This window comes from Thalassophryne amazonica, chromosome 3, assembly GCF_902500255.1.
Source record: "Thalassophryne amazonica chromosome 3, fThaAma1.1, whole genome shotgun sequence".
Lineage (NCBI taxonomy): Eukaryota > Metazoa > Chordata > Actinopteri > Batrachoidiformes > Batrachoididae > Thalassophryne > Thalassophryne amazonica.
In genome coordinates this window covers 119,064,038-119,196,566 of record NC_047105.1, presented here as the reverse complement: position 1 = coordinate 119,196,566, position 132,529 = coordinate 119,064,038, and the positions used below count along the sequence as shown (strand labels likewise).

At 41.3% G+C, this 132,529-nt stretch overlaps 2 protein-coding genes and 2 long non-coding RNA genes across 4 annotated transcripts; 3 read left to right on the top strand and 1 right to left on the bottom strand.

Moving 5' to 3' along the window:
• The first annotated feature begins 15,277 nt into the window (after positions 1 to 15,277).
• On the top strand, positions 15,278 to 15,921 carry LOC117507504. Its single transcript, XR_004559730.1, has 2 exons — positions 15,278 to 15,462; positions 15,565 to 15,921. It is a non-coding gene; the product is annotated as an uncharacterized LOC117507504 (long non-coding RNA).
• Positions 15,775 to 75,593, bottom strand: efcc1 (EF-hand and coiled-coil domain containing 1). Its single transcript, XM_034167375.1, has 8 exons — positions 74,849 to 75,593; positions 69,625 to 70,043; positions 33,446 to 33,594; positions 31,661 to 31,796; positions 25,567 to 25,708; positions 18,962 to 19,120; positions 18,182 to 18,251; positions 15,775 to 16,360 (listed from the first exon to the last, which is right to left on the bottom strand). The coding sequence occupies exons 1-8, from the start codon at positions 75,518 to 75,520 to the stop codon at positions 16,236 to 16,238; spliced, it is 1,872 nt and encodes a 623-aa protein (XP_034023266.1). The 5' UTR covers positions 75,521 to 75,593; the 3' UTR covers positions 15,775 to 16,235.
• Positions 75,594 to 102,626: 27,033 nt separating this feature from the next.
• LOC117508007 lies at positions 102,627 to 103,287 on the top strand. The gene is made up of 3 exons (XR_004559939.1): positions 102,627 to 102,855; positions 102,954 to 103,072; positions 103,192 to 103,287. It is a non-coding gene; the product is annotated as an uncharacterized LOC117508007 (long non-coding RNA).
• Positions 103,288 to 107,286: 3,999 nt separating this feature from the next.
• Positions 107,287 to 114,753, top strand: cfap92 (cilia and flagella associated protein 92 (putative)). The gene is made up of 3 exons (XM_034167719.1): positions 107,287 to 107,488; positions 107,608 to 107,802; positions 114,625 to 114,753. Exons 1-3 carry the CDS (start codon positions 107,298 to 107,300, stop codon positions 114,668 to 114,670), a joined length of 432 nt encoding a protein of 143 aa, XP_034023610.1. The 5' UTR covers positions 107,287 to 107,297; the 3' UTR covers positions 114,671 to 114,753.
• The last annotated feature ends 17,776 nt before the right edge of the window (positions 114,754 to 132,529 follow it).

Here is a 132,529-nt window from a genome sequence, read left to right as displayed (position 1 = left end):
GGTCTGGAGACTGGCCAGGCCACTCCAGGACCTTAAAATGCTTCTTACGGAGCCCCTCCTTAGTTGCCCTGGCTGTGTGTTTGGGGACATTGTCATGCTGGAAGACCCAGCCATGACCCATCTTCAGTGCTCTTACTGAGGGAAGGAGATTGTTTGCCAAAATCTCTCAATACATGACCCCATCCATCCTCCCTTCAATACGGTGCAGTCGTCCTGTCACCTTTGCAGAAGAGCACTCCCAGAGTATGATGTTTCCACCCCCATGCTTCATGGTTGGGATGGTTTTCTTGGGGTTGTTCTCATCCACTAAACATGGTAAGTGGAGCTGATCCCAAAAAGCTCTATTCTGGTCTCATCTGACCACATGACCTTCTCCCATGCCTCATCTGGATCATCCAGATGGTCACTGGTGAACTTCAAATGGGCTTGAACATGTGCTGGCTTGAGCAGGGGGGCCTTGCTGCCCTGCAGGATTTTAAACCATGACAGCATCATGTGTTACTAATGTAATCTTTGTGACTGTGGTCCCAGCTCTCTTCAGGTCATTAACCAGGTCCTCCTGTGTAGTTCTGAGCTTTCTCAGAATCATCCTTACCCCACAAAGTGAGATCTTGCATGGAATCCCAGACCGAGGGAGATTGACAGTCATCTTGTGTTTCTTCCACTTTCTAATAAATAATCATAACAGTTGTTGTCTTCTACCAAGCTGCTTGTCTGTTGTCCTGTAGTCCATCCCAGCCTTGTGCAGGTCTACAGTTTTGTCCCTGGTGTCCTTAGACAGCTCTTTGGTCTTGGCTATGGTGGACAGGTTGGAGTGTGATTGATTGAGTGTGTGAACAGGTGTCTTTTATACAGGTAACAAGTTCAAACAGGTGCAATTAATACAAGTCAAGAGTGCAGAATAAGAGGGCTTCTTAAAGATAAAATTAACAGGTCTGTGTGAGCCAGAATTCTTGCTGGTTGGTAAGTGTTCAAATACTTATTTGCAGCAGTAACGTACAAATAAATTATTTAAAAAAAAATCATACATTGTGATTTCCTTTTTTTTTTTTAGATTATGTCTCTCACAGTGGACATGCACCTAAGATGAAAATGTCAGACCCCTCCATGATTTCTAAGTGGGAGAACTTGCAAAACTGCAGGGTGTTCAAATACTTATTTTCCTCAGTGTATTTAGAAAATTCATGAAAATATTAAAACCAGAAGAGCATTCAGACAGCACATATCTCAGCCTGATAATAACCAGCCAACTTTTTCTCTGTTTTTAGAAATCAGCATTTATGATGAGCAGATTAATCTGATGTCCTTAAAATATTTGATTAAAATAATTTGTTTTAACAAACAAACACACAAATTACACAAAATACACATTACAGTGCATCAAATTCTTTATCATTTTACAGTAATATTTTGTCTGTATATTTTATTTTGAAACATTCTTAATGTAAAGAGATCATTTTTCATAAAATAAATTCAGTTCTGGTGCAGCAAATAAAAACAAGAAACATTAATGTTATTTATAAGGGATCGAAGGTCATGGGCACTCAATGTTGGTTTTCGGCTTTGCCACTTACGTGTAGAAAGTTCTCCAGATTCTCTGAATCTTCTGATTATATTATATACTGTAGATGATGGAATCCCTAAATTCCTTGCAATTGAACGTTGAGAAACGTTGTTCTTAAACTGTTGGTCTATTTTTTGACACTGTTCTTCACAAAGTGGTGATCCTCGCCCCATCTTTGCTTGTGAACAGCTGAGCCTTTTGGGGATGCTCCTTTTATACCCAATCATGACACTCACCTGTTTCCAATTAGGTGTTCTTTGAGCATTCATCAACTTTACTGGAAGTGCCCTTGCCTGGTTGACGTCATATCTGTCCAGTCATTCTCAATGTGTCTTGTATAATGGCACTACCTCTGACCTTGCTGACATGAGATTTGGGGTTCCACAGGGATCTGTTTTAGGCCCCTTGCTTTTCTCCCTGTATGTGGCACCCCTTGGGCATATACTGCGGAGTTTTGGGATTGCCTTTCATTGTTATGCTGATGATACTCAGTTGTACATGCCAATAACTGCGGGAAATCTCACTCCCATAAAATCCCTGGAGGACTGTCTTCTATCAGTGAGAAGATGGATGTCTAGTAACTTCCTACTTTTAAACTTTGATAAGACTGAAATGATGGTTCTTGGTCCAGCGAGACATCAGCATCAGTTTGACCAGCTGGCGCTCAGCCTGGGTTCGTGTGTCATACATCATACGGACAAAATGAGGAACCTTGGGGTAATTTTTGATCCCACGTTGTCTTTTGACCTCCACATCAGGGATGTTACTAGGACTGCTTTTTCCATCTGAGAAATATAGCGAGGATCCGCCAAATCCTGTCCATGGCTGATGCTGAGACCCTGATTCATGCTTTTGTTTCTTCTAGACTAGATTATTGTAATGTTCTATTTTCAGGGTTACCACAGTCCAGCATTAGGGTCTTCAGCTGGTTCAGAACGCTGCCGCCAGACTTCTGACATGTAGCAGAAGGTCTGAACATATCACACCCATTTTGGCATCTTTGCACTGGCTCCTTGTCTCTGTGAGAGTAGATTTTAAGGTTTTACTATTGACTTATAAGGTTGTTCATGGACTGGCGCCATCTTATCTGCCTGATCTGGTGGAACTCTATGTGCCAGCCCGGGCTTTGCGGTCGCAGGATGCGGGACGTCTCTGTGTTTCCAGGGTGAAGAAGAAGTCAGCAGGTCAAAGAGCCTTTTCGTATCGTGCTCCCACCCTGTGGAACAGTCTTCCTGCGACCATGAGTCATGAGTCATTAAGTCAAGACTCAAAACCTATTTTTATTCTCTTTCTTATGAATAGTTTTTATTCTTATTTTATTCTTTTACTTCTGTTTTTATTTATGTATTTGAATTTTTTTAATTCATTTTTAATTATTTATTACATTTTATGTTGACTTGTTTTATGTAAGGTGCCTTGAGATGGCTTTTGCTGTGATTTGGCACATTATAAGCTAATTAAATTAAATTAAATTAATTAAATTCCAAGTCTTTTGTTGACCCGTCCCAACTTTCTTGAAATGTGTTGCAGGCATCCATTTCAAAATGAGTGAATATTTGCACAATAACAAAAACGTTTATCAGTTTGAACATTAAATATCTTGTCTTTGTGGTGTATTCAATTGAATACAGGTTGAAGAGGATTTGCAAATCATTGTATTCTGTTTTTATTTACATTTTACACAACGTCCCATCTTCATTGGAACTGGGGTTGTAAGAGAGAGAAAAGTTTAAAGACTCATTTAGTTCTACTTCATTTATGAAGAGAACAGAGAAGATTCATTATCTATTGTGAAAAGTCATTCAATCTAAAAACCGGAAGAGCACTCAGACAGCACATACTGTAATATACCAGAAAATAACAAACCAGCTTTTATTTTGTTTTTATGCGTCTGCATTCTGCTTTCAATGTTTTTAATTTTTACTCACTGTATGACTTCTGATCCTGAACAATAAACCTTTACGGTGGGCAGATTCATCTGATGTCCTTAAAACATATGATTGGATTAAATTGTTGAGGTCCAGTCACACTGGATGTTACCGGTGGTCGCAACCTGGTTATGATCTCCCTGGCACAGGTTCGCCAGATACCCTTCCTGACACAACTCCAGTTTCCCCTGGAGAAAACACACACATCTGCTGGTGTTCCGAAGAGGTCTCCCATCCAAGTACTAACCAGATGCTGCACTGCTTAGCTTCTGAGATCTGACGGGATCAGGCTGACACAGAGCAGATCGGCTGCAAAGAAAGGAAATAAAAGGAATAAAATTGTAGTGGTGCCAAAGAAAATTTTTTTATGACTTAAATCTTTAAAAACCCAGAGACCTGTAACACCTGTAACAGAAGAATGAAAATCCAGGTTTTGAAGGTCCTGCTCCTTCTTGTTTCATTGTATGGTTGTCAGATGACGATAACCAGTGACTAGTGACTTAAGCTGACAACTCAATGTCTTTGGTACGAGGTCTCTTCAAAAGATCCTTGGGTACTGCTGGAGTGATGATGCATCAATCGAGCAGTTACTGATAGAGAATCAGATGAGCACCGTCACAGACCTGACCCAATTAAAATTAAAAGAAAAAGAGCATCAAAGGATGTGAACATGGTGAAACGTGCTTTCTGTAAGTCGCATTTTGAAAAATAATCTTCTTCATATGGGATCATTTGGTCTTTCTCTGCAACATTAGATGAACCCTTTCTCCACAAAGAGAGAGACAGTACAATTGATGCAACTTGTGATGCACTTGCACCAGTGCACGCTTCGAGACAACGTTTGTACTGATAACTGGACCATGGATCAGGATAGAATCAAGCAGCAGGATCACAGTAACTGAAGCTTTTAGTTGAAAATATGCAGAAATGTGAAGCACGTGTTGTTCTTCTTCCTGTTGGTTGGGTTCAGTTTAGCAGTTTTGGAGTTGGAGGCTTCTGAAGCTGGATCATCCATGTGCTCTCTGGCAAACTTCAGACGGGCCTGGACATGTACTGGCTTAAGCAGGGGGACACGCCTGGCACTGCAGGATTTGAGTCCCTCTCTGCATAGTGTGTAGCCTTTGTTACTTTGGTTCCAGCTCTCTGCAGGTCATTCATCAGGTCCCTCCGTGTAGTTCTGGGATTTTTGTTCACCGTTCTCATGATCATTTTGACCCCACGGGATGACAACTTGCATGGAGCCCCTGATCGAGGGAGATTATCAATGGTTTTGTATGTCTTCCATTTTTTTACGATTGCTCCCACAGTTGATTTATTCACACCAACCTGCTTGACTATTGTAGATTCACTCTTCCAAGCCTGGTGCACATCTACAATTTTCTTATTGGTGTCCTTTGACAGCTCTTTGGTCTTGGCCATGGTTGAGTTTGGAGTCTGACTGTTTGAGGCTGTGGATAGGTGTCTTTTATACAGATAATGAGTTCCAACAGGTGTCATTAATACAGGTAACAGGTGGAGGACAGAAGAGCTTCTTAAAGAAGTTACAGGTCTGTGAGAGCCAGAAATCTTGCTTGTTTGTGGGTGACCAAATACTTATTTTACACTATAATTTACAAATAAATTCTTTAAAAATCCTACAATGTGATTTCCTGGATTTGTTTTTCTCATTTTGTCTCTCATAGTTGAAGTGTACCTTTGTTGAAAATTACAGACCTCTCTCATCTTTGTAAGTAGGAGAACTTGCACGATCAGGGACTGACTAAATGCCCCACTGTATATTACTCTATCAATAACATAACTCAGTCTTGCAGTGTATTCAAATTTTATAATTGCATGCCTAAAAATAACAGCCACATGGGGTGTGCAGCCAGTGCATTCTTAGTGCCGGTGTCGCCGAAGGAACAGTCTCTCCTAAAAATCGGTCCGCCCTGCCTTCAGTGCACATGCGTCATCAGCTGCAGTTCAGGGATTATCACCTCGTTTCTGCTTCAAACTGCACTCCAGTCATCATCTATCTCAGCGACAGATATCTGAAGCTTTTGGACAACAATCATTTCCACATAAATTCAGCATTATTTCATCAGAAAAGATGGAGGAAGCGATCAGAGCACCGTAGCTACACGAGCTGCTAGGTGATGTGTTCACTGCGCGTCAGTCATTTTAAAGCTTCACCAAGTATCGTCTTGTTTCTGCTTAAAATAGCCTCGTTTCTGCTTAAAACTGCCTTTAGAATGATTTAAGAGGTTTTACCTTGTCATCTGATGATAAATAATCCCATTAATCCTTTTGATCGCTTTGGGTGAAGAGACTCTGTCTCAGAGCTCCGAAATGATGCATGCGCAGTGGAGGCAGGGCAGACCAATTTTTAGGGGTGGACCGTTCGGTCTGCGACACCCGTCCCAAGCCCAGATAAATGAGCAAATTGTGTCAGGAAGAGTATCCGGCATAAAACAAGCTAACCCAACCATGAAAAGTACAAATCGAATTTTCATACCGGATTGGTCGAGGCCAGTGGCGGCTGGTGAAAAACGTTTTTCACCAAAAAAGATTTCCTTGCCTTGTCCTGTACAGGCATTCAAATGAACAGTCAGAAAATGATTACAATTCCACAATAATCATTTCTTATCCTTCTCAAAATCAGCAGTTTCACAGATAAAGTTAACCATTTACAGCTGTATTAGGCCTCACTTATACTTTGGAAAAGAACAGTATCAAATACAATACAACATTCAAGTTCTTAAGCAAGAAACATTTTACCATTTGACACCAATTACACACATTATTATACTGTATGGTATGTGATTTTGCCAACTACTGATTGGCCCATTCGCCACTTTCTGAGCTGTACCACATACCAAGTTGACAACTGGTGGAGCTGTGTTGACCGCTGGTGGAGCTGAGTACACCTCACATGCAGCGTAGTGCTAGCCAATCGAGCGATGCCTTCTATCGATAACAATCAGATAACGCGACACAACACCAACTTTGGCTGTCAGTTTGTTGACAAGATTCTACATGATGCCTGTGCATTATTTCACAAACACTATTCCTTATTAAGCCCCTTTCACACGGGCCCGCTTCGAGTTGCGTCGTGCGTCGTCATGACAACGCCATGTACACAATGCAGTAAAAACTAAGAGCACAGAAACAAAAATGCTGCTGGCTGCAGCTGCTGCAGCAGCTCCTCGGTCTTGCTCACAGACTGATTGCCAGAGACAGGACATGTCCATGTTCAGTAAAAAGTCCGGACATCTCCACTCCACTCACGGACGATTCGTTCGTGTGCGCACATGTGAACAATTAAAAGAAAAAAAAGGCTGCCTGCGCTCCTAAATCAGAGTGCACAGTCTGTCTGCAGCGCGCACCTGACACAGACATTCCTGTGTCCTCATGACACCACAGGAAGCTCGAGGCAGTCCCGGTGTGAAAGGGGCTTTAGAGATTGTGCTCATGAAGTATTTTGGACCTGTTGGAGCAGTATGACAGTCCTGGTCAGGATGGGGTTCACCGAGGCCTTGGCAGAGGTGAACCCCATCCTGACCAGGTCTGCATAATCATGGGTACACCTCATCAAAAGTCTATAATTGTATATAGTACACCAAACTGTACTGCACTGTCATTATCTTCAGCCAAACAGATCCTAGGTTTCACAATGAATTAATGAATTTTTATTTGGAACACAGACTCAACAATAACAAAAAATTGATACACAATTCCACAGTGATGTGTGACCAAAAGGGGGTGAGCAGAAGCAAAGCTTATAAACGCCCACCCCTTATATATATACTCATTACCAACCGCCAGAGCAAGCACACAGGTGACAGTGGTAAGGAAAAACTCCCTCAAGGGGTGACCCTCTGCTTGGGCCATTCTACAAACATATTTAACACAACACAAATGCAAATACGAGGTCTCTTAGATAATAAACTGACCCTTTTATTTTTTTTTTAACTATATGGATTTGAATGACATGCGATTACACCAATCATGCTTGAACCCTCGTGCGCATGCATGAGTTTTTTCACGCGTGTCGGTGACGTCATTTCCCTGTGGGCAGGCCTTGAGTGAGATGTGGTCCCGCCCTCTTGGCTGAATTCCTTTGTTTCACACGCTGCTCGAGACGACGCGCGTTGCTTTATCAAAATTTTTTCTGGACCTGTGAGGAATATCCGAGTGGACACTATTCTAGAAATTAAGCTGGTTTTCTGTGAAAAGTTTAACGGCTGATGAGAGATTATGGGGTGTTTCTGTCGGTGTAAGGACTTCCCACGGAGCGGGACGTCCTGCAGCGCTTCCAGGCGCTGTCGTCGGCCTGTTTCGAGCTGAAAACATCCTAATTTAAGGCTTAATTCACCCAGGACATCGTGAGAGAACAGAGAAGATTCAGAAGAGGCCGGCATGAGGAATTTATGCAGACATTCCACTGTTTAAGGACATTTTTTTAATGAAAGACGTGCGCGCAAATTCGCTGAGTCGTTTCCGTGACGACTCGGCAAATCTGTGTGCCCCGCGACAGGAAAAACACCTCCGTGTTGAAAACCATTTGTAGAATTCAGGCGGCTTTTAATGGCTTTCAACAAGTGAGTAACTGAGAAATTGTTTAACAGCTTGGGCATGTTCCAACTTGCCTGTTAAGATTTCCAACGGAGGTGTTTTTCCTGCCGCGACCCCCCGCGGTCGGGTCCGGCCCGACATGCGACTCTGCCCGCACGTTCTTTCATTACAAAATGACCGTTAACAATGGAATGTCCGAATAAACTCCTCATGCCGACTTCTTCTGAAAGTTCTCTGTTCTCTGACGACTTACTGCGTCAACAGAGCCTGAAATGTGGAAGTTTTCAACTTGAAACGGCGAGACGCTGCCGCCTCGAAGCGCAGATCGCCGTCAGGCGCCGTGGACCGTCCTTAAAGCGACACTACCAGACCAAAATCTCTCATCAGCCGTTAAAATTTTTACCGAAAACCAGCTGAATTTATTGAATGGTGCCCACTCAGTTGTGCCTTACAGTTTTGAAAAAATTTTTATCAAACAAAGTAACAGTCTCTGAGCCATTCCTAAACAATGAAAAAAATCGACGAGCGGGTGGACGACTCCTCACTCAAAGACTGCCCACAGGCGAATGACGTAACCGACAGGCGTGAAAAAACTCTCGCATGCCCACGAGGGTTCAAGCATGTCTGATGTAATCACACATGATTCAAATCCATATGGTTTTTGAAAAAATAATAAGGTCGGATACTTTTCTAATAGACCTCGTATATCTTTATTTAAATCTGTGAATATTTGGACATTAACAGAATAGAACATATCACCAAATTTAGACTCTTTCAAAATATGGAAAAAAAATTCCTCAATTGACAAAAGAACAATATGTACATACAACAATGTTCACACCACCTTTCAAAAAAGAGAGGGAGTGAAAGAGAGAGAGAGAGAGAGAGAGAGAGAGAGAGAGAGAGAGAGAGAGAGAGAGAGAGAGAGAAAATTAAGGTAATATTTTGCATGAACATTACTGTGGAATGGAGGCAAAATAAAGAAGCTGGAATAACTTAAATAATTTGGCTAACAAATAACACCAAAATCTTTAAATTAAATTGGTTAAAATTAATTAACAGTGTAGAGGACAAAGCAAATTAAGTATACAAAACCACCTAATTAAATGCTTTGCTAAATGCTAAATTAAATGCTTTTTTGGAAGATGACGATTTCGGGGGCCGGGGAATATTCTTAATTCATAATTGAGAATATTCTTAATTCATAATTGGGATTTGGTTGTTCAAGTGAAGCTGTAAAAAGTGTTTTTCACTGCTCAAACCACAACACGGCAGGCTTATCAGCCTGAAGGAAAAATTGCCCGACTGTTTTCCTCCAGAGGAATGTCTTCGGCCTTGGTGAACATTTGGCTGTTTTCTTATCTCAACTCACAAAGACAAACTGTTTCACAGGACTGAAGCATGCTCCACTCCCTCTCCCCACCCCCTTCCTACCCCCCATCACACACCCCGCACTCCAGTTTCTGCTCATGTCATCCCTTCCCTTCTCCGGGGGCGGCGTGGTTTTAGCTGCAGCAGGTCCCCGTTCCTACTCCCAAGCTGACGGTAGCGTGACTAGGACTTCTTCAAATCTTGTGCACATAAACAATGTCAAATGTGTATGTGCTGCCTTTAATTCTGATGTGTGCCATTATTACGGTAAACAAGTAATAATTGTGGACTAATTGCTGCCTGAGGCAACTGGAGTGTAAACATAATTTCTCCACTGTGAGATCAATAAAGTATATCTCATCTCATCTAAACTTGAGTTAGTCTGACTATAAGTGTCTTGTGTGAACTCAGTGGCTGAGTTAGAATTTCTTTAAAAAAAACATGCAAATTGCTATTTTAGTTTTTTTTTTTTTTTTTTTAACTAAGTAAATAATTAATTTTAGACAGTGGAATACTCCAAAGAATATTTCACTTCTGTGGGCTGATCCTCATTATGTGTAAACTGAAATGGAAATGCCAGCTGCCTGCAGCTTTGAACACTGTTGCAAAGAGCCCCAGCCTCCCCTAACTGTTATAACTTGTCAGTTGTACCAATAAAGATCACAGCTTTGACCCCCTAAAACAAACAAACAACAACAACAACAACAAAAAATCACTCATTCATTTTATCTTAAATTTTCATCCTCATTTCCACACCAGGAGCAACATTTGGGAATAAATCCTAACAGCTTGTCAATTCACCTGAGCTGAAGTGGATCCAAAGGTGAGTCAGTGCACAGCTGAAAACCTCCGAGGACATAACGAGCAGGAGGAGCAGCAATTGTAAAGTCCCAAAGTTCTTCAACTTATTCCAGCAAAACACATGGAGACAAATAAATAAATATAACCGAAATGTCGGTGGGGTTTCTGTTTCCGACAAAAACAGCAACACTTTGATAAATCCACGGGCGACTGAAGCCATTAAATTTGGCAATGCTGATTGGCCAAATATTTATAATTTGGTGATGCTGGTTGGCCAAATATTTATTAATCTGCTTAGCAACATACACAATTGGTCATTTCGCTGCACTTCAAGGGGCTGATGAGTGAGTGCCCAAGACGAGAAATGATGTGTTCTCTGCTTGTGTCGGTTGAAATGCATTGTTGCATGAGAGTCATTTGGTGGAAATGTTGTCTTTAATAATTCACATTACATGCAGGCACATACTATTAAGTAAAACTGACACTGACAATACTTGTTTTAAAAATATATTTTAGAATTTTTCCCCTCCACATCTGGGAGGGTGGCACCCCAGCGCCCCCTATGGGCCAGCCGCCATTGGTCGGCATGACCCTGAATTGGAAAAGTGGGTTTGGAAAATGAATGAAAGTCAATGGAAAATCAAATTTGAAATGGCCAAACACTATGATTCTAACACAAATAAAATGACAATTTTTTCTATTTAATAAAAAAAAACTTCTTAACTCTCACATTACAAACCCCATTTTCACTGAAACTAGGACGAAAGCCACAACATCATCTGCAACCTTGAGTTTCCCCAGACTTGACCTGTGACCGCCATATGAACTTGTCCAAGATCTTTTGCCAAGATACATACTTTTAAAGTTTGGCGCTGAAAAAGTGAACAGTTCTCTTGTTCACACATAGATCTGGCCACCAACAGGTCTGAAAATGATACCACTCTTGATTTCTAAATGGTTCTACAAATTTTTATTTTTTGCAAGTGTAATGTACATAACAGAGACAGCTACAATGGATCACTCATTAATTTTAGAAATATGATTAATTGTACCTGATTTTCTGATAAAGTCCACCTACAGCGAACACTGCATTTTTAAAGGTGAAAAGTTCTCTCACATTTTACATATTTACAGTGGGCAAAATAAGTATTTATCACCATCATCATCATCATCATCACCAGTTTTCTCAATAAATATACTTCTAATGGTCCTACCAACATGGAATTTTCTGCAGATGTTAACACCTCAAGTCATCCACACATGCAAAGAAACTAAAACAAATAAGTTCACAAATTATGTGTAATAAAATTGAATGACACAAGGAAAATGTATTGAACACCTTTACTGAAATTTATTTAATACTTCATAAAAAAGCCTCTGTTGGTAATGACAGCTTGCTCAGGTGACATTGGTCCATTCTTCTACACAAACAGTCTTCATATCTTGAAAGTTCTGTGGACCTCTTCTATAAACTCCGATCTTTAGTTCTTTCCACGGGTTTTCTATTGGATTCAAGTAAAGTGACTGGCTGAGAAATTGTAGCAGCTTTATTTTCATTCTCTGAAGCCAGTTGAGTGCTGTCCACCAAATGTCCACCATCATTTCATCTTCATCATCCTGGTAGATGGCAGCAGATTTTTATCAAGAATATCTTGGTACATTCATCCTTCCTTATATGAAGTGTGCGAGTGCCGTATGCTGAAAAACAGCCCCGCACCATGATGCTATTACCTCCAAACTTCATTGTTGGTGTGGTGTTTTTGAGATGATGTGTAGTGCCATTGGCATGCAAAGAGTTCAGTTTTGGTCTCATCTGACCAGACTGTATTCTCCCAGTATTTCATAGACTTGTCTAAATGTTGTGCAGCAAACTTTAAACGAGCTTCAACATGCTTTTTCTTCAGCAATGGAGTCTTGTGTGATAAGCGTGCATGGTGGTTGAGTGCATTACTTATCGTTTTCATTGAAACAATTGTTCAGTTGCTCTCCACAAGTGGCTCTTGGACAAGTCTTCTCAAAATTCTTTTCACTATTCTGTCAGAAATCTTGCAAGGACCACCTGCTCCTGGCCAGTTCATGGTGAAATCATGTTCTTTCCACTTCTGGATTATGGCCCCAACAGTGCTCACTGGAACATTCAGAAGTTTAGAAATCCAGTGCCATCAATATATTTTGCAACAGTAAAGTTGTGAAGATCTTGAGAGGTCCTACCAACTCTTTGTTTTTACCCATCATGAGATATTTCTTGCATGACACATTGGTAATAAGACACCTTTTAATAGGCCATCTGTTGGGACTGAACCAGCTGATATTAATTTGCACTGACAAGGGACAGGATTGCTTCCTAATTTCTGATAGATTTCAGCTGGTGTCTTGCTTTCCATGTCTTTTTTTTACGTCCCTTTCTACATGTGTTCAGCACTTTTTACTGTGTCATTTCACATTATTACACATAATTTCTGTACTTATTTGTTTTGGTTTCTTTGCATGTAAGGATTACTTGGGTTGTTGCCAACATATGGTGGAAATTTCATGCCACTAGCACCTTCAGAAATATACTTACTGAGAAAAATGGTTAAATGCTTATTTTTCCTGCTGTATATATTCTTAGATATTTGTCCATTTTCATTCATTTTATACACATAAATGCAACTGACACACTTGAATTGATTCAAAAGTTTAAATCTTAATCATTACAACTGAGCACAAAAAAGTGTAAAATTCCCTGTTTGATTTTTTACTGCCAACTGATTCTAGAACTCACATAACTACTTAATTGGATATAACTGGTGCTTTTTCAAAGGGATTTGGTTGCTTGTAACATAAATCTATTTGCATCTGGACTATCCAACATATGCTGAGTCAATATTGTGATTTGTGACGGAGCCTTCCAAGAAGACAAAAGAGCATTAACAAGTCTTTCTGAAATGCACAAGTCAAAAATAACAACAAAAAAAGTTACTAAATATGCTATTTATCCCAATGGTCAAAAAACTGGAAATAAACTAGCACAGCTGTAAATCAGCATAAATCCAGCTGTCTTCAAAATAGTTTTTGGAAGCACACCAAGTCAGTGCAAGGCATCATGGGCTACATCGTCCCAGTTATTTTTTTTTAACTATCTGTTTTTCCAAGTTGACTGAGAACAATTTTGGACTCCAATTTAAAGTTCATATTGGACTGTTGACATCAAAATGTAAGTCCTTTTCTGTTGTTTATCAATTAATAAAATATCAAATGACAAGGATCTATTTTAGCCGTTATATAAAACAAATAATGAATATTTTGTCATTCTTTCAACGGAATACATATTTATTTCGGTAAAAGCTGGAATGTTCCATTCAATTCAGCTTTGCCTCGTTGAATGGAACATTCCATCTTTTACCTCATGAAATAGTCGTACCATTGAACTCATAAACATTCATTATTTGTATACTGACAAACATCATATGGCATCTCAGCTCTTTGCCCAAAGACAAATGAGAGACTCCGAAGTTGGCTGGAACAGACGCGGAAATTAAGACAAAATAAGAAGTCAAAATCGTTTAATAATAGGTTTGAATAAAACCACTGAGTGACTGGGTACAGTTATTCCAAGAATACATTGACAGTGCAAAACACACACACACACACACACACACACACACACACACACACACACACACACACACACACACACACACACACACACACACACACACACACACACACACACGCACACACACAAGCTGCTGTAATATACTGAGAAACGGATGTAAAATAGAAACCACTGGTTAATAATAAGTACTATAATTGATGAATAGTGTGGGTAAAACCCTTATAAATATTTGGAGGGTTTTAGTTTCTTAAAATAAACACGTGAACAGTATAGCTTCTTTGGACTGCAAATAATTACATAGAGACAAACAAATACCCAGAAAAAGACATCGCTGCCCACTTTAACATGACCTTGTACAAACTGTTTAGTCATTCCTCCCAGATGACTGATACATTAGACAGCATGATTACTTGAATGGAGCAACACTGAGTTAAAAAAATAAAAAACAAATAAAAGCCATGCCATCCCGAGCTAATGTTAGAACACATGCAGAAGTTTCACAAGCAGCTTGAGCAGCTGGAGGAGTGTTTGAAGATACGTTACCATGGTGATATCTATGACAGCCACGGCCAGCAGTGTGCAGTTTACATCTCACACACACACACACACACACACACACACACACACACACACACACACACACACACACACACACACACACACACACACACACACACACACACACACACACACACACTTTATCTATAAAATTTAAAAGCTGCCCTTGCAAATAAAAATAAGTGAAAACAATTATTCATCTAATTTTAGAATTTTAAATGTAATCCATTAGGCCATGGGCCAGCATGGTCCCGCATGCAGCCCCCAACCACCCTATAAATTTGGCATCATTAGAAAGCTAAGGATGTCTTGATTACAAAAATAACTGGTAACAATAAAAGTACTGTTACCTCACTATGACATATGAGCACTTTTACTGACCTATCCGAGCCAAATGAACACGTCCGATTATGACAACTGATGTTTTTATCCGCACAACATAAAGAGTTACCAACTCATCATCTTTTAAGTAAATGGGACGTATAAGACACCAAATGACAGCTGTGTTTATGTAGATTTGACTACATTTTGAATTATGTGCCCAGCTGTCTTGTTCAGATCGGAGGGTTCGCCTTCATACAAACCCCCACGTCGAAGGCAGTACTGACATACGCTTGACCTACTTTGTGTGGCCTCTTCTGCTACTCACAGGCATTCTTTGACAGGTTTGTATTCCGTAAAAGGGTGTAGTAATCCAGTGTTGTACTGTTACTAGTTATTTTTGTAATCTAGATGTCCTAAGATTTCTAATGATGCCAAATTTACAGGGTTTTTTTTGGGGGGGGGGGGGGCAGGCATGTGGGACCATGTTGGCTTATGGCCTACATTATGTTCTTAGAAGCTGAGTCCTCCCACCATCACCCCCCCCCCCCCCAAAAATAAAAAGAAAAAAAAAAACTTGATGATGATGTCAGGTAGCACTTCTCAGATCTATTGGAAAAATATTCCAGGTTTGGCACAAAGTTTCTTTAGACTGCCTGAAAGTCTGGCAACAGATTGTAGCACGGCTTTGAATTTTACCTGCACCACTTTAATTATATCAATACGACTTTCTTCTAATGATTTCTAATGGCCTTAATAAGCAACATGTGCAGAGGGTTAATAGAAATACAGGTAATGTCACAAAGACAGTAACCCTAGCATGAACTTGCAGTGACTGATGAGATGCTACACCATCCTCCAACATCCAGGCAGAAGAAGGCTGCATCTGATACGGTGTTTAGTATTCAGCAAAGAGATATAGGAAGGTGAAATCTTTAAATGTGGACATGCCTTATTGTAGACTGTGTTGAGGATGATGTCGTACCTATGTATTAACTGTAGAGGTTTTCTATATTTAGAGGAGACCCACATCCGGCAATCGTGTACTGTACATATCTACACCAGTTAGTTCATTTTGCTTCCATTTCTTCCCTCTGTGTTATTAATTGTATTCAAGGGTACATAGGGTCTCTTCAGCATAGCTTTAAAAATAATAGTTTATCATAATTTTAATTGTAGCTCTGAAATTTAGCTTATTTCAACAATTCTATAGATAGAACTCCTTTCAAAAAAAAAAAAAGAAAAAGAAAAAAATCATGAGGGAAAGATCCAATTTCAGCAATGAAAGCATGATGTGCAACAAAAAACACAGAGTGAGTAAAGCCCTTCATTACTCTTATTACCTTTCGTGGTTAGAGGTAAAGTTTTTCCAATAAAAGATATTAAGGATGAAGAAGAGGACAAGATGTGCTTATATGTACATTATAAACATGAATCAGCCTGATTCTGATCACTGTTCATCTTAAATCCAGTGTCCATGAAGAAGAGAGGCTGTTGTTCCAACCAGGAGCTCCATCAGCGCAGCAGGAGGCAGTATTGTTTAGCAGGAAATAATGAGTGACTGCTGGCTCTGTGCTCGCTCCAAAGGTCCACCAGTAGACAGAATCTCACATGCAGCCAGTTCGTGGTAGAGAGCGTTCAGCACCTCCAAAATGTGGGCTTTCCCTGGTGAGAAATAATAATAATAATAAAAAAGGTACAGGCAACTTGATGAAAACTCAGATGTGTCATTACACATAACCATTAATCTGATAACTGAAAAGTTATCTTTCATGACGCTAAACTGATAAAAAATTATCTTAATTACAGATAACCGATAACTTTTAATATTGATTCGGACGCGGCCACATCAGATTACATTGTTGGCTTCTGATCAACCAGTTTCACTTTCACTTTTCGCTGTTGGGTAAATTCAAGGATCACAAACACATAAGAACACGTGAAAAATGAACAAAAAATAAAACCCCAAACACTGTCATCATCTTTCAAAAGCAGTAAAACAGTATTAAAAGCCACACCTTATCTTGGTATTATATACCATCATTTACGAACTAAAAAGCTGCCGCTTTTGTCGCACGCTTTGAACCCAGCAGCTTAAACAACTGAAATACGTCCATTAATGCATTGATTGGCAGAATAACAGACATGTAGTAAATATAGTTTCAGTGGGATTCATCTGAAGAAATAATACACATGAAGCGTCCTTTTTTAAAATCCAAAACAGTGTCTAAACAGTGAAGAAAAGTCCCTCCCTCTGTACACAGCTGCGCCATGAGAGCTCCTCTCCCCCACCGAGACTTGGCAATTAAATTATACCATCAGAGAAATAAAATAAAATAATGTTAAGATTAGTCCGTTTTGTTTTTGTGTCGAGCAGACGATAACACTCACTGTAACGTCCAAAGTGAACATGAACTACACTACCCACAATGCTCCCTGCGTTGACCGGCCAATCACGTTTTGCGCTTAATGATGACATCATCAGCAAGCGACTGGCAGCCAGTCTGCCACAAACACACAACACTATGGACTAAAATGTTTAATTTTAGCCTTTACAAATGTTTTTGACCGTTTTGACCAAACTTTGCTCACTTCACCAGCAAAAAAAAAAAAAAAAAAAAGTTATCGGACTGAAAGTTATCGGAACTAAATTTATCGGAAGATAAATGGTCCACTGAGGCTTTTCAGGTTTCAAATCCTGCAAAACCTCGGAGAGGTCACCGCTCTGCGAGAGCTCAGTAACATTGAGAACTGCATTGAGACGCTCTGATCACGCTGCACTTTAACTGCTGCACACAGACAACACCATTAACATCGCAACATAAAACTATTTTTATATTGTGCCTAAAACTCTCATGAATATATTCTCTGGGTTTATAGACGTTGTCATTGTGTTTATTTTATGTAAACATGCGAGAATCACAGGCTGTCTCTCCGTTATTTTCAATGGGAGCTGCTGTGAGCTTCACTCGCTTCCTGATCATGTCGTTCTGGGGGAAAGTGAAGTTTGCTCTTTAACGTCTTGATTATTGTTCTTTACAACACTGTTTGTCCTCTTTGTTCCAGACTAATATATATAATATGTCTGAAATTCGGTTTGCGTTTATTAAATTCCACGCAGATTAAATGTAGCAGACACGGATTATTTGTTATAATTGTTTTAGCAAGTTTTTAGGGTATCATGCAGCGGTCTCTTATTAACGTGATGAAAAGCATAAAAAATGCATTTTTGTAGTATAATATTCATTTACAATTGTCATCATGTGGATTCTCTATGTTGTTTTGACTGCAGCGACTCTCTGGCGCGCAAGGATTATGGGATACGTGAAAAGCCTGAATTGATGGTTTTAAAATTTATCTGAAAAGCTAATCCGATAGCAAAAACATTATCTTAGATAATTATCGGTTATCGGATTAGCTGAACTATGTCCACCACTGTCATTACATATATGGTTCTCATGTTATAAACTTATGGGCTCGACTAACCATGTTGTGGATCGTTGCAGGACTCCAAAGTGCTGAGCAGGATTTTCCCGAGAGACCTCCGGGAGACATTCTGTAACAGTTATAATGATCAGGCAGTTAACAGATGTCAACCACAAAAGCTTTCACACATGTTCAACAATTCATTCAATTGCTGTGGTGTATCCAGGTCCGAGTTGTGGTGGCAGCAGACTAAGCACCTCATTCCACACTTCCCCATCCTCACCCAAGCCCTCTAACACCTCCTGGGAATCCCTAGGCATTCCCAAACCAGGAGGGAGATGTAATCTCTCCATTATGTCCTTGGTCTTCCCAGGGGCCTCCTTCAAGTTGGACGTACCTGGAAGACCTCCCTCGGGAGATGACCATGGGAAATCTTCAACAGATGCCTGAATCATTTCAACTACATTTCAGTAAGTCGTTGCAGGATGATTGAAGACTGGCTGTGCGATGACCCAAGACTGGTGGAACAACCTTTGTGCGAGCTCCTATGACCTCAAAACTAATAATTCTGTTGCAACTGGATATTTTCCCACTGCCGGTTTTTCATCCAGTGATCAGACACAACTTTACGCTCCTCGTGACTGGTCTGGCGATACCTCAAAATGGGTAAGTTGTAGCCTGAACACATCTTTGGTGTGACAGGCCTCTGAAGGTGAAGCAGTTATACTTGCTGTTTACATTCTCTGATTGCTGGACATCAAATGACAACTGTCTTGGTTGTGCACTAGCAATGACACTTGCGGTGCATTGTGCATTAATATTGGACTTAATGTGACTCACCAGGTCTCTGAGCTGCTGGAGAAGCTGCAGAATGTCCACAAGCTTCTCTTCCACTAGAGACAGACGAACCCTTTCTGTTTCCAGCATTTGCAGCTCCATCTGAAGCAGCTCGGTCTTCTCAGCCTTCTGCTGGAGCTCCTGAACCAGAGAGTCCCTCATCTTGAAGACATAAAACAACTTGTCAATTTACAAGACACACAGTGTAATTATGATGACAGCCTGCAGTATCGTGGCTCATCTTACATCTTGAAAAGTAAACCTCAGAGATCTGCACGGTGACCCCAAAGAGCCATATACTTGTAGATCATTAGGCTTTTTTTTTTAAGTCTTGGCTGGGTACATTTTTGCAAACTTGTCTCAGATTTCTGTGCAATCATCTTGTACGAATGTACTACATCTGATTCATAAAATGCGTGTATATGCCAGAATACTGTGTTAAGCCCGGGTCGCACGGCACTAACAAAGGACACCGAAGTCAAAACGACACAAGAAATCTGGACTTAAGTTGACTTTCAGAGACATCGTTTAACCGTCGTCAGGCTTCATTCCCGTAGCTGGCTCTTTGTCAGATTTTTCAAACTGCTGAAAAATTTGAACGAATCCCGACGACAACCTCAATTCGTCCGTATTCCGTTTTGCTTTCTGTGTTGACGGTTCCTCATTGTTTGCATAGTTCCCGTACCGTCAGCATTCCGTTTGATTGTCATCCAATTTCGTCCAACCTCCCAAGTTTGACATCTTGCACGAACGTTGAGACAATATCTGAATGGATCAATAACTAAAGATCCAATGAGCTGAACGTGACTCGTCCATGTGTGGGACGAAAAGCAACATTTGCATACAGAAACAATAGCGGCAAGAATGTTTTATCAACTACTTTAACTATTTATGCACGTAGCAGCTCTCTCTGGCTACAACGTGCATGTGCGCACACGTTGTTGTAGTGAAGACAAACCTGTTGTCAAGACAACCAGATCTCACAGCTGCAGGTGCTGTGGACAGCACAGGCTGGCTGCAGAAATAATCACAGGCTGGCACTCGGTCTCATACCCACTGTCAAGTCATGTCATCATGAATGTTTCCTTTTGATTTTGTTTAAAGTGTCAAGTCGCCATTTGCTTTGTTTTTCTTTTGCCAGTTTCGGTTTTGTTTTGTTCTTTTATGTGCTCTGGACTTCCAGGCTTTTCTGTGATGGGAGACGTTTTCTTGATGATTTGTGACTTTGTGACTTTATTCCTTTGTTCAGCTATTGTAGTGTCATGTGACTGGGCCCTAAATGACGTAATTGTAAGATATTTGTGTGTAGCCCTAAGCCATGTTCACACGGATGGTTAATTAACATAAACGAATCCAGTGCCCATAGAAAGTATGTATTCCTATAGAAAAGTGGGAGCTTTGTTGACAATCTTTGTCAAAGCTGGCATGTGAGAACCTTCTGCCTTGTGATAATGCGTTTGTATTCGGATTTCCGTCAAAATTTATTTTGATGTTCCTTTTATTTCGTCATATAAAACTGCTAATATATATGTATATATTTATATATATCCAGTGGTGAGCACAAATAACCAAAAAGTTAGCTTCGATAACCATTAATCCAATAACTGAAAAGTTCTTTTATGACGCTAAACTGATAAACTGCTAAAAAATATATCTTTATTGCAGGTAACCGATAACTTTGAGTATTGATTCGGACGCGGCCACATCAGATTACATTGTCAGCATCTGATAAACCAGTTTCACTTTCACTTTTCGCTGCTGGGTAAATTCAAGGATCACAAACACATAAGAACGCACGAAAAATGAATGAATAAAAAAATAAAACCCCAAACACTGTCATCATCTTTCAAAAGCAGTAAAACACAGTATTATAAGTCACAGTTTATCTCGGTATTACAAGTATATACCATCATTTACGAACTAAAAAGCTGCGGCTTTTTTCGCACGCTTTCAACCCTGCGGCTTAAACAACCGAAATCCGTCCATTCCTGCATTGACTGGCAGAATAAAATACACATAGTAAATATAAATTCTGACCTGTTAGTTTAATGGGATTCATCTGAATAAATAATCCACACAAAGTGTCCTTTTTAAAAAAAAAATCCAAAGCAGTGTCTAAACATGAAGAAAAGTCCCTCTGTACACACAGCTGCGCCATGAGAGCTCCTCTCCCCTATCGAGTCTTTGCGATTAAAATACAGCCACAAAGAAATAAAATAATGTTAAAATTAGTTTGTTTTGTTTTTGTGTCAAGCGGACACATTCACTGTAACATCCCAAGTGAAACTGAACTACACTACCCACAATGTTCCCTGCGCCGGCCGGCCAATCACGCAGCCAGTCTGCTACAAACATACAACAGATGGACTAAAATGTTTGATTTTAGGATTTACAAATGTTTTTGACCATTAAACTTTGCTCACGTTACCAGCAAAAAAAGTGTTATCGGACTGAAAGTTATCAGAACTTATAAATAAATAAATAAATACCTTAGTATTTCTCTGTTTTTCTTGTTGTTTAATGCTGGCAAATTATACAGTATTTTTTGTCTTTCTGATGCCTGATTCTGTTTTTTCTCTGTTTAAGGTGCAGCTCCATCCAGAGATGGGAGTTGTATTCATGTTGGTGATCCTCCTGTCCTGTGCGCCAATAGCATTTCTTGTATATTCATCCGTGAAATGTTCTGTGAATTGTTCTGTAATTTATGTTTGTAGCATGGCCCAAGCAGAGGGTCACCCCTTTGAGTCTGGTCTGCTTGAGGTTTCTTCCTCAGAGGGAGTTTTTCCTTATGACTGTTGCTCTGGGGGTTGGTAAGGTTAGACCTTACCGGTGTGAAGCACTTTGAGGCAGCTCTGTTGTGATTTGGCGCTATATAAATGAAAATAAATTGAAAAATTGAAATTGGTCCGATGATGGTTTTAAAACTTATCTGAAAAGCTAATCCGCTAGCGAAAACATAGCTTTGATAATTATCTGTGATCAGATTTGCTAAACTGTGCCAGCCCACTGTATATATATATATATATATATATATATATATATATATATATATATATATATATATATATATATATATATATATATAAAATGGCTTTATTTTGACACAAAACATGCTCCTCTCATAACATGACCCTGTGGATAAACTCAAGTACATCCTTTCTTATTCTATGGTGCTTAATGGCAGCTGGCATACTTATTATTGCATTGGTGCCACCTTGTGTGTCAGTCTGTTATAGCAGTACTAAATCCTCTCAATGAGTCCAGTGTCATTCAAGTATTTAATTTTTTTTTAAAAATACTTCTTACAGAAACTTCTTTCAGGCCTTACAATTGATTTCCTTCAGTTTTTGCCTTCCAATCCATTCAAAACGACGAGATATAGTTTGTAAAATAAAATATTTTGAGGTAAAATTAAAGCACTGTGGTAAATACTGTACAGGTAAATTCATTGGTTACGATTTTTATTATTTATATTACAACTGGTGGCATTTGATAGCGCTGCATTCTGGTGATTTACAGTTCAGTTGGTCTGGTGGTGGTAGTTGGCATTAAAAATGCAATATTGATCTGGTTATGGTCTTCTTTTAATTTAATTTTTCATCTCCCAATTTTATATAGGAAAACAAACTTCCTATGGGCACGGCACTAGTGACTAAAAATCATGACCCGATCCATTATACCCTGACATTTCATCATTAATAACAGCTAAATCACAGACAGACATTACAAAAAATTGTGTTGGGTCCCATTGGTACAGTTTGAGTCTTTCAAGAAAGACTGAAATAATAGCAAGTTCATTTTAATGCAGTCCCAGAAAGAACTGAAATCAACAGCCCCCAAGCAGGGAAAAGTGCTTTTATCTTCATTGTTTCCACTTGATGGGTGACAGAACAGCTGTCAGTACTGAAACATGTTTGATATTTCAATATTTTTTAAGTCAAAGAACAAAACCCATTATTGTCATCTCAATAAACCCAATTTAACTGCATCCTAATGTTCACACCCGTTGCTATGGGCGGGCCCTAGGGGGCAGTGCCCGCCCACTGATATGCTTAAGCCAGCCCCCGCCCGCCCACCCAAGCCAGATCACAGTCACAGATCTCAAATAAATAAATAGATAAATAAAATCCTAATTTCATTTTATTGTACTTGCTTTGGGTTAAAACGGCCAGTGTTGCATAATCACTAAGACATTAAATATATTAAAACCGTGTGAGTTTGTTGGAAAGTTTGTCTACGTATGTAATCACGTGTTGCCCAGCAACAATCAGTTACCGCGTTTATGGGGGGAAACGAAGTGTGAGTTTTTGCCAACAGACAGCAGCTAGTTTTTGTGCCTTCCTAAATGTGGATATACGTAACTGGTTTAAAACCCCAACATCGGTAACTTCAGATAAACCAACACATAATGTCGTTGGCAAAGAAAACCCTGGACCCATTTCTACCTCCGTGGATCCTGTACTGACACAGGGTGGACGAAGGAGAGGACAGCGCTGGCACTCTACTCAAAGTAGGTCCAAATTATTATTGTGTGTGTGTGTGTGTATCAGAGACGATTGCTCTAAGACTGCAAGGGAAGCTCAGCTTCTCCTAAATTGTCAAAAAATAAGTGATCAAATATATACTGTTGTGTGTACATGTCACTGACTAAATATGCGCTACAACGCGCTCATCTTTTGTTCAGAATCAGCTTCTTATCACTGGTAACGACGCGGCTTTCCTCTCACTCAAACCCACAGCTTCACAGTGCTTTAAACGGTGTGGACGCTGAGCGTCTACAGAGTTCAATAGCGAAGCAAAACATGCAGCAAAACGAGACGAGTCATTGGATAAATGCTGGGCTTTGTCCCGCCCATCGGACGGTCAGCGTGTCTGGTGGTCTATGGGGCAGTGGGCTGGCCCGGACGCTCAGCTTCTGCATGATGATTGGATGATCTGTCTGAGGCTGAATCCCTTTTTGAGTGACAGCGAAATGAGCGAAACAGCGATCTTTTGGTGTAAACATCCGCGGGAGCATTTTTTAATTTTCATTCTGTTCTGAGTTGAACCGGAGACTTTCCTAATCCGTTTAGCTTCTATTTCTGGTGTGTTTTTTTTTTGTAGCTGCTTGTGTTTGGAGACTGACTATCACTCTTTCTGCCTTCTATCGCAGTTTCTGTCCCGTCACAAAGCACTCACAGGCGGACAAACTTCACACTAGCCTTGCGCGCCAGTTCCAGCTAGCGAGCTAGCTAGGTAGCAAGCTGCACATAATGGCAGACAATTTGAATGTTGTGGACCGGATTTTGGCGAAGCCATTTGATAGTCTTCCTTACGAAGAAAAACTTAGAGTTAAACAGCAGGGCCGATCAACTCCTCAGATTAATTTGGTGCAAAAGGTGAGGAAAAGTAACAGGTCTTTTCAGCTGTTCTGGTATGACAAAGTGAGCTGGCTGACTGGAAGTGCTGTAACAAATAAAATGTACTGTTTCTTGAAAAGGAACGGAGGGTAGAATTTACATATAAATAAACCGACACATTTTATGACGTAGGCCGAAATTGAGCTTCACCTCCTTGAAGGACCAGCATCCACCACAGCTGTGTGTGTGTGTGTGATGGCAATTGGTACTGTTGCGACTGCGACCCCTCTGTTGGTTGCTTTGAAATGCACCCGCTGTGGTGTTTTTTTTTTTTTTTTTTAGTTTGAGATGCTGCTTGTCATCTAATACGTCATGTGCACACTCGGTGGTGGCGGTGGCGGTGTGTGTGTGTTGGCAATTGATACCTCTGTTGGTTGCTTTGAAATGCACCCGCCGTGGTGTTTTTTTGTTTTAGTTCGAGATGCTGCGTGTGATCTAATATGTTATTTGTACTTGTGTGTGTGTGTGAGAGAGAGAGCGCTGGTCCGGTCATGGTTAATGTGATGATGATTATTGTGAGGGATTAGGGCTGCGTGAATAGTGAAAATAAGCAAAAATAAGTTATTAATAGTGGTGCCCACCTGGTGGATTTCATAAGCCCCCCTTAAGACTGAGATCTGGCGACGGGACTGCTAATGTTGAGACATCAGCTCACAAACTGCAAGTTTGTGAAAAATGTTTGAAATCCCTGCAGTGCACTTTTACGCCTAAAAGTCTTGAAGGACAAAGGTCTGACCCCCACATCCTGCACGTAAACAAAGCTCTGCAGTCAGGACTTTGTTTACTTTTGGCTTTCCTCTCTGGGCCCTGAGACGTTCTGGAAACACATTACGTCACGGGCTCCCCACCGCCGTCTTCCTGTGTTGTGAACATGCCGCTGACCGGAACAGGAGAGCTGTAATTTACGATAACACTAGGTGTCGTGCAGGACACGGGCGTGGGAGTGTTTCTGTGGTCAGGACCAGGGAGGAACAGCTGCACGGACACACACCATGGCTTGGTTTGGTGCACGAGCTGTGGTTTTCCTTTGAAGCCCTTCACTTTCACAGCAACCTTCAGCCGTCCTTTCTAATCTACTTTAACACCGCGCACGCAGCCGCGGAACACTGTCCAGGCAGAGCACTTTTACGTAAATGGAAGCAGCAGTTGGAGGCAGAGGGAGCTGCAGCAGCCCACCCCGGAGTCAAGAAGGTTGATGGTGGTTCATACCTGGTCCATGTCCATCTCCACCTGACTCTCCTTCAGCTCCAGCTGTTTATGCAGCCTGGTCACACGCTCCAGGAGCTCCACCACCGCGCTGCAGCTCTCCTCGCTTCTCAGCATCAGCTTCCTGAAGGCCTTGTCCTCACACCTGATCAAGGACAGAAGGTCTGTTACTGACAGATTTCATCTCCTCCTTTTTGTGCTTCAGTCGTGGTTCCACAACGTATCTGCAGTATTTTCACCTGTGTTTTTGCTCTTTACTCTCCACACCAAGTGCCCCTTTTAATGAGTTGTTTTAAGTAGACTTTTATGAGAATTAAGACAATGATCTAGATTCACGTGCAGACAGGGGCATAGGTTTGCATATGGACCATAGGGACAAGTCACAACCAATATTTTGGGATGGCAAAATAGTCCCTACCAATATTTAGAATTTTTTTTATATAACAAAATCATTCACTATTTTTTTGCGAACTCGATACTATAATTTTAGTCGTCACGTTTTGTGTTTTCGACGTGCCAGAGTGACAGGGTTACCCATGTTGCAATTTCATTAGCTCACGTTCTTCTCACATGGACGTAAACAAAGTGCATCTCGTGGCAGGCAGTGCTTCATTTGTAAAGTGGGAGGTCCCAGAGCGCAGAGGATGGGTGGCTCCGGTGCAGTGTTGCCAGATGTACGATAATTATCGTATTTGTACGATAGTTTTGCCCTCTGTACGATGTACGATCAATAAATGTACGATCAATAAATGTACGATCAATAATGGGAAAAAATCCAATATGTACGATAATTTCAGTTGGTTGCCCAAACACGCATCTCTCTCTGACACCCAAGAATCATTTTGCAGGTGTTGCACTCAGGCGGCATCAAATGCTGGCTTTGGGCAACCGGGACAGTCATTTGAAAGCCCGCCCCCTCTCCATACAAAGTAATGAGTTCCCATCCAATCTCTGCCGTGACAGGAAGATTCCCCAACCAACATCTTTTTTTTTTTTCGAAACTTTATTTCAACAAATGCAATAACAAACGAACAAAACACAAGAGCAAAGAAATATACAAGAAGAATAAAAAAAAAAGTTAAAGTTCCTTATGGAGGTGTCAACATTTTTTTCTGTGTTCAACAAAATCTGCACAAGTGGCCATGGCATCGGATGACGACAGCGACCTCGAGGTTGAATTCGACTCTTTCTAGTCTGGTAATTAACACGTTTGTGTCCCTTCACAGAAAAAAAAAAATCTTTCTAGTCTGGTAGTGCATTTGCTTGTGCATTTGCGTTCTTTTTGTGCCATAGTTTCCCCATTACTATAATTACTGTTTAAAAATGTGACATAAAATTCTTTGTAAATTAAAAAAAACCGCTAAAATAGCTACATTGTATGCGTTTTGTTTGTGTACGATAATTTCTCCCAAAATACGATAATTTTGAGGTTTTGGTACGATAGTTTCATATTTCATATCTGGCAACACTGCTCCGGTGCAGAAAAACAAGAAGGGCGGGGGGGAGGGGTTGCGAACAATGCTGTGCGCCACACTTAAAATAAACTGCACACCCACACAAACACGCACACACACCTTCACAAATGACACTAACACCCTGCCTTTTCCTCAAAAATTACTGCATTTATGTTTGCTGTCTGTACTTTTCTGTCACTTTTGCGCTCGTTTTCATACTTTTCCCTCGTTTCAAAAGTCACCGAACGCACTTTACCGTAATATATGCAACATATAGCATACTGTTGGAAAGCACGGGTTCTTGGCTTGCTGTCAGTGTTGAAATTTTTCAGCGTGAGGGCTTACATGAGAACTTACGGTAATGAGAATCAGCGGCGCACTAGTGTGAAACTTCCGTGTTTTTCCTCTGCGTTATGACATCACAGGCTTACGTTTACCGTAATACACCCTATATATCATTGTAAAGCCCTTTTTTTTTGTTGGCAAATTAGGTTGCCAGATACCTACAACTGCATTATTGATGAAGAGAATAGATTATACATCTTGGTTGCAAAAACTTTTTTTTTTTGTTAGCTCCACAAGTATTTTTTTTGTTGTCTTGTTCTCTCAGGTGTAGGCCTATAGAATAGATTCGTGATTTTGGGTTTGTTATTTAAGCTATTTCTTTGTCTGCCTACACACTTAATAATGTAAATAAAGTGTTAAATTATTCAGCATTATGTCGTCATATGTTATGTATTATGCTGTACTTGTGCGTCTAATGGTATGAGTGGGTTAGGGGGTGGTGGTGGTGGTGGGCAGGGGGGTGGTATTGTCCCTACCAAAGCTGAGACCAAACCTACGCCCTTGCGTGCAGATAATTACCATGCACATTGGAGAAGCAGTGAGCAATGTCGTTTTCACTGGTGTGTGTGTGTGTGTGTGTGTGTGTGTGTGTGTGTGTGTGTGTGTGTGTGTGTGTGTGTGTGTGTGTGTGTAAGCAATAACTGTAAAACCATTGGACAGATTTCCTGCTAAGTTGGTAGGAATATTACTTGGCTAGATATCTGGAGGTGGTTAGATTTTGGAAAAGTTCAGTCAAAGGTCAAGGAAAACAACGATTAAAAAACCCACCTTTTTGTACATCTCAACAACCAAGAAGTCTACATGAAAAGCATATTCTGATCAGAAAAAAAAAATGTGATTGATTGGTATGAAACAGGATCTGAAAAAAAACACTTTTTTTGTATATCTCAAAATCCAAAAAACCTAGACGGCTCAAACGTGGTGGGAATATTACTCTGATAGATATTTAGAGGTGATTAGATTTTGCAGCAGTTTGGTCAAAGGTCAAGGTCAAAGAAAACATGGTCTGAGAAAAAAATAAACACCTTGTTTGTACATCTCAACAACAAGAAGCCTCAACGGATAAACTAAAGTACATATTGATCAGCAAAATATGACTGACTGGTTCGAATGACTTCAAAAATGAAGTTACACAGAAGTCATACAATGAATTCAAGCCTCATAAAGACAAACAAATAAACAACCCCCCCCCCCCCCGATACCAGACATTTACATGTTGTACATGAAAATTCAGTAAGGTATGTCTTCTATAATATATTCCAGTTCTAAGGTAGAACTATGCTAAGGTATATCTAAATATCTAAAAAAGGAAGAGTAGAATAGAGTAGAGTAGAGCCACTTAGGTGCCTGGTCTTGAGAACCAGGTATGGTAGGTTGAAAAGCTTTTTTATCCCATGGAAACTCCCCCTACCCACCCAAGCAGCTCAAGAAAATGGACATATCTTAATAATATATCATAAGAAAATAGACATCATGTATATAAGTGATATTTAAATAATAAGGGTAATAAACAATATATACTAGAAATATGGTATATACAGTGGAGAAAATAAGTATTTGACCCCCTGTCAGTTTTGCAGGTTTTCCCACCTACAAAGAATGGAGAGGTCTGTAATTTTTATCGTAGGTACACTTCATAAATGAGAGACAGAATCTAAAAAAAACATCCAGAAAATCACATTGTATGATTTTTAAATAATTAATTTGCATTTTGTTGCATAAAATAAGTATTTGAACACTTGTGAAAATCAAGATTAATATTTGGTACAGTAGCCTTTGTTTGCAGTTACAGAAATGACTCTGCCCTGATAACAACATTAAAGGCAGTTAGATATTTTGACATAATTACAAGTTGAAATAACCATTTAAAAAAAAATCATCATGAGGTTTATTTCACAGAAATCCTACTTTACAGTCACACTGCAGTCATTGTTAAATTATTTCCTGTTGCATTTATAATAAACATTTGTATTTATTTACAGTGTCTGTTTTTCTGGTTGAAATGAGATATGAATAATCTACCAGACTTAAAAAAATATATAAATTTCCATGTTATTTTATTTGTCTAAAAATAAATGTCCAAGGTTCCTTATGTTAAACAAGAAATTATCTAATCTGAAATAACAGGTGGTTTTAATTTACAGATGAAAGGTTTCTAAAGAAACATTTATTGATTTATTTAGCTATTTTAATTACAAATGTTCTAAACTTTTTTTTTTAACAGTAATCAGAAATTTTGAGGTAACAAACAACAACAAAAAACACATTTCCAAGGATTTTTCTTCAGAAAACTGCTCTATAAATGAGCAGTCCTGTGACACGTTTCTGTTTTGTAGAGATCAGTGGTTTCTGCCACTAGTCTTCCGTGTTTTGGTCCGACGCGTCGTTCCTATTGGACAGCGTGAAGCTACGTCACAGGTCAGAGTGTCGAAAGTTGGATTGGGTTGAACTTTGACCGCGTCAGCCTGCCGACAAGTGGCAACGCACGCTCCCATCAGAAGCGTCGCTTTAGCTCGGCTTTTGACGCAACGCTTCTGATGCCTCTAAAAAGCAACGTGTCTCATTGAAAATAATGCTTTTTAGACCGATTTTTGACGCATTTGACGCTTCCGATGTGTTCAGTGTGAAAGGCTCATAACGCCTCACATTCACCAAGATGTGAGGCTGCTGCCATACAAGGTACTCACTACACACTGGGAGCAAGATTAAGGACCTTGCCCAAGGGCCTTTAGTGATTTTCCGGTCAGGCAGGGATTTGAACCGAGGATCCTCTGGTCTCAAGCCCAACGCTTTAACCACTAGACCATTACCTCCCCTGTACGTAGTAGTCGTTGTTAAGGGAAGAGACACTTTTGAGCAGCATCATCATCGGCAAGTGTGCTAAACATTTGGTATCATACTTTTCTGTTCTCTTCTTTTTTCTTCAAACTGTTTACCTCTTAATTTTTGCAAGTAACAATAGCAGTAACAGTAGCAGTACCATAGTAGTAGTAGTAGTAGTAGTAGTAGTAGTAGTAATAGCAGCTGTCTCTTCTTCAGGCAGCTTTACCGTTCCCTAACAGTTCTCTGGATTCCGGGATAGGTGGGAGGTGATAGCTTTGTTGGTGAAGATGAAGTTTTCATTTCAGTCTGAATCAAACCCACACTGGGGTGGGTAATCGGGTAATACACAATAAAATAGTAAAGTCAGTATACATCTTTATTATGTGTTAGCCTCTCCATACTAATAATAAAATTAATAATGATATAGTTTCATAGTGCTAGTAATGCACATTTTAATTACATCCATGGAAAGTAAATCAGTGCACACCATGAAATAAAGTGTGGTGTGCCACAACCCTACTGTGGCAGGACTGCCACATAGAGTGGTTGAGTGGATCCTTGTCATTTGACTGGTGGCTTGTATGTCATATGACAAGTTTCTGTGAAGGCTCTCAGTTGTCCAGGTGGTTTCCATTGTAGAGAAGCTTGAATCTTCGACTGGACTGGGTTGCTTGACGCGAGGACGTTTCGCTTCAAATCACAGAAGCTTCCTCAGCTAAAATTCTTGCTCTGGTAGTCTGACTTCTGTCTTGACTCTTCTAGAGAAGACATGGATTATTCGTACCATTTGCCATTGTGTTTCATTGACCGTTTTTAGCGTTTTGGTACTATATGAAATGTGCTATTGCACGCCCCTACCACCGCACGTGCTCACACTACTGGGGGCAGAGTTTGGTTTGTTGACGGACAACAATTTGAAGGAGCTAATTGATGGTGCTAATTCTTCTAATACACACACACACACACAAAAAATCAAATGCACCACGCTGTAAGCCGTCTGGAGACATGAAGAGCTGTTAGGATGAAGACAATGAAGTTAAGATGAAAAGCTGAACAAATTTCTGACGCGATTTTTCACTGGAGTGAGGAAAGCAGATGATAGTCAGTAGATGGCATCACCGACTGCATTGTCAGGATTGTTGACTGAGAGCAATTTTGGACTCCTATTTAAAGTTCATGTTGGACTGTTGACATCAAAGCACCAGTGACAAACACCAAAATGTAAGTCCCATTTCTGTTGTTTAGAAATTATTAAAATATCAAACAACAAGGATCTATTTTTGCCGTTATACAAAACAAATTAATGTGTTTTCATTCTTTCAATGGAACAAATATTTAATTTGGTGAAAGATGGTACGTTCCATCTTTCACCTCATGAAATACTCATTCCATTGAACGGTCCGTTCCATCTTTCACCTCATGAAATATTCGTTCCATTGAACTCATAAATATTCATTATTTGTATAATGCCGTACCTTTCTCCACAGCAGGACAGTCTGGTCAAGATCCTCTTCACCTCGTCCACCTGCCGCGGCTGATCTCCGGTCCACTTGTCCTCTTCTTCATCAGAAGCTGCCTGGCCCTCCACCGAGCGAAACAGGTGCTCCTCCACTGTACAACACACACACACACACACACACACACACACACACACACACACACACACACACACACACACACACACACACACATGGTATCATTACGACAGTAAACAGCCGTCTCTCTGTTATCATTTTCACTGCTGACAGAAACATCACAGGATTTCTAGCTCTGTAACAAAACAGGAAGAACACTTGTGTGACTTTTCATGACCAGGTGTGTACTCGTCACTCATTACGTAATTGACAAGTCAACAGATTAAAAAGTTGACAGTTGATCTCATGTGTTTCATATTCCTGGAATTCACTTAAATCATCATTATGAATTGTAAAGCTATGACACAGTACAGTAAATCTGCCAAGAGCAGGCCTTAAAAACTGACTGTGCATGAGAGGGATAAGTGTTGGAAGTCACAAAGAGATTTGCTGGTACTCTGGAGGAGTTAAAAGCTTCCATGGCTGTGATTGGTTCGCCAGTCACAGCTTCATGGAAAAACTGAACAGACAATGAAGACCCACTGGGCCTGTGCTTACCCCAGTATACCCTAAACCAGGGGTGGGCAATCATGTGCCATGAAGGGCCGAAGCACTGCAGGTTTTCCTTGCTACCAATCATCTCAGCAGGTGATTTCATTAATGTTCAGGTGTTTCAGCAGGTGATTTCATTGACAACCAGGTGTTTATGTTCAAGGGAGAAGCTCATCAGCAACACACCTGCTGAGGTGATTGGTTGCAAGGAAAACATGCAGTGTCTCGGCTCTCGTTGCCCACCCCTGCCCTAAACCGAAGTATATGAGAGCATACGAAACCCCCTAGCTGGGACGCCAAAGGTTGGTACCCATTTACGGCGAGGTGGACTGGCACAATGCAGATTAAGTGTCTTGTCCAAGGACAAATGGGTAGCGTGACCAGGAACTGAGCCCAGGTCAACACTGGTGCACAGAAGATGCATGCACTTGAGAATAGAGTATCCCACATGCCTTCTAGCATGTTTTCTTTTTAACAGTATCTTTCTCTGTAGCTTAGTGGGACACTTGTGCTATGAATATGCAGATGTAGGTTCAACTTCCACACATGCTGTCTGTCTGCTTGGACAAGACACTTCATCTGCATTGCCTGTAAAAGGGTACCAGCCTTGTCTGGGGTAGCAACCTGCATTGGACTGGCATCCCCTCCCAGGGGAGATGTAGACTGTCATCTGCTTCACGTTACTGTGTCCGGAGATAAACACCGGCACCAGTGGGCCTCGGGATACAGGATGTAGGACTAACCTTCGCTGTTCCACGCCTGCAAAATCTGCAAAAACTCCTTTTAAAGTTTTTACGGTGTCTTGTTCACTTCCCTCATTAGTCTACGTTGTGCACAGTATTTGACGACCGTCTCCTTTAAGTACATTTAACATAACCTACCATAGTCTTTCCATTTTTTTGCTTTCTTTTAATGATCTATCGGACTGAACTCCAAGGGTTATATAACAGTAGAAATGAACTCTTGAGCCCGATATCTGCTGACATAATGATGGAACAGATCACCAGAAACTTGTCCAATTACTTTTAGGGACCACACACAAAAAGGGCTGCACTCGCTGCAATCAATTAATGTGCAAACACATATGGAGCCAACAGGCACTCTGTATTTCCAAAAAGAAAAAAAAACTTTTACTTTTGTCTGGGCTGGTCTCAGCGCGTCCCGTGGGTGAACAGCGGTCATGTTGGGGGTCTGAACAGCACCTCCGTCCCAGCCTGCTGCTGGCACTCAGCTGCTGCTCTGCTCCACTGCAGTTTGGCACGTGTAGTTTTGACACCTCCGACCTGGAAGACAACGCAGTTACAGTTGTTTCACTGTGAGATCCCTTCACGTGCATGACGTATTGGTGCTCGTGTCGATCTGTGCACGTAAGGCGACACTGGTGACGGAGCTAAAACGGCTCCTTAAATTTGTAAAGTGCATCAAAGCGAACATATCGAGTAACACAAGGCAGCGTATATCAAGCCACATGTACAACCACCATGTTAATTTTATAGAAGACTGTGATGTTGTGTGCCAAATGTGGGCGGAGTAATTGAAGCCAGACGCTGTTGCATCTTTAAAACATTCCCACAGTAAAGTGGGTCAGCGGTTGGTGCTCTTACTGTATTCGCTTGCAAAACGAACAGGATGAACAAAGAGAATTTTAAAAGTTTTCCTGCTGTTACGTCAGCAGGTTACGGCAGTTAGTCTGTGTTTGGTTTTCCAGTGTACTGTATCTCGAGCACGTTCAGGGATTTTTTACCGAAAAACAGACTCCAGTGTGTGCGGATCAATCGTTTTGTAATGGTTTGAATTTTCCAGGTTTCTCCTGCCGTCTGCTCTTTTGTGTCGGGGGAAATCCGAAAGGGGGGCCTTTGTAAATCACGGGATAAGTGCTTCCAGATGATGATGTCTTGCAGGGCAAAAAAAAGGAAAATCTCAAAAACCTTTTCAGCAGCCTGGCTTAAAAAAAAAAAGCAAGTCCAAGCAGCACTCAGGCTTACTATATCTTTTCACATGAGGTGGGCTGTGCGTGTTATACTGCGCATACTATGGACATCATGCATCCATGACAGTGCTCAAGCTGGTTCTACATTATCATGTCAAAATGACCATTTTGTGTTTTAAAGACCAATCTGAATGCAATGATGTTTTTCATTGTTGTGTACAGTTTAGTGAAAGAGTAGACTTGATTTACACAAGCTTTTCGCATTGGGCGGCCACTTCTTTATACAATCATCAACCTCTAAACTAACGGTACGGTACGTGCAATTTCCCTCTATGAACTGTGGGTCATTTGAGATGAGATGAGATGGGATGAGATATACTTTATTGATCTCACAGTGGAGAAATTATGTTTACACTCCAATTACCTCAGACAGCAATTAGTCCACAATTATTACTTGTTTACTGTAATAATGGCACACATCAGAATTAAAGACAGCACATACACATTTGACATTGTTTATATGCACTAAATTTGAAGAAGTCCGTTATCCGAATTGAGGCAAGTGAGTGAAGGTCACGCAGCAACCCTGAGTCGTGCCACGGTCAGCTTGGGGGAGTCCCAACCTGGAAGACTCCGTGTTGTAAAGTTGGTTATATTTGCGGACTTTTCTACCAAACGTGTTTGATCTCAACCTGGTATAATGGCAAGTCATGATTCAGCAGCACAAAATATACATGAATCTATTGGTTCGTGATATTGTGACGAAAAGCGCCTCATTTTCATCACAGCAGCACAAATTCATTCTAATTCATTCCGTGATGGCTGCACAAAATTAAAAGTGAAGCGGGGGGGTGGTTATGGTTAGGGTGGGGGGAGTAGGGTGAGTAATGGTGAGTTAAAAAAAACCCGTCACGAAATTTGACTCATTTCGTGACAGGAGGACGAAACAAAAAAAACGTGAGACTGGGCTGTTGATCTGTGATAGAAATGTAATTTGCTGGCACACTGCAAAAACTATTAAAATATGATGGGAGAGGAAAGAGTGAAATCGTAAAAGTGATCAATTACAGCCCTTGCGGCCTCCATCAGTTGACAGATGTGCTTCAGGCTATGGAGAGGGTTCATAGCCATGCAGAGGGCTGTGATCTAAAGCGGTTGTCTTTGGTTCGTCACACCCAGGAATATGTGTGAAACTTAACACCATATTACAGTGCAAGCAACAATTTGTTAATAATCGCTGGCGTTGAATTATGCCCTGCCTCACTTAGGCCCTGGGTCTGAGCACAGTTTGAAAAAGCCTAGGCTTTTAATCAAGAAGGACAATCGCCATCTTGGATTCTCAGACATTGGATTCTGCCAGACATTACGACAATATTAAGACAAAAAAGCAGAACAAGTGATGGATAGCACCCTGCTTTGAGAAGCTTTTTTTCCAGTGAGGGGGAATTGATCAGACCGCAACACCGGACAGAGAGACACACAGAAAAGCTGGTGTTGCAGAGATTTCAGTGTTGCATCTGAAATTCTTCACTTTTGGATATGCACACACACACACACACACACACACACACACACACACACACACACACACACACACACACACACACACACACACACACACACACACACACATACAGTTTGAGCAACAGAGCTTCTGCAAATTTGTCTGAGGTGAGAATAAAATGTGACATAGTGCACTGCTGAAGTTTTATCATTTAGCTTAGCCTTTTAGACTTTAGCTGCAGAATCACTCCATTAAGCCAAGTGAATGTTTTATATTTGTAAACTGTTCAAGCTATTTTTTTTTTTTACTAAATAAAGGTACACAGTTTTTTAGTTATGTCCACCAAGGATGTAATAAATTCATCTATGTTTATACGTCCACCAAGGACATAATTACGAAGCCCTAGAAGTGTCATCGCAAAGCATTTTGAATGTGGAGAGAATGTGCGCATGTTTTACAACATTGTGCGCACGTTTTAACTACAACATGCACTCAGTTTAGTATAGTGTATGCTCATTTTACTATATTGTGCGGTTGCTTTACTAAATTGTGCTCTTATTGTACTATATTGTGTGCACAATTTACTATATTGTCTTCTGATTTTACTATAATGTGTGCTCATTTTAAGCATTGTAAAATGAATGCACAATTTCTAAAACAAGTGCACGATTAAGTAAAACGAGGGCATGGTTTGTTAAAACGAGGGAATGATTTAGTAAAATGAGAGAACAATGAACACCATTATAAAACATTGTGTGCACAATCTACTTAAACGTGGCCACAATTTGTAAAACATGCACTCAGTATATATTGTCTTGACACATGTAAACATCAGCACCGCATGTGACCCTGCTATAAAGAGCAGAACTCCAAGACTCGTTAAGGCTTTTATTGAGCCTTTCACTGGATTCAGGTGTGTTGGAGCAGGGAGACAACTTGTCAGGAAGGTAGATCTCGAGGACTGAACTTGGGCACCCCTGGTATAAAGCATCGTAACATACTATGTCAGTATGCTAGCCATAAGAAAGGGAAAATAAGTGCATTTAAAGTCTGGACTTGAAAGTCTCTACAGAATCTGACTATTTTATTGATGCAGGGAGATCATTCCACAAAGCAGTTGGACGATAAGAGAAAGCTCTGTGACCCACAGACTTTTTATTCACCCAAGGGACACAAAGTAGTTCTGCACCCTGAGAACGCAGAGCCAGGGTCGGTACGTAGGGTTTAATTAGGTCAGCTAAGTAGGGATGTGCCAGTTCGTGAACAATTTTATAGGTTAATAACAGAACCTTAAAACCAAAGTCTGGCAGGATCATTTTAATCCAACTGGAGACCCCTAATGTTGGACTGCAGTAAACCAGAAAATAGAACATTGCTGTAGTCCAATCTAGCAGAGATAAACGCATGAATCAGGGTCTCAGCATCAGCCATAGACAGGATGGGACGAATCTTCGCTATATTTCACAGGTGGAAGAAAGCAGTCCTCCTAATATCTCTAATGTGAAGATCAAAGGACAATGTAGGATCAAAAATTACGCCAAGGTTCCTTAATTTGATTAAAAAAATCTTCAAAATTGTATAATCAAACATTTTTTTCTAATCTAAATGCTGTAGTATAACTAGGAGCTCACTGATGTGTGACGTCAGTTTGGTGGGACTACAAACCATAATGTACATTACCAAGTTTTTATCAAAGCATTTCCTTTCACCGTGGTAATTTGTTGATGGTCCCTGAGCTCCGGTCTCGCAGCTGGCTGCACGTCAAGTTCTCTGTAATTCATAAAGAACGGAGGACGTGTCATTTTGGGGGAAAAAACGGTGTTGGTTGGTTGTAGCTTGTTGTCTGTATGACAACGTTTTGAAGGAGGTGTGTTTTTATTTAAAACAACGATGTGCTTTGAAGGTATTGATTCAGAAGAATCGAATCCTTGAATATCTTTCCAACTCAACTCATAGCCCAAATCTCTGTAGAATAGCTTGTGACAGCGAATGGTGAGAAAATGTCAGAAATTACTTAACGTGAGCACGGAATACATATCTTGAGAGTTCAATTTAGGCCTATAATGTGCTCACGTTTTATTAATTTGAGTGCTCAATTAAAGGAAAATGTGCGCACAAATTACACTATGTAACAAATTTTTATTTTTGTTTTGTTCCTGGGTACACAGTGTGTTTTCCTAACCTGTTATGCCTTAAATAAATAGAAAATAGCTGATATTCCACAGAAACTTTGCTTCTGTGAACAGGACAATGATATTTTGAAATTTGTCTGTTTTCAAGAATATTCTCGATTCGCCTTCACTACTAATGAGTAGTCTTCTAGAATATTCTTTAACTGCTAGAACTGTCCAGAATTTTCTAGAAGTTTCCAGAATTATCTAGAAATTTCAAGAAACTTTTAGAACTTTCTAGAACGTAAAAAAAATAAAAAAATAAAAATAAAATCAAAGTTTGTGCTGAATGTAGTCATTTTTCCATAGACTTTAGACATAAGCAGTTGAAATATAACACTTAGAAGCCAGGAACAAAAATTGTGTTACATAGTGTTATCACAGCCAGAAAAAAACATGTCAATTTAAGTGACCTCTCCTGGGTTCCGTACGTAATAAAATCATAGGCGTTTATTTTTTTGTCTGTCTGTGTGTCTGTCTGTTAGCAAGATTATGCCAAAACTACTGCACAGGTATTGACAAAATTCTAACCACAGAGAGATATTAGACCAAGGAAGACTCCATTAAATTTTGGAGGTGATCCCGATCTGGATTCTGGATCAAGTTTCTGACTTAGCTGACTGTATTTTAGAGAGTGATGCAAAGTCCCGTGTGTACGCAGGGATTTCACTCACAGAATTTCAAACACTTCACCATCAATGCCGGTTGTGGGCCAAATTCTAATGACTTTGATGAAACTAAGACAAAACTTTGTCATGCAGCACACTGATTTAAAATATCACAAGCTCGGGTCAGCAGAACAGTGGGACTGTGGGTAGACATTATGTGTGAACACATGAAGGATCTCATTGTGTGGTTGCCTCATGAAACAATCAAACCAACATTGCCAAAAGCTTTTAAAGAGCACTTTGCTAACACAACCTGTGTAACTGACTGCACACAGTTTTCAAAAAGCAAAAAAACTGGATTCAAGAAGTGAGTCATAGTCTCTTTTATTAAAATAACACAGTTAAGTATTTAGCGTCTGTTTCCCCCTCTGAAATAATCATGTTTTTTTCTGATGCTTATGGTGGAAAATGTGACATGTACATAACACAGATAATTTTTTTTAAAATTTGGAACATATATTGAAAATGTATGGAAAACACTGTTTTCCTTGTATCAATAGAAACACAACTGCAAGTGTCTTATTTCCATCCCTCTTTATTTTCACACATCCAGATCCAGATCCCCTCCACAATTTTATGGAGTCTCCCATTGCCTAATATGTATATGTGGTGAAAACTCTGTCAAAATCCATGCAGTAGTTTAATCCTGTTAACAGACAGACAAATAAATAAATAAATGCCAATGATTTTATTACATACTTGGCAGATGTAATGAATGAATCTAGCAGACTTAAAAATAGACACCTTACTTTTCATGGTATTTTATTTGTCTAAAAACAAATGTCCAAGGTTCCTTTATAATGTTAATCAAGAAATCATCTAAGCTGAAACAACAACAACAGGGAAGTTATGGTTTTAATTTACATATGAACAAAGATTTCTAAATCTTTTTTTTTTTTACTTAAAACTATTTTAAGTTTTCTCATGTAAGAAATGTTTTTTTTTACTTCAAAATTTACAGTAATCAAATTAACCAAGGTTAAAAAATTGTAAGGATTGTATTCAGAAAACTGCTGTGTATTCACATTTCTGCATCCTGTAAGCCCCTTTCACATCGGCGCAAACGTAGAGCGGCGTTTTGATGCATTTAGAGTACGCCTGAAATGCGCACGTATGCAGTGTTTTTCCTGTGTATCGAGAGAGAGAGGGAGAGAGAGAGAGAGAGAGAGAGCACTGTCTTTCTGTCTGCTCTTTTTTCAAGACTTGCTGTTTGTGTTCTCTGGATTTTGCAAGAAATCCATTTTATGAATTGAAAGAATGTAACCATGTTTTCTGATGTGCCATTTAACGGATGGATCCCTGCCGGCTCATGCACACACGCGTGTGGATCTGTGTGGATCATTTACCACAGACTCACGTACATTGGATCACACACGCTGCATGCTGCATGGACCAAACCTGTTCACACGTGAATCTGAAACCTTTTCACACTTGAAGTCATGCTCCTGTAAACTGCTGCCTGGTTTGCACAAACCGGGGTGCAGTTCGCTCTGATCACCGTGCTGGCCCTCAGCAGCACCACTGCTTAGCCTCCCTGCTGTGAACAAATACACAGCCATCAACGATAGTGATGGCACTTAGCAGTGCCACGGCAACAAGGGTGATTGCACTGCTGCAAAGCCTCTCTTTACACAGTAGCGCTCACAAACCGGCTTCTGTTTCTACCACACAACGTTCAGAGCCACCGACTCAGTTTCTACAGTGTACAGCTGTGTATAGATTTGCACACAGTAGCTCAGTGTAGCGCAGACTTACATGAAGAGTTTCAGTCAGGTTTTAGAATTCATCATAGTACAGAAACAGCATTAGTGAAGGTTACAAATGATCTTCTTATGGCCTCGGACAGTGGACTCATCTCTGTGCTTGTTCTGTTAGACCTCAGTGCTGCTTTTGATACTGTTGACCATAAAATTTTATTACAGAGATTAGAGCATGCCATAGGTATTAAAGGCACTGCGCTGCGGTGGTTTGAATCATATTTGTCTAATAGATTACAATTTGTTCATGTACATGGGGAATCTTCTTCACAGACTAGGGTTAATTATGGAGTTCCACAAGGTTCTGTGCTAGGACCAATTTTATTAACTTTATACATGCTTCCCTTAGGTAGTATTATTAGACAGTATTGCTTAAATTTTCATTGTTACGCAGATGATACCCAGCTTTATCTATCCATGAAGCCAGAGGACACACACCAATTAGCTAAACTGCAGGATTGTCTTACAGACATAAAGACATGGATGACCTCTAATTTTCTGCTTTTAAACTCAGATAAAACTGAAGTTATTGTACTTGGCCCCACAAATCTTAGAAACATGGTGTCTAACCAGATCCTTACTCTGGATGGCATTGCCCTGGCCTCTAGTAATACTGTGAGAAATCTTGGAGTCATTTTTGATCAGGATATGTCATTCAAAGCGGCATATTAAACAAATATGTAGGACTGCTTTTTTGCATTACGCAATATCTCTAAAATCAGAAAGGTCTTGTCTCAGAGTGATGCTGAAAAACTAATTCATGCATTTATTTCCTCTAGGCTGGACTATTGTAATTCATTATTATCAGGTTGTCCTAAAAGTTCCCTAAAAAGCCTTCAGTTAATTCAAAATGCTGCAGCTAGAGTACTGACGGGGACTAGAAGGAGAGAGCATATCTCACCCATATTGGCCTCTCTTCATTGGCTTCCTGTTAATTCTAGAATAGAATTTAAAATTCTTCTTCTTACTTATAAGGTTTTGAATAATCAGGTCCCATCTTATCTTAGGGACCTCGTAGTACCATATCACCCCAATAGAGCGCTTCGCTCTCAGACTGCAGGCTTACTTGTAGTTCCTAGGGTTTGTAAGAGTAGAATGGGAGGCAGAGCCTTCAGCTTTCAGGCTCCTCTCCTGTGGAACCAGCTCCCAATTCAGATCAGGGAGACAGACACCCTCTCTACTTTTAAGATTAGGCTTAAACTTTCCTTTTTGCTAAAGCTTATAGTTAGGGCTGGATCAGGTGACCCTGAACCATCCCTTAGTTATGCTGCTATAGTCGTAGACTGCTGGGGGGTTCCCATGATGCACTGTTTCTTTCTCTTTTGCTCTGTATGCACCACTCTGCATTTAATCATTAGTGATCGATCTCTGCTCCCCTCCACAGCATGTCTTTTTCCTGGTTCTCTCCCTCAGCCCCAACCAGTCCCAGCAGAAGACTGCCCCTCCCTGAGCCTGGTTCTGCTGGAGGTTTCTTCCTGTTAAAAGGGAGTTTTTCCTTCCCACTGTAGCCAAGTGCTTGCTCACAGGGGGTCGTTTTGACCGTTGGGGTTTTACATAATTATTGTATGGCCTTGCCTTACAATATAAAGCGCCTTGGGGCAACTGTTTGTTGTGATTTGGCGCTATATAAAAAAAAAATTGATTGAATTGATTGATTGAATTGATTGAAAACAGCGTGCTTTAATCGTCCAGTCCGCTACACAGAAAAAATTAAACATGTTTGATTTCTTCCGCTTACTGCTGCGTTGGGGCAGCAGTACTGAAGTACTCGGCACTGAGGTGCGTAGAGCTCCATAACTCAACGTAGTAGGTACACCACAATGCGCAACTCTGCATTTGTGCCAGAGTGAAAGAGGCTGTAGTCTTCCATGTTTCCTCCTGATGCCGCGTTTCTATTGGATACGCAAAGCTATGCCACAGCGTGCAGCATTGAAAGTTGGATTGGGTTGAACTTTGACCATGACGGCTTGACAACAAGTGTAAATGCGCGCTCCTAGCAGAGCGTTGCAGTTTTTGAAGCATCGCAGCGTGTCAAAACTGTGATATTTCTCATTGAAAATAACAGGTTTTAGAGAGATGTGTGACATGCTTAATGCCCAAACGTGTTCAGTGTAAAAGGCCCTTAACTGCAGTTTTGAAGTTGTGCTGATGTCCACAGAGTGACTATACCCCCAAAGCGCAAGGGGGTGATTTATTGTGAAAATGAGCCTGAGGCTATTGAAGGCGGTTCAAGAACAACACAGCAAGTCATCAGAATGCCAGGAGACCCAGACAGCACTCCAATGTGTCCTTTTTATGCCATTGAAAAGGGATGAATGCTGCAGCTGCACCTGCTCCACATAATGGTACAGAGGCAGATAAATGGCCTGTTTGATTCTCCTACATTCTCCACTCCCGGACACCACACAGAGAGCATGAAAAGGCCAGAGCTCATGCCTCCCCTGAGCCCTGCCTCCACTGGGTGAAGGGTTAGTGGCACTCTGGGAATACGTCTGCAGGGCATGCTGTTAAACTGAAAAGTCTGAAACTTTTATACTTCGCACAATCGCATTTGAGTGTCGCGGAAACGTGTGTGAATGCAGATAGGCTGACACAGGATGAATAACAAGATGACATAAAAGCTGAAGTGATTTTCTTTCTGAATTTACGAGCACAAAAAGAAGACGGGGAGCTGAAAGAGAGTGTTCACGTCTTGTGAGGCTTGAAAAACACATCGGTCATTTCGTGAACAAACAGTGACTGTTTGCTTCTTCCTCCAGATGGTTGGTTCAGCCCCTCCTCATTTCTTTTTGCTCCTCTGTCATTGTCTAGGCCTTTGGTCCACAAAGACAACAGCGACTGATTTACAGTGCATCCGGAAAGTACTCACAGAGCTGCACGTTTTACACATTTTTTTTAAATGGCACAGCCTTATTCCAAAATGAATGAAATTCATTCTTTCCTTAAAATTATCCACACAATACCCCATAATGACAATGTGAAAAAAGTTTTAGTTTTATTAATTTTTGGAAATTTATTAAAATCACATGCACTTGAGTATTCACAGCCTTTGCACTGAAGCTCAAAATTGAGCTTAGGTGCATCCTGTTTCCACTGATTGTCCTTGAGATGTTTCTTAATTGGAGTCCACCTGGGGTAAATTCAGTTGATTGGACATGATTTGTAAAGGCACACACCTGTCCACATATAAGGTTCCACAGTTGACAGTACATGCCGGAGCACAAACCAAACATGAAGTCAAAGGAATTGTCTGACTTCCGAGACAGGATTGTCTTGAGGCACAAATCTGGGGAAGGGTACAGAAACATTTCTGCTGCTTTGATGGTTCCAATGAGCACAGTGGACTCCATCATCCAAATGTTCGGAAAATGTTCGGATCCACCAGGACCCTTCCTAGAGCTGGCTGCCCGTCTAAACTGAGCGATCGGGGGAGAAGGGCCTTAAGTCAGGGAGGAGACCAAGAACCTGATGGTCACTCTGTCAGAGCTCCAACATTCCTCTGTGCAGAGAGTTGAACCTGCCAGAAGGACAAGCATCTCTGCAGCAATCCACCAATCAGGCCTGTATGGTAGAGTGGCCAGATGGAAGCCACTCCTTAATAAAAGGCACATGGCAGCCTGCCTGGAATTTGCCAAAAGGCACCTGAAGAACTCACCTGAATTCACGAGAAACAAAATTCTCTGGTCTGAAAAGATAAAGCTTGAACTCTATGGTATTAATGCCAGGCATCATGTTTGGAGGAAACCAGGCCCCATCCCTACACTGAAGCATGGTGGTGGCAGCATCATGCTGTAGGGATGTTTTTCAGTGGAAGGAACTGGGAGACTAGTCAGGACTGAGGGAAAGATGAATGTAGTAATTTACAGAGACATCCTGGATGAAAACCTACTCCAGAGTGTTTTTGACCAACTCTGTGAACATCCTTGAGTGGTCCAGCCAGACCCCAGACCTGAATCTGATTGAAAATCCCTGGAGAGATCTGAAAATGGTAGCATCCTCCATCCAACCTGATGGAGCTTGAGGGGTACTTGTGGCATCATATTCAAGAAGACTTGAGGCTGTAATTGCTGCCAAAGGTGCATCAACAAAGTATTGAGCAAAGGGCAGTGGTGTCAAAAGTACACACATGAAGCCACTGAAGCCAAGAGTAACGAGGCTGTTTGTTTTAAAAATGTAAGGAATAGAAAGTACAGATACTTGTGTGAAAATGTAATGAGTAGAAGTCAGAAGTAGGCAGAAAAATAAGTAATGGAGTAAAGTATAGATACCTAAAAAGTGTACTTAAGTACAGTAACGAAGTATTTGTACTTCGTTACTTGACACCTCTGGCAAAGAGTATGAATACCTATGTACATGTAATGTCTTTTTTTAAATAAATTTGCAAAGATTAATTAAAAAACTTTTTTCATGACATTATGAGATGCAATGAGTAGAATCTTGAGGGAAAAATGAATTTCCTCCATTTTTGGAAAAAGGCTATAACAAAATGTGGAAAAAAGTAAAGTGCTGTGAATATTTTCTGGATGCACTGGTCACTCTGGCATTCATCCACACTAACACCATCCAGGTTTTTATGTAATCTACACAGTCCTTATTCCTGTGATCATCTCCTGGCCGAGTCTCGCCCTCTCCTCTGTTAGAAAGTCTGATCCAAAGAAATCACAGATGTGTTATGTAACAACACCCACACAGCTTAAGTTTCATTTTCACGATGGCCATGAAGCATATTTCTGTTTGGATGGTGATGGAAATATGAAAAAGCTTTGAAAGGGATTTTCTACATGAGAAACACACATTAAAAAGCACAACTATAAGCTGACATAGAAAACAGATAATAAAGTTTGTATCCTCAAATACTACATGGTCACTGAGATGATGCGTCCATAAAAAACATCTGAGCTACTTTGTAAGAAGCAACCTGTTTATGTGCTTGTTGCTTTAAATGAATAGGAGCTGATGCTGACTGTGTAAAATAAAGCAATTATTTTCAGAATCAGTTACTTGATCAATCATTTTCTCGATTAGTTTCCAGACTAAGTTAATGTAAGAACTTAAAATGCACAAAATTAACAAACAGCAAGAATGCGACAAAAATTAGACCTTATGACACTAACAGCAGAAATCAAAAGAAGCAGATTAAAATAAACTTAAAACTCACTGATTATAAATAGCAGAAAAAATTATGTTATTAGCCTGAATTGAAAGATTTCAACCAAGGTTGCTTGCCTAATACCTGCTGGAAACTGTCCCATAAAGCTGTAGCATGATAACCAAAGAATCTCCAACCTGCTGACTTCTTTTTCACCCTGGGAACAAACAAACAACAGGCCTGCGTCCTGAGACTACAAGGTATGTGCCAGCACATAAGGCTCAATCATTTCAGCAAGATAAAGAGGAACAAAACCATTCAGTATTTTATTTATTAACAGCAGAACTTTGAAAACTGCTGACTTTAAGGAATCCCAACATCCCTCCAGCTTTGCACTATGAGACACATAGCCTGAAAACCAAACAATTACATTTACATATCATTGACACAGCAGTGGCACTTGATCCTACAATTCTGTATATAATCGTATCAAGAGATGCTATTTTTACAGACAATAGGAGCAGACCAAGAAACAACCCCTGAGGTACCCCACACTTCACTGTGAAAAAGTCAGACATAGTGTTCTTGTTGAAAAAACAAACCCATAGGTACAACCTCAGCCATGAAAGTATTTGACCAGAAAATCCACAATAATTTTCATGTCTCTCCAACAATATGCCATGATCAAAAGCAGCACTCAAATTCAATAGTCGCAGCAGTGACACGGAACTATGCCTCATTCCATTTATTTTCGAAGTGGTAACCTGTGACTGGGAATGACATCACTCCCAAATTCAATGCGTTCTCATTTCCATACAACACTGCAAGTCAGGAAATTAGCTGGACAACTGCGAGATTTTGTAGAATAGAGTGCTACACTATGAAAATAATCAGGGCATTCTCCTTCAAAACCTCTGTTTTATTGCTGCCTTAAAAACATGAGTAATCTCAACTTTAAAATATGTTACACTGGTCTACAGCCAAAATGCTCTGAAATAAAGATAATCAAACTTTACAAATTTTGGGGCACGAAGAATGAAAATCTTGTTTGAAATTGCTGATTGGATGTAGTTTTAAGAAATGCTACAACTGTGCTACTAAGGATTAATATATAACCCTTTTGCTGATTTTTAAAGTGTTACAAAAAGAGAACAGGTGAAATATACAAACAGTCAGAGAAACATTAAAAAAGACCTATGTTTATGATTTTTCATGAAAACTCTACTGTTAACACAATATAATTTTGTAGACACAAAATGTAAAACCTTGTATATCTTGAAAACAGTAGCCAATTAGCCATTATTGTCATATTTGAATTTAACATGCCAAAATCTATAATAAATAGCACATTTTATTTCTGAAGTAGACAACTTCTAAATATTTGTATACCAGTGTTATTAATGCAAAAGGCAATAACTTAACCTTTTGTGATGAAAAAAATTACTTTGAAGTTGAGTTTATATATGTTTTTAAGGCAGCAAATAAGCTTAAGTTTTTAAGTAGAACCACCTTGATCATTTTTACAGTGCATAAAAATATACTCATGGAAGAGGACCACATGGCATAGACATGACACTCGAGTTTTAATTTACTTCTCGGTTTGTAGAGCGGTGTAGCCAGTCATGGTTGTTATCAACATCTATTGGGTTAGCCAGTATTATTGACATCAACACATTATGTAGTATTTGTCACATAAATATATCATAACAACACGTCCATAGGACATAGGACACAAAAGGAAATGATTAAAAAACAAAACAAAACAGTAAAGTCCATCAAAGATTTTACAGCTTTGACTCCAGTTGATGCACAGAGTTGGGGTATGTGGTATTTGAAGGAGCTGACAGGCATGTCTGGGGGGCATAACAGAGAAATTTCTGCCTGTGAGTCCACCTGGAATGTGCCATTATTATCTACAGCCAGCAGCAGATTGATAACCACTAAGTGATGAACGAGGGAGAACGAGTGGTGAGTTACAGTGTGTCCTAAATACAGACTGCAGAGGTTCAAAAAGATTACTATCCAACAAATATGTCAGCAGTTGATTACTAACCACGATAGAAACTCTAGAACAGAAACCAGATTTTGCCAAAACGCCAGGCTCCAAGCAGGAACTCACTGGCCTTAAAATTACGACATGTCTCTGAAAAACAGACATGGAATAACTTTTTCTATGTGCAGAGCAAAGACAGACAGAACCAACCAAATCAATGGGAAAAACACCAGAAACCACAAAAGACATTTGAAACGATCATGATGAAACAGGTGATAAAGATAAGCCAACAGACGTGTGTGGGGTGCAATAAACATTAGCTTAGCTCAGCGGTTCTAAACGTTTTTAGGTCATGCACCCCTGTGTACATCCCGTCTAAGTTAGCGCCCCCTTCGCCGCTATGTTTCCCCTACTCCCATAGCAATACCTAGTGTTCAAGTTCATCCTACACAAGGAGTCACTCAAATGTCAGTTTACACAGATTTAAACAAATACATTAATGTTCATAGTTCGCCATTTCAATTTTTAACTCATTTATAGTCAACACATTAAAAAAAAATTAAAGGTGAGAATGGGTGTCTCTGATCTTGTCTTTTTCAAGAGAACCTCTTCAGTACAGCCATAACTACACTCCATTCAGAACTGCGGTGTAGATTTATACGCATGGACTGTAGGCTACTCTTGGAAGTGTAAAAAATCTAAAGTCATTTTCTTTGTTTTCACATTAGTATGCGTATATCCATCAACTCAGGTATGCAACGACACTGAAAAAAGGAAAACATAACTTAAATATTATTACGTATCTAAGTTATGCCCAAATAACAATTTTCTTGTTTTCACTGAAAAACAGGCAAATGGTTTGCACACATTCTAATCATATGCAACTGATGTACATATTCCTTTTGTAATAATACACAAAATGAAAATATGTAATTTTACATATTGAGTGAAAATGCTGTATATTATATAATGCTGCATATACAGTATATCAGTGTATATTACCATTTTTTGAATGATTCAGATAAAATGATACTGAATAAAGACTGCATACTTCATATCGAATTTAATTCATCCAATCATTCATTCATCCCATTTACACTGCTTTACTTTTTTTTTGTCCGAGCTGCTCAGGTTCACTATTCATTCACTGTTGTTGGCTTTTATACCACAAATAACTAATGCAGAAGGATTTCAGGCCCAGCGAAACATGACACATGCACAAAATGTCATAGCTGATGTTCCACCACAATGCAAGTAACACACTTCATCTTAGTCTTCCGAAGTAACCTTTCATTTGACACAAAGTAATCCCAGCTGTATCCAGGACACAGCGCCAAGATGTTGCCACTGTGTCAACATGACATCGCGACAGTCTGCATATCACAGAGGGAAGCACACTAAAACCTCCTCTGAACTTAAGACACACTGTATTTTTTTTCTGATCTTAACTATATCCATGTAGCTTTTCACTTCCAATCTGATCCCAATACCCGAATTTGGATATCTGCCGATACTGATACTATTCTGATACCAGAGCTCTGTTTGCTTTAACCCTGTGGGGCCCGAGGGCATTTTTTGGACAGTTCACTTGCCTGGCATAAATGTTTTATTATTGCTGTTAACAGTTTTCCCTGCATCCCACAATCAAGTTTTATGTCTCTTTTTTCAGGACAACCTAAGTTTTATGTCTCTTTTTTCAGGACAACCTATGCTTTCAGAATATATATGTTTTTGTTGTGTTTTATAAGTGTAATAAAGGTTTACAATCAAAAATAGGCAAGGAAAAAATAAAGCAAAAAATAATTTTCCACACACATTTATTCAAAACACAGAGCAAACTATAATAAACAGCTGTTTTGACACTTTATAAAGGTAATTTGAGGTCTTGTGTGAAAGACTGTACAACAAAAAGGTTCAAACAATAAACACAAATGCACAAATTTTGAACAATATATACAAAATGGTCTATGCGTTTTGTTGTCCATTGATATGGAAAACAGTGCTTTACGCAGAGAAAGCAACAGAGTTATCCAGTAACATTCACATGCAAACTAGTGGAGCAAGCCTGATAGTTACACACTCTTTGTTGGAGCACGTGAGATTGTCATCAGAGGCTCTCCGTCTGCTTTCAGTGATCGCTGTGCATAATGGCGCAGGGCGCATTTGGAGCCCAATAGTATGTACTCATTGCAGCACCCAGGGGGCTGTTCAAAAGGGCCAACTAGTAACATATCACTCTTGAAAACGATCTTTGGCTTTTCACATGATGTAAATCTGCCCTACGATTGTATTTTGGAAAACCATGTGACGGTGAACCAATTCCGATTGGACACTCACATTGCGCACGTCATCACACAGCTTCTATGAGGAGTACAAAGATGGCTGACGGCTGGCTCGAAAGTCCCCGGAGTTAACTTTTCAGCAAAAAAAAAAAAAAAAAAGTAAATTTCTATCTCAATTCTATCTCAAAAAGTTATTTATAATTTAGTAAAGCTTGGTCTTAGCCATCGTATACGACAGCGTCGGCCCCAGAGGGTTAATAGTATTATTGTCATTATTGTTGATATCATTGCAGTTTCAGGATGAAGTGGTGTAGAGTGGTGTAGATGCCTAGATTTGATGTTTTGGTGAAAGAATTAAGTACTTTTATTTATTGTTGAGTCAGTGGTTGAAGTTCCATCTCTTGAACACCAGATGGTGTTACAAAAAAATTGTAAGTTTCTGCAGGATGTAATGAGTGCTATTACTACTAAATTATTCAGTCACCACAAGCTTCTATTTGCTCAAATCGAACATTCCACCTGAAAATGACCATAAATACCCGTTTTCACCTTTGACAACTTTGGTTTGAGCCCTTATTTTAATTCAATAACAGGAAAATACAAAATGTATCCACTGATCAACAGAATGTAATACAGCTGAATGCAGATATTTCCTTCACCATATGCACAATGGAAATGCTTTTGTATGTTGAGAGGAATTGACATCAAAATCAAGATAATACAACCAGTCTAAAAGTCTGCTTGAGTGGACCTGTGATAAGAAAAAGAAAAAGTGTGAAGAAAAAGTGGTGATGCGGTGGGAAAGTGGACAGTTTGTTGATGACCCAAAGCTCAAACGTGTCGAGGCGGTTTTGCAGGCAAGAGAACAGAGCTACTGTTGTTAGCTGTGTAGGCTAACACTTACAGACACGACCTCCGCCATTCGCCTCATCTTCCCTTCTCCACTGTGAACTGAAAAAAATGCATTTTTTGCGACTGCTTCGATGATTGCAGCCGAAAACAAAACATTACACCATTTATCCGTGTGACGTTATGCAGTGGCTGTCCCACTGATCCCGCGATATCACGCAGGTTTCAAACGAGACTACGTTGCCCTGTTGTCTATACTGTTGGGTTACAGTTCATGAGAAGTTAACGATAATGTCATCGTCACTCGATAGAGTAAAGAGAAACAACCCAAATGGCACCACAGCCCTGCAACTGTTTATCCTAAATTCATATGAGTTGACCTCATTACTTTCCAGAAAAGATTCAATTAAACTTCAGGCACACAAAAAAAAAAAATAAACTAACAATATTTCAACATCCTCCTCAGGCTTGCAGGCTTGTGTACTTGCATTCACTTTTGTGCACATATGTGTCTTAAAATGATTTGTGATCAGGCGCAGCACTGGTGCATTTTTATTGTGAGGCAGCAGAAAGGAATTACACCAACAACACATTGAGCGCAGAGAATTTCTGCTATTTATCCAATGCAATATTCTCACATATGCTCACAGAATCACAACCACAAAAAAAAAAAAAAACTCATCGGCACGTATGCGCACACACACAAAAGCTCAAACTGACCTGTAAAATCACCTCCAAAAAAGGAATGCTCAGACATAACCTCACCCCTGAAGCACCCTGCAGGTTGCGTTGAACACTTGTGTGTGCCACACCTGTAGGAGTCTCCCGTGTATTCACACAACAGTGTTTCTGCTGCTATTCTGTTCAGTCTGTCCACGTGATTTATCTTTGTTACACTGTAAAACCTTTAATTACACACTGCATTTTGTGTGACCATTTTTAATGTGGCTTTTACAGTGCCCATTCAGTTTGGACTTTTTTTATGTATGTGTGTGTGTGTGTGTGTGTGTGTGTGTGTGTGTGTGTGTGTGTGTGTGCATGCATTCTAATCATCTGACAGCACACATGTCATATCATAATATATAAACTTAAAAATATTAACTATAGAAATACATACAAACTCACTTGCTTTGATTACTCCATATCCACTGGTGGGCACAGCTAACCAAAAAGTTAGCTTTGATAACCATTAATCCAATAACTGAAAAGTTATCTTTTATGACGATAAACCGATAAACTGCTAAAAAATTTATCTTTATTACAGATAACTGATAACTTTTAGTATTGATTTAGACGCGGCCACATCAGATCACACTGTCGGCTTCTGATAAACCAGTTTCACTTTAAACACCGCAGGGGCTGCTGGGTAAACTCAAGGATCACAAACACACAAGAACGCATGAAAAATTAATGAATAAAAAAAAAAAAAACCCAAACACTGTCATCATCTTTCAAAAGCAGTAAAACACAGTATTAGAAGTTACAGTTTATCTCAGTATTAGATACACCGTCATTTATGAGCTAAAAGCTGCTGCTTTTTTCACACGCTTTCAACCCTGTGGCTTAAACAACTCAAATATGTCCATTATTGCATTGATTGGCAGAGTAAAATACACGTAGTAAATATAAATTCTTCCCTGTTAGTTTCAGTGGCATTCATCTGAATAAATAATCGTCCTGAGATGATCCAAAACGGTCTAAATGGTGAAGAAACGTCCCTCTGCACACAGCTGTGCCGTGAGAGTTCCTCTCTAAAACCGAGTCTTGGTGATACCGTCATCCACAAAGAATTTAAATAATGTTAAAATTAGTCTGTTTTGTTTTTGTGTCGAGCGGACGATAACGCTTCTTTTCTTCTTCTTTCGGATCCAGTGGCGGACAGCACCATCTTAAGGTGCATTTACTGCCACCTACCAGGTCGGTGAGTGATCGCTGAGATTTTACAAAACCTTAACTCCTGGCAGCCATAGTCATTTGTTTAGATATGATGAAGTAATCCAGTGTCCTTCAGATAATTAAATAATTCTTTTTGCATGATGTGTGATGGGTTTTGCAGCAGATTTCCAAGGGACATCACTGTAACGTCCAAAGTGAACTACACTACCCACAATGCTCCCTGCGTCGACCAGCCAGGTTTTGCACTGATGCAATGATGATGTCATCAGCAAGCGACATCCAGTCTGCCATATATAACACAACAGATGGACTAAAATGTTTGATTTTAGGATTTACAAACATTTCTGACCGTTAATCTTTGCTCACTTTACCAGCAAAAAAACATGTTATCGGACTGAAAGTTATCGGAACTAAATTTATCAGAAGATAATTGGTCCAGTGATGGTTTTAAAACTTATCTGAAAAGCTAATCCGCTAGCAAAAACATCAGCTTCGATAACTATCTGCTATTGGATTAGCTGAACTGTACCCATACGTGTGAGACTTTCATTACTATGGACACGGATTTGGATTAGATGACAGATGAGGACTAAAATACAGACACAAAAATGAAATCTGCGCAGTTGCTATGTATAAAACGTGGACAGCTGTTCAGCAAGGTCAGAGCTGAATCAGACATGCTTTAAATTCAATTTCAACTGGTCGTCTGAAGAAAGCCTAAGAGACTCCGTACAACCCCTGCATGCTACGTGCATTACATTTATTATACATCAGAATATGTGTTGTAGAATATGTGGGTAATATAGCCTCAAAATTATATCATGCTTTTTCAAGGAAATCTGAGATAAAGATATTTATAATGATATAGAAAAAAAAACTTAACAATATCAGATGTGATTAGGTTTGTGTCAATATTAGGTTTGTTAGAATATTAAAAATTGTAGCAAACTGAAAATATGCTGAATGGAAACATCTATTTCTGTTTTTTTAACACAAATGTGGGAATATTTTGCAGGATTTATCCAATCATTGCAGTTATGACTACTGGAATTACAGGCTAGTACATTTTCAGGAAATTTGGTGGACAATGATGTGATGTTTATAAGTCCAAAATTAATGTCACTGCTTATTGTGTGAAACAGAACACTGCTGTCAGTTAAGGATGGTAGTATTACAATTGTCAGATTCCTCTCTATGAAGTTTTTAAATCTAGGGGGGTCTGTGCCCTCCAGAGAAAGAATACTGCAGACCGCCAGTGCATTTGTGCTGGTTTCAAATAAAACACTTATTAAAAATGCGGAATTAAAATGCGGGATTAAAAATGCGGGTTCAATTTAATTTCAATTTATTTCTTTTATATAGCGCCAAATTACAACAAAGCTGCCTCAAGGCGGTTCACACAAGTAAGAATTAACCTTACCAACCCCTAGAGCAAGTACACAGGTGACAGTGGTAAGGAAAAACTCGCTCTGATGATTAGAGGAAGAAACCTCAAGCAGACCAGACTCAGAGGGGTGACCCTCTGCTTAGGCCATTCTAACAATTACAAGGTTTTGCAAAGTTTTACAAAGCTGAAGAAACAGAAAATAGAAATTCAAACAACATAAGAATATAAAGAAGATGAGAAGTACACACAGGCATTCAGCACCACAGGCAGAGGTCGACAGTGGACCTGTCCCCGCGACAGGGTCACTTTCACATGCAGACTGCAGCATGCAAGACCCGCCTCAGGGCTTCCACCTCATAGTCCATCTGGGGCCCTTCAATTCAGATCTGTACATTGTTCGTACCTTGGACAGAGAGAAAAGGAGCAGAAAGAATTGGCCAGAAAAAAAACTGCAACTAAGGTATAATTCATCAGCAGTAAATCAACAGAAAAATTGAAATTACAAAGGTGATAACTGGCCCTAAGCTTCACTCACAGACCCAAAATTTAGATAAAGTTGAGGCTGAGACCTGTTTCGTTGCTAATAAAATGACTTCAAAAAATAGGAAATAGGGAGAATAGATGTGTCACACATGCGGGTTCACTTTTTTCCTCCAACTGCACCCTGAACTATCAAGAAAAATATGTCGGCACACACATAGGACAGATTTATTTGTACTTTTTTTTTTAAAGGAGAGGTGACACAGCAAACAGCGTGGCTGTCAGTGGGAATACTCACTGAATATGGTTGCTAAGATCCATAGGATGGGGGTGTTAGTGCAGCATTGTTCATTTGAAAGTGCAGTGAAAGATGGGAGTGGAGATTGATGAGAAGAGTCAGGCTGAATGGAGAGAGAGAGAGAGAGAGAGAGAGAGAGAGAGAGAGAGAGAGAGAGAGAGAGAGAGAGAGAGAGAGAGAGAGAGAGAGAGAGAGAGAGAGAGAGAGAGAGAGAGAGAGAGATCACAGCCTCTGTGGTGTTGATTTATTTGGCATCAGAAAGGCAGTGAAAAGACTCTGTAACTCAGTCTGCATAATTAGTCCAGTTTAGGATCAAAGAAATGGTGCAGTGACTAAAGACGGGTCAAATCAAATGTCTGCATGATTATACCACTCAGGACTTGGGGTAACTATCTAGTCATATCACTGATTCAACCTCTGGCACCTTCGACTTTCGGGGTGGCCACAGCAGATTTTATATAGATCTGCATGTTGATTTGGCACAAGTTTCATGCCGAATGCCCCTCCTGACACAACTCCACATTACACAGAGAATGGGCACGTAGTCTTGAAGATAAGATAAACATTTAGTGATCCCACAACTGGAAAAAAAAAATCATTTTTGAAACAGCAAGGGCCATACATTAGCAAGAAATTAAAAATACTGACATTAAAAAAGATGACTAAAGTATATTGCAATGTTTGCTGGTGGTTGCATGAATACTAATCTGAACAGATTTCATGAAAAATAGAATATAAGTGAGTATATGTATAAGTATGTACAGATATGGTAAAATTATTGCACAGGATAAATTGCACTTTTGTGCATGTAATAAAGCACTAAAGGTGGTGGAAGACGTAGTTAATAATGCAAAATCAGCAGGTGGTTATGATGCTAAAAACACCAGGAACCTTCTGATTTCAAAGCAACCGCTTGGCCACCACACTACCCCTGACTAATCCTCTGATGTTTCACCAATCTGCAGTATAAAGCCAAAAAATAATAATTATAATAAGTGAGGATTAAACAAGTCAAGATTACCAATAGCACCCGATGATCACCTCATTTTAACAGACTGCTTAAGTTCAGGTCAGATCTGGTTGCTGGTGTTGCTCATCATCATCCTCCACACTACAACACTACTTTGGGTTCTGGATGACAGCCACCTTGGCAGACAACCAGTCTGTCCTCTCCTCAAGATCATGTCCAGAGAAACATGTCATAACTGACATTCCCTCAGAATGCAAGTGAGACACCTCTTCTGAGTCTCCCAAAAGGCCCAGCAACACCGGGGATTACAACCACTTTGCTACAGGTTCATGACAAAATGTGTCAGGTGGCACGTTAGCGTGACTGTCACAAAAAAATAATCATTGTCAGTGATGTGTGGCAGGGTGAAAATCAGTCTTATCCTGAACATGTTCAAAATATGCTCTGGAACGCAATGAATGGATTATTTTGGTGTGCCTCGGTGGTACCATCTCTGTGCCACAGAGGTGTTTATGTCAGTGGCCGGAACAATGAGGTTGGAGAGAAAAGTATGAAAAGAAAAAAGATAAGCTGTGCTGGTGCTGAAATTTGGAAAGCATTCCTGAGCAGCACAATAACAGACATGTTTGGATTATTTTTCACATATGACCATCGGGTACTGCGAAGGCTTTTCATTCATCTGTCCGTCTTGTCTATCTGTCTGTCTGTGCTCAGCAGTGTTGCCACAGTTACTTTGAAAAAGTAATCCAATTACTGATTACTGATTACTCCTTGAAAAAGTAACTTAGTTACTTTACTGATTACTCAATTGTAAAAGTAACTAAGTTAGATTACTAGTTACTTTTTTAGTTACTTTTCCCAGCTGTCGACAACAACCCTCTGCCACCTCAACATGACAATGATACCTGTTTTGCCAAAATTCACTTTATAGTCACCCTTTCTTGACTTCAATGAAAATAAATACTTGTTTTATAAAAAGTAAAATAAAAACCTCTTTCCTGACCTCATATTTAACTGTTGACAGCACTGTAACAGTAAAACTTGCAATTTCGAACCTACATTTTTTATAAATGTAACTATTAAATTCTAACATTTTTTCTAACATTTAAATTCTCTCTAAACATTTGACTTGTCGAAATTATTATTATTTTAAGCAATATTAGTAGTTGTAGTAAAAAACGGCTTCAAAACTGGACCTTTAATCTAGGGGTGTTGTGAGGGGGGGCACATCCTTGCCCCACGCCTCCATTCCATCTGGATTCGCCCCTGCTTTGGCGTTTGAGCACAAAGAATGGATAACATTTTTTTTATGCAGAAAACATGACCAGATTTACAGGTAAGAAAGTTTTACTGCGTTTTCACATCATGTGGTCCTCAGAAAGAGAGTTTAGGTGCATTTGAGTGGAAAATAGTGTTAGTTGTTGACACGTCGCGGAGGATCAGCTGTTTTTAACGACCAGATACGGAGTGGCTCAGCTCAGAATTCTAAATAAAGGAGGAAAAAAAGTATAAAAATGTCTTTGTAAAGCTCAGTGCAGCTGTGCTGATCACCGCGCTTTAAGAGGTGAGGACGAGTCGAGCAGCTGCAAAAAACCGCGGATGAAAAGCTCACAGCTCACTGAAAGTGGGCAGTTCAGTTGAACCCCGACCTCCTGCCCACGGACCAAGTTTAATGCTGCTATCGACCCACAATGAAAAATAATAGTAACGCACAGTGACATGGAGAAGTAACTTTAATCTGATTACTGATTTGGAAAGATTAACGCGTTAGATTACTCGCTACTAAAAAAAGTGGTCAGATTAGAGTAACGCGTTACTAAGTAATGCGTTACCGGCATCACTGGTGCTCATCATAAGTACAGTGCTATTACTGCCACAGTCTTCAACTTCACAGGGAACATTCCTGGGACACAGACCTTGAACAAGTTCAAAGATGGCTAACCTTGACCTTTTTAAGGGGTATTTTAACATGGTATAAGGTCACATTCTGTACCCAATTTTATGGTCTGATCTTATGGACGTTAGCATGGTGACGTCACTTCCTGGTGTCATGAGCTGCTAACTTCACTTTGTTACTGGCTAGAAATAACACATTTTGTTGTGTGGGCCGCTGAAGAGGAGGTACTGCTGGCCCACCACCACCAGAGGGCACCCTGCCTGGAGTGCGGACTGCAGGCACCAGAGGGCGCTGCCGCCTCACAGGAGCAGCCGGGGTGACAGCTGACACTCATCACCTGTGACAGCTGTCACCACTCATCTGATCTGCATCGGTATATCAGCAAGACGTCATCTCCACCTCTTTGCCGAGATATCGTTCTACCTGAAAGGTAATATCCTCAGCCTGACTGCTTGATAGAAAGCCCTTTTTGTGATTTTTGTGAGTGATAACAGACTTTTTCTCCAACGAGAGGTGGAAGTAGCTTCCCTGCCGTGCAGATTGCTGGGTGCAGACGCACCCACGTTTAATTGTGTTTTTGTTCCTCGCCAGCAGTACCAGGTCCGACAAGCGGAGGCAGTGGCCACCTGGGAGTTCGGGACTTGGCGGCTCCAGTATTCCCGGGGTCTGGTGGCGGAGGAAATCGTGTGGTTCCGGTTCTGCTTTGGACAGGCGTCTCCTATCTTCGAGCCTGCCCACACGACACCTTGTAATTTGACCTCTGATCTATTGTGTAATCTGTTGTGTTTGTTGTGCACGTTCGCAACAGTAAAGTGTTGTTATTTGACCTATTCCATTGTCCGTTCATTTGCGCCCCCTGTTGTGGGTCCGTGTACTTACACTTTCCCAACACATTTCTCATATATTATGTAAAAGCTAGCGAGAAATAAACACTTCCAAAACTGAAAATACTGTTTTTGTAACCTGATAATACCTCTGGAAGGATTTATCAAATATTTTGTGGACGTTAGTGTGGTGATGTCACTTCCTGGTGTCATGAGCTGCTAACTTCACTTTGTTACTGGCTAGAAATAACACATTTCTCATATATTATGTAAAAGCTAGCGAGAAATAAACACTTCCAAAACTGAAAATACTGTTTTTGTAACCTGATAATACCTCTGGAAGGATTTATCAAATATTTTGTGGACGTTAGTGTGGTGACGTCACTTCCTGGTGTCATGAGCTGCTAACTTCACTTTGTTACTGGCTAGAAATAACACATTTCTCATATATTATGTAAAAGCTAGCGAGAAATAAACACTTCCAAAACTGAAAATACTGTTTTTGTAACCTGATAATACCTCTGGAAGGATTTATCAAATATTTTGTGGACGTTAGTGTGGTGACGTCACTTCCTGGTGTCATGAGCTGCTAACTTCACTTTGTTACTGGCTAGAAATAACACATTTCTCATATATTATGTAAAAGCTAGCGAGAAATAAACACTTCCAAAACTGAAAATGCTGTTTTTGTAACCTGATAATACCTCTGGAAGGATTTATAAAATATTTTGTGGACGTTAGTGTAGTGACGTCACTTCCTGGTGTCCTGAGCTGCTAACTTCACTTTGTTGTTAGCTAGAAATAACACCTTTCTCATATGTTATGTAAAAGCTAGTGAGAAATAAATACTTCTAAAACTGAAAATGCTGTTTTTGTAACCTGATGATGCCTCTGGAAGGATTTACAAAACATTTTGCGGATTTTAGTGTGGTGACATCACTTCCTGGTTTTACTAGCTGCTAACCTTGCTTCTTTTTTGGCTAGAAATAACACCTTTCTCATATATTATGAAAAAGCTACTCAGAAATGAACACTTCTAAAACTGAAAACGCTGTTTTTGGAGCCTAATAAAACCTACAAGACAATTAAAATATCTGAAAAAGACATGCCCAGCTCGTCAACCATTCGGAAGATTCAGACGGCTTTTGGTGGCTTTTCAGTCGTGTGACTATCCGAGAAATTGTGGACAAGCTGGACATGTCAGGGCATGTTACAACATGTCCTGTGAGGCTTCATCACGGAGGTGCTAGTGCTGCGCCATCAGCTTTGTGCCGATGAATTTTGCTGCAACTCTTTTCATAGCAAAATCTTCTGTCACAGTGGAATGTGCTGAAAAAGTGCTGATGTCCACCTCTTCCGCAATTTCTCAGATAATCACACGACAGTCCCACATCACCACAGCATTCACGTTGGAAATGATCCAGTCATTTCAGCGTGTTGATGCTGATCGGAGTGCGGCGCGCTCTCCACCGTTGTGCGGACATCTTTAAACCGGTTGTACCGCTCCTTAATCTGTGTGATGCCCAGAGGATCGTCACCGAAAGCCATCTGAATAATCCGAATGGTTTCCACCTGGCTGTCGCCCAGTTTGTGGCAAAATTTGATGCAGTCGCGCTGCTCCAGTTGTTCCGCCATTTCCTTGCAAAGAAAAAAATGATGAGAGACTCCACTCATCCTCACACAAAGGCTGCTTACAAGCAAATGACGCAACCGACAGGCGTGATAAAAACTCACGCATGCGCACGAAGGTTCAAGGTTGGCTCATGCAAGCACACGTGATTCAACTCCATCAGGTTTTTGAAAAAATAAAAAGGTCCGATACTTTTTTAAAAGACCTCATATCTTGGATTCAGACTCTCTGCAGTGAAACACAGTAAAAGTCACAGTAAAAGTACAGATCACTGTATTTTGTTTTTATTTGCACTTTCCATATTGTCCTAACATTACAGACACTGTGAGACAGTTAATATAGCTTTGACCTGCTGTCTAATAATTTTTATGCAAGCAGGAGCCCTGATGTGGGCTTCTTCAATCTCACAAAAGTCTACAACAAACCACTTTGGACATAAATTTCACTGAAAGCAGGAGAATTTCTCTATGCATGTAGAACTGTGGGACAATTATCTATATCTATATGGCTCACAATATGCTAAACCCTTATATTACACCTGAGGTACTTCATGAATGTGTTTATTAAATATGGATTGTTGAATAGAAATATTTGTTATTGTTAACACTAATGTAACTAATGTATATATAGTATGCATAATTTGAGTGTATTTCGTTGCTCATAAAATAAAGAAAAATTGAAAAGAAGTTTGGAAAATCCACTTTTTTTCATCACATAACACGATGGGACCTCATTTTTTTCAACCAGGTCATATTTTTTTCAATCTAACCTCAAGGCAATTGCATTGTGCGTTAGTCAGTAGAAAACCCATGAAATGAAAAATTAAAAGTAAATAAAAAGCCCTTGAGTCAGATCGTTAAAAGTCGCATAAACTAAAGCTAACATTTACACTTAGATGGGCATTCAACTTTGAAATATGTATTCTCTGATATACATCGTCAATTTGTATAAAAGATACGTGTATTAAGAAATTATAACAAGTTGAAAACAACCTGAGAATTGTCTTTCAAAAATAACACCCGCAAGGGTCCATACTCTTATTAATTTCACTTTTCCATTATGGAAAAGTGAAATTTTTAAAGTTCATAGTTAATGAGTTATCTTGAGCTTTGTGGTTTATGAAAGAAATATATGTGTACTACAATTTCAAACTAGTTTGCAATAAAAACATGTAACTTGAAAAATTGACCTTTGTGTTACACTTTCATAACAGTTTAGCATATTGTGAGCCATACGTCAAAGGCAGATTAAAAATTCAATTTTCAAAGTATTCCAGAGAGGACATCTGTGTATGATCTTAGATCAGGACACTGTCTTCTTCTCCACGTAACACCAGAATGGAATATTACACGAGGATATATGGCTTTAGGTGCAAGTGGAAAACAGGCTTTTTCCTCAATAATATTTATATGTTAAAACCATTTCTGGACATCTGCTTTCTCAAAAAACCCAACCTGGAGACGAGAGATTATATGGTTGGATCAGGAATAACAGACACAAAGATAAACATTAAACCAATGTCTTTGTACTTTAAAAAAAACAATTGCACCCGAAAGACTTACATCTCCATGAAAATAAAATGTAACCCACAGGAGCAGAGCTCACCCAAGACCAATCTGCCAGACACACACACACACACACACACACACACACACACACACACACACACACACACACACACACTGGCCATTAAATAAACTGAAACAACACAAATGACTGAAAATTGGAAAAACAAACCACATCAAACCTTCATAAACAGCACGGCACAGACTTCCAGGCACACAGCCAGAAGTAAACAAAAGGATTATTGTTGGAGGAACTATAATTCATTATGGTTCATTGCAGCCACAAAGACCACCTGCAATCAGCCGCCACAATGTGCCTGACGTTCTCACCACGTGATTGACACTCAGACATGATTCAAACCCTTTTGGTATCTCCAGCACGGACGTGAACACAGCCACAGGTTTTTGATGGTTTGTTGGCAGGGTTAGTCAAAAAGTCAAGTCTGGAAGCATTTCGCTAGCACCACGTTTTGCCACATCCACAACACCACAGAACTGCCTTGAGCCCTGGATGGCAACCACCCAGGCAGACAACCAGTCCATGTCCACCTGTCCAAATAGTGCAGCGGATAACAGAATATTTCAGAGGAATCTTTCAAATGGTGGTACAACCACAAAATTTGCCACAACTGCTTTGTAGACATACTCATTTGAAAAACCATGCGTGCCATTTGAAATCCAAGATGGCTGCCTGTTTTCAAGATGGCTGTCCTATCTGGTGCAAAAATATAACTTTTTTTCAATAAATATGCACAGATTTGCCCAGTATGGATGATTTTGGCATTAAAATATACATTTTTGACCATGTAAAATCCAAATCTGGGATTCCAAAAATCACTCAGAAGCTTAGATCAAGTTCACATTCATTTGACTGACAAGTAGGCTGGATTGGGAACAGATGTGCACTAGTGAATGCCGTGTTTGACACTTTGTCCCCTACAGTGACATGTGCATGTCTGTTCTCGTCTTTTTGTGAGATGTGTTGCACATGCATGACACTGCACATTCTCCAGAAATGTGCAAATAACTGAACATTCCAGTTGCATATTCAAATAATGATCAAATAAAATGTTTCATACGTATGCCATAGTCTATGTCTATATTTTCACCATCTTTTGCTCAAAATGGTAGAAGAAAGCTCCATAGAAAGTTTAGAGTTGATTTTTTTTGGCTTTCCCATAGACAAATAAAACACAGTTTCAGACAAAGAGACAAGTCTGGGAGCATTTTGCTACACCACGTTTTGCCACATCCACAACACCACAGAACTGCCTTGAGCCCTGGATGGCAACCACCCAGGCAGACAACCAGTCCATGTCCACCTGTCCAAATAGTGCAGCGGAGAACAGAATATTTCAGAGGAATCTTTCAAATGGTGATACAACCACAAAATTTGCCACAACTGCACCTTAGACATACTCGTTTGAAAAACCATGCGTACCATTTGAAATCCAAGATGGCTGCCTGTTTTCAGGATCACTCAAATTGGTCAAAGTGTTGAGATTCTGTGGTAAAATATTCCATTTATATGTGTGATTGGTGGCGCGGCATGGTGGCTTAGTGGTTAGCAAGAAGGTCATGGGGTCACTTCCCGCCTGCGGCCTCTCTGTGTGGAGTCTAAACTTTAAATTGTCCATAAGAGTGCGCGGGTGTGTGTGTGTGTGTTTATCAGTGTTGCCACAGTTACTTTGAAAAAGTAATCCAATTACTGATTACTGATTACTCCTTGAAAAAGTAACTTAGTTACTTTACTGATTACTCAATTGTAAAAGTAACTAAGTTAGATTACTAGTTACTTTTTTAGTTACTTTTCCCAGCTGCCGACAACAACCCTCTGCCACCTCAACATGACAATGATACCTGTTTTGCCAAAAGTTACTTTATAGTCACCCTTTCTTGACTTCAATGAAAATAAATACTTGTTTTATAAAAAGTAAAATAAAGACCTCTTTCTTGACCTCATATTTAACTGTTGACAGCACTGTAACAGTAAAACTTGCAATTTCGAACCTACATTGTTTATAAATGTAACTATTAAATTCATTCTAGCATTTTTCTAACATTTAAATTCTCTCTAAATATTTTACTTGTCGAAATTAATATTATTTTAAGTAGTATTAGTAGTTGTAGTAAAAAAAGGCTTCAAAACTGGACCTTTAATCTAGGGGTGTTGTGAGGGGGGCACATCCCTCCCCCACGCCCCCATTCCATCTGGATTCGCCCCTGCTTTGGCGTTTGAGCACAAAGAATGGATAACATTTATTTATGCAGAAAACGTGACCAGATTTACAGGTAAGAAAGTTTTATTGTGTTTTCACATCATGTGGTCCTCAGAAAGAGAGTTTAGGTGCATTTGAGTGGAAAATAGAGTTAGTTGTTGACACGTCACGGAGGATCAGCTGTTTTAACGTGCAGATACGGAGCAGCTCAGCTCAGCTCTAAATAAAGGAGGAAAAAAAGTATAAAAATGTCTTTGTAAAGCTCAGTGCAGGTGTGCTGATCACCGTGCTTTAAGAGGTGACGACGAGTCGAGCAGCTGCAAAAAACCGTGGATGAAAAGCTCACAGCTCGCTTAAAGTGGTCAGTTCAGTCGAACCCCGACCTCCTGCCCACTGACCAAGTTTAATGCTGCTATCGACCCACAATGAAAAATAATAGTAACGCACAGTGACATGAAGAAGTAACTTTAATCTGATTACTGATTTGGAAAGATTAACACGTTAGATTACTCGTTACTAAAAAAAGTGGTCAGATTAGAGTAACACGTTACCGGCATCACTGGTGTTTATGGGGGTGAATGTGTTTGTTTATCTATATGTGCCCTGCAATGGACTGACGTCCTGTTTTTGCCTTTGTTATTTGATTGGAAGCCTCTGAGATCTTGTTTAAAGTTTATACTGTACATAAGAGTTAAGTTTCACTTCCATCATGAATGTGCAAATTTCAGATACAGGGAGGGCTCCCCCTATCTGTGAGAGTCAGTAACATATAGACTAAACCACACCCACTGAAACGCCCACTTTGTATAAAAGTATTGTGTCAGCCATGTTCGTAGTCTCACAAGATGGACCCAGGCCTGATTTTCAACGTGAACTTCAATAAATTCAAAATGAGTGGTGTATTCAGTTGAAAAGAGGTGAAGAGGATTTGCAAATCATTGTATTCTGTTTTTATTTACATTTTACACAACATCCCAACTTCAGTGGATTTGGGGTTGTAGTATAGAAAATGAATGAATGGTGTGGCTACGTCAGAGGTGGGTTGAGGCAGATTTGAGCTGGATTCACTGCAGTCTGAACACAAACTGTGCACTCTGTGTGTTCTCCAGTAAAGTAGTCGACAAACTTCTTTTTCTGAGGCACCACCACACAAAAACCCATAGACACACACACACACCTGCGCTTGTTCCGATGTCGCCATCAGAAAACTGTCACAATACAATTGATGCCATCTGCAGTCACAGACTGCAAGTTGATGACCTGAGCGTAAAAACGTAGCTTTTGTGAGGTTATGAATTAATTAATTTCTGAATTATCACACAAATTCACGATTACCTGTGCAAAGGAGTCAGCTCTGCAGAAATAATCCATCAAGCTGTCCATTATTCCTTATTGGTAAACATAAAACAGTGAGCAGCACCCAATGCACATGCATGTATCATGACTTCAATTTGGGCACAAGTGTAGGACGAGCTTGGAATGTCATACTACACCCGGGCGTGCACCCTGTGTCTTCTCCAGTCAAGCAATTTCTCTTTGGTGCCTGATCTCCACACAGAAACACACACGACACGCACCCACGTTCGTTTAGATGTCAGAAAACCGTCACAGGATCCGGACGGGAAAGTTTATTGTGCGTGGAGTCCAGTGCAGCTTTCATCAGCAGAATGCACCGCTTTCAAATGCCACCAGTTGTAATATAAATAAGAATAAAATTATAATCAGTGAATAAGCCTGTACAGTATTTAGCACAGTGCTTTAATTTTCCCTCAAAATATTTTATTTTACAAACTATATCTCATCCTTTTTGAATGGTTTATCTATTAAGAGTAAAAACTGAAGGAAATCAGTTTTAAGGCCTGAAAGAAGTTTCTGTAGGATGTATTTTAGCCATAAGGTCAAGTGTGAGGGGGAAATGTTGGCTTTTTAAATATTTGAAAGACACTGGACTTATCGAGAGGCTTTACTGCTATAACAGACTGATGCAGCAGGTGGCAGCAATCCAACAATAAGGATGCATTTGAACTCCATTTAAACTCCACAGAAGAAGAAAAGGTGCACTTGTTTTTAACCACAGGGTCACGATTTGAGAGGAGCGTGTTTCATGTCAAAATAAAACCATAAAATATATATTTATATATTTTTTTTAAGTTAGCGGTTTTATATGACGAAATAAATGGAATGTCAAAATAAAGGTTTAATGTCAAAATAAAGGTTTTGGAAATTAATTCCCCAAATTTTCTTAATAAAGGATGCACATCATCGTACCATGCGCAAGCCATATTCAAAAGCTGAGGTTGATCTGACAAACAGTCAGAGAGATATGTGAGCCACATACAGCAGACATTGCTTGCTTTATAGACAGATGATAGCTAGATACAATAAAAAATAAACATCTGCATGACTTGACATGACCTCAAAAATCCGCAGTCTGAGCCTGTACATCAAAAAACTCTGAAAATCCAGGGGCAGATCCAGGATTTTGTAAAAGGGGGGGGGGGATGCATTTGTGAACAAATATTTAGGTCCCACTTCCTGCATTTTGGTGCAGTGACAAGTTGTGGAACAGTGCAAGTGGAACTCCTCATCTTTAATTTTCTGTTTTTTTGTTGTTTTTTAAGTTTCAAAAATTTGGCTGTGTGGTGGTACTTTAGAATGAAGGCATTTTTGGGGGACAGCATTTGGAGAGCTATAAAACTGCCAGTGTGTGAATATATATTCGTGACAAAGTATGATAAAGGAGACCTGCTTGGAAAGTATCCTTTAGTTTTAACAGCTGTAACATTTACCAGGCGGGACAAGAAAAAGTTGACTAAATATTGAATCAGTTCACTTTCCACCCCAGTATTTTTTTTTTACACTTTAACACCGTCTTTCAGGAATACCTTCAATTCATAACCCTAATAATATTCAAACATTGGTAGCAATCAAGCCTCTAAATGCTGTAGTGACCATTGAGGATTACTTTGTTTGCAAGAAATACTATTTCAAATATTATTTTAAGAGGGACTAAATGAGATTCAACAGGGCAGCCAACCCTGGAGTTGCAAAAATCCACTGCGCGCTCAAAATAGCAATGTAATAACACAAGCAGTCTGCTTTGTAATTGTTGGCACAGGTACAATGACATCTGAAGAAATATGACCAGCTCGGAGCAATTTTTAAAATATATTAGTTTATAGCAGCCTTGCATCAATCACAGATGTGTGTGTGTGTGTGTGTGTGTGTGTGTGTGTGTGTGTGTGTGTGTGTGTGTGTGTGTGTGTGTTGGTCTGGCAAAATAAGTAACACATCAGTACAGTTTCTAGAAGCTTGTGCAAAAATATGTTATCAAATCAAATCAATTTTATTTATATAGCGCCAAATCACAACAAACAGTTGCCCCAAGGCGCTTTATATTGTAAGGCAAAGCCATACAATAATTACAGAAAAACCCCAACGGTCAAAACGACCCCCTGTGAGCAAGCACTTGGTGACAGTGGGAAGGAAAAACTCCCTTTTAACAGGAAGAAACCTCCAGCAGAACCAAGCTCAGGGAGGGGCAGTCTTCTGCTGGGACTGGTTGGGGCTGAGGGAGAGAATCAGGAAAAAGACATGCTGTAAAAGAGAGCAGAGATCAATCACTAATGATTAAATGCAGAGTGGTGCATACAGAGCAAAAAGAGAAAGAAACACTCAGTGCATCATGGGAACCCCCCAGCAGTCTAAGTCTATAGCAGCATAACTAAGGGATGGTTCAGGGTCACCTGATCCAGCCCTAACTATAAGCTTTAGCAAAAAGGAATGTTTTAAGCCTAATCTTAAAAGTAGAGAGGGTGTCTGTCTCCCTGATCTGAATTGGGAGCTGGTTCCACAGGAGAGGAGCCTGAAAGCTGAAGGCTCTGCCTCCCATTCTACTCTTACAAACCCTAGGAACTACAAGTAAGCCTGCAGTCTGAGAGCGAAGCGCTCTGTTGGGGTGATATGGTACTATGAGGTCCCTAAGATAAGATGGGACCTGATTATTCAAAACCTTATAAGTAAGAAGAAGAATTTTAATTTGTCAAAATGTGTACAGCACTAAATTGTGAGATAGGGCAGCCTTCAACAATCCTAACTGGAGCAGGAACAGACAGACTGCTATTGTGCTCTGGAGAATTGGTTTGACTCCTTATTTAAGTTTAGGGTGTTCCCTCTCTCTGTTTTGCCGGGTTATTAATTTTTTCATATTAAGAGTTTTAGAGCTTTGCCAAACCATAAGCCCAGGCAGTCTGTGAAATCTTCAGTGTGCATTATGTTTTTCCTTCTTATTGCATATTTCATTTGCACTTTTTATTACTGTGCTGCAATCAGTGTTTAGTGTATATTTATACATGCTGTACAGAGTGTAGCTCAAACCAAAGTCAAATTCTTTGTTTTCTGTGGATACTCATTCTGTGGAATAACACAGCCTTTGAAAAACAGCTGTGGATTGCAGCGTTTCCACAAAAGCTGCCTGTTGATAAAAACTCTTACCAAATCTAAATTAAAGCTTTTTTTAATCATTAAACATGACTCATTTAAAGTGCGCGTCCTTTCGCTTCATCTGCGGAGGTGGAGAACGGCTAGTCCAGCAAAATGTGTTTTTTTTCAAATTATATACAAACACACTGCTTCACTTAAAATGCGCAATAAGTCCGTTTCAGATGATCCGCACGGACCCTTTCTCTTAAAAGGCTTTATTTTACTCAGCGTGTGGCTTTGCAAACTTGTAGCATTGCTTGCTACATTGATTAGCACTATGGTCTTCTTCTGTGTTTTTGTGGGAGCGCTACAGCGCCACATACAGACCTGGCATATGTACTACAGCTTTAAACGAAGCCTCGAGGCAAAGAATTTGCCTCGAACATTTTTTGTAATCGAATTATTCAAATTACTCGATGAATCGTTTCAGCCCTACGCCATACCCCCTAGCAATCCCAAAGTTCTCCCATCGGATAAACACTCCAGTTGATTTGTCTTTAGTTCCATCAGTTTGTCATGATCTTGCCCCAGTTTTCAGTAAGGACAGGTGCTCTGTCTCTACCACCTCTCCATCCCTATGACTGTTCCATCAATTTATTTCCCAGAGCCACCTTACCATCTAGCAGGTTGTTCAACCTGAATTGGTGGGAACGTGAGTCGTTAGAGTGGTACATTCGGGAGTCCCTGTCCTCTGGTATCATCCAACCATCATCTTCACCGGTGGGTGCCGGCTTCTTTTTGTGGGAAAGAAGAACGGTACCCTCCGCTCCTGTATTGATTACAGGGGCGTTACATAAGATTTTAGGTCTTGGTAGATGTACATACTCTCTGATTAGCCTATCTATTCTAGTTTTTCTACTTCAGTTTGAGAAATTTTTTGGCCAATAGGCAAAACAAAATATAGTTTTCTTCTCGAAAGAGGCGGGACAAGAATTTTACTGTATCAATGCATCACTTGTGAAGAAATACAGATTTTTTCACAGTTAAAATAATGAAATTATCATGTCAATGTTCATGCTTTTAAATCAGGACAGGTAAGTTAGTCCCAACGTTTCTAGGGCCCAATTCCTCTCTCTTCACTGCCTTCACCTTCCCCAACTCTAAAGGCAGGCAGTTTCACATTTGCTGCTCGGTTGACAGAAAAGGTTTTCAAGTCACTGACTCGAATCAGTGACTTAAAAAATGTTTTCTGTCAACCCAGCAGTGCTTATGCATTTTGTGTTTTCTATTTCTATTTATAGTACATCATATGGTAGAGATTTGTTTTCATTTTTGGATTAAGGCGTGTCATTTTTAATAGTTTTTTTCGTGGGTATCATCACACTGTCACAGTTTGTGATGCAGCAATAAGCCTGTTTTTACAGACCAAAAGAATGAATGCAGTGATATTTGATGATTTTCCAATGCTAACTCTGAGTGTACCTGTAGAAGAGGAGGTCTGACTCCAGTTGGAGGATGTGTCTCTGCAGTGCTGGCACATGTCTGGCTTTGGCCTCCAGTTCCTTCACCTTGCTCAGGCCGCTGAGCAGCGCCTGTCTGGCTTCTTCAACCTTCCTCCTCATGTTCACCTGCTCCATCTGCAGAACTCGGTTACAGTCCTCCAGAGCAGCCACAGTTTCTTTACAGCTCCATAGTTCCTGCTCCAGTCTCTGATTACACAGCATTGTTTCCTCCACTTGTTGGTCTCTGGAGCTTTGCAGCAGTTCAACCTCGTGGATGATATTATGCAGACTCTTCAGGTTGCTGTATATGCTGGTCTTCATGTTACTATTGCTTTTCTGGAGGGCAATGAAGCATCCTTCATCGGGATTATGTTCAGCATGGCTTTTCCACAGTCCCACCTGAAGAAAAGAGCAACTGGTGACAAGAGGGGACTAGATCAAGTTATTTCATATACTCAAACTCATAAACTGAGAAATGTTTGTTTTGTAGCAAGGCGAAGTCCGGATTGAAAAGATGTTCCTGCTAGCTTGGCTAGTGGGGAATTCCCCTTTGGGAATGACGGTGGGATTCTACCAGGTCAGCCAAAGGGGAATTCAATCCAGACTTCACCTTGCTACATATTTCCCCATCATTTTTGACTTTGTCCCGAAGTCACAGGTGTATTTACGCATGTTCTACGACTACCCAGTCAACGGCCACATCCTGCCGACAATGCCAGTTTGTGGCCAGATTACTTATTTTTGTGGTAGGGATAGCGGTGGGATTCCAACACCAGATTGTTTGCACTCGAGACCAAGACTCTACCAGGTCAGCCAAAGGGGAATTCCCCAGCTGCCAAGCTAGCAGGAACATCTTTTCAATCCGGACTTCACCTTGCTAGTTATTTTTCCACTCTGAGCTTGAGCCAACTTCCACCATACTGGCTGTGTGCATGCAAGTTGACTCAAGAATTGAACTTAAGCGGCTTGTTTTGGCAAAAGGCAATATTAGTGAGGTAAAAGGTCAAAATTTAAGATTTTCACTCCAACTTGCATCAAACTTGGCACACATATGGGGTGAGTTCTGGAACTGTCAGCAAAGTCAAATTAACCAAAGGTCAGTCGTTGTGGGTAAGGTCATGCCTGCCTGTCTCTTTCTTAGCCTACTCTTCTGAGGTCCTTTGCTGGTAAAACCAATTATTAAACCAAACTTGGGATGTCAATCCAAGGTTCCCCCCAAATTCAACTAATTTAATTTTCATTCCAGCTTGTAACAAATGTGGCACACACACTTATGTGGATTTCAGAACTGCCTTGGCAAGGTCAGCCATTGGTCAAAACGTTTGGGTGAAGGTCAAAGTTATTGGAGAAAATGTCAGACTGCCCTAGCTGTTCCTGTCTTCATGTCTCTGGGTACTATTACCTACTTAGTATAATGTGAAATATTGATATTATAGTGTCCCAGTGACTAAATACTTAAACTAATTCATAGAAGTGAGTTTGAAAAAAAAAAAAAAAACAGAAGAAAATGAGGCACATTATAGAAATTGTTACATTGAATTTCAGAACAGGTTTGAGATCATAACCTCCTATTATGAGTTGCTACATCCACCATTCCGCAGAACCACCCTGCATTCCAGCTGGCAACCATCCACACAGGCCAGTGGTCCATACTCACATTATGGAAGTAGCCATCTATGTGCAGCAGCCAGGTGATACAGGTGATATGTTGGTGTCCTTCTGGCCTTTTTCAGTTGCTCAGCACAGAAGCACATGTATGCTGGATCATGCTCAGGGAAGTGCACCACATGTCTACAGTGTTGTAACCAGCATTCCATTATCATACAGGTAGTACATCTCATCTAAATGCCCCAGAGAAACTGTTTGTTTGACACAAAGTCATTCTAACAGTATCCAAGGATCCACTGGAGCAGGGGTGGGCAACAAAGGGGAACAGGGTGCAAGTTTCCCTTAAAACAGATTACTTCAGTAAGTGGCTTTCCTGATGAGCTTCTCTCCTCATCTGAAAGTCCAGATCTTGTGTGAAATCACCTGCTGAGGGGATCAGTAGCAAGGACAACCTGCACTTTCTTGGGCCTCCATGGCACATGATTGCCCATCCCTGTTCTGGCCTGGAACATACCAAGTGCTTCACAATGTTAGATACAAGAAGATGAAGAAGAGCTTTCATTGTACCTGTGCATACAACAGAATTTGTCTACTGCATTTAACCACTAGGAGCAGTGAGCAGCCACAGTCTGGAGCCCAGAATAATGTGGCCAACTCCAGATGGAGAAATGTTGCCTTGGTCAGGGTCAGAGAAAGGAGCAGACCCTAATGATCATGAGGGAACCCTAGTGCCCCACAGGAAACCCACACAGACACAAAGTGAACATGCAAACTCCACACAGAAATGGAACAGGGCATAGGTGGAACTGAAACCCTTCTAGCTGTGAGGCAAGGGTGGTAATCACTGACGCACTATGCTGACCTGACATATTAACAGATAGTAATAAAGAAAAAAACAGTAAAGCAGGACACATATTAAAAAAAATATGAAAATATAAAATTACTTAGCATCAATGATTACACTGGTCAACAACAACAATTCTTGTATGGACTTTGAGAACTGATTTGGGGTCATTTTGGAGTGCTGAATGTGAATCTGAGCTCATATTTCCTCTTTCACATCATATTTTTTTGCAATCTGCATGATCCCTGTTGATGGATTATGCAAAAGTTGCTCATTCACTCACGAGTTTTGAAGCATAGTTTTTAAACCAGATTTGCAAAATGTTAACAAGGGCCATAATATCATTTACGGTGTGAAGAAGTGTGCGAGATTGCAGCTTTTGCTTCAATGCTTGACATGACAAATATGTCTTCATATGTCAAAAACTAACACCAGATTCAGATTCAGCGCCTCCTAATTACCCAAAATCAGTTGAAAAACTACATGCAAGAAAAGTTGTGTTGACCAGTGTTATATGCACATCCCAGGCTCACGGCAGTTCGTGGGACTGAGTTACGAAAAGGACATTAATCTATGCGTTTGTGGGGTGGGGTGGGGTATGAAAATAGGGCGCTTTCTGTAACGGAGGCACAAATTAATTTTGTGACAGGGAGCACAAAATGTGGGGAGAGGTCTGGGGGTCATGGTTCATGTTTGGGGAGGGTACACACTTATGCTATGGTTAGAGTTAGGAGAAGGCGAAGATTATAAATAGAAAAAAAAAAAATGTCACAAAAAGCGGGTGCTTTTTTCGTGTTATTTTTTATGCACCAATAACACCCAACTTACCTGGCAATAAATTTGATTCTTATTCTGAAATGAAGATGCTCCATAACCTGCAAATATGGCTCAGCTAAAATAACATGTAGCAGTGATTTAACAGATTAATCTTTAATCTGTATAGCTTGCCCCCAATGATTTACCATGCATATGAACTGCGGGTTAATTTAAACGTTTATTGAATAAATTGCTGAAATCTTGGCACAACAAATTTCTGAAGGGTCTGAGTATTTTATTTGTCAATAACAGAACTGACTGCCATGTGGAACTCAGGGAACATGCAAATATCAATGTTCATGAAACCATATGAAGCCCGAAGCCGCTGTGTGACAGATCTCCTGAAGCGAACGGCTGTATTTGAGATCTCAGCAGGAACAAATGAAAAAAAAATCATTAAAACATATGAAGCCGTGTGAAACCAGAAACAGCATTGGACAGCAGGACGATGTCCTCCATGTCTGCTGCATGCCGCTTCAGGAGAAGTAAAATCAGCAGGATGCAATTGTGTTGCAGCTTATGTATTGATGATTCATTACTCAGTTTGTCCAGTCTGGTTTACGCTTATTGGGTGTATTGTTAAGGGTGGCTGTGCCAGTAACACGGTATCAAGATGTACAGCTGAATGTAAATCTCAGGAAAACAAAGCAATAATAATAATAATAAGAAGAAGAAGAAGAGTGCCCCTGCAGTGGCTCGGATGTCAGTATATGTGACAGCAAGAATTCTGGTCAAGAAAAGAAAATCACAAATCCAAATGTGGCATCAGCCTGAGACAAAAATGGCCTTATATTTGCAAGATTACTTGGCACCTCAAAAGAATGAGACTAATCAAAAATCAGACCAAATTCCTATACTGTGTGCAGTCACACAGTCACCGAGGGACAGAGTGAAATGATCAGTTCAGCCTCTGAGCTGAGCAGGCCCAGCATCACAGTCCGAACGGTCCGCCCTGCCTCCACTGCACATGCATCATTTTGGAGGTCAGCCGCTCATCTAAGACAGAGTCTCTTCACCCACAGCGATCAAATAGATTAATTTGATTATTAACCATCCAATGAACCTCTTAAATCATTCTAAAGTCAGTTTAGAGCAGAAATGAGGTTTGAAATGACCAACGCGCAGTGAACGCATCAGCTAGCAGCTCGTGTAGCCACGGTGCTCTGATTGCTTCCTCAGTCTTTTATGATTAAATAATACTGAATTTATGTGGAAACGATTGTTGTGAAAAAGCTTCAGATATCTGTCACTAAGATGACTGGAGTGCAGTTAAATGGACTGCATTTATATAGCGCTTTTCCATCTGCATCAGACGCTCAAAGCGCTTTACACACTAATGCCTCACATTCACCCCGATGTGAGGCTGCTGCAATGCAAGGTGTCCACTACACACCGGGAGCAACTAGGGGATTAAGGACCTTCCCCAAGGGCCCTTAGTGATTTTCCAGGTCAGGCTGGGATTTGAACCCAGGATCCTCTGGTCCAAAGCCCAACGCTTAACCACTAGACCATCACCTCCCAGTTTTAAGCAGAAACGAGGCGATAATTGGTGAATCGCTGCTGACACGCCAAAATGATGCAAGCGAAGTGAAGGCAGGGGGCCGATCTGTAGGGGAGGACCATTCAGTCTGCAACACCAGTACCAAATCCCAGGTGATGGCACCAATATAAACATTAAAGGTACCCAACAGTTATGAATGCTATATTCGGCTCTAAATCCTCTACACTGTAGCTTTAAATCTGGAGTCCAGTTGTGACACACAGACAGACAGGCATCAATCTTTCCTGCTTGTCAACCGGCGTCACCTATAGGAAAGGACTGCAATAGCATGTAAAATTGTGTGACTGACAGACATGAATGTCAACCCTGACTGACCCAAGCGAACATCATCATCAAAATCTTCACCACTTTTCGGCTGGTGCAGGAGGAACTAACCTGCAGAGCCAAACAGCGCGCGTCGCTGCTCTGCAGAGCCGCGCGCATGTCCTCGATCAGCTCCCTCAGACTGGCGTTCTCCTCTTCCAGCTTGCCGATCCGGTCCTCCGCTTCTTCCAGTGCCACGATGTCCTCGTAGCACTCCCTGGAGCAGGAGCCGAGCCTGCGGCCGCAGGAGCGTCGCTCCGAGGACGGAGAGGAGCCGCCGCTGGCTGCGGCGCACGGCAGCCGCTCCCGCCGCTTCAGCGGGCTCCGGAGGCGGATCTGGGTCTCTATGTGCTCGCTCTCTTTCCCTACGAGCAGCCTGCCGTTCTCGTACTGGCAGCCCGCCTTGGTGCTGAAGTAGCCGCACAGTTTGGCGTGGAAGTGCCGGAAGCTGAGCTCGCTGGGCAGATTGTCTAAAATCCCGGCGCATTCCGTGTCGTCCGAGTCCGCGTGGAGTCCCAAAATTTCACACAAGATGTTAAAGTCCTCCACGGGGATTTTCCCACAACCTTGATAGTCCAAATGATGGAAAATCTCCTGCAGGTACTGATCCAGCCCGGTTGCCAAAACGATAATTTCGTTCTCCACTCCGCGGTCCAGTCCGTAGTGGTAAGCCAGGGTGCTGACGATCCATTGTGTCCTGCGCGCTGGTCGGCTGTAGGGGTCCGTGGAGTCTGCTGCATCCATCTCCTCTGAGCCACATCACATTCCTGCAGGATGAAGAAAGTTACTCTTTTCGTGCGCGTTTATCTGATCCTGTGCGCTGCGCCGTGGTCGGAGTGCTGAATGACGCGTGCGTAAAGACGCAGAGCGCATTTGAATTTAGCTCTGCCCCCAAAATCCAAAAGCGGGGGTCCCATTCAGGATCCAGTAACCGTCTGAGTGTAATCACCTCCAGGTGTGTAAACTCAAACATTTGTCCTTCAGTTGGACCGTTAACGTGCAAGAAGAAGATTATAGAGAATGTGCAAGATTGTCTTTTTTAATAGATAGCTGTAGTAACTAGTAGGTCTTTTTGCACATTTTTTGCACACTGTAAGTTGACAGAGAGTCCAGTATTTCTAGTATGTTTGATTTTGAAACTAAGATAGCAATCCAATTCTGCAAGACTTGTTAAATTCTATAGGGGAAACTGGGGCACATATCTGTAAAACTACATATATATTTGCAGCAGTTATGCCATATTTTTATGCATAAAGACAGCCCCCTTATAAATTAGTGTTTTGTTTTTGGATACATTAAGGGTAAAACTAAGTGGCAAGTGAAGTCAGTTTTTTCCTATCAAAAGTAAATTTTGTGGATGTCAGTGTCTTTGTATTTATTTCTCACAACAGAGGAAAGGTTGCCCAAAAATTGCTGTTAGTTCGAAGACTACCCCATCCAACTGATGCGCATGTGTTATGTCTTCTCCAGACTATCAGCTATTTGATAACATGACGTGTGTGTCACATGCACCTGGGGCACAGTGAATCAGTAGCTATATCTGTAAAACTACATATATATTTGCAGCAGTTATGCCATATTTTTATGCATAAAGACATCCCCCTTAAAAATTAGTGTTTTGTTTTTGGATACATTAAAGGTAAAACTAAGTGGCAAGTGAAGTCAGTTTTTTCCTATCAAAAGTAAATTTTGTGGATGTCAGTGTCTTTGTATTTATTTCTTACAAACAAAGGAAAGGTGGCCCAAAAAATTGCTATTAGTTCGAAGACTACCCCGTCCAGCTGATGAGCATGTGTTATGTCTTCTCCAGACTATCAGCTATTTGATAACATGACTTGCGTGTGTCACATGCACCTGGGGCACAGTGAATCAGTAGCTATATCTGTAAAACTACATATATATTTGCAGCAGTTATGCCATATTTTTATGCATAAAGACATCCCCCTTATAAATTAGTGTTTTGTTTTTGGATACATTAAGGGTAAAACTAAGTGGCAAGTGAAGTCAGTTTTTTCCTATCAAAAGTAAATTTTGTGGATGTCAGTGTCTTTGTATTTATTTCTTACGAACAAAGGAAAGGTGGCCCAAAAAATTGCTATTAGTTCAAAGACTACCCTGTCCAGCTGATGAGCATGTGTTATGTCTTCTCCAGACTATCAGCTATTTAATAATATAACTCGTGTGTGTCACATGCACCCGGGGCACAGGGAATCAGTCTAGAAAGTGATGTACTAAGCCCCAGTATCAAGTGGATGACAAATATTACTTGTTGAAGCATGTACATTTATTTTTCCATGAATTATTTCTATAATTTTTGTATATAAACAACTGGTTTCACATTTGAACAGAAATTATGACAGTTGTATTTATAATGGTTTCTAAAGGACTTATATCACTATATAAGACACTCACACATCACATAGTTGGTTTGCTGGATTATAGTTTGTATATGCATCAGCATATATTTAATAATTTTGAAGAAATCTTTATAATCATGTGTTTTTTTCATTATATTCTAAGTTGATTCACTGTGCCCCGTAAATTTGTGTCCAGGGCACAGTGAATCAAAATTTTTTCAATCAATTTTAAACACCTGTAAATTGCACTTGGGGAGACATAAATAACACAGCCTAATAAACAATAACTTGCTGTATTAAATCCACAATAGATTGACCTAAACCTATGCATAACGTGTTTATGCTGCCACAAAACAACATTTCTGATCCACTGTGCCCCGGCTTCCCCTACAAGATTAAAGCTGAAGATGAAATGTAAACTCATACAAAATTTGCAAAGTAACTTTTTTTAACCACATCATTGCAAGGTTTATTATTTGCTTATATTTATCACATATAAAGTATTTTGTCCATGTAAGACAATTAGTATGGGCAGCTTGCTCATGTATATCACCTTACCCTGTACAATGGAGCTGCTAGCCACGCCCCCTCTCCTATGCATTTCTCTCTCACTCATTTACCATGTGACCATGTAAATTATGTGTTTTCAGACAACACAGAGGATTACTGATGCCCTGACGTGTTCCACCGCCTCCTGACAGCGTATCATCTCCGCCGCAGAGCGGGTTCGAACACAACAAAATTACTGAGAAAACTGAGGATGAAATTCAAATACATCACTGAAGGCAGATAAATCCCAACACCCAGAAAACACGGGCAGCAGTGGGCTGAAACCAAGTGGCAACCCGTGCTGAGAAATGAAGTCAATGTGGAAGTGCCATGACATGCAGTTGCTTGAATGGCTATTTGAGGCTGGCTTCAAAAATGAGTCATACTATGAACACATTAGCTACAAATCATGGTGAATTTGTTGGCTTTGTCAATTGACGGGTGTTCCCAGGGAGTGCATGCTAACATCTCTGTAAGATGTGTAAATAACTTCAGAGGCATTGTCTGGGTATAAGAACAGTGTTTTTAGCTTTAGACATGTTTATTTCTCACTAACTTTTATAAAATATAGAAACATGTTAGATTTACACAGAAATAAACTGTTTTCTGAATGTTTTCCACCATCTTGGATGATTTTGTTCGAGCAACCTGGCACTTGACAACACATACCTGTTCACTTGATTTGGCAGTTGCCGTGTCGCGTCACTCAGTATTTGTATAAAATAGACTTCTGGTCTATTTTGGCGCCGCCTAGCTGGCAGCAGAGTGATTGTTGTCTCTTGCCGCTGCAAAACACCCACTGTGATTAAAAATGAATGGCAAGTCGGCGCTTTGCCTCTGTGGCTCGCTGTTGCTTGTAGCTAATGTGACCGTACCTTTGTTCCAAAGTGGTAAGCTTCAACGTTCCCAAATGAGGCACACCTGGAAGCACAAAATGTTGTAGTTCCTTGACTGGTCACTTGATGTTGGCTCCAGAAAGGAGCAGGTTCTCATTGAAGCCCATGTTAAAATGCATTTCAGTGAAATAATTAGTTTTATGGTTTAATGGTAAGTTTATCGTCAGTTTGATTTAAGTTGTACTTTGTTGTCACAGGTTAAACTTTCATTTTCACCGTTTGTTGCCTTCTTGAATGCGGTACTTTATTTCTTTTCCTGCCGTTGTAGTATGAAGTAGTCAATCACAGATAGCACGTGACAGCAGCAGCATGCCTCACTTTCGGTATCACACTGGTTACCACGGCAATGCTTCATACTTGTACGGTTGCTTTAATTCTTCAACAGTGAAATATGCGATTTTAAAGGTAAACTGAAGCAGTGAAACAATTCATTTTCACTGTGTGATGTTGCCTTAAAAAACAAAACAAAGTGTAACTCTTTCAACTGAAACCACTGTCATGCCCAGAAATGAATTCTATTTCATATGAATTTACACTTACAGCCAGTGGCGGTTCTAGGTTTGGGTGGGCGAGAGCCCCTGTGAGACCCAGCTCAGACAGTATGTGGTACCCCAATCAGGGGTGGCTGAATATAGAGGCCTGCACTGGTAATGGGTCCCGCGGGACCCAACATAAATCTTGCAGGTGTGGGAGGTTAGAATTTCACTGTGGGCGGGAGCAGGCGGGTTTGGAAGTGACAGGACGACTCAGTCAACAAAGGAGAATCGTGTAAAAGTATGCAGTGTCCGCACGCTACTTTCATCTTAAAGCATCTTTAATTTAACAGGAGTAGTGGACAGGAAAAGCTGCAGAGCAGCTCCACAGACAGATGCAGCGAGAGTTACCATAGCAACACTGCATGCCCATATATGGCACACAGATACGAAACAGTCTGTACGAAATTAAACAAACAGCTCCATGAATCTCTTTATTAATAGCCTACATTGTACGTGACAACAAAATACTTTATTATCACAATCAACATTTTTGTTTAAAAAAATATAATTCAACACAACTTAAAACAAAATTTCCTGAGGTAGAGGGCTGACAAACCACAATACAAGGGTGCGCTGCTCCATGTTGTGTGACACAGCGCAGCGCTGCTCTTACAGACAGAGAGTAGACTTTGATGAATCTGTGTGCGCAGCAGTCAGTGCGTGTGGGACAGGAAAAAAGCTTGACTATCGATCTTTTTACACAATGACTGTTCAATATCAATACCAGCGTTGGTATCGATATTATCGATATTAGGATTGATCCGCCCACCTCTAATGCTTATTACTGTGCGGGCATAAATTCTAAATGTAGAAATGAATCCCGCGTAGGGCTCGAGCTTCATGCACCTTCTTAGATGACATGTAGTCCAAGGACCCCAAGAAATATGGGGGTCTGTTGTTTTTTTTTTTTTTTTTTTTTGCTGCAAAAAATATTGTGCTAAGCACACATATAGCTGCTTATAATTTATGTCCATGGTCTTAGCATTTGTTGTAATATTTAATATTTAGTATTGTGCTCATTTGAAAGAAGATTTTATATCAATTTGTCCAGACTGGTGTTTTCTGTTCAAATATACCACACTTTGGTATAAATGTTTAACTAAAATACGTCGTACAATACATCAAAACAAGTTGGAGCATGTTTATGAAAATAAACCTCAGTGATGTAATTAATAATTCAGAGTATGAACCGTTTTAATTTTAAATAGTGATTTTTACAACCAAATGATAACTTGGTCATGTGAGTGGGAGACACAATAATCTTGTGAAATTTTATTGTTCAAAACTTGTTTTTTGGGGAGAATTTAATACATATCTATTTAAATTTGTTATACAGTATTTGAGCATATAATGAAAAGTCTTCTTAATCATTTTCCACATATGTGTGTAACTGCCATCTGTTTTGGCCTCATTATGATGTAAATACACTTTTTTAAAATGTCACTTGACCATAACAAAGCGCAAAGTGCACAAATAATAGAAGATTCCATTAAATCCCCAAATACCCTGAACTTAAAAATAATCTTAACGTTTAAGACTTGATAATAATAACACAAAAAAAGAACATACAACATCATATCTCTTCACGCGATGAGGTGCATAAGTCTGCAACTCTCCTTCTCCAACTAGCCCTGTTGCGCGCCACACCCCTGACTCTAGCCCAGTTAGCCTACCTCTCCTGTCTGCGCTCCATTTCCACTGTCCTTCTTCATGTGGTCTTTGGTCATCTATTTGTTCTTTATCCTCCAGGCTGCTGCCATTATTCCCCTTATTCTGAGCGTGTCCAATCTAGTTCCCTCTTTTCCTTTGGATCTCGTCACTGATCTTGTTCGCACCTGTCACTTCAGATGTTGTGTCATTTCAAACATATTGTGGCCACTATATTCTGAGGATCCGTCTCAGACGTGAATTAGAATCTGTCCAGCCTCTTCTGTTGTTGTTGGTCATTTTTCCAAGCTTACAACACAAAACAATAAAGAGTGTCCCAAGCAACACATACCAACAATGAACGCTCTCCCATTGCATGATGGGAACAGATGCACCTAAGAACACACTACAATATCAAGTGTATTCAAGTAAAACATTTGAAATCATATGCATAATTTTGGGCTGTATGGTGGTTTTGTGGTTAGCCTTGTTGCTTCACAGCAAGAATGTCGTGGGATTGCGTCCCACCTGGTCCTTTCTGTGTGGAATTTGTTCATTCATGTGGGTTCCCTCTGGTTACTTGGGCTTCTTCCAAAACATGCAAGTTAGGTGAATTTGTGACTCACAATTGACCGTAGGTGTGAATGTGTCTGTTTATATGTGGCCCTGTGATAGACTGGTAGTCTGTAAAGGGAGTACTTTGCTTCTAACCCAATGGCTGCTGGGTAACCTCCAGCTCCCGCATGGCCCTTCATTGGAGTAAGCAAGCAAAGGCCACTTGCAGCCATTGCTGCCCCCAAAATTCTAAAAATAAAATCTAACTGGTTTAACAAAATTCCAAAGTAAAATACTGAAGTGACATGATTTACAGTGGGGCCAACAAGTATTTAGTCAGTCCCTGATTGTGCAAGTTCTCCAACTTAGAAAGATGAGAGAGGTCTGTAATTTTCATCATAGGTACATTTCAACTATGAGAGACAAAATGAGAAAAAAATTCAGGAAATCACATTGTAGGATTTTTAAAGAATTTATTTGTAAATTGTGGTGGAAAATTGTTGTATGGCTGGGGGGCCTGGCTGCCTTTTTGTTTCTGTCTTTTGTTTTTCCTTCCAGGTGGCTTGCATTTGGGACTGAGTGGCTGTGTAGCTGAGTTTATCAGGACCTCACCCTGATCACCTGCGGCTCATCAGGACTCACAGCTGTGGTGCATCTACATGGATTGGAACATGGTGGCATTTAAGACTGGAGTACACAGTGTGTATTTGCCAGAGACTCGACCTTGTGACCAGACGGGTGAGATCGTCGTCTCGAGAGCCATCTCATCATCAGTGGATGCAGAGAACGTCCAGGTTTGATGCATGGTCTGTGAAAGAGGAGAGGGTGAGGTCTCACGCTCGTCAGCACACTTCCTGAGGTACGTTAGATTTTGTGACTAACATTTATACAGTCAGTAAATATGGTGTCCCTCACACCTTTATTATATTGAGCTGTATGTAGTCATTTAATCAGCTTCCACTGCTGTGGAGTTTTGTGAACAGGGTGTTCTATGCCTGCAGGGTGGGAAGCTGATTAGTAATTAAGCCAGGAAGTGTTTGCTGTTTGTGCACCTTTGAGCGTTCTCTCTGTGTGTTGAGTGTGGACTCACATAATGATTCCTTCTTTCACAGACTCGGTTTGTCGCGGCCACCTGGGGGGTGTCGGCGGGGTCCTTGGGTCCGAACCAGTTCTGGCTCCGGACCGTTAGCGCTGCTGGGAGCGCACCGCAATCCACCACGCCAGACCGCGCACTTTTATATTTTTCACAGCACTGTTATGTTCATTAAACTCTGTTATCCTTTGTACCGTGCTCTGCTTATTTTATACTGGGTCCTTCAAACGCTGGTCGGTTCTCCGGGCTGCATCCGACACATAACAGTAGTCTCTGGCCAAACATCACGGACCCAGCGGTAGCAGAGACGGTAACGCGCCAGGAAGGCGGCAGCAGACGTTCAGAAGTTATCCGGATCAGTTGCGGGTGCTCTCCGCCCGGATGGTGCGCATTGGAGAACCCATTACTGAATACTGATTTGAGCGCTCGTGCAGCCGTGTTCCTGTGTTTGTGCCTTATCCGTGGGTCGTGGTGGAGTGTGACTGGCGACGGCTTCGCGTCGCACTTCGACCGGATAAGAGGTTTGAACGGGAGCTGCAGGAGTGGGTCTGTAATGGGTGAATGCGCACGGCGGAGCTCTGTGGCACGGGTCGCGGTGCTTCCTGTGTTACAGTCGTAGCCCCGTTTCCCCGGGTAATGATAGCTACTGCGTCTGTTGTCAGCTCCGGTGTTATTTAGTTGAATCACATTTTTGGTTGTGTGCTGCTCACAGGAAAAGCAGCATGAATTATTTTCTGTCACCAAAGGGGTTTTTTTTATTTTTAGCACTTTGGCTCCCTCTGTTGGTGACTGAGTCACATTACCGTCAAGCTCTTAAGTTGGAACAGGTGTGTTCCATTTGTTTGAGCTTGACGGTATAAATCACTTATTTGTTTTGTGTTAGTTCATTTTGTGAGGGTGTTTTTTGAGTTGGTTTTTGTGTGGGATTTTATTTTTTGTTTTTCACTATTTAGTGTCTGGGGTCGTGACCCTGCAGTTCTGTCAAAAAAAAAAAAAAAAAAAAAAAAAGACCCAAGCAACCTTATGTTAGTCTGTTAGTCTTTCTTTTTATTTCTTTCAGTTTCACCTCCCAGGGTTTGATGGGACAGTCCCCTGGGGGGTCATGGGGGGGTAATTGGGTTGTTTTTTCTTTTTTTTTTTTGTTTTTTGTTATGCCCTCTCTTCTCCTCTGACTCCAGCCGGGTGAGTCGTAGAGTCGGCGTTGCTGGAGTGGTGCAGTTTGGTTTTGCTGGGCATTTCCCAGGTAACCTCTGCACCCGGGAGGGGAGGGGGGGGGTTTGGGGTGTTTTCTTTTGTTCCCTCTCTTCTCCTCTGGCTCCAGCCGTGTGAGCCGTAGTGTCGGCGTTGCTGGAGTGGTGCAGTTTGGTTATGCTGGGCGTTTCCCGGGTAACCTCTGCACCTGGGGGGGGGGGGGGGGGGGGGGATGTTTTTGTTTGTTGTTTCCCTGTTCCACCTCCAGCTTCAGCACGCCTTTGAGCCGTCTGCCATCGGCGTGGCTGAGGTTTGGGGCAGTGGGATATACCCGCAGCTGGTGGCTGGTTTAGAAGTCGGAGGAGTGGCGCCGTTTTGTGCCGTCTGCCATAACCGCTGTTCCACTCCTCCCGGTTGGCTTCTGGGGTATAGTCACGGTTGGTGACACTGGACGTGCTTCCAGTTTCCACTGCGCCAAGGGGGTGGGGTTGGGGTTGTTTTGTTTATATGTTTTTTTTTTTCTCCTTTTGTTTTTCCCCCCAGTTTCCGCCCTCAGGGTTTGACTGTGGTGTCCTCTGGGGGGGAAAGGGCTGTGGGTCCATCTAGCCATAGACGGCCGGGGCTGGGTCCGTTGGTCATGAGGGGAGGCGTCTCCTGGGGTTGATGGAATGGTCCTCTGGGAGGCGCTGGGAGTCCCCGTGGGTGACGTTGGATCCCAGAGGGACCTCGGCTGTGGTTATTACTCCTGGAGCTGGCGGGATGTCCTCTGGGGGGTGTTGGTCCCTACATGTCGTTGGGGGGGGGGGGGGTGTTAGCAGTTTTATTTGCAAGCTTAAGTTTGGGTTGTTTTTCTTTTCTCCCCTTCCCGGGGTTTGATGGAACGGTCCTCTGCGGGGGGGGGGGGGGGGGGTGTTAGTGTTTTTATTTGTTAGCTTAAGTTTGGGTTGTTTTTCTTTTCTCCCCTTCCCGGGGTTTGATGGAACAGGCCTCTGGGGAGGGGGGGGGGTGTTTTGGTTGTTTGTGTTTGTCTTTTTTGTTTTATGACTAATCAGACTGTGAACATGGTTGGACAAAGGCTGACCGCACAGGTTCAAGAACTACTGGCCACACCTGTGCTAATTGACTGATAGAAACAAGGGCAAAGATGCAGCCAGAGGAGAAGACATCTACCGTTCTGTAGATGAAGGTTCTGTTGGAAGATGAATGCGGATACGGTTTCCAGCCATGGTCCCTGGAGGGGGGTGTTTCTCCTGGGCCAGGTTTGTGTGGTCGCCGGGAGGCTTCCCGTGAGGGTGGGGTACTGTTGTATGGCTGGTGGGCCTGGCTGCCTTTTTGTTTCTGTCTTTTGTTTTTCCTTCCAGGTGGCTTGCATTTGGGACTGAGTGGCTGTGTAGCTGAGTTTATCAGGACCTCACCCTGATCACCTGCGGCTCGTCAGGACTCACAGCTGTGGTGCATCTACATGGATTGGAACATGGTGGCATTTAAGACTGGAGTACACAGTGTGTATTTGCCAGAGACTCGACCTTGTGACCAGACGGGTGAGATCGTCGTCTCGAGAGCCATCTCATCATCAGTGGATGCAGAGAACGTCCAGGTTTGATGCATGGTCTGTGAAAGAGGAGAGGGTGAGGTCTCACGCTCGTCAGCACACTTCCTGAGGTATGTTAGATTTTGTGACTAACATTTATACAGTCAGTAAATATGGTGTCCCTCACACCTTTATTATATTGAGCTGTATGTAGTCGTTTAATCAGCTTCCACTGCTGTGGAGTTTGTGAACTGGATGTTCCATGCCTGCAGGGTGGGAAGCTGATTAGTAATTAAGCCAGGAAGTGTTTGCTGTTTGTACACCTTTGAGCGTTCTCTCTGTGTGTTGAGTGTGGACTCACATAATGATTCCTTCTTTCACAGACTCGGTTTGTCGCGGCCACCTGGGGGGTGTCGGCGGGGTCCTTGGGTCCGAACCAGTTCTGGCTCCGGACCGTTAGCGCTGCTGGGAGCGCACCGCAATCCACCACGCCAGACCGCGCACTTTTAATTTTTCACAGCACTGTTATGTTCATTAAACTCTGTTATCCTTTGTACCGTGCTCTGCTTATTTTATACTGGGTCCTTCAAACGCTGGTCGGTTCTCCGGGCTGCGTCCGACACATAACAGAAAATAAGTATTTGGTCAACCACAAACAAGCAAGATTTCTGGCTCTCACACACCTGTAACTACTTCTTTAAGAAGCTCTTCTGTCGTCCACCTGTTACCTGTATTAATGGCACCTGTTGGAACTCGTTATCTGTATAAAAGAGACCTGTCCACAGCCTCAAACGGTCAGACTCCAAACTCAACCATGGCCAAGACCAAAGAGCTGTCGAAGGACATCAGGAAGAACATTGTAGACCTGCACCAGGCTGGGAAAAGTGAGTCTACAATCGGCAAGCAGGTTGGTGTGAATAAATCAACTGTGTGAGCAACTGTAAGAAAATGGAAGATCTGGGGCTCCACACAAGATCTCATCCTGTGGGGTCAAAATGATCATGAGAACGGTGAGCAAAAATCCCAGAACTACACGGAGGGACCTGATGAATGACCTGCAGAGAGCTGGGACCAAAGTAACAAAGGCTACACACTATGCAGAGAGGGACTCAAATTCTGCAGTGCCAGGCGTGTCCCTCTGCTTAAGCCAGTACATGTCCAGGCCCGCTGGTATTTTGGCAGTTACAGTTAACAGGTTGAGGACAGAAGAGCTTCTTAAAGAAGTAGTTACAGGTCTGTGAGAGCCAGAAATCTTGCTTGTTTGTGGTTGACCAAATACTTATTTTCCACCACAATTTACAAATAAATTCTTTAAAAATCCTGCAATGTGATTTCCTGGAATTTGTTTTCTCATTTTGTCTCTCATAGTTGAAGTGTAGCTGTGATTAAAATTACAGACCTCTCTCATCTTTCTAAGTCAGAGAACTTGCACAATCAGGGACTGACTAAATACTTGTTGGCCCCACTGTACATATTGCAAAAATATAGATGAGTAGGTGACCAGCCCAGCCAGCTTGTGCAAACAGTAACCCGAAAATAATAAATGTGATTATCTTGTCACCAAATTAAAACGAGCACATAAGCAGGATGAACTGATTAATTTGTGGTAAACTTTGGTGCACCAGAGCAACCGTAAATGATCTATAGTTGTCAGTGTAATATCCCATGTACTTGTTTGCCTCCTGGTGGATGTTTAGTGGATCGATTATGGAAAATTAGGAATAGCTATGATATTTGCAGGGGTGGTGCCCAAGTTGTTAAGTGTATTTGTTTCCACTGAGGAAGGCTTGTTCAAACCTGCCCATTCTCCGTGTAGGCCTAATATAGAGTATCTAAACTTGTACCAAATCAACATGGAGATCCACCTCAGATCTGCTGTGGTGACCCTGAGTGAACACAAGGAAGTGACTTACTTTTCTGAACAGCTATGGTACTTGCATGCATTTTGCCTACAACTTGCATCAGCTACTATGTTAAACTAGCAAGTGTGGGGACAAGCATGATGCCCAATGCGTGGGCAAGTATGGGATGACAACAAGGGCAACATGGTGGCTTAGTGGTTAGCACTGTTGTCTCACAGCAAGGAGGTCATAGGATTGATTCCCATCTGTGGTCTTTCTTCGTGTAGTTTGCATGTTCTCCCCTGGGTGCTCTGGCTTCCTATGCAGGTTTGGTGGATTTAAACTTTAAATTGTCTGTAGGTGTATGTGTGTATGTGTTTGTTTGTGTATATCTGGCCCTGTGACAGACTGGCATCTTGTAAAGGATGTACCCGCCTCATGCTGTGGTAGACTGAAAAAAAAATGGTAGATCATGTGCCTGAGGTTGGTAGCAAAAGGTTTTGTAGGTACTGCAAGTTAGTGACAGTTATCTCAAAAACACTGCTTTAAAATGTTTCAAAACCTTTGAATCACCCATGTTTCAGACTAACTTTAGAGTCTGCATAGACATCATGTGTTGTGCTGCCAGTAGGTGAAGACTTGCTGGATGGTTCCAGAATGCACCTCCGTATCAATCATGAATTTCTTATTTAAATGCTACATTGACAGCAGGGTCTGTACATCCACTAGAACATCACATGTAAGCAAGAACTCATCTCATCCAAAGATCTGTTGAAGAGTTAAAAGTATTTTTTTTTCTGATATAAGAGACTTCTTCTGCTATTATGTTTGAGTGGGGAATTATAGGACACAGATCAGTTATTCCAGAACTGTTATTTCACATGGTAGAGGTGACATTTTAAAGCAAATAATTACAAAACCTGTTCAGAAGAAATCAAAGCTAAAAACATCTTTTGAATGTGACCAAGTTGTTCACATTCTGAACAGAGTGGAGTGATCATTTGAACAGGGTGTCAGTGAAGTTCTTGGGTCATGCATATTTAGTCAGTGACAGATTTTGGCATGAGTCATTGATCACAACATCATAGGGTTGAAAGCAAACAACAAACATGCATTCAAATGACATCAGCTTAAGTTTGAGGGTATTAGAAGAAGGTCAAGGTCAAGGTAACTTTATTTGTACCCAAAGGTAGATTTGTTTTACAGCGAAGTGAGTGGGCTTTCTCCATACACATGGATGTGGGAGGAAGTCTGAGAACCCGGAGGGAACCCACGCAAACACAGGGAGAACATGCAAACTCCACACAGAGAGGCCACAGGTGGGAATCGAACCTGTGACCTTCTTGCTGTGAGGCAGCAGTCTTAACCACTAATCCACCATGCTGCCTGGGCACCAGAACAACTATAGTGTATTTCCAACATTTGGGGACATGCTGTGTTTGTGAGGACTTAATAAAAATGTAATAAAATATTGGACACAGTTGTTTAGAGCAGGATTTAAGCAGTCGACCAAAAATGTTGCCACATCCATGGCTCTGATTTGTCCTCGCTGAGGAGAAAGCCTTTTCCAGTATCTTCATTTTTCATAGTGAAGTGTTCATAGTCTACTTTTTATGACAAACAGTCTACTTTTTATGACATAAACAGTTAAAAGCATTTGCAAGCTCAGAATCTCCATCAAACCCCTCTAAAGTGACAGGGCTTCTGTTTTTCAACTTTATCTAAAGTCTGGGTCTTTTCGTGAAGCTTAGGGCTAGTGGCCTGCGATCACCTTAGTATTCCTTCTGTTTTTCTTGTTGCTAAATGCTGACAAATTATACTGTATTTGTTGTCTTTCTGATGTCTGATTCTGTTTTTTTCACTGTTTGAGGTGCGGTTCTATCCAGAGATGGGAGTGGGTGTCTTCTTCTGCAGGCCTCCCATCCTGTGCACCAGCATGGACTCCCAAAATTTCCTGTCAATTGTCAGTTGTGTCTGTAGCATGGCCCAAGCAGAGGGTCACCCCTTTGAGTCTGGTCTGCTTGAGGTTTCTTCCTCAAATCACCAGAGGGAGTTTTTCCTTATCACTGTTGCCTGTGTGCTTGCTCTCGGGGTTGGTAAGGTTAGATCTTACTTGTGTGAAGTGCCTTGAGGCAACTTTGTTGTGATTTGGTGCTATATAAATAAAATTAATTGAATTTTAGAAGTACTAATGCCTACAATAGCTTTCATCCTTGACCAGGCTGAGCCCAGATTGTTTGCAGCGTTTTGTTTTCCAGTTTTATTTTATAATTCTGTTTTGTCCTTAAAATTTCTATTGTCACATCTGAATGAATGAATGAATGAATGAATGAATGAATGAATTTATGTCCAGTGGCTGTGTGCACCTTCGAGACGGGGGTGCACTGGGGTATTAAGAGAACCTTGTAAGAATTACAGACCTTCTTAAAAAAACTTATAAATTGGTATTGAGCTATCAAACCCCATTTTCAACTGTATTTATAAAGATTCAACTAGCTTGGCAGTTAGCTTTATATTCAGTTAATTTAATGTTAAACTGTCTTTATATGCCCTTAACATTACAGTCAGTTAGTTTTATGTTCAGTTGGGCTGAGGCTGAACTGTTTTGTAATTTGTCTCTGTAGCATGGCCCAAGCAGAGGGTCACCCCTTTGAGTCTGGTCTGCTTGAGGTTTCTTCTTCAGAGGGAGTTTTTCCTTACCACTGTTGCTCTGAGGGTTGGTAAGGTTAGACCTTACTTGTGTGAAGTGCCTTGAGGCATCCTTGTTGTGGTTTGGTGCTATATAAATAAATTAAAATTAAATTGGCTTTTCTTTAGCTTTGCACATGATTATCTTTATATTCTGTTAAATTTATTTAGCTAGTTTAAATCCAATTAGTTTAGCTTCATAGTAATTCCATGGCCACCACAAAGGAATAGTCAACCCTCACACCTCACAAGTGTGTCATGACTTTGGTTCCAAGGCTGTGTGAAATTTTCATTTTCACCTTTGTGGGTTACCTCCTACCATCAAAACAGAGACGCTATGGTTCATCTTCCAACAGGGGATGGTGACAGGATTGGCACTCAAGTCACTGCAAAAACCACTTGCCTACTTTGAAACCACATGAGGGCGAAGACTGATGTGTTACAAAGATATCATTCCCGTCTGGATGTAGCAATCCATGACTGAGTGTGTGCTCCTCAATCTGGAATATCTTCACTCATTATTTTATTTAAATGTAGATAAAAGGTAACAAATTGAAGTGCTGACATTGTACTTGGTATTTGTTGCTCATAACTTTCAACAGTCAGTCCATTGAGCTGTCAGTGCCAGTGAAAGAAGTCATCATTAGGCTGAAAAGTAGACCTAAAACAATTCCATCAGAGAGATAGCACGTGTTGGTGAGCGCAGGAACAACAAAAGCTTGGAGGACCACATGTTACACATATAAAACAAAATATTTCTATCTCTGGTGATGAAAACCTCCTTCATAACAGGTGATCAAGAACACATTCCCAGAGGTTGGTGTATCGCTGTCAAAGTCAGTAATCCAGAGACTTCATCAGGGGTTTATACCAAAATAGAAACTTCTGTTAAAACACACAAACAGGAACCCAGTTTACATTATTTGATTAGCCAAGTAATAAAGGCCACATCTCTGAAAGTACCAGACTGATAAGTGTAGCACAACATGAGAAGCATGGTGGAGGAAGTGTCGTTACGTGGACATTTATTGGAGATGTGATGGCTGACGATGGTACCAGGAATAATTCTGATGTGTTTAGGTCTTCAGTATCTTCCACCTGCTGTAAAAGTCATTTACAGTGCAGATGGACAATGACTTGATGCATAACTGACTGTCCTCCTGCCAAAAATTACCCATAGGTCATTTTAACAAACACCTTATGTCGCAGACATGAATGAACGAAGCTCTTCAGCATCTCACCATGTCATTTAGCAAATGCTTCAGGGGAGCATTAGCATGGCTAAAACCTTTCAGCTACTGGGGGGGGGGGCTCCACTCCCAGACCCCCCTAATTATAGCCCTCTTAACCCCGTGCCACTTTAGGCATTTTTTAAAATGTACATGTAAATTAATACTCAAAGTTTTCAGCTAGTTGACAGTAGGGCTGTACAGCATGGCCAAATTATCATATCTCAATATTGTCATATCAATATGATATACGATATGACTATGATTTGACACAAAGTGCAGCAACAGTGAAAATTAAACATTCTTAAACAAAACAGTAATAATCCCACAGTCATTTTGCACTCATCATAAGGTTAGGATACTGTGCCCTCCAAAAGTATTGGAACACTTAGAATTTCACACATTTTAATTTGTTTATGCCATTTCAAATACAAGAAATACAAAAAATATAAAGAATAAAAATTTCTAAAATTATCTTACTCAAACTGAAGGCAAATCTCTAAAACGTGATAATACCTGTAAATAATAATCAGTTTTATTGCCAGTTTTCTTCAGACAAGTCAGGGGATGGAAACATGAACATTTCCAAGTCACTGAGATTTGCTTTCACTTTGAGATTAAGAAAGATAACTTTAGATTTATTTGTCTAAAGCTGTGTCACTGGTGTGTCACTCAGACAGCAAAATTAAGAGGTTATTTAAAAAATAAGACCTTCAGAGAGCAAAATTAAGAAGTTACACAGGTTTTATACAGAACAGAGGAGGAGTAAACTACCTGTATTTCTTTCAGCCTGAGCGTCTTCACGTTATATCTCATGAATCAACAGCTGCCTGCTCGTTTAAAAATCACTGAAGACACGCGCATATATAAGACAACTCGTATTAAAGGAGAAATGCCACTTGTAACAACCTGGACCTCATTTCTGGCATAAAATATGGTTGTTATTCACCAATATAACTTTGGTGTCATTTTTAGTCCATGGTTCAAACGACATGTTCAGTTCAAATCTAAGTCAAACATTTGTCTTCTTCTACTAAAGTGGATTAGAACTTTTTGTGCTCCACAGCACTCACTACTGTACAGGAGAGGCCTAGCAGTCAATATGTGTCACTCTTTTCAACCAGATGTGTGGTGCCGTGACATGTCAATCATCTGTTTTCAATCAGATTTCAGGGGAGTCCAGTGCAACTCTGGCCTCCACTCTAGCTCCACCCATGCCAGGAAGTGTTCAACATTTGACATTTCCTGTTTCACTGTGGACTCAAAATTTGGCACTTCCTGTTTCAGTGTGAACTTTCCACTGTATTCCCACGAGATTCCATGAGATCTCGTCTGTCAAGCCAGGAAGTGTTGATCCAGGAAGTGTTTGACATTTGACATTTTCTATTTCACTGTGGACTCAAAATTTGGCACTTCCTCTTTGGGACTCCCTGCACCATGAGCGAGCTTCGTGCCGCTGTGTGCCACTGCGTGCCGCTGTGTGCCGCCGCATGCCACTTCGCTCGTATTACGACTGATGGATATGTTTAAAAGTTACTTAAAAGAGACCTCCAGCTGCATACACAGCAAAAGAAAAAAATCAACACAATGATTTTTTCTATTTATTTTGACTTCTATTTCACTGTAGACAGTATCAGCCTAAGATGTATGAAAACAAGAGATTTCATGTTTTGTGTGGTTAAGTTAATTTCATTTTTTAATATACTTCTATTCCTGCATTTCAGGTCTACAACACATCCCAAAAAACATGGAACTGGGCCCATTTAGAGCTAATAGTGGGGCTATGAGATCAAAATAATAAATAGATGAATGGATGGATCGATGGATGAATTAATTTCAAACAGGTAGGGCAGTGGGATGGCCATGCAGTTAATGCAGGTTTCCAGAACAGAAGGCTGGTGGTTCAAGACCACTTCTGCTCATTCTCCATCTAGCTAATTTAGAGTGCATCAGGGAGGGCATTAAGCTTTTGCCAAATCAACATGCAGATCCATCTTGGAACTGTTGTTATAATCCTCAGTGAAAAAAACAGAGAAGCCAAAGGGACTTATGTTTTACTTCAAACAGGTGACTGTAATCAGGATTTAGTACAGAAGTAGTATCCAGGAAAGGCTGACGCTTTGAGAAGCAAAGATAGGCAGAAGATCTTAAGTTTCTAAATGAATTCATGAGAAAATTTCTGAATTGGTAACACGCATTGTTCCTCAAAGAAAGATTGTAAGAGATTTGCATGTCTCCCTCTACAGTGTATGATGTCTTTAAACAATTCAAAACATCTGCAGGAATTTCAGTGCATAAAGGCCAAACACGCAAGCCTAAACTGAACACCTGTGAGCGCCGATCCCTCGGACAGCACTACATCAAGCTCTGTCATTCATCAATAGCTGATATAACTATATGGGCAAGGGATTACTTTATGAAACCTTTTACAAGCAATACAAAATGGCATTGCAGTCATAAATGCCACATGCAGTGTTGTGCAAAAAAGAAAAAAAAGCTTTGGTATGGGGTTGTGTCAGTGCCCTTGGTAAAGGTAATATATGCTTATGTAATGGCAGTATTAACGCACAAACATACACAGATTTTAGGGCAACATATGCTGCCTTCAAGACATCTTTTCCAAGGATGTCTATACATTTCTCAACAAGGCAATGCGAACCCAATTGTATTTAGCAGCATTTACGAGTTGCGACAGCACACCCAGCGAAACAATGTTGAATTTGGTAAGTCTTGGCCTCCTCGCGGATATGACACCTGCATCAGCAACAGGATATGGTAGAGAGAATAGCGCATGCTGGGACATTTTTGATCTATTACCCTCTATTTTCCCTTCAAAGTAATAAAAAATTCCGTGCCTGCTCTATCTTCTTCATCTCTTTGTCAAACTCTCCATTACTTTTAACACTTGACCCCAAATGCGGAGCAGATGCGTGCCTTGCAGATGAAGGTGAAGATTTCGGAGGCCGGGGAATATTCTTAATTCATATTTGGGATTTGGTTGTCCAAGTGAAGCTGTAAAAAGTGTTTTTCACTGCTCAACCACAACACGGCAGGCTTATCAGGCCTGAAGGACAAATTGCCCTGCTGTTTTCCTCCAGAGGAATGTCTTTGGCCTTGGTGAACATTCGGCTGTTTTCTTATCTCAACTCACAAAGACAATAAACTGTGTCACAGGACTGAAGCATGCTCCACTCCCTCTCCCCATCCCCTCCTACCCCCCATCACACACCCCCCTACTCCGGCTTCTGTTCACGTCATCCCTTCTCTTCTGCGGGGGTGGTGTGGTTTTAGCTGCAGCTGGTCCCAGTTCCACCCCCCCCACCCCCAAGCTGACGGTGGCGCAACTCAGGGTTGCTGCGTGGCCTTCACCCACTTGCCTCAATTAGGATAACGGACTTCTTCAAATTTTGTGCACATAAACAATGTCAAATGTGTATGTGCTGTCTTTAATTCTGATGTGTGCCATTATTACAGTAAACAAGTAATAATTGTGGACTAATTGCTGTCTGAGGTAACTGGAGTGTAAACATAATTTCTCCACTGTGAGATCAATAAAGTATATCTCATCTCATCTCTCATCTTTCATCTCAAATATTTTGGTATTCTGCTCTTCACCACCTCTACTCCTTGCTACTCAATCATGTTCCTTTTCACTTACACACATAGACTCCATCTTGCTCCGACTGACTTTCTTTCCTCTTCTCACCAGAGCATACCTTCTCCTCGCCAGGCTCATCTCATTCTGCTCCCGTATTTCATTCCAGATCACAATTTCATGTGCAAAAATTGTAGTTGGTGAAGACTCCTGTCTGATCTTGTCTGTCAACCTGTCCATCGTTACTACTCTGAAAAAAAAAAAAATTGAGTCAACTTTTATTAAATTATAAATTAAATTTTATTTTTTAAAGTGTGCAAACAAGAAACAGCTGAGAGCTGATCCTTGATTTAATCCCACCTTCACCTTGAAAGCACCTGTCATTCCTGCTGTGCATCTCAACATCTCACACTGTCCTTACATATGTCTGCACCACCCTCACATACTTCTCTGCTACGTCAGACTTCCAAAAATACCACAACACCTCTCTTATCACCATGTAATAAGCTTTCTCTCAAATCCACAAACACAGTAAAAATGCAGCATATTGAGCTGAGTGAGCTCTGAATGATCTGAATATGACCTGCTCACACAAGAAGCAGCTGAATGATCACATTGGGAAAAACGTAGAAGAAATCTGTTGAGTTGGTCCTGTGAGCCGATCAAGTTTTGGGATAATTGTAATAATAAAAAAAGTGTGACTTATGGAGCTGTCTACATGAATGTCATTAGGTTAGGTAAAATATGGGACTGAATTTCAGATCCTACTCCTGATTTATAAGACTTTCCTTACTCTGTTGAACTCTTGACCCCTGTAATGTTGCAACTTTTGCAGTACATCCAGAAAGCATTCACATTGCTTCACTTTTTTGTACGTTTTTTCATGTACAAAATGCACAAATATGCAAAACGTAGCCTTATTCCAAAATGGAGTAAATTATACTCACAGCACCCCAGAATGAGAACTTGATTTTTTTTGTTGCAAATTAATTAAAAACAAAAAAACTAAGAAATCATACGTACATAAGTATTCACACCCTTTGCTTTTGATGGTAAAAAAAACAAACAAACAAAAAAACTGAATTTAATTTCTTTTGGAATAATGCTGCAACATAAAAAAAAAAGTGTGGAAAAAGTGCAGAGCTGTGTGCGAGGTCTGTGAGAAAAGTATCAGACCTTTTTATTTTATGCAAAAAATATATGGATTTGATTCATATGTTTTTACGTCAGCCAAGCTTGAACCTTCGTGCGCATGCGTGAGTTTTTTCACGCCTGTCGGTTGCGTCATTCGCCTGTGGGCAGGCTTTGAGTGAGCACTGGTCCACCCCTCTCATCGTTTTTTCATTGCGAGGAAATGGCGGAATGATTTGGGCTTTGTTCCATCAGAATTTTTTCAGAAACTGTTAGAGACAGGCAACTGGAAACCATTCGGAAAATTCACATGGCTTTCGGTGAAAATTTTATGGGCTTCACAGACATTACGGAGTGTTACTACCGCTTTAAGGACGGCCCACAGCGGCTGAGGGCGCGCCGCGCTCCGAGCCGCCATCGAGAGGCAGAAACCACCAGATCATTTCTAAACGGATGGCTGTGTCGATCCGGGACTGTCGTGTGCAATTTCTCTGGTTATCACAAGAGCTGGACATCAGCCATTTTCTGGCAGATTTCACTTTTAACAAGCGATTTTGTCATGGAAAGCCACGCGGAGGCTTCGCGCGTCACGACGGAGCCGCTGATGGAGCGAGATAAAGAACACCTCCATTTTGGAGTGTCAGAGGACAAGTTGGGACATGCCTATCTCGGCTTTCAGTGGCTTACCAGTCGAGTGAGTATAAGAGAAATTGTGGAGAGCTGGGCATATGCTATTATTTTTTTGAATGCTATCTATCTATCTATCTATCTATCTATGTATCTATGTATGTATGTATGTATGTATGTATGTATGCTAGGTGAAAGTGAAATAGTCAAAACACAACTTTAAGGTAATCACCACCCAACATGTGTATAAATGTGCATTTAGGAACATGTAATTAAGGAAATGTGGCCTTGCAAATCTATTTACACAGTTACAGTGCATTCAAATTAGAGAAAAAGCTAGTCTGCACACAACACTGTATTATCTTGGGGTTAAGACTAAATTAATAGTTACAGTTCAGTTCCCACTATGGAAAGGAAAGAGTGATCGCCTGGATTGCAACCACTATCTGTGACTGGAAGAGGGCTTGCAAGGATAATTCTTAATACGTTTCAATCTCAGTTACTTGCCACTTAGGGGGTGACTGGAGCATTCTGGTTTCACACACAAGACGTCAACCACTGATCACATCTAGACCTGCAAGTATTCATTGAATGGATGTGTGGATATTGGCAGTGTTTCGTTGCAGCTTATGTTGATTATCATACAGCATTTTACATGTTTGTCCAGGATGCTCCTTGGGACAACATGAAAATTTGTGAGATCCCTAGCAATTTGTTGGATGTTGTAGGCAGCAATACACAGGTACTGTGAGTGCTGTGCAGCACAAAGGCCATCTCTGACTTCTTCCCAGTGAATTCTGGTATTCACCAGGGATGTGCTTTAGTTCCTACCCTGTTCGTAGGTGGGTGTTTGGTAGGGTTGTTGAAAACAGCAGCTTAGGTGCCTTTATGTTTCCTGAAGTGAAGAAACTTGTCTGGGTTTATGAGTTCCCTGGATCAAGACTTAGATCCAGACTTTCAACAACTTTCTGGACTCAGCAATCAGAGGTGTGTTGAAAATGTTAAATTTGATGAGCGATTCACTTATCTCTACAGTGATATTCATATCTCTGGGCCCACGACAGGTGAGCTCAAGCGACACACGAAAAGAGCTTATGGTTAAAAGATGTCCCTGCATAGAGGTGCTTGACAATGCCAATACGTTTGCAGGTAGATGAAGGTCCAGTTTTTTTTAATATCTTAGTGCTTCTTGTCTTACGTTATGGTTGTGAGACTTGGAGACACACCAGTGACCTAAGGTGATGACTCTGGGACTAGGTCTCTTTTTGGTGGATGATTTGGCACCACTGGAATGGCTTTTCATTATATGAATGGTTACTTAGGGACACTGACACTGCACATGTAGTGCACATCTGGCCTGACCTAAGTTACCTAAGTAATCATTTTTGTAAAGTCTCCAGAAAATAAATGTATATCAATGCAGTGTCACAGAAAAAAGTCCTAAATTAACATTTTATTATTCTAGTTTATATATATATATATATATATATATATATATATATATATATATATATATATATATATATATATGTATGTATGTATGTATGTGTCATGGACATGAACGAGCAAAGCTCTTCAGCATTTCACCATGCCATTTAGGTCCTTCAGACATTTTTGTTTTAGTAAATGCTTTTGGAGAGCATTAGCATGGCTAAAATTCTTCAGCTTCTGGGGAGCTTTGCCCCCCATTTTAAGCATTTTCTTTAATTGCATCTCACATGCTTGGAAAAGAGTCCTCACCATGTCATTTAGGTCCTTCAGACTTTTTTTTTCAGTAAATGCTTCTGTGGAGCATTAGCATGCCTATAAACATCAGCTTCTTTGGGGGGCTTCACACCCCAGGCCCCCCTAACTACAGCCCTCTTAATCCCATGCCACTTTAAGCATTTTTAAAATGTAGATGTAAATTCATATTTAAACCATTCACCTTGTTGAAAGTAGGGCTGCACAAAATTAGCTGAACTCTCAGGTCTTCTTTTTAAGAAAATCCTCCTCTACACCACTCCTTCAGGAAGCTGTATTTTATACAGTTGTATGTAAAAGTTTGGGCACCCCTGATGATTTTCATGATTTTCCTTTATAAATCATTGGTTGTTGGAATAAACAATTTCAGTTAAATATATCATATAGCAGACAAACACAGATATTTGAGAAGTGAAATGAAGTTTATAGGATTTACAGAACGTGTGCAATAATTCTTTAAACAAAATTAGGCAGGTGCATAAATTTGGGCACCCCAGCAGAAAAAATGCATCAATATTTAGTAGATCCTCCTTTTGCAGAAATAACAGCCTGGACCATTCTTCTTTACAAAATATCTCAGGTTTGTTGGTTTCCGAGCATGGACAGCCCGCTTAAAATCACACCAGATTTTCAATAATATTCAGGTCTGGGGACTGAGATGGCCATTCCAGAACATTGTACTTGTTCCTCTGCATGAAAATTCAGTAAAGTATATCTTATATATTATATTCCAATTCTAAGGTGGAATTATGCCAGTATACAAAGGTATATCTAAAAAGGAAGAGTAAAATAGGAGAGTAGAAAAGAGTAGAGTAGAGCCACTTAGGTGCCTGGTCTTGAGAACCAGGGATGGTAGGTTTATATTATCAAACACAAAGGAACCAACTATTTTGTAAAAAGCTTTTTTATCCCATGGGAACTCTCCCTACCCACCCAAGTAGCTCAAGAAAAAGGAATGCCTTAGTAGATTTTGAGCAGTGTTCAGGATTGTTGTCTTATTGAAAGATCCAGCCCCGGCACAACTTCAACTTTGTCACTGATTCTTGAACATTGTTCTCAAGAATCTGCTGATATTGACTGGAATCCATGTGACCCTCAACTTTAACAAGATTCCCAGGACCTGCACTGGCCACATAGCCCCACAGCGTGATGGAACCACCTCCAAATTTATTGGAGGTAGCAAGTGTTTTTCTTGGAATGCTGTGTTCTTTTTCAGCCATGCATACCACCCTTTGTTATGTCCAAATAACTCAATTTTAGTTTCATCAGTCCATAGCACCTTATTCCAAAATGAAGCTGGCTTGTCCAAATGAGCTTTAGCATACCTCAAGCAACTCTGTTTGTGGTGTGTACGCAGAAAAGGCTTCCTCTGCATTACAGCATCATCCAGCATCTTCTTGTGCGCTGTATAGTTGAATGATCCACAAAGACACTATCTGCAGCAAGATCATGTTGTAAGTCTTTGGAGCAGGTCTGTGGGTTGACTATGACTGTTCTCACCATCCTTCGCTTCCGCTTATCTGAGATTTTTCTTGGCCTGCCACTTCGGGCCTTAACTAATACTGTGCCTGTGGTCTTCCATTTCCTCACTATGTTCCTCAGAGTGGAAACTGACAGCTGAAATCTCTGAGATAGCTTTTTGTATCCTTCCCCCAAACCACTATGTTGAACAATCTTTGTTTTCAGGTCAATAGAGAGTTGTTTAGAGGCTCCCATGTTGCCACTCATTAGATGAGATGCAAAGAGGAGAATCATTTGTAAATAGCCACCTTAAATAGCCTTTCTCATGATTGGATTCACCTGTGTAAGGAGGTCAGGGGTCAGTGAGCTTACCAAACCAATTTTGTGTTCCAGTAATTAGTTCTAAATGGATTCAAATCAATAAAATGACAAGGATGCCCAAATTTATGCACCTGCCTAATTTTGTTTAAATAATTATTGCACACTTCATGTAAATACCAGAAACTTCATTTCACTTCTCAAATATCAGTCTGTTCGTCTGTTATAATACATTTAACTGAAATTTCTGATCCAGACAACCAATGATTTATAAAGGAAAATCATGAAAATTATCAGGGGTGCCCAAACATTTGCATATAACTGTATTTTTAATTCAATTTATACCAAGTTGTAGAGATTTGCTATAAGTTTGAGTTTAAGAAAGATAATTTTAGATATTTTGTTTTTGTAATTGAAATGGCGTCAACAAATCAAATGTGTGAAATACCAAGTGTTCCAAAACTTTTGAGGGCCATTGAGAAACACTCGGGCAGCATCTTGCATCTCAAATAAGCAAACAGAGCATGAATCAGCTGGTGCCTGCTCGTTTTATTACCAGAGAAACACATATAAGGCAACCTCAATTAGGAGAAATGTTGCATTTAACAATCTGGAGCTCATTTCTGGCATAAAATACGGTTGTTTACTTAGCAATATAACTTTGGTGTCATTAGGAGTCCTTGATTCAGATGATGTGTTCAGGTTCAAATCTGGCTCAAAGATTTTTCTTCTTTTAGTAAGGTGGATTTGAACTTTTTTGTGGACACAGTGCCAGCTAGTGTACAGGAGGGACCTAGCAGTCAATATGTGTCACCAGTTTCAAAACAGCTCTTTTCAACCAGACGTGTGGTGCCGTGGCATATCAGTCATCTGGGTGGCACTTGTCCAATCAGATTTTAGCGGACTCCAGTGCAATCAAAATTCGGGACTTCCTGTTTGGGACTCAGTGTACCATGAGTGAGCTTCACACCACTGCATGACGCTTCGCTCGTATTATAGGGATGATGTATGGACACAGTTTGGTGATGATCTTACCCGGCCACAAAAGCTAGTAATAAGTAATGTCAGAATAATATTCAGTCCTACATCATTGTCAAACCTTTTTCCTCTTTACTCTGCTTTTTGATTTGGATGTAGGAATCAAGAGGAATGTATTTCACCCACTTTTTAAAGTACATACCTCACCAGTTTCACAAAACTCTTGTTCCTTTTTCAACATTTTATTTTCTTTCTTGTATCCTGACATGTCACTGAATTTTCTCAGTAAAATCCAGTCTAAAGTTTTTCCTGTTACTCCAAAGAAAAGCCCCACTTACTGTATAAATCCACTCCTCTGACTTTCCCTTTAAACAAATACCTCGCTAGAAAGTCTTGGCTGCAGTTTCCCAAAACACCATAACACCCAAAAGTGAAGCACAAGCAACTTTAAAACTGTGGTACTTGCTCATTCAAGAACTCTGCCTCACATGTTTTCCATCTCTCCCTTTTCTAGCCACAGATAATTAGTTAACATACATTTACATATTAAAGGTTAGTGGTTGACAAAGAAAAAAAGAGCGCTGGATTCTTTCGATTCGATGAAAAGCAGCCAGTCACAGGCGGTATGACAGCATGGTAGTGGCATGCTGTCAGCGTTCCACACCAAAAGATCAACTTGCTAAACTTGCTGCCATCACTGACAGATGCCAGAAGCTGCCTTTTTCTTCATCTGTTAATTAAATGCAGACCCATTTGTATAAAAATAGATCCCAAATGATTTGTATTTTGTGTACAACTGCAGCTTTTAAGGATTTTTGACATAATAAAAAAAGACATGATTGGAAAAGTGTTAAGATAAATGCCACAGGTAATGCATGTTCACTTATAGGACCATGTGCATTGCACAGTGTTTGTGTACTATTATGTAAATGTATGTTGCTGGTGGTCTCCTCCCTGCCACCACTCATCAGAAAACACCAGCCGTCATTTTTTTTTTTCAATAAAATGCAACATTAGCCAATCAGCTGTGGATGAAGCATTGTAAAAAGTACAGAGCTATATCAGAAATACTACTAAGAACCACCACATTAGAACAACAACAACGGAATGCTTTTACCGTGACAAAAATCAAAGAAACAAACAAAAAACTTTCTTCCTGCGGGATCAAATGTCAAACCCAGCATGAGATTATTTTGCATCCTTATACACTTTTACACACTTTTATACAATTTTCATTCAATTGGTGTTGCAGATAGGCCTGTTGCTGCTATTTGCAGTGATGACCCTAAACTCTTTTTGGACAGGATTAGTTTTTATATGAGAAGGTGGAGTAATGTGGACAGCACAGTCGCTTAGTGGTTAATGCCGTTTCCTCATAGTGTTTGTTTCTGATCTGGTCCTTTCCATGTTCCATGTTGTCTCTATACAGTATGTGTCTGCCTTGTGATAGGCTGGTGGTCTGTCCAGGTTCGTACCTTGCCTCTCTCCCAATGGACCCCTGTCCCTCCCCCCCAATCATCATGGCCCTTAACTAGAATATACCGGTTCACAATATGGATGAATGGGAGGAGTAATGTGTCACTGTCATGATTTGTTCACTTCCACTGGCACTTTTATTTGATCATTTCTGTTCGTGTTTGTTTCTGCAGCTTCCTACCTGTTCAATTTCAATTTTCAATTTAATCATCTTATAATGCGCCAAATCACAACAAAAGCCATCTCAAGGCGCCTCACACAGAACAATTAAATAAATATATAAATATATACTGTGATGTTGTCATTCATATTCTCTCAAAAATGGCCAAAAAAAAAAAAAAAAAAAGCAAAGATTCTGTCAGGGTATGTAAACTTTTGAGCACAACTGTAGATAGGCAAGTATGTGTGATCTTTGGAGCAGATTCTGAGAGTATGGCACGAAGGACATCGGACATGGGTTGGCTGGACACACAATTTCAACGTTAGGGTCAACAGAGATGTGTTGATCCGTTTACACTCTCATGAGATCCAGCTTCACATACTTAACAGCAGAACCAAAGGTTTTCATCACTCACAGTTTGACACACTTAGAACTTTTCAAATACCATGTTATCACCTTGATGATGAGACAAATGTGGTAAGTATCAGTGTCAGCCCCCAAATATACCAAATGCTATATACAGTAATTTGTAATATCCTTTTCTGTAAACGGCATGTCAACATTTTTGTTCTCAGGTGTCATCGAGGCTATGGTACTCAAACATAAAACCTCATTTGAGATGAAGGCAAACAAACCAAAAAACACAGAAGTGAAATACAGGTTGAACATGACTCACAAGTTGGCATAGAAATGGGTAAATCTGTGTCTTAGTCCTGAATGGTACTACAGTCTAAAAATTATTTTTTGCAACCTGTAACCTGGTGGACATAACTCCTGTAAAATCAATAGTTTGTTTCTTAAGTCTTTTTATAGCAAATAACCTGGCTGCTCTGAATCAAACTTGTGCTTTCAACCATGAGAATATCATTAAGAAGGGCAGTGTGTCAGTTACAATCAGTCCCATGCCTTTGTTGGCAGGTAAGTCATGCTTTTTCTGAACATGGAAAAGAATAAAGACTTTTCTCTGTAGGTTGGATGAAAAGTTTGGAGGTCATCTATGATGCAGTTCTGGAACCAGTTTCTTTTGTAATGCTGACACACCCAGCTCAGCGTGATACTGGTTTTATCATGCTTATATTTATTCCCAAATATCTATAATGTCCACTTTTACAAGCCTTGTAGTGGCCAAGTGATAAGTACACTTGCTTCTACAACAGAAGGTTTCTGGTTCAAGACCACTCCTGCCCATTCTTCATCTACTATTGAGTTGTTTTAGGACATCCGGCATAAAACTTGTGCCAAATCATCATGCAGATCCATATCAGATCTGCTGTGGTGACCCCTGTGCATAAAGAGTGAAACAGAAAGAACTTACTGTATCAAAAGCCAATGATGTGGTTAATTAACAAACCAAGAGCTATATAGAATCGGTAATACTAAGTATATTGGTCATCACTATGTGTTACACACAATGTTTCTTGATTGTGAACAATTAAAAGTGGCTCAGAACTTGGGTTTCTCTTCTCAGCTTGCTTACTGGTGTCCACCTTTTCATATCTGCAATTTTTGAAGAAAGGCCTATTTTCCATCTCATCTTTCAAAATGAGCAAATATTTGCACAAAAACAAAGTTTATCAGTTTGAACATTAAATATCTTGTCTTTGTGGTGTATTCAGTTGAATATAGGCTGAAGAGGATTTGCAAATCATTGTATGTATTGTATCACAATATCCCAACTTCATTGGAATTTGGGTTGTAGGTGATGGAATCCCTAAATTCCTTGCAATTGAACGTTGAGTAACATTGTTCTTAAACTGTTGGAATATTTTTTCACGCAGTTGTTCACAAAGTGGTGATCCTTGCGTTGTATTTGCCTGTGAACGGCTGAGCCTTTTGGGGATGCTCCTTTCATACTCAATCATGACACTCACCTGTTTCCAAACAGGTGTTCTTTGAGCATTTATCAACTTTCCCAGTCTTTTGTTGCCACTGTCTCAACTTTTTTGAAATATGTTGCAGACATCCATTTCAAAATGAGCAAATATTTACACAAATACAATAAAGTTTATCAGTTTGAACATTAAATTTCTTGTCTTTGTGGTGTATTCAGTTGAATATAGGTTGAAGAGGATTTGCAAATCATTGTATTCTGTTTTTACTTACATTTTACACAATGTCCCAACTTCATTGGAATTGGGGTTGTAGAACAAATTCCCAAGAACATGCCACCAGCATCTACTTCCAAGATGTGAACGTAATATTTACTGGTCTGATGAGCCCTGTAGAACTACAAGAGTATCTCTCAGGTCCACCAATGGAAATTGAGGTTCACGATAGTGACATAAAGCTGGAGGAAATCCCACAAATCCAAGCAGATGATGACACAGTGCAGATGAGCTCTGTGAGGTCCTCAGCCACATCTTCAACATGAGCCTCAGCCTGGGGGTGGTCCCCACCCTGTGGAAGACCTCCTGTGTGGTCCCGGTTCCCAAAACACCACACGCCAAGGAACCAGCCCACTGCAGACCAGTTGCCCTGACCCCCCACCTCATGAAGACCATGGAACGGCTCGTCCTGTCTCACCTCCGCACCGTGGTGAGCGACACACTGGACCCACTGCAGTTCACCTACAGGCCCACCTGGAGACCGGCGGGAGCGCTGTGAGAGTCATGTTCTTTGATTTCTCCAGCGCTTTCAACACCATCAGACCGGCACTGCAGCAGGGGAAACAGTACGTGCAGCTGCGCGGCTGTCAGTCTGAGGTAGTAAGATGCGGCACCTGGGCCCCCCAGGGCACTGTCCTCTCGCCTTTCCTCTTCACCCTCTACACCTCGGACTTCACATACAACACAGACAGCTGCCACCTCCAGACGTTCTCTGATGACTCCATCATTGTAGGTCGTGTGTCTGAGGGGAACGAGCTGGAGTACCGGTCCATCATCACAGACTTTGTGGACTGGTGTGAGCACAACACCAGTAAGACGAAGGAGATGGTGATCGACTTCAGGAGGAAACCACCACCTCACCCACCGGTGAACATCCAGGGGGAGGACATAAAGACTGTGGACAGTCTCAAATACCTGGGTGTTCGCCTCAACAACAAACTGGACTGGACTCACAACACTGACACTCTGTACAAAACAGGTCAGAGTCGCCTCCACCTTCTGAGGAGACTGAGATCCTTTGGAGTGAGCAGGTGTCTGCTTAAGACCTTCTACGACTCTGTTGTAGCCTCTGCTCTCCTCTATGCTGTCATCTGTTGGGTCCCAGGCAGCACAGAGCGGGAGAGAAAGAGACTGAATAAGCTGGTCAGGAAGTCCAGCTCTGTCCTGGGCTGTCCTCTGGACTATCTGGAGGAGGTGGCTGAGAGGAGGGTGTTAACCAAGCTCAAATCCATCATGAACAACTCCTCTCACCCTCTGCCCCGGAGTGTAGTGGAGCTGAACAGCTCGTTCAGTGACAGACTGAGGCACCCTCAGTGCAAGAAGGAACAGTAACGCAGGTCATTCCTCCCTGCTGCTGTCAGGCTGTAAAATAACACTGTGAAGTAACCACATGCAATAGTATGTCCACAAATCACGTGCAATATCAATATTAATATGTCCACATATCATGTGCAATAACAACTCGTTTACAAATCTCAGCACTAATGTCACCTTACCACACCTAAACTCCATTTCACATATTGTAAAGAAGCTGCTCTTATCTCCTTTTCAATCCCAATCATGTTTATATATATATATGCATATGTACATGTGTATAGGTATATGTGTGCATATGGGTATGTGTACGTATGTGTGTATATGCATATATATATATATATATATATAATATATATATATATACACACACACACACACACATACGCACGTATGTGTGTGCATGTGTGTATGTCCATCCATCCATTCATCCATTTTCTTCCGCTTTATCGGGTCGGGTCGCGGGGGCAGCAGCTCAAGCCGCCCAGACCTCCCGATCCACACACACCTCCCCCAGCTCCTCCGGGGGAACCCCAAGGCATTCCCAAGCCAGCCGAGAGATGTAATCCTTCCAGCGTGTCCTGGGTCTTCCCCGGGGCATCCTCCCAATGGGACGTGCCAGGAACACCTCTCCAGCGAGGGGGAGAGGTGGGCAGTCTAAGGCACACCTGTACACTAATCATGGTGTCTAATCAGCATCTTGATATGGCACACCTGTGAGGTGGGATGGATTATCTCAGCAAAGGAGAAGTGCTCACTATCACAGATTTAGACTGGTTTGTGAACAATATTTGAGGGAAATGGTGATATTGTGTATGTGGAAAAAGTTTTAGATCTTTGAGTTCATCTCATACAAAATGGGAGCAAAACCAAAAGTGTTGCATTTATATTTTTGTTGAGTGTATATATATATATATATATATATATATATATATATATATATATATATATATATATATATTCTATTTCTACCTCATTTTCTTATGTCTTGTACTGTTACAAGTATTATTATTATTCCTTATCTTGCACACGCTGTTTGATGAACATTTTCCTCTACTTGCACCCATCTTGTGTGTTTTCTTAAGAGCTGACGTAATGTGAATTTCTCCTCTGTGAGATCAATAAAGTTTATCTTATATCAAGTCCTGCAGTATCATCAAGTGCAAAATGTGGGAATCACAGCGCATGCAACGAGAAGACAAATGTTTTTAACTTTTACAGCATTGCACGTGTGGACCTATCTGAGATGCTTCTTGGGAATACAGTATGAATCTGTATGCACCACCTCAGTCGTCAGACAGGGAGACAGGTGCATGAGCCAGAAAGACAAACAAGACCATACTGCCAGGTTGTTACGTTGATGCAAATTTTCAACTCAAAGTCAAGATTGAGATTGCCCATCTTCTGGTTTTTAAGAATGACTACTGCGGTGCATGTGGACGCATCAATCAACATTTTTAGCTATAAGAACACCACAACGGAGTCCAAGCTACGTTCCATATGGACTCCCACTCACAGGAAAACATGGCGAGAGCCCTATCAAATTACAACCTGACTTTCAAGCAAGAGCAAGACACAGATGTGAATTTTATTTCAGGATTCTACATGCTTGATAGAAGGAGACACATCTTCGTTCTCCAAGGGCTGAGACATAAAGCACTGAAAAGACTTTGGAAGGCCATTCCAAATAAGTAAGGCCATGAATGTTATCTTCACCCAGCACCTCATGTTAACAGTTTGCAGCTGTGCTGTCAGTTTGAGCAGTGTTCAGATTCCAGCTACAATGTGTAGTTTGTTTGATGTTTTGCAGGATAAGTGGGAGTGAGGAGCAGCAGGTGCTAGTCCTCTACAATTCAAAACTGGGTTTCTTCAAGCGCATTTATGATTTGCTGGATGTAAGCCTGAGACCTATTTGTCTTCATGAGTCACTGGAGCCCATTATGAGACAGCCTCTGACCTACATTAGAGGCATGATTCCCAAATACTGCTTCCATGCCTTGTCACAGTACTATTACATTGAGAATACAAGGTTCAAAACCACTGGTTTTGCACAATTTACCACAAATTAAACAGAACATGGTAGCTGATAATACGGCAAATTTCTAGAGATGTCAGTGACTCCCTCCTTTCCAAATATTCATTAATCTCAATTTATTTAATGCATTATGAAAATTAAACAGCAAACAATTCAAAATTGCTTAATCTTATAATTGTGCATTAATGTTTGTCATAGGTTAGGTGATGCAAAATTACAGTCTGTTCAATAAAGATTTGGATTAGAAGCCCAATGGTGTACCTCCCTCACAGTTCAGTACAAATTATGGTTTCAAGGTCACGGTATGGTTCAAATGATGCTACAATCCTGTCTAGTTTCCTTATATTGGTGTTGAACAAAACATACAAAATTTAAAAGATGCAGTAATAACACTTGAAATGTTCAACAATTAGCTTCAGGCTCAACATTTTCCACATTGTGACATTCGCCAATCCGGGTCCAGATCGCTTTGAAGAATTACATCAAAAACTTAATGGATTCTCACCAAATTTGCACCACAGATAGACATTACAGCAAGGAAGACTCCACTGAATTTTATAGGTGATCCGGATCTGGATTCTGGATCAAGATTTCACATTAAATAGTCTTTGAAGGATTACAGCAATACTACTTCACAGTTTCTCACCAAATTTGCACTGCAGATAGATATTAGGGCATGGAAGACTCCACTGAATTTTGGAGGTGATCTGGATCTGGATCCAGATTCTGGATCAAGATCTCACTTTTTACAAGCTTTGAAGGATTATGTCAAAACTACTGATTCCCACCAAATTTGCACCACAGATAGACATTACAGCAAGGAAGACTCCACTGAATTTCTCCACAGTTTCTCACCAAATTTGCACTGCAGATAGATATTAGGGCATGGAAGACTCCATTGAATTTTGGAGGTGATCTGGATCCAGATTAGTGAATGTCTGAAATCTGTGATTGTTCTTGCTTTTTTCTTTTTCTTTTTTTTTTTCCACGACAGTGGGTAGTTCTGTTCAGCTTGATATGTTTTGGTGGTGAATAGAACTCAAGAAAAAATTGGGAAACATTCATTCATTCATTCATCTTCTACCACTTAGTCCAATTAAGGGTCGCAGGGGGCTGGAGCCCATCTCAGCAGCCATAGAGCGCGAGGCGGGGTACACCCAGGACAGGACGCCAGTCTGTCGCAGGGCCACAAATAGACAAACAAACACAGACACACCCACACACACACACCTATGGACAATTTAAAGATTCCAGTCCACCTAAACCGCATGTCTTTGAATGTGGGAGGAAACCGGAGCACCCGGAGGAAACCCACGCAAACACGGGGAGAACATGCAAACTCCACACAGAAAGGCCGTGGGAATTGAACCCACGGCCTTCTCGCTGTGAGGCAACAATGCTAACCACTAAGCCACCATGCTGCCAAAAATTGGGAAACACTGCCCTGTCAATTTCAAATGTAATATGTTACTTTATGGCAGCACTGACTGAACATGTGTGCAAATACTGTATCAGCAATGCGTCATTACAGCGTATGTTGATTTTTGCAGTGTTTAACTTTGTTGACTGGGCTGATCTCTGATCTCTCTTTTGGCTATTCCATTGTCCCTTCATTAATGCCCCCTGTTGTGGGTCCGTGTCACGACACTTCCCCAACAGGATTTCTCGGCCAGCGTCATGGATCCCGAGGGGCGTCAACCATCGCTTGAACAGCCAATGGAAGAGCGAGGTGCACAGGCGCCAGCAGGAGGCGTGTTGGGTGAGCTGCAGCACATCTTAACCGCCTTTACCGCTTGGGTGGACTTAGTTACCGAGCAGAGCAGTCTTCTCAATCGTAGGATGGAGGCTCTCACCGCCCAGGTGGAAGCGCATGCTCAGGGTGCTGCTGCAGCACCTCCTCCTGCTGACTGTGTGCCAGAAATAGACATTCCGCTGCTCGTTCAACGAATCCCCCCACCTTCCCCTGAAGCATACATAAGCCCTCCGGAGCTGTACGGAGGCTGTGTGGAGACGTGCGTGGACTTCTTGATGCAGTGCTCGCTCGTCTTTTCACAGCGTCCCGTCATGTACGCATCAGACGCTAGCCGGGTGGCTTATGTGATCAATTTGCTTCGAGGAGAGGCACGCGCCTGGGCTACGGCGCTTTGGGAGCAGAATTCACGGCTCCTAACGGTTTATACTGAGTTTGTGAGGGAGTTCCGACAGGTGTTCGACCACCCTCATAGAGGCGAGACCGCTTCAAATGTGCTGCTGTCGATACGGCAGGGGCGTCGGAGCGCAGCTAAGTATGCAGTCGACTTCCGCATCGCGGCAGCGCGAGCCGGTTGGAATGCTCTTGCGCTCCGCGCCGCCTTTGTAAACGGACTGTCTCTGGTCCTTAAGGAGCACCTGGTGGCGAAGGACGAGCCGCGGGATTTAGATGGGCTTATCGACCTGGTTATACGGTTAGACAACCGATTAACAGAACACCGACGGGAGCGGTAGAGGACAAGTTGGGACATGTCTATCTCGGCTTTCAGTGCTTACCAGTCGAGTGAGTATAAAAGAACTTGTGGAGAGCTGGACATGTCCCAACTTGTCCTCTAACACGCCGAAACGGAGGTGTTCCTTTGTCTCGCTTCATCAGCGAATCGGTCGTGACGCGCGAAGCCTCCGCGCGGCTTTCCATGACAAAATCTCTTGTTAAAAGTGAAATCTGCCGGAAAATGGCTGATGTCCAGGTCTTGTGATAACCAGAGAAAGAGCACACGACGGTCTCGTATCCACAGAGCCATCAGCTTAGAAATGATCCAGTGGTTTGTGCCGCATCGTCGCAGCTTGCAGCGCGGCGCACCGACCGTCCTTTAAAGGGGTCCTTAAACCTGTAGTTAAAGTCCTTATTCTCTGTGAAGCCCGTAAAATTTTCACTGAAAGCCAGATAAATTTTTCGAATGGTTTCCAGGTGCCAGTCTCTAACAGCTTCTGAAAAAAATCTGATGGAAAAAAAGTCCTTTTCATTCCGCCATTTCCAGACAATGAAAATCCGACGAGGGGGCGGGACCACTCCTTCCACAAGGCGTGCTCACAGGCGAATGACGTCACTGACAGGCGTGGAAAAACTCACGCATGCGCACGAGGGTTCAAGCATGTCTGACGTAAAAACATATGAATGAAATCCATATAGTTTTTGAAAAAAATAAAAAGGTACGATACTTTACTGACAGACCTCGTATGTCAGGTCCTACAGCGGTTGTTGGAGAACCGGCTGTTTGTGAAGGGCGAGAAGTGCGAGTTCCACCACACTTCTTTGTCCTTCCTGGGGTTCATAATCTCCTCCAACTCCGTCGCCCCTGATCCGGCCAAGGTTGCGGCGGTGAGAGATTGGCCCCACCCAACAAGCCGTAGGAAACTGCAACAGTTCCTCGGCTTTGCAAATTTCTACAGGAGGTTCATTAAGGGCTACAGTCAGGTAGTTAGCCCCCTGACAGCCCTGACCTCCACTAACGTCCCCTTCACCTGGTCGGATCGGTGCGAAGCCGCGTTTAGGGAGTTGAAACGCCGGTTCTCGACTGCACCAGTTCTGGTGCAGCCCGATCCTACTCGCCAGTTCACAGTGGAAATGGATGCCTCTGACTCAGGGATAGGAGCCGTGCTGTCCCAGAGCGGGGAGTCCGATAAGGTTCTCCACCCTTGTGCCTATTTTTCCCGCAGGTTGACCCCGGCTGAGAGGAATTATGACGTCGGCAATCGGGAACTCTTGGCGGTGGAGGAGGCTCTTGAGGAGTGGAGACACCTGTTGGAGGGAGCGACGGTGCCCTTCACGGTTTTCACGGACCATCGGAACCTGGAGTACATCTGGACCGCCAAGCGGTTGAACCCCAGGCAAGCCCGCTGGTCACTGTTCTTCGGGCGCTTTGACTTCCAGATTACGTACCGCCCCGGGACCAAGAACCAACGGTCGGATGCACTGTCCCGGGTACATGAAGAGGAAGCCAAGGCCGAGCTGTCAGACCCCCCAGAGACCATCATCCCCGAGTCCACTGTCATGGCCACCCTCACCTGGGACGTGGAGAAGACCGTCCGGGAGGCCCTGACATGGAACCCGGACCCGGGGACCGGCCCGAAGAACAAGATGTACGTCTCACCAGAGGCCAGAGCTGCAGTTCTGGACTTCTGCCATGGGTCCAAACTCTCCTGTCATCCCGGAGTGCGCAGGACCATGGCGGTAGTCCAGCAGCGCTTCTGGTGGGCGTCTATGGAAGCCGACGTCCGGGACTACGTCCAGGCCTGCACCACCTGTGCCAGGGGCAAGGCGGACCACAAGAGGACCTCAGGACTCCTCCGACCCCTACCGGTGCCTCATCGCCCCTGGTCCCACATCGGCCTGGACTTTGTCACGGGCCTCCCACCGTCCCAGGGCCACACCACCATCTTAACAATAGTGGACCGGTTCTCCAAGGCGGCCCACTTCGTGGCCCTCCCGAAGCTCCCTACGGCCCAGGAGACAGCAGACCTCCTGGTCCACCACGTCGTGCGTCTGCATGGGATACCAGCGGACATCGTCTCAGACCGTGGCCCTCAGTTCTCCTCTCAGGTCTGGAGGAGTTTTTGCAAGGAACTGGGGGCCACCGTGAGTCTCTCGTCCGGGTATCACCCTCAGACTAACGGACAGGCAGAGCGGGCCAACCTGGAGTTGGAGCAGGCCCTCTGTTGCGTTACCTCCGCGCACCCGACGGCCTGGAGCACCCATCTGGCCTGGATCGAGTACGCCCACAACAGCCAAGTGTCGTCTGCCACCGGCCTCTCCCCGTTCGAGGTGTGTTTGGGGTACCTGCCCCCATTGTTCCTGCTCATGGAGGGAGAGGTCGGTGTGCCCTCAGTCCAGGCCCACCTCAGGAGGTGCCGCCGGGTGTGGCGGACCACCCATTCTGCCCTGTTGAAGGCCCGGACGAGGGCCAAGGCCCATGCAGACCGCCGGCGTTCCCCGGCCCCTGCATACCAGCCTGGGCAGGAGGTATGGTTGTCGACAAAGGACATCCCACTTCAAGTGGAATCACAGAAACTGAAAGACAGATATATCGGACCCTTTCATATCACCAAGGTCCTCAGCCCGGCCGCAGTGAAGCTACGGCTGCCAGCTTCACTGTGGATCCATCCTGTTTTTCACGTGTCGCGGATCAAACCATACCACACCTCACCGCTCTGCACCCCTGGACCTGCACCACCTCCTGCCCGGATCATCGATGGGGAGCCGGCGTGGACCGTGCGTTGGCTTCTGGACGTCCGTCGCAAGGGTCGGGGCTTCCAGTATCTGATGGACCGGGAGGGGTATGGTCCCGAGGAACGCTCCTGGGTGAAAAGGAGCTTCATCCTGGACCCGGCCCTCCTGGCCGACTTCTACACCCGGCACCCGGATAAACCTGGTCGGGCACCAGGAGGCGCCCGTTGAGGGGGGGGGTCCTGTTGTGTGGGCCGCTGAAGAGGAGGTACTGCTGGCCCACCACCACCAGATGGCGCCCTGCTTGGAGTACGGGCTCCAAGCACGAGAGGGCGTCGGAGCCGCTGGAGGTGACAGCTGTCATCTATCAACACCAGCTGTCATCCATCACCACCACTACAAAGACCGGACTGCAACTCCACCTCCTCGCCGAGAAATCTTCTACCATACAGGTACTTTCTCTGCTAAGCTTAACTTTGACTAATAGTCTGATCTCAGTTGCAGCCGTTTTCCTGTGACGTGTCCTTGTCTGCTGTATTGGCGTTTGGTGTGGACTGCGACGGCTTCGCCTCACACCCCAACCAGATAAGTGGTTTCACAAGGAGCTGTACGAGTGTGTGATTGGAGGTGGAGGTTCTCCCTCCCTACCGAACACAGACTGTGGGATTACTGAGTGTGCGAACTCACACTCATTCAGTTCTGTTTCTGTTTTCTGCCAGCAGTACCGGGTCTGACTGCTGAAGACAGTGGCCACCTGGGGCGCAGGGCTTGGCGGCTCCGGTGTTCTTCAGGTCCGTTGGTGGTGAGGCTTGTGTGGGTTCCGGCTCTTCTCTCACCGGACGTCTCCTATCTTCGAGCCTGCCACACGTCACCTTTTTGTCGGATTGATATAACGCATATTTGTGTCTGTCTGTATTACGTTGTGCACCTTCACAACATTAAATTGTTACTTTTTGGCTATTCCATTGTCCCTTCATTAACGCCCCCTGTTGTGGGTCCGTGTCACAACACTTCCCCAACAACATCTTTTGAAATAAAACTGCAGAACACTAAAGCCTAAAAACTAAAAGAAGGAAAAAATGGGAGCGGTACAGGAGTGGGACTCATTCTGAATGGGAGCGGGATGGGAGTGGGAGTCATTTTACCAGGAGTGGGACGGGACAGGAATTAATTTTTTTTACTCTGGCCCGGGATTGTGATGGGACAGGAATTTTTCTGTGGGAGTGGGACAGGACAGGAGTGAAAATCTACTCCCGTGTCACCCTCTAATGTGCAGCACTAGAACGTTTGCAGACTTGGCCTGCTTTATAATGGTCAATATTTCCATCAACTTTCAGAAAAATGGTCCATAATTTTTCACATACTCTATTAAAAGACAACCAGACTCAAAACATAACAATCATAATGGAAATATTTGAAAATGATAAGCAAAAATAATGTAGTTAAGGAATTTCTTACACCACACTGATATGGTTTCGGAGCTTTCCTTGCTTTATGAAAATAAATAATAAATGTTCAATATGTGTAATATTTGTGAGAGTTCATCAATATGCCTGCTTTTTAAATTCTAAGAATTATCCTCTTCATTTTTCCAGTTTAAGCCAGCTAAGTAAAACAACTCACAGATGCAGTGCACAATGACCTTTTCCCCTCTGCTGACATGGTTCTCTGCATGAGCCAGATGTATGGCAGAGATGTGCAACGAAAAACTGAAGATACACAGCGAAAACGTGAAGTCAACACTCAGGATGAGGTGGACACATGCTGTCAGCCTGTCTGTTTCAGAAAAAGATACACACCAGTTGAAATGTACAACACAGACTACATCAACTGGAAACACGATGATGAGCTCAGACAATCTAAGAACTTTATTAAGGTGTGTACATCTAAGTGATCAAAGCCTAATCTGAGTTCTTAAAGGTCATTATTTGTTTCATACTGTAATATTCTAGTGCAATATTAAAACAGTACAAGAGCCCAGCAAACAGCTGCAGAAGCCACAGACCGTTGTAATAAATATTCAGGAGTCCATATCTGGCTCAGCACAGAACTGCAGCATCCAGACCATCAACTCAAACCAGCAAGCCAAGGAAGTGCCCTGCAAACATATGGCCAAGGTTGGTTCAGAGTGGTACAACATAATAATACAATAACATGCTTTTGGAGGGCGGTATGCATTTTCAGAGGCCCGACGTCCATGCCCAGTCGCCCAAAATGCCAGATATTCGCCCGAGTTAGACGAGCATTATTGCATTATTATCACTTACTGAGACACACAACACATAATGCGTACATAAAAAGTTGGCTCACTTTATCTTTTGTCGTGTCAGCTGGCGCACGCTGCTCTCCAAATTCGCCAGTGCGTCCTCATCAAGCTGGCTGCCTTGGCTGCTACTCATTGTCGTACCATCCATGAGAAAATCACCGGGAATATCCATATTGGGGCCAACACACACGTCTCACCTTTTCATCTTTTCCTCTGCGAACAGCTCTTGGGCTGCGCGCGCTATGATGTCATCAGTTTACGCACAGCGGGCAGGTATCCGGATACCCACTCGCTGTGGGCAGCTGCGGGTGGGTATAGTCAGGTAGCGTAAATGTAAATCTACGCTACCAGCCAAGCAACACCCGAGTAAGTGATAATAATGTACAGTACATTTTGTCATTTTTTACAAGGGCAATATTTACACTGCTCAGTGTTGCCAAACCCATCCTCGAACATGAGTTTTGGTCGCCAGAGCTAAGGCAAGATGGGAGGTTGAATGGAGCTAGATAATCCTTCAGCTGTTCCAATAGGCCCTTGAGGAAGGCCGCACAGAAGGTCAAGGCATTCCAACCACTGTCCATGGCCAAGGTTCAGAACTTTATGGAGGAATTCTTTATGCTGCAGTGACAGTGGCCCATGAGCTGCCTCTTGGCTCTGTGCTCTGCACCCAAAAACCCTCTTAATGGTCATTGAGAATGAGTCTACAGAGCAGCAGATGTTGGACCACCAGTTCCACTCTGCTACAGCGCATTCTCTGGCCTGGCCAATCTGATGCGTGATAACAGGTCATCTTACACACTTCTCTAGTGTGGGAGCTGGACTGTAGGCTGAACATTATCTGGCAGAGATAGAGGAAGGACCGGCAGGTCTCCAGCCCTCCATGATAGCACTTGATCGATGGGAGATGAGGAGAATTAATGATTTTTTTTCTGTTTAAAACTTTCCTGAGCTTGTGCCGTAAGGGCCTCACCCAACACTGAGTTCTCTGCAGGGTGCCTTCTTCGCAAGATTGTAATGTAAAGGATTCGCTTTGGACCCCACTGCATTGAACCACATAACAAAAGGCAAGTAAAAACAAGATTTATTGTATGCTAAGCTCAGTTCAAAAACAGCTGATAGAGTAGCAGATAAAACTGACTTCATCATGGAAAACAGACACATGGGGTAATCAGTCCAACTGGCAGCAGTCTTTCTGAGGAAGACAGTAAAGGGTTAGTTATACAAAAACAGACACAGTTCAGTAAAAAAAAAAAAAAAAAAATGATACCAAACAATCAATCAAAAACAGCAAACAAAAATCAGGAATTGAAACAGCAGCAAAGGTCTGTAACAACAAGTCAAAACACTGGAAGTTATTAACATGAATGCTAGAGAGCAGTATGAATGTAATACAATCTGGTGGTGAGGAAACACCCTAAACACTGTTAAATAGGCATGTAAAAAATCAAACCTGGAAATACAGAAACACCTGAAACTGGAAGGGATGAGACAGGAAGTTAAGCTACACAAAACAAACATGGGTAAAATGCCAAAGTAAAGTGCCAGAGAATATTAACAATAAAGAAGAATGAGCCAACCATCACAGAGAATAATAGCAACACAAAAAATAATGCTGGGGGAAGAATGAAACAGAAAAATGGGCTAGAGAGGAAATAACGTAGAAAATAACACCAGACGACAGAACAATGTGGAGAAGCAAAACACCAAAATGTGATCCATGACAACTTCCTGTTACTATGGAGATCATACAGATTTTTAGGTGCTGTGACATGTCATTCATATTGCTTTCAATCACCTTTGCGTCTTTGCTATCATCATCAAGAGGATGGGTTTGGATTATCTCACTTTAAATTGTTTATGGCCTGAAAATGTTTGGGAAGCCCCAATGAAAGGACCACTCCATTGGGTTGCAGGCCCACTCCATATTCTTTCACACACAAATGACTATAGGGCTGAAGGTTGGGGATTTGAGGGTATCATTTTGTTACAACCACTGCACTTGGGGTCACAAGCACAAGCAAGTCTCAAAAGCACCCTAAACACCCAGATGAGGCTCGTGTGGAAGATCTCAGGAACGTAAATTCACCCTTCAAGCACTCACAGTGTGGGGTTTCACCTACAGGAATGTTCACTTGTTGGCACTCCCATTAATCTGGGCATTGGTTTTTTTTATGGCTATTGTCTTACTCTGGCCTCTCTCTGGCCGTCGTGTTTAGGTTAGGTGTAGTGTAGCGTGTAATATATGACATGATTAATGACATTAGCATTCCTTTTGCTTCAGCTCTCTTGACCACAATAGTAATTTATTACCCCCACTGGCAGAAAAAGCAACATTTTTACTCACCAAAGCATCTGGTTCCAGAGGTATCCAGCAGGCATGAGGCGATAAGCTCAAATCACAGAACACTGCTATATTATTTTCACAATGTGATAATGACTAACTATATCAAACCACATGTGCATTTCTCATGGGTATGGACTAAAAATGAGTAATTATGGAATCCATGCATAAACCCTTAAAGTACTAAGGAGTCATCAGAAATCCCATCAAGTGTGTCTGTTTACATCAGTGCTGCTTTAAACCACTGGCTAGAGATCAGTCAGGCTGTTCAAAGGCTTGGTAACACCATAAGATTGAAATCAGCTGAGTAAGTATTGAGTCAATAATTAAGCATTCTGGGACAAACTGATCTGGCAATCAGTCACAACTATCTGAAAGTAAACCTAAAATTATTCACAGTTTCCCAGAGTATCCCAGAATCCTTTGCGCGCTGAGGAGGGAGGCTTCATATTAGCTCAGCGTAATTCTAACTTTAACACCAAAAATGCCATAGACATGCTAACGCGTTAGCATTGGTCCCGTTTTTATGTTATAAAATGCATCTATCAACTGTTTCAGAAGACCATAACAGGTCAGTTTAACATAAAAAGGGTAAATATTACTCACAGACATATGCTCTTTGGGGTTTTAGCGGGGGAAAATTAAGATAAAGTGAAATAAAGCAAAGAACCAATGAAGCAGCAGATTGAAGATCGAAGCACTGCTTCATTGGTTCAAGGTTCAAAGCAAGCTGCGCTGCAGAAATGGTTGAATATACAGACCCACTGCAGGGTCTGTAATCAATGTAGAGAAATGATCATTTTCCTGACAAACAGCCCCAAAGACAATGGTCACTCTGAAGGACCGATAAGGGAATCATTAAGTAGGCACTTGGACATCAGCCGCGTCAGCCGGCAACGTAGCCTCGCGAGATGACGTCATCAAATTTTCAAGCTCGCGGTTCATATCGTTCCTAAAATGCGGATTGGAGAGGCTGGTTCTGCATGAATTCTACCGGAAATTCCGCTATTTTGATGTAGGAGACCTGCGAATTCTTACGCACTTTGTCTGGTAAAAATCCATTCAGATTTTTGAAGTGTGCCTGATTTTCAAATTTAACGTGGATTTCCCATGTTAAATTCACCACCTGCGTGACTTCGTAGGTGAGTAAATACCTTTGCTTGGTCTAGTTTATGTAATAAACATCATTTTAGCGAAGTATCATATGAATCTGTGCCTCCGCACTAATATTTTGGATCCCCGCCGGGAGCCATGGTAGCGACGTCCCGCTCTGAAAATAGTTGTCGTCTACTCGCCATGCCCGGAAAATAATTGTTCTATACATGAACATCTGCACATTTTTCAGCCGATAAATGCTTCAGATAAGTTTATCGATATCTTAAAATGTTATTTTCGCGAGGATTTTATTTCAGTTTTGCTTCTTTATGAAGGATTGATTGGGGATTTATTTTGTCGAGCATATTTATTTTGGGCAGGCTGGCGCACTGGTATGGTTACTGCTTTCTGATTGGTCGAGCGGAACTATGACGTATTAAAGTGATACCCTCTGATTCTTCTTCTTTTTCTTCTTCTTCTTCTTGGTTGTTGGCAAGCTAGGCATTGTCAGTGCATTGCTGCCCCCTTCAGGTCATAAGACACAGAACACCTATTAAATGTCAATGAGATAGACACAGCACCCCTAAAGAGTCCTTGCCATGGTTGACAGCCAACATCACGGTGCCCCAAATGCTACTATGGGGTACATTGACGGGAAGGTGCGTGCAAAGCAGAACAAGACCCTTGAATGGTTAAAGAAGAAAGACTTTATTGAGCAGAACCGTATTGTCATGTTTGCTGTGAGGAGAGCAAAGCAAGTGAGGAGAATAAGAAGGGAAAGGGAAAGACTACGTGAAAAGGAATACCATGCCAGACAAGAGAAGAAGAAGCAAAAGAAGGAAACCAAACAGAGGAATGCAGTGGAGAAGAAATTGAAAGCAGCTGTAGAACGTGGTGAACTTAGGGATGAGCTGGCATTAGAACTGAGTTTGAGTGAAGAGCAGAGAATGGTTCTTTGTGACATTTTGAAAAATCCCAAGGGTCTGGTTGATTGCTGTGTTGACCATTTCTGGTTTTCTGAGGAGGACGCATGCAATGTGCTTTATTGTGGAAGGGTGTTGAGAGTGTGGGAAAAGAGAGGCGTGACAACAGTTTGTTTGTCATACTGGAGAGACCATGATGAGGCTGAGGAGGAGTCTGAGGACCATCACATGCCCCTCTTCAAATTCCTGACAGACTACAGCCTGGGTGATCTCGTTTGAATTAGATACAGTATGACTGAAAAATAACCCAGCAGAAGCTTCAAATCAGGTTAGATTGTGAAGTTTTAGTTTCCTCTCATTCTAAGCTCCATTTTGATACCCTACATGATATACTTTGGTCCAAGCTAAAATTTGCCGTTCTCTCCTCCAATATGGCCGCCATATGGTGCATAATTAATACTTGAAATGATGTCTTAGTGAATTCCTACATCCATAGTTGTAGAGAATGGTGCTTTGAATGTAAACTCAGAATGTGTTTCTGTTCAATTTTAGTTCAGGTAACCATTTCCGTTAGTGTCGACATTCCACTAATTTGACCTTGACCTTGGGGTCATCAGGGTCACTTGTTGACCCAAAGATCAAAGCAAAATAATTTCCAGATATCCAGTGCCCCCCCCCCTTAAAATTGATTGGAATATCTTTAGCACTTAGAAATGGTGTCCATACTAATCTACCTTTCCTTTCAGCCAGCAATTCCTATTATTTGACACAATTTTTTCCTCTATTGTAATGTAAATAAACTTAGAAAATAGGACACGAAAATGACCCCTTCAAATCTCAATATCTCTGGTGTTATTTATCCGATTTTTACAAATTAGGTGTCATTTTGTTGCATTTTTGGTGCCCTTTCGTCTGATTGCAGGCAGAAGGCCATTTAAACAACTTTGAAAAAATGTCCAAGTGCCTACATTAAGCAAAAAGGCTGTTGATGTCGATGGATCGAATCATTTCTTAAGGATACCCGAACAGTAACACGCTTTTTTTGTTGTTGTTGTTTTTTTTTTTTTTTTATAAAACTCACATTAAAGACTCACAATTATCTCAGTTAAACACCTAAATACATATTTTGGTTGAACTCACCTCTACAATGACGCACTGTTGCAAAAAAGTTTACAAACGCAAACACTTGCTTACACTGACAATGAAATCTCGGCCTCCCTAGCGAGAACTTGATTACGCGCAAGATTTTACACTGTAAAGGCGTCTATATATAGGATTTTGCTTAGCTACTGCATGTTTCATGTGATGCTTTTTTTTCTTCTCATTCTGTCTTTTATAAAGTCAGGTTTATAAGTAGTTGGACAGTGATCATTTTTGTCATTTTGCCACTGTACACTACCAGAATGGCGTTGAAATGAAACAATCATGATGCAATTGTCACGTAGATTGTTAGTTTGATCAAGGAGGTCTAACAATAATATTGCATTTACCATTTTGGAATTACAGCCATTTTCATGCACATGCCTTCCATTTTAAAATTTCATAAGTAATTAGGCAGACTAAATATAAGAATTATTGTGCTGTATGGTAAATGTGTCTGGAGTTGTCAGGATCAAATCAAATCAATTTCATTTATATAGCGCCAAATCACAACAAACAGTTGCCCCAAGGCACTTCATATTGCAAGGCAAAGCCATACAATAATTACAGAAAAACCCCAGCTGTCAAAACGACCCCCTGTGAGCAAGCACTTGGCGACAGTGGGAAGGAAAAACTCCCTTTTAACAGGAAGAAACCTCCAGCAGAACCAGGCTCAGGGAGGGGCAGTCTTCTGCTGGGACTGGTTGGGGCTGAGGGAGAGAACCAGGAAAAAGACATGCTGTGGAGGGGAGCAGAGATCAATCACTAATGATTAAATGCAGAGTGGTGCATACAGAGCAAAAAGAGAAAGAAACACTCGGTGCATCATGGGAACCCCCCAGCAGTCTAAGTCTATAGCAGCATAACTAAGAGATGGTTCAGGGTCACCTGATCCAGCCCTAACTATAAGCTTTAGCAAAGGAAAGGATGTTGCAACACCCACCTTTAAACCAAGTAAATATATCCTACGGTATCCTACAGTAATAAATCGTCACTTTCGTGTTGTGATCTATTATTCTGTCTCTATTATTCTGTATTATAAAGTCATCAGTCATTTGTGAGAGCTTGTATTTGTAGTGAAATTGTACTGCTATAAAAGGTGGTAACATTGCCTTTATTGTGTGCTCTGCTTGCAGCCTGGGACAGAAAACATCCTTCATGGCAACACTTTGAAGCCGACACACTCACAGGATAAATGGGCCTGGAACAACCGTTCACAAGACTTTCAGCACTACAACAAACCTAATGCTTTCTTTAGTACAACTCGTCTCAGCATTTTAACTGGTATGGATTTTATTAGTGTTCTCTGCATCAACCCACCATCAAACACTTCACCACATGTTTTACTGTTAAGGTACAAGTTAATTTTGTTGTATTATGGTGTCACTTTCTATGGCCAGATGTCATCAACCAGTCATCACCCTGACATACATCCATTCTAGCTACAGAAAGGTTCATTTGGACAAAAAAAAAAAAAAAACAAGACAAAGAAACAAACAAACAAAACAAAAACCCTGCATATCCACTGTCAATATCAGGGCCTATATTCACAAAGCCTTAGAGTATAAAGAGTTGTTCCAAGTGACGAAATTCTAAGAAAGTCTTAGAATTAGACATGAGTAAACATAAAAGATATTGATCAGGCACACTGAACAATATTATTCACAAAGTGTTTAAAAGCGCTCCTAAGGGCCGGGTCCCACGTCACACGACGATAGATGAATGAAGGAAAAAAGTCACAAAGTCACAAATTGTTGATAAAAAGTGGATGAATGAGCTGGCACTTCTCCCATCACTGAAAAGCCTGCGAGTCCAGAGTGCATAAAAGAATGAAACAAATCTGAAACTAACAAAAGAAAAAGGAATGTTCGTGCAAGACATCGGACTTGGGAGGTTGGACGAAGTTGGACAACAATCAAACAGAATGCTGACGGTATGGAAACTACACAAACAATGAGGAACTGTCAAGACAGAAAGCAAAACGGAATAGCAGTAATCACTAAAAGTGGATTTTTATTTCAATTTTTCTTACTTGATTCTGCCAATCACATTCTTAAAAAAATGCACCATACCGAGCAGTGGGGCTAACCACACCACCTCAGTAAGACAAAGGTTTCTGTCTCTATCTTGCTCAGAGTTGCATTGAGAAATCTCCTAGGGGCCCAATCACACTGGTGATTATGATCATCCTGCCACAGGTTCAAGACAAAATGTCATCGGTGTGCACACCACATTCTCTCAACTGTCACTGAAAAAGGGTGTTGGCAGTGTATTACAGGCTGAAAATCGGTCACAGGGCGGCTATACTAAAATACGAAATGGGTGAAATGGAGTGAAATGGGGTGAAATGGAGCCTAATAATCAGGAAATGGGGTAAAAAGTAAGAAATGGAGCAGAATGACCCAGACTGACTCCAAATATGATTAAATATGTTTCAAATTAATTACTTTTATTTAATATTTTTAAGAGAAATGGGACTGATAATAATGAAATGGGGGTTAAACGTAGCGAAATGGAGCAGACTGACTCATTGACTGAAATTTCATCTCTTGAATGCCAGATGGCGCACCTGCCCCTACTATACATGTACTGAGCGCATATCACAAAAACAAAAGCTAAACAATTAAATAAAAGTAATTATTTGGAGTCAGTCTGGTTCAATCTGCTCCATTTCGTTGCATTTTACCCCCATTTCGTGATCAGTACCCATTTCATCTATTTCATATTTTAGTATGGCCCATCACAGGCCATAACCTGAACCCACAGTATGCCAGAGGTGCGTATGTCAGAGGCTGGCACAATAAGGTTGCAGGGAAAACCACTTAGTGTGAAGAGGAGGGCATAAAATGAAAAAGAGACAAATGGCTCTGGTGCTGAAATTTAAGCGGACTTTGGGAATAGCTGTGATCCAAGCATCATACATACAAAAACTGACACATCAGGTCCACTGTGGTGACCTCAAGCAAAAAAGGGAGAAGCTGAAAGAACTCAGCATATATTAATTTTCTCATCTGCAGTCTGAGCCGTAGACTATTTTGCTCACAACAATGTAGGTGACCCAAAGATGTGGGGATAGATGGTGCCGAATGTGTTTTTGAAATGGCTCATTTTACAAGCCTCCATGCCAGACATATACAGCAGAACACTCTTTCTACACACTTGTGTTTGCACATGATCAGTAGAACCTGAGGTAATTTCACTTTGTGATATTTGGTCGATAAACAGGTGTGTGTTTCCTGCCTGTGCCTGTGTCGCCCGACGACACGGACCATTAACTCTTCACTTATGTCTAGTTAATATTTTCCCCTGATATTTTGACAAGACCGATGATTTTTTTTTTTTAATTTGCACCTTAAAATAACGAGCTGACCTGCTTGGAGATGATAATGACCTGCGCTGTGCCAGAGATGTGCACCCACACCACTGACTTCATGAATGGAATTCGGTCAGTAAAGGATAATTGTGTAAAAATATAATATATATATATATATATATATATATATATATATATATATATATATATATATACACACGTTTAGGAGCCGTGCTGAACGCAGTAGCTGCAGGACATCTCAGCAGCGCAGCTTAACAGCGCAGATCCGTGTAACTCTCATTTTACTGGCTCGATATCCAGGTCAAAATGGCATTTTAACACATATTTTGTGAGCGTTTTTCTGAGTGTGATCAGTTGTGAATCCAACTGAAAATACATTAACATCCGGGAACTTCATCAATATTTTGTGCAGTTAGGAGGTGTCATGTTGCTGTCCATGAAGGGACATTGGCGTTTAGTAGGCAGCATTGGGAGTGTGGACTCTAGTTCTCATATATAACCTCTTTGGTTCTCACATGCAAGGAATTTGATCTGGTGTTGTTGGTGCATAAACAAGAGGAAAAAAACACTTCTGTAAGAAGTAAAAGAGTCAAATAGGCAAAACTATATTCACTGTGAAATAAATATAATGTAACAGTTATATAGTTAAACCGTTAAACCGGTATACAGGTGTACAGTACCTTTCAGTGCAGGGATGGCCAACCACTTTGTGGAAGTGGAGGTGGGGGGAGGCAGGGTAAATGGGGTTCTCTGGCATTATTTGTTACTCTAGCTATGGATGGAAAGAAGCTGTTTTTGTGTCTTGAGGTTTTGGTCCTGATAGACCTCAGCCACATGCCAGAGGGAAAGGTAACAAAAAGTTTGACACCTGGGTGGGAGGGATCAGCCACAATCTTTCTTGCTCGCCTCAGGGCCCTGGAGGTGTACAGGTCCTGTAGGGATGGCAGATTGCAGTCGATCACCTTCTCTGCTGCATGAATGATACGCTGCAGTCTGCTCTTGTCGTTAGCAGTGACAGCAGCATACCAGATGGTGATGGAGGAGGACAAAATGGACTCAATGATGACAGTGTAGAAGTTCACATCTTTGTTCTTGGCAGTTTGAACATCCTTAGCTGCCACAGAAGTACATCCTCTGTTGTGCTTTCTTTTTGAGAGCGCTGATGTTCAGCTCCACGTTGAGGGCCTGGGTGATGGTGATCCCCAGGTAACAGAAGGACTCCACAATGGTGATGGGGGGGTCACACAGGGTGATGGGGTGGCCAGGATTGAGTTCTTTCTAAAGTCAACAACCATCTCCACTGTCTTGATGGCACTGAGCTCCAGACTGTTCTTTCTGCACCAGGACACCAGGTGGTCGATCTCACGTCTGTAGGCAACCTTGTCCCCATCAGACATGAGTCCAATGAGGGTCGTATCATCTGTGAACTTCAGGAGATTCACAGACTGGTGACTGGACATGGAGCTGTTGAAGTACAGGGAGAAGAGTAGAGGAGAAAGAACACAGCCTTGAAGGGATCCAGTACTGATGGACCGTGTGTTGGAGATGTTCCCTCCCAGCTTCACATGCTGCTTCCTGTTGGACAGGAAGTCAGTTGTCCACCTGAAAGTGGAGTGAGGCATGCCAAGGTGAGAGAGCTTGTCCTGCAGCAGGGCTAGGAAGATTATATTGAAAGCAGAGCTGAAGTCCACAAACAGAATCCTGGTGTAGGTTCCTGGGGAGTCTAGATGCTGAAGGATGAAGTGGAGGCCCGTGTCATCTACAGACCTGTAGGCAAACTGCAGGGGATCCAGGTGTGGTTCAGAGAAGACCTTGAGGTGTGTGAGGACAAGGCACTCAAAGGTCTTCATCACCACAGAGGTCAGGGCGATAGGTTTGTAGTCATTAAGACCTGAAGTTCTTTGATTTTGGAGATGGGGATGATGATGGAGGCCTTGAAGCATGCTGGTACCTGGCATGTCTCCAGTGAGGTATTGAAATGTCAGTGAACACCGGGGACAGTTGGTCTGCACAGTTCATCAACATGGATGGAGAGAGAGACAGGTCCAGTTGGTTTGCGTGGGTCCTGTCTCTTGAAGAGCCTGTTGATATCCCTCTCATGGATGTCGTGGGGTGGGGGTGGGGTTGTCATTGGGAATGGTAATAGGCCCACAGCATCTCACCAGCCCCAAGATGCTGCGGTGGGGCCAACCCGGCCCCATATAAATTAGAAAATCATTTGATTGATAGATTTAATAAAGGTTTTGGGTACAAATGGAGTAATACACTGAAAAAGGTATAAAAGCTTGAGTAAAACATTCATTTCACTACAGTGAGGAAAATAAGTATTTGAACACCCTGCAATTTTGCAAGTTCTCCCACTTAGAAATCATGGAGGGGTCTGAAATTTTCATCTTAGGTGCAGGTCCACTGTGAGAGACATAATCTAAAAAAAAAAAAAAAAAAAAAAAAAATCTGGAAATCACAATGTATGATTTTTTAATAATTTATTTACATGTTACTGCTGCAAATAAGTATTTCACCCCCTACCAACAAGCAAGAATTCTGGCTCACACAGACCTGTTAATTTTTCTTTAAGAAGCCCTCTTATTCTGCACTCTTTACCTGTATTAATTGCACCTGTTTGAACTTGTTACCTGTATAAAAGACACCTGTTCACACACTCAATCAATCACACTCCAACCTGTCCACCATAGCAAGACCAAAGAGCTGTCTAAGGACACCAGGGACAAAACTGTAGACCTGCACAAGGCTGGGATGAACTACAGGACAACAGGCAAGCAGCTTGGTAGAAGACAACTATTATGATTATTTATTAGAAAGTGGAAGAAACACAAGATGACTGTCAATCTCCCTCGGTCTGGGATTCCATGCAAGATCTCACTTTGTGGGGTAAGGATGATTCTGAGAAAGCTCAGAACTACACAGGAGGACCTGGTCAATGACCTGAAGAGAGCTGGGACCACAGTCACAAAGATTACATTAGTAACACATGATGCTGTCATGGTTTAAGATCCTGCAGGGCAGCAAGGTCCCCCTGCTCAAGCCAGCACATGTCCAGGCCCATTTGAAGTTCACCAGTGACCATCTGGATTATCCAAAGGAGGCATGGGAGAAGGTCATGTGGTCAGATGAGACCAGAATAGAGCTTTTTGGAATCAACTCCACTTACCATGTTTAGAGGATGAGAATAACTCCAAGAAAACCATCCTAACTGTGAAGCATGGGGGTGGAAAAATCATACTCTGGGGGTGCTCTTCTGCAAAGGGGACAGGACGACTGCACCATATTGAAGGGAGGATGGATGGGGTCATGTATTGTGAGATTTTGGCAAACAACCTCCTTCCCTCAGTAAGAGCATTGAAGATGGGTCATGGCCGGGTCTTCCAGCATGACAATGACCCCAAACACACAGCCAGGGCAACTAAGGAGGGCTCCGTAAGAAGCATTTCAAGGTCCTGGAGTGGCCTGGCCAGTCTCCAGACCTGAACTCAATAGAAAATCTTTGGAGGGAGCTGCTGCAATGTGTGAAAACCTGGAGAAAAACTACAGGAAACGTTTGACCTCTGTAATTGCAAACAAAGGCTACTGTACCAAATATTAACATTGATTTTCACAGGTGTTCAAATACTTATTTTCCTTACTGTATATTATCCTACCTAAAGGAGACACTAGTAAATTAGCCCATCTTTAAAAAGCTGACCTTATACTTGTAATAAAGGACTAAATATAGGAGATAAACAAGTAAAATTTGCAGCCTGAGAGCCTGAGGTGAACCACTTACATTCACTCCCAAGTACTTAAAACCAGAATGAGTCAGATGGAAAGGAAGACCGGTTTGTCTGAGACGCTGTGTATCCACATTTATAGGCAAGCATTCACTTTTTTGTATGTTCAGCCTATATCCAGAAAAAAAGCCAACATTTTGGAGTACTGTCATAATAGATGTTAAATGACTAGTTGGATTTGTGACATATAAAAGTAAATTGTCTGCATACAGAGCAACCCTATTTTCTGTACTCCACGAGTCACACCCTGGAACAAGGAAGAGTTTCTGTACTGATAGTGGCTCTATTGCTAAAGTAAAGGGGAGGGGAGACAACCGTGACGTGTACCACATGACAGCAGAAACTATAGACAGATTTTGTTATTACTTGTATTAGTTCAGACAGAAGCTGGTGGAAGTATACAAGAGATAGATCCAAGAAATAAATCCATCACCAAAACCAAATTTCTTCAGGTCTATGAAAAGGTACTTTTTCAGCAGAGGGCTCTCAGCGGCATTACTGTATAACAGCATACCGGCCCCTTATGCTGCAGCCTGAAAAAACTACATTGCAGTTGGGCTGTTACCACAGAGGTTAACCCGTTTATGCCCAGATTTTTTTTTATAAGTGGAAAAAGTTGCATTAGTACCTTTGCGATTTTTTATTGTGAGTAGAAAATGACAGTGATACTCTTCGGCAACAATTGTTGCCAGTGGGGCAAAACAGGTTAATAATGAGTACTAGAGTCTGCAGTCCCAATGCTGCCAAATAAATGCTAATGTACCTTCATGGACAGCGACATGACACCTCCCAATCGGACAAAATTTTGATGAAGTGCCCAGATAATGCATTTTCAATGTGGATACGCGAGTGAACACATTCGGGGAAAAAGCTTGCAAGATACGTGCTAAAATGCCTTTCTGACCTGGATATCGAGCCAGTAAAATTAATTTACTTTAAATTATGTCAGGAAAGTATTAAACTTACTCTGACATGCACACATTACCAAATATTAGTGTTGAAAGTGACATGGATCTGATTTGTTCAAGCTGCAATAAATCAGCTGCTGAGCTGAGACGTCCTGCTGCTGCTGTATTTGCTGTACGACTCATAAATCCATTGCAATACACACACACACACACACACACACACACACACACACACACATATATATATATATATATATATATATATATATATATATATATATATATATATATATATATATATATATATATAATATATATATATATATATATATATATATATATATATATATTTATTTATTTATTTATTTATTTTTTACACAATTATCCTTTATTGATTGAGTCTCATTCATGAAGTCAGTGGTGGGGTGCACATCTCTGTGTGAGGCTGTGACTGGAAGTAGCACAGTGTGGGTCATTATAATCTGCGAGCAGCGGCTCGGTTATTTAAGGCGCAGAAAAAAAAAAAACTGTCGGGCTTGTCCAACAATTTTAATCATTAATGACAAGCATTTTAACAAGACATCAGTCTCGCAGGGGAAAATATCAACTAGACCATAGGTGTCAAACTGATTCCAGTAAGGGCCAAGAGGGTGCAGGTTTTCTTTGTAACCAACCACTGCACCAGGTGATTTCACTGATTAACATCACTTTTAGCAGACGGAATTAATCAATCAGTGAAATCACCTGGTGCAGTGGGTGGTTACAAAGAAAACCTGCACCCTCTTGGCCCTTACTGGAATCAGTTTGTCACCTATGAACTAGACAGAAGAGTTAATGGTCCGTGTCCTCGGACAGGCATGGCAGGCAACATAAACCTGTTTATCGACCAAATGTCATGGACAAAGTGACAAGAATAACCAAAACCACTTACTTATGGAAGGAAATGTTTCCCTTCTTCCAACATTTGTGGCATTGCCAGCATGAGCAGCTTTCCGGCATATTCCACCTGTTTCTTGATGAGACTAACTGAGCGTCTATGCGCGCTGCCTGCTGAGTTCCCCGGATCCAAAATGGTGACCATGCACTCCTTGCCGGGAGACGGCTCAGTGCGACTGCAGACTTATATTGACTTCTGTGGCAGTTTCTGAGGGGGTGTAGCAGGATTGATTATATAGGTTGATTGTGGACCTGCTGCTTGTAAATCAGAACCAGCAAGTCCACAATCTTAGAGAAATAATCCTTTTTTCATCAACCTCAGTCAAAGCCATTTAAAGATGTCACTCACGACTCACTGTCAGTGTTGTAATGTAACAAAGTACTTAAAGTTGCTCCAATTTCAGTAAAAAAAAATGATGCAAATTATTGGTTGAAATAAAAGGATTAATAAATGGAATAGTTTTGACTGTGTTCAATGTTTGGTCTCCAAAGTAAAGGTCAAACAAGGTCAACATCCATTGGATTCTATGACATGTGACATATGTTACCCTGTAACATGATAACTAAGCATGACAGATGGTGCAAACTGAATTTTTTTTTACTGAAATTGGAGCAACTTTAACTTTTGACCTGTGCACAAACTGAAATTGACCTTTGTCACCATTTTTGCTGTTTTGACCCCATAACTCTAGAACATTCATCATAGATAGTTCAAACTATACCTTTATGGAATAGTTATGATCGGATAAGTAATGTGATATAGTTTTCAACATGATTGCAGCATTTTTAAAGTTTGACCTCTGTGTAATTCTTCATTGACCCCTACCTGGCTACAGCTACCACTCTGGGATGGCTATCATACATTTTTGTGTAGGCCATGCTACACTGAGGCTGGATTCTAAGATTCTAAGTGCTGGGCGAAAACCTGCTTGGCCCATGGACTAACTTGGATGAAACATTCTGAGGCAATCTACATATGGCACCTGTCTCGAGTAAGTCTCTTTGCTTTTTTCCTTCTTTTTTTGGGGAGTAAATTGTCTGTCCACACACTCCTGCCAGCAGTAGCTGAATCCCTGCTGGATCTGAATACTCAAGAAGATTCTCAATGGTGATTTTTGTTGTCATCTTGAAAATGTTTCTCAGCCACACAGTTTCCTGTTATTGTATAGCACATGGGAGTCTGATGACATCACATTGAATGAATGAATGAATAAGTTTTATTCAGCACGCACATCAACAAAATACCAACATAAGAATCTCTTACTAACAAAAAAAAAAAAAAAAAAAAAAAAAAAACAGAAGAAAATACAATAACTTACGCCTACCCCCTACACCAATTACTATACACATTTAAGTACACTCAGAACAAGGTAACAATAAAAAAAATAACATAACTGAACAGAACAAAACAATCAGTAATATCATGTGCAAATAAACAAAAAAAAGAACCACAAAAACAGTTAGCCTAATATAGTGTACTATAGTAAGAAATTACGTTGTTTTTATAAGGTCTTTTGACACCTACCAATGTACCAGATGATTTAATACTATCAGAACAATTATTCCAGATTCTAACACCTTTTACAGAAGTACAATGACTTTTAACAGTAGTTGAAATCTTTCTTTTCTCGAATATCAGTGTTCTTCACAAATGATAACTGTACTCCCTCATTTTAAACAACTCCTGAACGTGTAGAGGCAAAAGTTTATTTTTAACTTTGTACATGGTCTGTATCATAAAATAATCCACCAAAACTTGAAATTTCAAAATACAAAGACAGGCAAACAATTGGTTCGTAATATGGTTTTTAATCTCTTATAGTTTTCTTTTGTAACAGAAAAACTGAATTTGCTTTTGTTTTATATGTGTTTTCCCAAAACTCAATACAATAGGTCATATATGAGACAAGTAATGAATGATACAACACGACCAACGAATGGTGGGGGAGAAAATATTGTGCTTTATACAAAATTGAAATAACTTTTGAAATTTTAGATTTAACATAATTTATGAGTTTTCCAACTTAATTTATCAATAATAAAAATGCCAAGAAATGTAGTTTCCGATATAATTTCAATTTCAACATCGTTCAATGATAAGTTTCTATTTAAATTCCTGGACTTATTTCCAATATAATACACTTTGTTGTACCAAACTGAAGTGACAATTTATTAGACTCAAACTAATGTTTAAAATTTAGTAATTCTCTCTCCATCATTTCCAAAAGTTGCCTCAAATTGTTCACACTACCAAACACAGTTGTGTCATTGGCAAACAAAATACAACGCACAGACTTTGACACCAAACTTATATCATTAACATACAACAAAAACGGCAATGGCCCAAGGACTGACCCTTGGAGCACCCCACCTGTAATCCTCAATAATTCAGAATTAGTAATGTAGAACAGGTGTTTAACACATTTCTAGAAGCTACAGTTGGAATGCGCCAACATGAGCAGCATGTTCACCATTCTTGGCAAAAGGCGCCTTCATTGGCTTGACCACGTCAGGAGAATGGATCCGGGCCACATTCCTAAAGAGGTGAGCTGGCAGAGGGTACTCGTTGGGCTGGTCGACCATGCCTGCGCTTCAAGGATGTCTCCAAGAAGGACATGAAAATGTGCAGCATCAATAACACGTGGGAGCAGTGTGCAGAGGACAGCCTGGTGCCTTACTGTCAGAATAGGTGCACAGAGGGCTGAGCAGGAGAGGAACCAAGGCCTTGCTAAGCAATAAGCTAGGAGGAAGGAGCGACGGCCTCAACAG

Bases quoted from the DNA above. Each gene is read 5' to 3' on its own strand.
- efcc1 (XM_034167375.1), bottom strand. From the start codon at position 75,520: ATGGATGCAGCAGACTCCACGGACCCCTACAGCCGACCAGCGCGCAGG. The intron at 33,595-69,624 runs GTACACTCAGAG...GTTGTCTTCCAG, and splicing joins TCAGACCTCCTCTTCTACAG to GTCGGAGGTGTCAAAACTAC. The intron at 19,121-25,566 runs GTATGAACCACC...TATGTCTTCAAG, and splicing joins TGGAGATGGACATGGACCAG to ATGAGGGACTCTCTGGTTCA.
- cfap92 (XM_034167719.1), top strand. From the start codon at position 107,298: ATGGACTCCCACTCACAGGAAAACATGGCGAGAGCCCTATCAAATTAC. The intron at 107,489-107,607 runs GTAAGGCCATGA...GATGTTTTGCAG, and splicing joins TGGAAGGCCATTCCAAATAA to GATAAGTGGGAGTGAGGAGC. The intron at 107,803-114,624 runs GTACTATTACAT...TCATTTTTCCAG, and splicing joins TGCTTCCATGCCTTGTCACA to TTTAAGCCAGCTAAGTAAAA.